The 144,179-nt window shown below is 34.9% G+C and overlaps 8 protein-coding genes across 23 annotated transcripts; 4 read left to right on the top strand and 4 right to left on the bottom strand.

The window, feature by feature from the left end:
• Positions 1–55,184: 55,184 nt before the first annotated feature.
• LOC126968814 (beta-ureidopropionase-like) lies at positions 55,185–56,432 on the bottom strand. Its single transcript, XM_050813956.1, has one exon. The coding sequence runs from the start codon at positions 56,386–56,388 to the stop codon at positions 55,204–55,206; it is 1,185 nt and encodes a 394-aa protein (XP_050669913.1). The 5' UTR covers positions 56,389–56,432; the 3' UTR covers positions 55,185–55,203.
• An 8,893-nt stretch (positions 56,433–65,325) lies between these two features.
• LOC126968819 (uncharacterized) lies at positions 65,326–66,456 on the top strand. The gene has a single exon (XM_050813965.1). It carries the CDS (start codon positions 65,344–65,346, stop codon positions 66,436–66,438), a length of 1,095 nt encoding a protein of 364 aa, XP_050669922.1. The 5' UTR covers positions 65,326–65,343; the 3' UTR covers positions 66,439–66,456.
• Positions 66,457–68,149: 1,693 nt separating this feature from the next.
• Positions 68,150–72,983, top strand: LOC126968838 (proteasome subunit beta type-3). The gene is made up of 5 exons (XM_050813990.1): positions 68,150–68,294; positions 68,539–68,744; positions 69,982–70,150; positions 70,488–70,616; positions 72,833–72,983. The coding sequence occupies exons 1-5, from the start codon at positions 68,292–68,294 to the stop codon at positions 72,941–72,943; spliced, it is 618 nt and encodes a 205-aa protein (XP_050669947.1). The 5' UTR covers positions 68,150–68,291; the 3' UTR covers positions 72,944–72,983.
• A 444-nt stretch (positions 72,984–73,427) lies between these two features.
• On the bottom strand, positions 73,428–109,885 carry LOC126968808 (phosphatidylinositol 5-phosphate 4-kinase type-2 alpha). Of its 16 annotated transcripts, none has more exons than XM_050813924.1 (11): positions 109,577–109,885; positions 106,936–107,033; positions 105,455–105,565; positions 105,134–105,313; positions 100,491–100,629; positions 96,152–96,282; positions 93,090–93,258; positions 92,379–92,542; positions 82,343–82,455; positions 81,247–81,317; positions 73,428–81,053 (listed from the first exon to the last, which is right to left on the bottom strand). In XM_050813924.1, exons 1-11 carry the CDS (start codon positions 109,703–109,705, stop codon positions 80,931–80,933), a joined length of 1,428 nt encoding a protein of 475 aa, XP_050669881.1. In that variant the 5' UTR covers positions 109,706–109,885; the 3' UTR covers positions 73,428–80,930. The 16 variants fall into 16 exon arrangements, with proteins under 16 accessions (XP_050669881.1, XP_050669883.1, XP_050669882.1 ...); XM_050813926.1 differs by having other exon boundaries at positions 92,391–92,542; XM_050813925.1 differs by having other exon boundaries at positions 105,143–105,313.
• A 396-nt stretch (positions 109,886–110,281) lies between these two features.
• On the top strand, positions 110,282–112,836 carry LOC126968822 (uncharacterized). Its single transcript, XM_050813966.1, has 2 exons — positions 110,282–110,843; positions 112,051–112,836. The coding sequence occupies exons 1-2, from the start codon at positions 110,474–110,476 to the stop codon at positions 112,749–112,751; spliced, it is 1,071 nt and encodes a 356-aa protein (XP_050669923.1). The 5' UTR covers positions 110,282–110,473; the 3' UTR covers positions 112,752–112,836.
• Positions 110,838–113,310, bottom strand: LOC126968815 (uncharacterized). Its single transcript, XM_050813957.1, has 2 exons — positions 112,827–113,310; positions 110,838–111,782 (listed from the first exon to the last, which is right to left on the bottom strand). Exons 1-2 carry the CDS (start codon positions 113,096–113,098, stop codon positions 110,888–110,890), a joined length of 1,167 nt encoding a protein of 388 aa, XP_050669914.1. The 5' UTR covers positions 113,099–113,310; the 3' UTR covers positions 110,838–110,887.
• Positions 113,311–113,490: 180 nt separating this feature from the next.
• Positions 113,491–140,040, top strand: LOC126968818 (very-long-chain (3R)-3-hydroxyacyl-CoA dehydratase). The gene is made up of 6 exons (XM_050813964.1): positions 113,491–113,851; positions 124,846–124,974; positions 127,447–127,567; positions 128,685–128,890; positions 130,412–130,551; positions 138,806–140,040. Exons 1-6 carry the CDS (start codon positions 113,657–113,659, stop codon positions 139,128–139,130), a joined length of 1,116 nt encoding a protein of 371 aa, XP_050669921.1. The 5' UTR covers positions 113,491–113,656; the 3' UTR covers positions 139,131–140,040.
• Positions 140,041–140,588: 548 nt separating this feature from the next.
• LOC126968841 (NADH dehydrogenase [ubiquinone] 1 alpha subcomplex subunit 13) lies at positions 140,589–142,691 on the bottom strand. The gene is made up of 3 exons (XM_050813992.1): positions 142,508–142,691; positions 142,171–142,391; positions 140,589–140,872 (listed from the first exon to the last, which is right to left on the bottom strand). The coding sequence occupies exons 1-3, from the start codon at positions 142,608–142,610 to the stop codon at positions 140,735–140,737; spliced, it is 462 nt and encodes a 153-aa protein (XP_050669949.1). The 5' UTR covers positions 142,611–142,691; the 3' UTR covers positions 140,589–140,734.
• Between the last annotated feature and the right edge of the window lie 1,488 nt (positions 142,692–144,179).

Genomic DNA, 144,179 nt, shown 5'->3' with positions numbered 1-144,179 from the left:
TTTGGGGATCGTCACTAAGCTATTACAACAACTAAAGTGAAACCCTAATTGCGGCGAGGACGTAAGTAATAATCGGTGGCGGAGCAATATCCCGCTCAAGGATATTGTGTTACACACGTCATTAGTCAAGGGTAGGGAGTTGTAGTTTTGGGGACAGGTTGAAAGAGAATTCATTAAAATCATTTAATTAAAACACATTCATAAGAAAAGCTGTAAGATAGTGGTAGTGTGAATGTGTTTTTAAAATAGAATAGAAATAACATTATTAGCAACAAAAAAAACACACAAAGCCACAAATTTTAAATATTAAGAAAAATCTAATACTAATTAAAATTATACATCTATGAGGAATGAAAAAGTACTGTGCGATACGTGATTTCCTACACAATAGTTTTCTAATCTAATCTTTCCCAAGAGAATTTGTTATGCATGATATCAGGACCGGACTGCTCTGTCAGTGTATCGACTAGGAAGAAGATATATTTACTTTGGAGAATATAGTATACAGTTTGACACAGTCAGTAAGAACGTAAATATTAAATAAAATAATAAGAATGAAATAATAAACTGTATGAAGTTGTGATACTAAAAATATTTTAATCTTAGCATTCTATTGCTTTTCTACCTATAAACTAAACCATATTTTACATACCTCATACTATTCAATTCGCTTATTTAATAAAACATTTGGTCTTTATATCCCAATAAAATCTGTAGTAAATTCTAGAAGTTTCCATATTTTCAATCTACCAGCTTCTATCGCAACAGAACACGTCATGTTCGCAAAATGAAATTAAATAATTGATGTGATTTATGTACGGTTCTATTACACCTGGCGCGTGTGAGGCACCCGACAAATGACACCCACGATTATCAGACAGAAATACAATCACTGGACCGCTTAGTATGGAGGTGAACTTTCTGAATGTTAAACAATTAATTTTTTTTTAATTATTATTTTTATTTAAAATTGCCAATAGGATTTTGGTGTTTGATGAACTTCTAATGGATAGGTCTCGAGGAGTACCGATTCCTAGTAGAGCAAGGAATTTTTACTATCAGATATGACAAACGACGAGTTACATATTTTGATGGTACAGATGATGAAGATGATAAGTCGCAAATAAAAACCGAATAGTGTTTTTAGAATAAATAAGAGTGTAAGCGAGCAAGTGGCTTATCTGATAGTGTGTAAAAAACTAGCCACCCCTAACCCATTGGCATGAGGTAACTTGACCGTCTATGATTATAATCAACTATATGAAGCTATCACCGCTCAAAGGTGAGAACAGTAGGTGATGTATGTGAGGAACAATTTCATATGATTGGAGGTGGTGGTTAGAAGTGAAGAAGTAAAGTGAAGTCATGCCTTACTGGGCACACCAAGCAATTTTGACATCAATTTGCGAGTAATTTGACAGTCAAATCTCACAAGAAAATCTATGTCACCACTGAACTAAATATCGCCCAAAAAGATGACTATAAATGTGGTTTGTGCCGATGATATTATAGTATTAAAAGAGGTAGATATGTTATTTGCACGCCGAAAATCAATCGCCTAAATTGAGTCAATTGGTTCCTTTGGTCGTAGTCGCTCTCTCGATTCGAAAACGGTACACACGCGTTTGTTGTTGACAGAATTGGTAACAATTTGATAAAGGTATAACATTAAAATGCCGTCTTGTGTTATGGGAAGATAACAAAAGTAAAAAAAAAACATAGAATTACATACCACAGCTAAGAAATCATGAATTATAACATTTTATTTGATTTCATTATTTATCTAACAAAATAAATATGTCGCCATGACAACGCCGGTCGCCGCCAAGCCGATCATAGATTAACATACAGAAATGACAAAATATTGATGCTGTCTGTTGCGGGATGATCGAGGTATAATATTTTAGGAAATGATGTAAAAAAGTCGTTGTTGCAGTAAATGTAATACGAAATGTAATAATTTTTAATAAACAAGTGCGTATATAGGTAGCTGAACTATCAAACTATTAAAACAAGTTTTCGGGTAGGTAGCGGATGTAGACAGTGAGTGCTATTTGTTTACGTAGGAGTTTTTTCAGTAACACTGTCCCTTTCAGTATATATTGCTAATTGCAGAAGAATCAATGAATCATTTTTTTCTTCTCCCATTACCTTATTGTAATAAACCCTCAACAAAAAGACATTCATAAATAATATAAGATACAAAAAATAATAATTGTAAGCTTAAAACTTTTTGGGAGCCGTCGTTAGTAAAATTGTAAAACTGGGACCCGTACTGTAGATATCTTTCGGTTTTGTTTCATACAGACACCGTATGTTTTTTATTATTATGTATAAATAATTGATATCATCAATGTGGCTATATATTATAATCAATATAAAATAATTTTTTTATAAAATCAATGACACATTGTCTACCTAATTTAAATGCAGTTTTACTACTTTATAGCTTTTACTACATGAACTCATGAATGAATCGTATTCTAGGCATAAATCACGGTGTACGGTAAAAAATAATATCTAATGAATTAACTGTGTTTTTTCTAAATTAGAGTTATCTCTTTTTCGCTTGCGATAATTGCATTTACTATCCTTCTTTGACGTGTAATCGTAATGTAGTGTGCTATTGCAATGTTAAATTATTCATGTGTGCGTTAGTGTATCATTTTAAAACAACGAATGTTGTCTACGTAACCTATCTATACTTTTAAATATCATTGGTTTGTGCCACATGTCTTTCGGACTACTGACACTTATGATTTTCAACAAAATGCATATGTCCAGTGTGACAGTGTGTCGACATAGACCTTCAACTGCATGCATAATAAAAATGCTGCATAATAAAAGGTTTTCTGAAGTCAACATTTCTAAGTCTATTTGATCCGCTGAATGTCATCGCACGTCAAGCTTAGAATAATAATTTTATCATCGATATCCTCTTTCCAAATTAGAACTGCTTCCAGCCAGGCTTAAAAAGTAAAAAACAATTCTACAATGATAAAAAGTGAATCTGAGACTATAATTTGGAATATGTTAAGGCCATAGCCTAGAAGCCACCAAGTCTGACATAACTCTTAAGATTATATTAATTGTTACCGTTCAAATATATAATTAGAATTTACTAAGCAATATACTTACGAAGTTAAGGTAAAATATAAGAAACACAATACATTAAAACATCTTTACAGCATGTGTTGTGTAGAGTAGAGTGTATGTACACTAGTATTTTTGAAAATATAGTCACTAAAAAACTTTTTATAATAAATAATACAGAAATAAAATTATAAACGTCAAGTTGGACATATTGCTAGAATAACAATGAATATTTTGCAAGTGTTTATTTTATATTCGATTTAATGTTATGAGAATTTATATAATATATTTAGTGATCATTTATAAAGCATTAGCTTCGAACGATGTGTATACAAGAACAATCAACGTTGGTACAGTTTTATTTTCGCGTGAACATCTATATAAAAAACTTTGGAATAGAACAGAATTGGATATACTAGAAGCCAGAAAAAGATTTCAGAATATTATACCTACACCCCTACAGGCATCCTTAAACGATGATTTTCTCTGTACAATACTAGAATATATTCAAAATTCGTTTAAAGAAACCAAAAAGCAAGCACCAACCGAAACTATAGAAAATGTTCTGAATATTGCTCTTTCAGATGTAGTTGGAGGTTTTTTAAAATTCTGGGTTATACCAGCGACAAAATATGCTTATTACGGAGGAAGTGTAAGCTTAGAGAATGCTATTATTGCTTTTGAAGTTTATAATAATATAAAAGGATATATGAGTACTGATGGGAGTTCATGGCGCGTTGCTGATGAAAACTTCCTACGCTCCGTATCAATTAACATTGCACCATACAAGTCGGTAAATAATCTAAGAATTCCAGGGAAGGAGTGCGAACAGCTATCATATTATGTAAAAACTGATAAAGGACTTTCAATACCGCTGCCAGAAATAAATTGGGACTTGGAAACGAAAACAATGTTTGTTCCTATAGCCAATCAATCATTAATTCAGCTTACTTCACAAAATTCTTCTAATGCTCTCATAAAATACTATAATACAGCTACAAGTTGTCTTGAGGCGCTAAATACTGAACATGTGAAAGACTTTGAAAAATCCTTTCAATCTTGGATGATTAAGAATGTTGTCCCACATTTGAGTGACGATCAACTCTACGTTGCATTTGGTGGTATTCTACCTTTACTGGACCAAACTAAGTCCTTCTACAGGGGAATCGTTAGATTTATGGACAACGAGTTTGTGGATTTACAAAGTGAAGCGATTACTGCCGGCTGTCCAGTATCGTGGACTTCAAAGAAATTTTTGTTTCTGTTAATTATTATAATTATTGAAATAATATGGTGTGTGCCCGCTTTATGTTGCTTATTAGTTTCTAGGCGAAAGAAGCTAAAAAAATCAAATGGAAATTGGTTTTCTCCAAATGCTGAAAGCAGGCATGTTCAGGAATGGTCAACCAGAAATACACAAAGCAGCATACTTGAGGGAGCAAGTGACGGTTGTAGCCTTATTGAAAAGCCCATTTTTGGGCCGATTGATACACCAAGTCATCATAAAAATCTTAACAATGGGGTCAAACTTTTTCTAAGACCTCGAAATAAAAATCTAGAGGTTGTAGATACTCCATCCCATACTAAATTTTGTAAAGAACAAAGAAGTGTCAAATCTGTATATAAGGCGATTTCTCAAAACATAGTTTCACACATAGATGAGATTGTCAAAAAACCTGAACGTAGTAGTAGTACTAAGCCCGTGATTATTTCTTCACCGATCATGTGTAGTTCAAAAGATAAATACTTAAATCATGCACCAATTCAAAGTATACTCAGGAACTCAAAGCCGACCATAAGTACAAGTTCTACACTTAAAATGCAATCAATTAAAACAAAGAAGAAAAGTAACATATCAAGTGAGAGTGAACAAACTATCAAAAATATTTCATATACAAAAGAAAATTTCTTTACACAAAATGTAAATACACCAAAAACTAGTATGGATAAATTTCAATGTCCATGTAAGCCTTGTAATAAAATTTCAAAGAAAGATATTGAAGGAAAAAGTCCTATAAAGAAACAGTCTAGGACAAGTAATAATAAAAATGATACCCCTGCGCCAATTGTTATGAACTTCATTCGTTCTAATGAATTGGGTGTAAACCAAGGAAATAATTCACAAACTACATTACGCAGCTCAGGAAAAAATCAAGAAGATAGCCTTAATGTCTGTAATTCAACAGTTATTACTACAAGTTGCAGCACAATCGTACAAACCAAAGTTCGAAGAAGTAAAATACCAAGAAGACTGTTTACCCCGGATTACATAATAATCGGGCAAGCTCAATGCCAAGGAAAATTGTATCGACATAGAAGCAAAATACCAACTGCAACTTATAAATACCCTAAGCAAGGAAGAGTTACATTAGATGACAGTAGTTTGTATGTTAAGGAATCGAAACAGTGCACTAAATTAAATACTACAGTGTAGCTTTAGTGATAAGTATTTCATGTTATAAACAAATATCTATAACAAACAATAATAAAGTTACAAATGACTCATTTAATTGGTAATGTAGATTATTTCTATTAATAAAGAAATAAATAGGACTCATGTTTTTTTGATTTTTGAATCTGTAATATTATAATATGTAGTATAAAACGATATGTTTTACAAGCTGAAAAGACAAATTTGTGTGAAGAGATAAAATGTTAGTTGTTGTTGATGTATTGGCTCTGCCTTTGTATTTTTTTTACAAATCTTATTGTAAATGGCATTATTGTTATCAAAGCGCTTATTCTATAACTTTTGTTGAAACTGATAGGTTTTACTCTTTTCGACCACACAAACAGAGCAATTTGATGACAACCCGCAATAATAGTATTTACACCAGCTGTGAACTGTGTGCTTAATGAAAATCCGTTTATAAATTTGGGGGATGTGTTCTAACAAACAAGTAGAAAAAAGACACACAGCAAAGAGTTCTAAAAGTAACTGATTTGTGTTCTATAACTACTAGTACTTTTCTTTCTATTATACAGGACTGTGCTGTTTAATCATATAAAGGAGCTAGGCGACGGAGCTCTGCTCGCTGAATATAAAGAGTAAGTTATAAAGTTAATCCATGAATGTGAAGGAGATGAAGCGTCATGTAAGTATGTAAGAAGGTTTCACCACTCAGGTGATCAGAAGTGGTAATTGGCATATAAGAGGATAGGCAATACTCAGCCCTTCTGGGTTCTTTTATATTCGCCTGGGTGTACTGGGAAACCACATTATTTATTCTCGGGACGAATAACGTAGATATCACTGCGATTTGACGATTCAAAATCAACAGGACTACATAGATGTCCTGGATTTATGTGGATCTATTAGCAAAAGAAAAATGTTATGCGTGAAAACACTAATTTTGGTTTTTCATAGATAACCCAGCTAAATAGTTATTTTAACCCCCCAAACCCGCAGTGTAGTAACAGCCATCCCAATACAGAGGCTTCCGAGATACGCAGAAACATATATGAAGATAACAGGGCTGGTCACATGGTCAGGATCTTTGTGGCTGTTGTCGTTGAACACGACACCAAGTTAAACACAGTCTTATAAACACACGGTATCATTATTAGCAACAAACGTTATAATTGTAATGGTAGATACACTTCCAAAGCCTTAATTATGTTGTAAGAACGAGGTGTTCCCGGCATGCGCATGCGACACAACCGCCTCGCTCGATAGTTCTTCCCTGACTGCCTGCTCAGCGCTCACCCGGTGCCCGCTCTTGCCTGCACTCGCACCGCACGCCGTTTACACCCGAGCTAAGACGAATACTGAACCACATCCGTTTTACCTCTTGTACTCCACGTTCTTGACTACGACATATATACTCGTATAACCGCAACGTATCCCTTGACTTCTGGTGTTAGAGATGTTTTCCGCCGCAGCCGCTCAAAAATTAGTTTATTTTTTAGAATCCCAATCGGCTGGACGTGTCACTTACGCTCTCAGCTTATTGTCACAGCTCATATTGTCACCTTTTCTTATAAAAAAGAAACATTTGATAAAATATTCAAACTTTCATAAAATAGTCGTTTTACCCGATGAATAAAAAAAAATCATGTTTTTAAAGTGATAACCCTCACTTCTAGGAACGGTTAGCTCAGTTGGTAGAGCACTCGCACGGAACGTGGGTTCGAGTCCCGCATCGTTAATAAAATTTTGTTTTCAAATTTTATTTGTGCAATGAATAAATGTTTATTTTATTTATATTAGTTTTCAGGGGGACTTTAAATGTTTAAAGTCCCCCTGAAAACGTGATCTGGAAAGGAGTCGAAAAGTTGGCTTAGCTAAAATAACAATAAAAATCTAACTTTTACGCAAAACTTAATGTAAGACATAATTACAATTACACGCGTTTTAATCCTTTAAAAAGTGTTTTATTTAAATGTATACATTCGTGTTAAGGCGCTGTCATACCTCAATATCCATAAAAATTGGTTTCTTAGAGAGTCGATTACAACATAATCCAATGAAAATATTCCTACGCAAAAAATATATTACAAAAAGAAGGACATAAAGAAAAATTTTAACCGTTTAGAATGTTTACATATAATTTGAAATGTCCAATAAAAAATTTGGAAGATGCTTCCCAAAAATAAACTTTGGAGTTTAAAATCTCTGAATTATCAGCGATAAGAACATTATATTTTTAAAGAATTTAATGGAATTAGCATTTTTCTAAAAATTAAACCGAACAATTAATCAATTAAATATTTATATTTTGAATAAACAAAAGAAAACCAGTAAAATAAATGCCCATTTGCAGCTTAGCCTCATGATCAACACAAATATTTTACTATTGGTTGTAGCGTTTACAATCCAAGTCAGTCCGCGCCTTAATCAAAGAAAATAAACATTTATATAAAATAATAAGCCCTGTTCATACTAAGGTGATACAACCGCCCCACTAATCACCGTGACGAATTTATTGCCGCGATCCGGGTGTATTACTGAGTATTACTCCGGACTCCGGTTGCCGGTTGAGTTATTGCATATTTTACCCGGACTTTCGCAGGTGCACGCGAAGGCGCGCTAATCTGTCAGTACTGGGCCACTTAACAAAATGAACCCGGGCAAATATGGGTCCGAGTAATCTATGGCTTTGGAATTGACCGCAAAGGAACTTACAAAATTCATTTAGAAATATTTTCATAATAATTATTCGTAAGAGACTTGAAAACATTAATTTAAGACAATTTGATTTGTCAGTATGTGTGTTAGCAAGTGGTTTAATATGCAATATACTAAAGGAGCTCATTCCAAACGTGGCTGACTGTTTACGACTTGTCAATCAAAATCGGTTACAGTAGATTCAACAATACTTCTATCTTGTTGTATCTCTGTACGTTCTTCTCTCTCGCACACTTAGTTTGTATATTATAGTATATATATTATAATACATAATTGTTTCATGCATCTTTCTCTTGTGTTCTTTAAGTTTTCTTAGCAATTTTGAGCCACTTTTGACTCCGTAGTAACTTCGTAGTAGATGTATCCCAAATTTCTTTAATTATTATTATTACAGCTCAAACGGTTATTAACATTATAATACCCGTGACCGACTGACTTAAAGTTCAATAAGATAGTTTAATGTGGCCAATTGGGTAAGTTTAAATAGCGAAAAAATAGAAAAAAATGATTTTTCACAAAATCTAGCAGCTTTCGAAATTATACAAGCCAAAATATAACAAACTGCACTTGGCAGCGTAAAACAACGAAAAACTTCATTATTACTACAAAATGTATACCTTAGGAAGGATTGATCGACATAATATGTAATATGAACGCATCGCCCATTCGTTTTGTGGAAGGTACCAGTGGAAGGCAGGAGGAATGGTTCCTTTGCACAGGATGCCGGCTAGATTATTGGTACCACAACAGCGCCTATTTCTGTCGTGAAGCAGTAATGTGTTAGTATTATTGTGTTTCGGTCTGAAGGGTGCCGTAGCTACTGAAATTACTGGGCAAATGAGAATTAACATCTTATGCCTCAAGGATACGAGCAAAATTTTTGTAGTGTCAATCAGAATTTTTGGATTTTTCAAGAAATCTGAGCGGTACTGCATTGTAATGGGTAGGGCGTATGAATAACCATCAGCTAAACGTCCTGCTCGCCTTGTCCCTTACTGTCATAAAAAAAAAAACAAATTGCACAACTAATCCCAGAAATAAGGGAAATCAATAGAGAAAGAAATTGTATAAACTTCTAAAATAAATTAATAAATCAGTTTTTTATATTTTCTGTTATGTTCTTTGTTATTTAAAAAAAATTGCAAACAAATTATTTTTACGGAGCAGATGATACCTATAAGATAAACTGAAGATCAAGATAAACAAATAAATTAATCAAATTTAATCAATACTCTAGACATTATGTGATAAATGAAATAAAAAATACTAACAAGTATAATTTATATTTCATTCCATATTCTTTATTTATTAACAAAAATGTTCCTGTTTAAGGGAATCTTTCAAGATGTAGCACAGTATTTACGGGTATAATCAAATTAATTAGCGAAGGCAAGACTGATCGCGTAGGGCTACCACACGGCAATAAATACCGGCCCCTCCCACTGTTGTTGGATTAGGAACAATTGTCCCGAATAATCCCCGATTGACACGGGATTTGTGGACAAATCGTCTCAACTAGTCGCAAATTTATGGTCGACAAGTTTAATCACGTTTGATTTTGTGTTCAACTGGGAGGTACTCACTAGCGTCTGTAATTGAAGGGGGAAAGAGTGGGCAATGTCCATCCTAGAAACTTCTTTACCTACTCATTTATTGTAAAATTGTATTAAATAAAATCAATATCACTTTATTCATTAAGTTCTAAGAAATCACACTTGCTATCAAAAGTGTATTTTTACCATTTACCACCAAGGTTGGGCTTGAATTAGAAGAATTAGCAGGAAACTTACTGTCGCTCTTTTAAATCAGTATTTATAGCTTCATCGTTTCACAAATTATTTTAATGACAATATATGTAAAGTTATGCAATAAAATAACAATCGTCAAACACTCAATAACTTACCTACATGAGTAAATTATAAAATAATTCATTTAATAAAATAGAAACTACAGAAGGTATTGAGTGCAGTAGATGCATCAATTCACAAACACTGTACATAAATGAAGGTATTATGAGAGCACTTCATTAGCGATTATAAATATATACTTAGTCTGGCCAGTACGTCTCTTATAGGCTGCAAGTCCTAAGTCATCTTTTAAAATACGCGACATGGTTCTAGGTGCTATATTCATCTGATAAAATCTTTTGATTTCGGACAGGATTTCTTCGAATTTTTTCCCTTGCTGCTTTGAACACCTATTACGTACGAACACTAAATGGACGGCCAGGTCTTTTTCTGTCACGAACAGACGAGGTCTCATTGTACCTATTAATAGCCCGGACCACAAACATTTTACTAATACCAAGCGTATTGAGAGAACAACATGGAACAGTTTCCGATGACAGAATGATTCAGCCACCACGAGTAGCCTTCAGAAGCATGACGCACGCGCCAGCCCTTGACCATATTTTAGAGAAGGTAACGACCCGCACCACGACACTGCTACAATTTGAAGAAGAAGTATTAATTGCGCTTTTAATTTGAAAATTAATAATTATTCCTCAGAAAATGTAAGATCACATTCTTAGGTGTACTGCATAACATTATTTGATAAAGTTGTGATCGTTGGCCCAATTAGTGTTGTGTGAAGCCAGATATTAATACTGGACCAATGTGTACCTACTGCAGAGACAAAAACTAACTAGATTTTCTTTCGCCTTCTCTTCCAATCCAAGTCACCATGACACTATTGTACTGTACTGTATAGTTTTAAGTACATAACCCCGAGATTATTATTATTTATTCGTTCTATATGAGTTTGGTTATGGCTTCACGTGGTGGAGCCCATATAATAATTGGCTTAACATTCCAAATTATTAACTTATTTCAGTACAAATTGTCTCATGTTGGTACGTAGTTTCTTACGAAAAAATAACCAAAACGCAAATTCCGTTATCTGAAACGGAAGCGTAGGACCTAAATTAACTCGTTGACAAGCAACTGCTTAAAGTAACCGAAAACGTCTCCAACTTATAAGATAATTTCAGCTACCCTTGTTTACTTACAATCTTCATTTACACTTACGTCCTTTTTGCATAAACATGTAGCCTTCCCGAGCAAATTTCCAAGGAAAAGGTCCGACTGGAGCGAAGAAGGTCGTAAGTGTAATACAAACGATGGCTGTAATTAAGTGCTGTTAACAAGGTCCCGTGGGACGTGCTCGGGACCTCAGTCCCGGCAGATGTCACGTGGAAGCGATATCTTGAGATATACTTCTGGATTCGTTTACCTAGAAGAGATAATTAGCGAGTGCTGTGATTTACGACCCTTTAAAAATGCTTTATTGTAGTCAAAGAGCTATGAAATTTAAGAGCTATCGCATTTTATTGCAGTGATAAAACAAATTCAAATAGTCCAATTGAAACCTTTACTACCATTTTTATTAAAATTACTGAATGTAGTTCCATCCGGAAAAGGCTTTTGATAAAAAATACAGAAAACAATATATTTACTTTTTGCTAACTGTACTTACATACTTGGATATAAGGGTTCTGACAGTGAAATCTGGATCTCCGACGCATCGAGGACATTCTACGTTGCACATAGTCAAATATTTCGAGTTAATACTGGAGTGCAACAAATTAGAAATGAAAGGAATACTTCACATGCGGCGGGACTTTGATTCTATGAATGCTTATTATAACTTCTCTGGATACACAAGTTAGTGTAAAATACAGTTTATCTTCACTTAAACATTCGATTCTCTAACGTCTTCTATTTGTTGAAGTTCAATGTCATCAAATCAAATAAACCAAGGAATTTGCTCACGGAACGACCAACCTATCCTGACCTCTGGGACTCCATAATCTCACCGCATTTCATCTAGCTTTATAACGACAAAGCGGGGCGGGAAAGATTTTCTAGAATTTGTTAAAACAAATTGCACACTAGGGGAGTTAAATTAATCGTGGTTCCAATTTTGCGGAAACAATGCGGAGATGTACTCGGGATGGTGGGACTTTGTTATTGTGATTTGTGAGGCTTGCGGTTCTGGATCGGGGCGTACTGTGCTGTTTAAATGTCTTTATGTATATTTACATTAAAAGGTGAACATTCTTACCGGCCAAGTGCGAGTAGCATATGCCCTCAGATCATTTCTACATCCACATAGACTGTGAAAGCTGTGAAAACGTCGAATAAAAATAAAGTTGACAGTTAACCTCTATTTTGAGCAATGCACACTAACTCAAATCGTGAGTATAAGACGTAGCTTTTCACGCACACTAAAGTAATAAACCTGGCCTGTTTTTATCGGCTGTCTAGCAGCAAGAGACTCTATCTAGACGTATACATTATCTTATCATAATAAAAATATATCTATATATAGTGTATTTTTTAAGGGAAGAAGTATCAGTAAATTCTAACCTAGAAGGCATACAGAAAAACTATATAAAGAATCGTTTGCTCTTTTTTTGTGACAACAATTTTGGCGTACCTAATTAATTTTTTTGGTCAAGAGCGTGTTGTCCATAACAATGCGTCATTTTGGTGTACAATCATTTTGTTCATACAAACTTGCGTTCAGTCAATTGGAGTCGTTTAATTTTATACTCTAGATTGAAATTTACGTTAGATATAACTATTGGTTTTACATTGTTGAAAATTAAATATAGTATGAAGTTTTTGTTACGTATGTGACATTTTTAATCTATAACGTAAACACTTAATTAATTTAGGTGTTTACCTAGTAGTATTACTACATAAACAAACAAGTGTGCTTCGGATCACACGACTGAAGTAAAACAAAATATTAATTTATAAAATTGTTCAATACCTTAATGAAATTACGAAATAAGTGAAAAATCACCGTTCGCGTAACGCTAGCATTACTCTCGTTAATACATTCAAATTCAAATATATATATATATATTCAAAATGGATTCATGACTTATTGAACGTCAAAAACTACCACCCATTCAAAATAGACTGTCTCAGACCTGAGAAGAACGGGTGCAACAAACTCAGCGGGATTTTTTTTAAATAAAATTATGGATTATAATGTGATATCGTACATTAAACGTTTGGTGGTGTCACACAGGTGTCATTAAGAAAATCGTTTATGCTATAGTAACTTTTCCCACACAAACGTTTCCACTGTTCCATTATGTGTGCGTAAAGAAGTTTTAGTTCAATAATTTAAAATATTTTCTGCCCTAGCCTATTTACAAATAAGACATTGCAAAAAAGACTAATCCCAAACAACACAATTAAGAACAATTTAAAGTAACATTATTTAACAACGCGTAACGTAAAGGAAATATAAATTAAAGTGACCACTTGATAGCAGTGCGGTGTCTTACCGGATGTGCTTCATTGACCACCATCTTATATTATTATATTGTACACGCACTTCTATATCATACCATTGATATGGTTCCGTTGTAATCTAATTTATTGAATGATTTTTTCGAATACCATAATTATCTGCATGTTATGAGTTTAATTCCGCTAAGAATGATGAGTTGATTAAGAAGATGTCTTTAACCAATTCGACGCGTTTCGTCTCTACACGAGGCATCCTTCCATATTAGGGAAGTGCCCTTTGGCACTAGATCTTTCATATACGTCAAAATCGAATATACGACCTGATCAAGTTCTGACCCTTATTTTATTTGTAAGATAGTTTATTTTGCATGGTCTTATAGCTTGTTTCATTAGCTATCTTATAAATTCTCTCATATCATCATAATTATAAGCAATCTATTAATAGGTACACGTAAAATAATATGTAAGGGCCGCTGCGCGCGCGCCCAAATCGCGCCGATCTATGACATATTGTGGCGCGGGATACTTGCCGATCACGGAAAGTTAAAACCTATTCCTAGCTGATTGATAATAATAATTATAAGAATATACCTTTAATCACCAGATTGCAGCTACATTTAGTTCTAGTCGCTATGACGAATAAGCCTAGTGTTAACCGAAAACAGTAGGATACATTTTTTTTTTTATGATAATAAGGGACGAGACGAGCAGGACGTTCAGCTGATGGTAATTGATACGCCATGCCCATTACAACGCAGTGCCGCTCAGGATTCTCAAAAAACCCAAAAATTCTGAGCGGCACTACAATTGCGCTTGTCACCTTGAGACATAAGATGTTAAGCCTCATTTGCCCAGTAATTTCACTTGCTACGGCGCCCTTCAGACCGAAACACAGTAATGCTTAAGCATTACTGCTTCAGGGCAGAAATTGGCGCCGTTGTGGAATCCATAATCTAGCCGGCTTCCTGTGCAATGGAGCCTCCCACTGGTATATATACATATAAGTTTAACCGCATTTGGCCGCCTGTACCTAGTTGTCACCGGTTCAAACTGGGTGTAGCTGCACTTCGGATATTAGCCGTAACATAAATATATATATCGTGATCCTGTTTCGTTGAACACTGGCGAAAACAAATACGTCGTATTCAGTTGAATGAAACAAGTAACATATGTAATTGTATTTCCGGCTAACAGCACCTGGGCAAAAACCAATGACTCAACTCAATAATTAAAAAGTAAACACCGGAAGTAGTTCCCGCTCGATCCCTCCACGTCCGGTTCCGATTGGCTGACATGACCTTTGATCCCTCCCTATATGGAGCACCTGATCTAGGTACAATTTCCCCAACGTAGGCGTTATGTGTTTTTCCCTTTCTTTTTATTATACCTAGCTCGTTCATGCTTTCAAGCGAGTTAATTAGCTTATAAATGGCAATTACTGTTATAAATTTATAAATCACTGTTATTAACTTATTTTTTTCAATTCACGCACTAAATAAATGCTTAAGAAATGATCATTATTTGTGATTCTCAAATACTTTATACATAGTTTTATTTCTTAAAAAAATTACTTAATACACTTTTAAATTATGAAAATACACATTGAAAAAATGACATACATTGAGTCTCCGCGGAGTTATAACAAGTAAAATTATTTCTTCAGTGTTGCCATTCTTTCCAAATCGTGATCTTATATTTTCTCAATGTTTCATTATCATTATCAAACCTTCATTATTTCAGTATTTTTAGTGTTACATAATATACAGAAAAGGTATGCGGTACTTCCGTTACGATATCATGAAGAATATTCATACCACGCGGATGAAAGAATAATGCAAATAATAAAAATAGTTTAAAAAAAATCAAATAACACGCTTTGGTTGAAAAGATAATGGTTGAAATTTAAAATGAACATCATTTTGCCTTATCGACGATAGATGAAAAAAAACAATAAAACGAAAATCTTATTTTGCAAATTGAAAAATGGAATAATTTTATCAATTTAATGTATTGTCCTCGATCCTCAATAAATCTACGAATTTTGAACGAAACTGGCCGTTTAAAGTGGATCAAAATCGCGCCCAAATGAGTCGGTTACAAACAAACATACATACAGGTGAAGCTAATAAAAAACGTGTAAAAACAATACAGTTGAAATAGTTTTCTATTATCAAAACATATTAAGCTCCAAAGACCATTCATCGCAAAACACAAAAAGACATTAATTTACTAATTACGTTATCTAGTCCATTCTTGAAGTCGGCTAAAAATAGTAAAACAGATTTCTTCTTAAAAATATTATTCAAACTTCAAAGTATTAGTAAGTGGTCATAAATATTATGAAGCTCTCTCGAGTTGATAACGAATTAGTACCGATAACACTTACATACATACATAAATCACTTCGATAAGATATTCCTACATACGTACAGACTACATCAATGCTTCCTTTTCCTGGTCTCTTTGGATCATTTATACTCTTCCGTTTAAGCTATTTCCTATACTTAAAAAAGTAGATACTTTTAAAACAAGGAGATTTTTGTCAGGAACCCTTACTAGGATTTTTATTATTATGGAAAAGGAGGACAAACGAGTGTACGAGTCACCTGATGTTAAGTGATCACCGCTGCCCACATTCTCTCGCAGCACTAGAGAAAACACAGGAGCTTTGCCGGCCTTTTAGATAAGTGTACAAATTTTTTGAAGATACCAGTGTCCATCATCTTGAAATCACAAGGATGCTCATTCCACAGCTTGGTTGTACGTGGGAGAAACCCTGAAAATCACATTGATTTCCTAATTTGTGGCGGGTCGTGCGAAGGTGCAATTTGGCGGCAGGAATGAGTTCTCACTAACACCAGTGGGAGGCTCCTCTGCACAGGATGCCGACTAGATAATGGGTACTACAACGGCGCCTATTTCTGCTGTGAAGCAGTATTGTGTTTCGGTGAGAAGGGCTAGTAAAATTATTGGGTAAATTTGACTTAACATCTTATGTCTCAAGGTGACCAGTGTAATTGTAGTGTCCTCAGAATTTTTGGGTTTCTCAAGAATCCTGAGCGGCACTGCATTGTAATGGGCAGGACCAATCGTTCCCTACTGTCATAAAAAATCACTCCCCTTGATAAATGCGGTAGAAGACACACGACGAAGCGACGTCTCGACACAATGTGCTGTAACGTTGCGAATGTAGAGAGAGAAATATAAGTTTTCGTGGATAGTTCACGCGTGATTCACACCCGTATATCATAGCCGAGATTCATAAGCCAGGTAGGTAGATAGGTTACAATGTAGCTGTTTGACCTCAGGTGATCACCCGCAGACTATCATTTCAATATATCGCAATGTTAGTGACAAGAATCTATGTAAATAATTACTCTTACAAGAGCATACTTCCAACAATTAGGAGGGACAATCGTGTCCAATTTGAACTTCTTTAGTTACGGACATAATTTATAATACGAAGATAATAGAAACGTCTAGATATTAAGACCATTTATAACATTATTTTCGCAAGTAAGCATTTTTGTTTTGTGTTGGCTTTTGGTACTGGATACTAATTTTGTTGTTGTACTAATAGTGTCTGATGCACCTTCTATCACAACATAGTGTAAAATTTGTATCTTGAATTATAATATTGGTAATCGGTACTGTAAGCTCTATAGCGACTAAAATACTGATTCTATACTTATACTAGCTGACCCAGCAAACGTCTAATCGATCTAAAACATCCTCGAATCCACTTGAACACACAAAAAAAAATCATTCAATGCGGTCCAACCGTTTAGGAGGAGTTCACTGTCAACACACGTATAGAATAATTATATATATAAAGACCAGCTGACCCAGTTGTATTGCCGATATTAAAATCGCGATACAAAAGTAACTGTTGATCGTAGATGGGTGAAAATTTTAAGTTGTATGTATTTTTTAATACTGACTCATAATCAAAATCAAATTTAAAAAAAAATGCCAAAAAAAATTAAAAAAAAAATTCGTGTGGACCACCCTTAACATTTAGAGGTATGAAAAATAGATGTTGGCCGATTCTCAGACCTACTCAATATGCTCACAAAATTTCATGAGAATCGGTCAAGCCGTTTCGGAGGAGTACGGGAACGAACATTGTGACACGAGAATTTTATATATACTTATATAATATATGCGAAAGTTATGAGTAGTAAGTGTAGTACATTTTCACCTTAAGGCAGCTGAACTGATTTAAATGAAATTTGATACGTAGATAGTTTGACATTCTGGAAAGGGCTTAGAATGGCTTTCCTGGAAATCATCCTTTAACAAGCGAAAAGCTAATATTTATATACAACGGCGCAAATAATTGTCAATGATTTTATGATTTAAGTTACCAAGAGAGATAAGAATTTATACGCGGATGAATTCGCTGGCAGGAGCCAATTAATAGTATTTGTCATTGACTTTGCATCAGCATAGTTTGTTAGGCAACAGTAAATCTTCCCATAAAGACATCGTGCCAGTAACATATATTACAGCACCGTCCGTTGCTATAACTCAATGAACAATGGCTGGGCATTCTAATCCAAGCTGCCCCAGCTAATGAAATTCTTGGTCGTATTGCCCCGCGCGCCACAATGTCATGACATCACAACAATTAGTATTGTACGACCCGGCTGGAAACATCATTCATTGCGACTCAACTACACCGCATCGCGTATAATTTGCCAACAAATTATGCTTTTTATGATCTGAAATATATATATTATCTTCATAAAATCTTCTTAGGGGCTACATCCCGCACTGCGTCCAATCTGTAGGTATTCGGATCTAGATTATGAAAAACTCAGACCAAATCCGAATACTGCTTATTTTATATATTCAATGACATTCTATACATATAGACAATGCACGTTCGACTGATATATACATTGCCGCATTAACTCCAGTTGATTAAAATATGATTGATCAACATGCAGCAATGTTATACATTTATTCAGTTTAGGACCCGATTCGTACAGTGGTAGTTGACAAACCTTCATTGATTATATTGATCAAAATCTAAGACAGGATTGCTTCTTCGACACACTTACGCCATTCCTAAGCTGATGAGATCGTTTAAATCGTTGAATATATTGTGTCCATTGAGTTGCTTTTTTTTTAATTTCTCTTTTCGCTGCTAACGATCAGGCCGAAGTGCTTACATATTTTACAATCACTACTAACTTTTTTTTAATTAAAACATAAATAAATATAAAGTACCTTAAATATCTTTGAAAAATAACACTAGAAGCGCCCGCGACTCAGCCGCTTCGATTTAATTTCTATATTCTAATTATTTACATCAAAATTCATCTGTCAGCTAAAGTCCCATCATGATCTGTCCACTCGCTTAGAAGAAATGCGGGAAGTAAAGGACACAACGATAAAAATGTAAAAAATACTATAACGGTAAGTACAACCGACACAAAAAATTGTATTTGGTGCGGGGACAACCCCATATGAATGTGTGAGACTAATAATTAGTTAATATGATATTATATATGAGATAATTCTTATCAAGTGAGTTTTTCATCTGACTGTTGGTGTGGGATTGTTAAAAACCATCTGAAAACGGCAAGATATTTAGAAATACTTGAGATCTTAAGAAATAATCTTCCAGATGCAGAATGACGAAATCTTACTTGTCAGAAAGATGGAGCTCCGGCTCATAACAGTCAGAGACCAACAAATATGTCAATGTACGCTTTCCTTCTTGGATCGAGACAAATATCTAACCCCGTTAGATTTTCTATGGGGTAACTTAAAATATTTTTTTCTAAGAACTGGTATGAAAGTGTCCACGAGCTACAAACAGTACTTAGACGTATTATTCTAAATATTCACCATATTACGATAAAAAAAAAGCGACAGGAAGTAAAATAATCAAAAGAGTGCGACTTTGTATTCCACAGTATGTGATTTGTTTTCAGCAACTGATAAAATTAATTTTATTTCTGATGTATTGTTATGTAACCAATAATAAGCCTTATGATGAAGCCTTTCGATCTGAATGATAAAGCTGCAGGGATATTTTTTAAATGAGTTTTTTGAATTTTTAACATTTAATATTGTTTTTTTTTTTATTATTACCTGGAAATTTTCAGCTTTACGCCCAGTAGTTCAACATTATACGTCCTATAACGATATGCGAAATTTTATTTTTTACGATAATGGTTTTCATAACTTTAGCCCTTGAGTGCATGGTCTCCGAGATATCAGCAAATAAACTATTTTTCACTAGCTCCACCTGGATCTGGCAGCATTTTGTAACCCTAAGCCTTATAAAAATTAGATAGATAATTGAGAGCGAGGTTAAATTCTAGTTTTACTGCCCTACTTGATTTAAACCGCTTTTGTTGAATTTTTGCTGATTGTAACTGTCATTCGAGCCAGGTACCGAGTTAGGTTGACCGGGTTATAGTTAGGCTTTCGTTTTTCGCCATAACAACTCATGAACTTTGAATTATTTCAGTAATTCTCTCTTGTATTGTATACATTTTTTTGCTTAAATATTTGTCAATCACTTTAAGAATATACATACAAAACTTATAACATTACTTAGAAAAGTTCAAACACTCTGAAGTTTTTGTATACGATTTTAACCACAAAAAGGGGTTAATATCTATATTAACGTACTCTCACAATATACAGGGTGTTAACCCTCTGGTTGAAGCACATAAACAAGCGAAAAACAATGCTACTTAAAGCAGGGAACCGCAGTAACCCCATTCTTGGTAGTGAAGAGTCAGGAGTAGTACGGTGTGGTTCGAGGGCTACGGGAATTAAGTGCAGCATTCAGCTCTGGACAATGGCAGGTGTAGCGGTCGTAGACGCCGGGATCTGTGTACTGACTTTAAGTAATTGGCTGGCCCGCAGGGCTGCGTCGCAATTTTTTTTTTCTTTAAGACCGCTATCCCAATAAATCGCCAAAATAGCGCATAATTGAAACCATTTCTTGACGGTTTATATAAGTCTTATATTTTTACAAAAAAATAATTATATATCTACAGAATATAGGAAGAAAATTCATTTTTATTTACTCCAAAAATAACAATAATCGTAACTAGAATTAGATTGTTTAAAAATATGCAATAATTTTTATATTTTTAGTGCACATTATATCTATTGTTTTGGAATAGTGTTTTTGAAGTCGGTTGTTTTTCTGTTAATTTTTTTTTTTATTAACATTTCTATTTTTTTGTAGCCAGTGCGAAAATAAAATCACCAAAATACCCGAAACATTTACAGTTCCATGATAATCATTCAATTAAGATAAAAATTGTACGAAAATTTATTAATTGTACACCAATAGTATATAACATGACATAGTTTTGTTAATTTTGTAAAGAAATTTGTATTATGTTTGTAATAAATTAAAAACGCTTCTAATTCTGAATTACAATGGCGATCTTGTGCGAGAGAGGTAACCTAGCTCCGCTCGGTCCCCAGCCTTAAGATTGCTTGCTCGTGCCATTTGCCAAGTACATTTCTTTAACTTGGCATTTTTACTATTAAATCGTTCATATAATTTCATAGCTTTGAATTTGATGCGCGAACCCTTCATTTTCTCTAGTAAATGAAGAGTAGTTAACTTCCTATGAATTCACGTGAACCTTTAATTTCCTGTCATGATAGTTGACTAGTTAACTCCCTATGAAATTATCTATAAGTGAAAGTCTGTTTTGAATATTAGCCCTGATCAAATACAAAAAAAAATAAAAAAGGTTTGAAAATAAGACTTTTTTTCTGTTAGGTATTAAAAAGATGTGACGAAGACAAAATCTTAACAAAAGTAAAAAAAGTATATATGGTTTTATTTCGTGCATTGTTCATTCATTAAAGCTAATTCTAAAAATGTTTTGTAAGTGGCAACCCTGGCCATGTGGGACCTACAATAGAACTCCCATCACAATGAGTGGCGCCTTCATTATTTACAAATGAGCGTATAAATCTTTCTCGAACAACTCTACAATGATACAAATTGCGACTTGGCTGTCTCCTTCTAACCTCGTCTAATTTTCGTAAGACAGAGTAGAAGCACCTGGGTCTTGGCTATTAGTTCCAAAGTTATTGAAGATTTCGAATGAAGTTGTAATAATTATTCGCTATCATATTCATTGTCTATGGTTTTAATTCTACAGATTATCATAGCGTCATTATAGCTTTGTGTGATAATATTTTAACGTCCAGACAATCTCCTATGGAATGGAATGAACCTAACATTCCATAGAGGTATAGAGATGAATAATAGTAGGTTGACTGCATAATTAATTTAAAGCGCGAATAGGACGAACAAAGAATAAAGAGCGTGCAGTAAAATGACGTAAATGATAGAAGCTAGGAACGAATGTTATGTTCGAAGGGCGCTGCTTGTGGTGACTGGACGATCCCGCTATCAAGAACACTTCATTTTCAAAGATTTTTACTGTTGGGAGGCTCCTTTGCACATGATGCCGGCTAGATTATGGGTACCACAACGGCGCCTTATTCTTGCCGTGAAGCAGTAATGTGTAAACATTACTGTGTTTCGGTCGGAAGGGCGCCGTAGCTAGTGAAATTACTGGGCAAATGAGCCCTAACATCTAATGTCTCGAGGTGACGAGCGCAATTGTAGTGCCGCTCAGTATTTTTGGTCTTTTCAAGAATCCTGAGCGGCACTTCATTGTAATGAGCAGGTCAATTACCATCAGCTGAATGCCCTGCTCGTCACGTCCCGTATTTCATAAAAAAAAATATATATAATAATATGTTAAAATAAAATACATCACATGTTTACCTTTTTGTTGCCTCTTACTCAATACCTTTGTTTTTAGTGTATGTTAAACACTGTTAAAGTATGTGTAGATTATTATCTGCTAGTGTAGATAATTTCTTCTACGGACTCACTAACTGTTTTGAGGTTCTTTTTACTATTTATTTAAAGTACTGTATCTGTAAATAAAGATATAATAGAAACAAACAATACTGAAGCCGAAAAAGTAGTTCATAGAATTTTGGCCTTTTTATCCGTATGAATAGATTTAACTCTGATTCCATGATTGCATGGATTCAAGAGGTCGGGACAACATAAAGGCACATATTGTACACATATTGTCACGCAAAATGCAGTATTCCTGCCTCGGACAAAGACATTTTCATATACATACATAATTTTCTGCTTTACAGCGTCCACGCGAACGGCGTCTGTAACCAAGACATTCATAAATCTCTATTTTTACCTAAATAGTTATATGATATTTCATTTGAACTTCCAACCATTATTATATAACAAATAAATAATTCTGTTTTATTTAAATATCTCAATAGAAACGAGCTGATTGGAAAATATTAATTTCACATTTATTTTTTTGTGGATCTTGTGAACATTATCTGTGGAGTGTTGATTTAATGCAGGTTTTCTTACAAACTCCGCCAGAATGACACCCGGGAGAAGTGACAAGTAGAGCGCTGCGGGCGTTTTGATACTTTATTTTGAATACCTATGTATTTAGTACTGTGAACACAATGACATTCTATACATATGGACATATCATACGCATTCTGACAGTGGAAAGACAATGTAAGCACCCTTTTCTCCTTAGACGTGTGTCAACAGCTGTCAATCAACAAGCCAAGTGTGCTATAAAAAGTGCTTAAAAAATACATTAACGGCTCAAAAAAAAGATGGTGTGACTTATCATCGGTAAAGTTATTTTATTTATATAAGATTGATATGCAAAAAGCGTAAGTAATTTAATAAAACGAATATTTTTTTATTAAATATGTATTAATTATAGACAAGTGAGATGAAAGGAGAGTCGTTTTTTTAACCGACTTCAAAAAAGGTGGAGGTTCAGAACGTTTGACTGGATGAACCGATTTTGATAATTCTATTTTTATTTGAAAGCTGTTGCTTCCATGTTCCATGTTACTAGAATTGGATTTATTAATTAGATTGTATAAAAATACGCAATTATTTTTATACTTTTTAGTGCACATAATATCTATTGTTTTGGAATATTGTTTTTGATGTCAGTTGTTTTTTTTTGGAAAATTTTTTTTGTAGGCCTAGTGAACAATGATTAGAAATATTGTATTCTGTGTAATGTGAACAGCTTACAAGAACGTGAACGCTTACATACTAGTGCTATTTACACGTTATCACTGAAGTATATTAGTTATTAGTTATATTATTTATTAGTTATATTATTTATTAGTAACCTAGTGATAATTGATACTTATTTACATCGCAAATATGTAAAAGCTAATATTTTTCAGCTTCCCCGTACACGACACGATAGTGAAAGAGAATTGGCGCCAGTTGGTAGCAAGAGAGAAATGTGAAGAAATTTACAAACCAAGTAAGCATATTTATATTTCACATTTAAAATTTGACAAAAGCTGTCATACAAATAAATGTTGATGTCCGCTTACACTACATATACAAAGATACCCTGGAAAAGATATCTAAGTATAAAGACAAATTTAATTTCATTCATGGAACTTAACATTGAAATAACCAGTTTAACAAATTATTTTATGTAAATAAAAATGTTATATATGAATATTAGTTTCTCTCATTAAAGGTTAACCCTAACTTAAGAGGTGTTCACAACGGCTATTTATTGAAATCACGTTATAACGATACGCTATTTTTAAAACACCTATTATTTTTTACGCTATAATATATTAGTTTACTTCTTTATAACGTATGACGCGTTTGATTAACGTTGCTATTTGTTACAGAATATTGATGTATCGTGCGCTGTTAAATATCATTCTTTACATTATTGTTGTGTGAGCTTTTAAAAGTGCTTACTAATTAATAAAAAAAATTAACTTTTCTTCGTACTTTTGATTATGATAAGTTATAATTATCTATTATGTATTTTATTTATGCCAAACTAAATTTAGGTACTTACAACTTTTATAAAACTTTTTAAACTATTCTATAAAACAAACTTTACAAACAATCATTTCAAAATCATCACTGTCTATTGACCATTAATAATTTAAACAACTGGAGTAAACGCTGAAATGTATAGACATAGCAGTCGAAGGTTATTATGGTGTCATTTGTGGCATGTGCCATATTTCGGCTTTGATTTTGTATGAGGTGCATTGTCTATTTGTATAGAACGTCATTGTGCGAACATTGTATATTTTACCACGTGTACATTATGCGACTTGTAACAGGATCGAAATTTTGACATATGAACTGCGTTATTACAGAAAGCGGCAGTGTCCCAACTGTACTTTTAATAAGTGACATTTGAACTATATTCTGCCTGACAGCAATAAGATGGCGGCCTGTCCCTATACCGACGCGCGGGTATTGTATAATTAGTATAAGCGGATTGCACTTTTTAGGCATGGTTTGTTAATTTTCCCAGTATTTTATATTTTTATAAGTCACAATATTATTTATGTGCTTGTCGTATCACCTATCATAAAATAGGCCATATAATTATCCGTTGATGACCTATATTACAAGAAATAATTTCGATTTTGTGTGTTCTTAGGTTATTTTTTATTATTATTTCATCTTATCAATGGATATAGATATCAATTTAAAATCTTTAAATAATTTTTTATTTATTTATTAGGAAAAACTATAATCTAATAACAAGTACAGAATAATTTATGCAATCTTGAGATCCAATTAAGAGTGTTATCAACTACCATTAAGTATGCCCCATGCTCATTGATAGCTAAGTAATACTGAGATAAGTGCGTTTTTTGTTTTTGAGTAAGTAGAGAATAATCTTCTAAAAAATGACTCAATTTGCTTGAAAAACTAAAAATTCCTAGTTGGGAATATGGTTTCTACAGTAAATTCATCAACATAGTCGAAAAAGAGCTTTTACAGCAGACGCTGAGTCTGTTTTTGCTTTTACAGCAGACCTTAAATTTTTTTATAACAACATCTTATTATAAATATATCGCGTCAAAAATATGTAATGATACTCACAATTTTAAGATAATTCGATGTAAGTAAGAATTATCATTATGCGTGGTTAGTCGAGGCAAATTGTAAATAAATGTAGGCAAATTGTAAAAAAAATATTAAATATTGTGAACCTATTGAATGTAATGCAAGTATCAAACTGAGGTCACAGTCGCTGTACATTCAATGCAAATGTTGCCAGAACAATAATCGCGAAAATAAACGATACGAAAGCACGAAAAAATGTCTTCTCCAACCCCCACGGACTCAGATTTAACATATCTAATGCGGTTTACGTGTTCGTCTCCCCTTTACACCTTGACGACTGTAATCGTTTGAAGACGTCGAGTACCGGCGCGGGCTCTTAATGTAAGTGGGAGTTTTATTGCTGGTAACATTTAAATTTCTTTTTCTTTTTTCTAAGTGGCCATTGAGGATAAGTCAATTAGGTTTGAAAGCATTTTCAGCCCAATACTGCCCTGATAATGTATTTATTTAAATGAGAAATTTTGATATCTCCTGCAGATTCTTCTCAACACAAACATTTTTCTGAATCAATCGTAGGTAGGTAATGGTAATAAATGAAGTAATTACACGAAATTGTTTGTTTAAACTGAAAACTGAAAATCCGTTCATTAAATTTTATTGATACTACAGTGCTAAAAGTATTCATGTTATTTAATTTAAAACATCACAAAATCCATAGAACTTAATTTTGGTTATAATAATACTATTGTAGAACTTGCTTCTAATAATGGATTTACAATAGTTATAAGACTTTAGAGACTAGACTATAGGAGATTTGAAGATTTTTGTAATTTTAAAAGAAAAATAAAAATAAGGAGGAAACTAGCTAATAATTACATTTTGTGTCTCTTTTATTCTCAGTACTCACAATACTGAGAATCTTAATAATCGTTGTCAGCATAATTTAACTTTCCTATGATCTGATCGGAATGAAACTAACGCTAATTGATACGGGTGAAATACATCGGTGAAAATCGCTCCCAGATTGGTTCAGCTGGGATTAGCGTGCACAAACAAAAAAAAAAACAACCCTTACTTATTTTAAGAAATAGTATTTAATGTACAACAAAGTATGCATGTGAAAGTTCGCAGATTGATGATCCCGTCCTAGACATTATCTTGGAGTGGTCCAGAAAGGTTTTGCTATTTCCAAACTAAGCGCTAAAGCGTCTCCCTTGATTTCAACTGCTTGCTATCTATACCTTTTTTATGGAAATGGAGGATAAACGAGCGTACGGGTCTTGTAACACAAGAGAAATCACAGGAGCGTTGCCGGCCTTTAAGGAAGGCCTTTGTGTTTATTTACAGATTTATTTAAGATCAGAAGCGTAGCACCCTTGACATAAACCGTCCTGGCAATCAGGTAGCTGGTGCTTCTATAGGTAGCCTGAGAGCTGGAGATCAGTCATGAAAGTTGGCCGTCAGATTTTCCAATCCATCCCTGTCACCGGTATCTCTGCCGGTTGATCACAGCCACACAGTTGATTGACGCAGGTTGTTTCCGTCCGAGTGGAGTGTCCGTGGAGTGGAGATGGGAGTCAATATGTACCAGGAATTTCTTCTTCGCCCAGTTTGTCTGTTTTTCTCAAATTTTTCCCTAAATATATTATATATAAACTTTATTAAAACAAACTAAAGCATCGACATTGCCATCTGTTTGCCGTCTATTGACAAAGGTTTCATCAAAGTTTTCCATTCCGCCCGATCGCAAGCTAATTTCTTCCAAATCTTACAAAACATCATATTAAATTAATATATTTTGTATTATACTTAACGTATTCAACGTTCTACAATCTCGTTCACAAACCGACAACAAAACAACATTAAAGGTACATTCATAAGTATCCATTCGCATTTTTAAAGATATTTCCACTTGGCTAAGCGATTTCACCACAGACCCCTAACCCCTTTGTGTACAATCAGATGAACGTCCTCCCTCGCAGATTTCATGTTAATTCAAATGTTATAAAGATATTTTAAGTAAACGTTACAATATCACAAGTGAAAATTACACTATTAATATTGTTTCCAGCCTCTGAATACTAAGTACAGCAAGTACGCACTTTTTTAATTTTAACTTCAAGAGCATTCATAAATCAGTGTTTCAAGATTCATTAAGAAATTCGGTCCGCTTTTTATCGATACCGATTGGCACCAATGATCTTGCGCTTGGCAACACCTGCGCATCTCGTACCACGTAATGGAGCTGCAGAGAGACGGAAACGTCGCTATATTGTGTGTCTTCTCCCACATTTATAATAGAACTGTTCGAAGAAGCTGTTGGACCTTATTGCCGTAAATTCCCGACATCGCACTATACCCTACCCACAAAATTTAATATCATCCTCGCCATTTTGGGAGGTTTTTGTGCTACAGTGCGGTTTTCAAGGAAAATTCTTTCACGTGAATCTAAACTAAGGAATTAACTAAATTTCGTGATGTGTCCGGGTTGATACGGCATGGGTATTATACTTGATACCACTCCCCAGAAGCGTTGCCAACCTTATTAGTATAAGTCACGCAACGCTCCTGTGATTCCTCTTCTTATGTAAGAGAGAATGGGCGGTGATGACCACCAACCATATCAAATGAAAAATAGAAACACGAAATCAATCGACAAGGGGCGCCCGGTACTAAAAGTCAGCTACTACTTATTACTATTACTATTACTACTGTTACTATAATAATTAGAAACAATATTATAGGTAAAAACTTAGACCACCGTTTCCTTAGGATATCAGAAGGTCCACATAAAAAATACAACCTCAACAATAAATTAACATACCCACACTACCACAAATTGCTAGCGATCAATGCTCTCTGCATTACATTTTTTTGTAAATTGGATAGCAATTTCTTGTGTCGAATAATATCAATCATGTAAAACATAAGAAAAATATTTATGAAACAATCTAACAGTAAATTTTATTGAAACTGATAAGATGTTACCCTTCCTCGCAAATTTCTCAATTCAGCAATACTCGGAAATGTCGCGCAGAATACCACATAAAACATTGATGACTCTTTGTTTGCAGACACAGGTGTCAATGATGTCACAAAAAGGGGATCCCCCTTTACACAGATAAGATGAAAACAAATCTTCAGCCGTGAACACAGACTCTCTAATCATAATGTTCGTTTTACGTTTGTATTTAATGCATTATTAAAATTCGAAGAGAAAATTGGAATGGAGCGTGCTTTTATTCAAATTCATGTTATGTTTTGCGATTATTTTTAATTGCGAACTTGAAATTTGATTTAGTGCTACTGAATTTTTAAAATGAGAAAATTTTAAATCAAGAAGAAGAAAAATACAGTTATTGTTAGTGATAGAAAAATGTCGAAACTTAAATTACTTTTCTTATCACTATAAATTCGATCATAATAATTTAATAGGTTATTTAAAAGAATTTTTTATAACTTATAATTCATATGATTCGCAAAAATGATTCCTTGTGGACTTTAATCTTATCATGTAGTAGTTCCACGTCCATTATTAAAGATCCAAACATCAAACGCCAAGCCATATTATTTTTACTAAAATTGAAACTAAAATCAAGTTAGAACCTAGCTCTCTGGAGATCCTACAACATTTTCACAGTGAAGCCATTTTAAACTTGTATGCCTTGGCATCGCCTTGGGAAGACCAATTGTTAAACGAAAGATATAATAAAATAATATTGGTCGCAGAGATGGACTAAAAAGAACTGTATTCAGCCAGTTTACAAACCATGACCACAAGTCATGGCAACCAACTGTAGGGGCATGGAATTTTTTCACTATATCTTTATCTGCTTACTTACCTGTCCCTTGACTAGTGACTTATACTCAAGTTGACAGGTTTTCCGCTTCATCATAACAGCCGGAAGACGTCCGCTGCTGGACAAAGGCCAAAGGGGGATTTAACATTAATGAAGTCTCCGCAGGCCATTTGCCGCTCTAAATATACCCGCTATTTTAGAGCTAAATAGCTCCTTCCCATGTCCAAGTTACTTCAGTTGGTGCTGGGGCTGCTGCTTCGACTGCCGAAGACAGCAAACGTCAGAAATATTTCGGCCCTGGTGAGTCATATATGTTTGTGCCGTTTGGTGTCACTTGTCACAGTGCCCGTGGAGCCCAGAGGCGCGGGGAATGTCTAAAGTACCTCAAAAGAGCTACTGGAAACCCAAGCGCTGGCAGCTATTTCGGTCAACGGATCAGCCTACCTATCCAATGCAGTAACGCTGCCAGTATTCTTGGTACACTTCCCTTAAAATAGTTAAAATTTAATGTTATCATAGTATTGTAAATATAGTTTATAAGCATTGTTTTGTCTGAATAGGTCACGATACTACTATAAATGAAATGTATCAAATCCCTAAATTTATAAGCTATTCATTCAATTATTAACATTGCAATTCCCTCAGGAATAGTGAAAGCTCAAAGGGTGCGACATTTGGGCGGAAGGTTGCGACCTTTGGCGACGATTCCCTACAGCAAAGGTTACTGACAACATAAAACAAAGCTTGAGGTGTGGCATTTAGACACACAAATAATAATTTAAATTGGGTTTCTTTCTTTTTACACGATAAGACTTGGGGAATTAAAATGGGATTCCCTACTTTTTTTCTTATAGTCCAAAACATTTGTAATGATAGACGGTAAGTAATACAGCCTGCTTATACTACTACCTATCTGACTATAATTATGTTATTGTGTCAGCATCCAATATGAACCAGTCCTTTTTTGAAAATTCAGCCTTCAAATAAAATGTGTTTGAAACGAAATAAAGCTTCTGATAGTAATTTAAAGCTTTTTTAATTGGCTAAATTGTGGTGGCCTTTCCGCAAAAGCCACAATATAAAGAATAGAATTAAAGTCGACCCAACTCTAGTAACAGAATAAGTCCTAGGCTTTGCAAGATGGTAAACATATATAGCGATTACATCGATATTAATTTCACGACTTCTGTCCATACAGTTCGTAAATTATTTGTATGTAAGTTTAGTGAATAAAATGTAGTCATAATAATTATGTTTCTTAGTTTTATAATATATATAATAATTTTAAATAATAACAATTTAAAACCTAATCATTTAACCATTATTACTTGTTAGCATATTATTTTTTCCCTCTTAAACTATTATTTACTTTGTGAAAATTATTAAAGCATGTGGTAGATACCTGTAATTGTTTGTTACATTAAGCACATTATATTTAGTCTGTATTATAAATATATAACGCATCAATGTAAACAAATGTTGGTATTTCTAAATAAATAAATAAGTAAGTGAAAACAATATTTACGATTTAAGTGATTTATATACAGTTATAGTTATTTATACTGTAAAATTTATAACTTTGTAGAAATATAAAGCAAAAAAAATGTATTTCGCATTATTCTCATATGTTTTCACTTTCTTTACGAATCGTCTTCCTGTTAACCTTCTCAGTGGTTACAATTAAAAAGTAATAGCATTATGAATGATTATTATTTATGGTATAGTTTATTGCGTGTTCCAAATTTAAAATGTCCGTCCGGGGAAGTCCCTCGCCAGAGATGATGTATGCTCCCCTTGAGACTAATGTGCCGAATCGATATTTGATGTGTTCTGTGGTACATTACATTAATACTATTTGACATATTAAGTTTTTGATATTTATATTTATAGTGGCTGTACCCGCGTGGACTTAAATCGGTCTCGAATTGCTAATATACCCCAGTGGTTAGTGACCCTGCCTACGGAGATAGAGGTCCCGGGTTCGAATCACGGTAGATGCAATTATTTATATGATGAATATGGATGTTTGTTTCCGAGTCATTGACGTTTATATGTATTTATGTACGTTTAAGTACGTATATTATTATTAGTATTAAATATATTCGTTGTCTTGTACCCATGCCTAGTTTGGGGCAAGATAATTTGTGTAAAAGTGTGTCAAATCAAATCAAAATATTTTATTGCAAGTCACATTTTACAGTAGGATGGTTGGTACATTAATGGGTAGACAATATGTGACGCCCTGCAAGGGCACAGCAACGTTATACATTAAATAAATAAGTCTTATACATTTTTTTCATTCTTATACTATATTGTAACTAATTCTCACACTTGTAATTAAAAAATTCGGGTAAATCGTAGAATTTTGAAACTAAAAAATTTTTAAGATGTCTTTTAAATAGAGAAGGCTTCTCTTTATTGTTAATTTCGTTTGGGATGTGATTATAAATTTTTATTGCCATGTGGTGAGGGCTCGATGACACTAATGACATACTTGTTTGGGGAATTTTTAATTTGTTTAAATTTCTATTATTTCGCTTGTTATTTGGTAGTGTTGAGTATAAGTCCGAATGTTTTTTAACAAATTTACATGCTTCTAGGATGTAAATTGAAGTAAGGGTTAAAATTTTGTGTTTTATAAAATATGGTCTACATGAATCCATCTGCTGAATATTTTCTAAAATTCTGATACATTTTTTCTGTTGAATAAATATATCTTTTATTTCACTACAGTTTCCCCATATTAATATTCCATATGATAATCTAGAATGTGCATATGCATAATAAGCTGCAAGGGCAGATTTGAAATCTGTTACGCGTTTTAGTTGGTAAAGAGCATAAGTAAAAGATGACATTTTGCTTTTTAATTTCTGTAGATATGGCTTCCATGTCAAGTGTGAGTCTAAATCAATTCCCAGTAGTGTAGCTGTGTCAACTGTTTCAAGTTGTGAATTTTTGTAAGAATAAGATATATTTAAGGGGGATTTTTGATAAGGTTTAAAAGGTATAATTTTAGTTTTATTAATATTAAGTTCAAGATTATTATTATTTAGCCAATAAAAGATTTTGTCCATTGTAATATTTAATTTTTCTTCTAGTTGTTTTAAATTAGAGCATGGGATCAAAATAGAAATGTCATCAGCAAAAAGAGTACAATCATCATCTATTAAGTTAGGAAGATCATTTATGTATATGAGAAACAATATACAACCCAACACACTGCCCTGTGGAATCGATCCTGATAAGTGAGCTTTATTAGATCTTATGTGGTCTATCTTTCCAGTCTCGAAGTTAGTATTTTCTATTTCCACATATTGAAAACGATGATTAAGGTAAGATTTGAACCATTTATGGGCAATTCCTCGAATTCCTGAGAGAAATAATTTTTCTAGTAAGATATCATAAGAGACTCTATCGTATGCTTTGCTCATGTCAAGCAGTAGGCCAACTGAATATTTTTTATTATTAAGTGAATCAAATATTTTTTGTATGTATTTGTATATCGCTAAAGTTGTGGAATGGTTTTTCCTGAAACCATGTTGGCTTTCATTTAGGATATAATATTTTTCCAGAAAACTACTTAGGCGTATAGCCATTGCAGTTTCAAATATCTTAGCTGATGTAGGTAGAAGGGCAATAGGTCGGTAATTATTTACATCAGATGTGTTTCCTTTCTTATATACCGGTTTTATTATGGATATCTTTAGATCGTCCGGAAATAATCCTTCACAGAATGATTGATTAATAAGTTTAGTGTACGGGTAGGTTAAAATATCAGCACATTTTTTTATTAAAAAAGGGGGGATTTCATCTATTCCGAAAGAGTTTTTATTATTAAGATTTTTTATTATGTTAAAGATGTCTTTGGGTTCAAACGAATTTAGAAATAACGAATTAATTAATTTATTAGAATTTATAGCTATATTGTCGTTTTTTACTTTAGGGCTTGATGAGATGGAGAAATAGAAACTATTAAATGTATTAGCAATAATTTTCGGATCTACTATAATATTATTCTCTGACGATTAAAGACTTATGTTTTGCTTTATTCTTATAGTACTTTTATTTGTTTCATTTTTTATTATTTTCCACATGGATCGTGTTTTATTATCAGCTGAGCTGAATTTACGTCAATAATACGTGTGTCAATATTATATTATTATTATATTAGATAAAATGGCACTTGGCTTTATTCGTACGTTAGTATGACAATTGACATAGGGAGATGGAAAGCGTTATGCTCGGAATTTCTCTGTGTGTCAAATGTGGAGATCCATAGGAGAACCAAAATCAATGTATGTTTGCAAGACGAAGGGGCAGTGGGCAGGGCACAAAAAGGGCGACCACGAACTGGAAGACGCAGTAATGGTAGGCCGCCCACATGATGGACAAGATGGATGGAATAAGTTGGATGAGGGCAACGCTATCGTCGTTGATCTTTGGAGGAGGCCTTTGTCCAGCAGCGGACGTCTTTCGGCTGATGATGATGATGACAATCTACACCATTCCTTTAGTACACGTTCATAGGGTACATTTTAGATTAAACTCGATAGTAAAATGCCTAAATGAAGCAACAACCAATCCAAATGTATCTCTATAATCTCCAATAACACTTCTCTGCCTTTTAAAGTAGAAGTCAAAGTTCTTTGAATGTGCGCAATGAAGTTCTTTGAGTAATGTATAAAAGCATGAAAAGAAAATGACTCGAATCTACTCCTGCAATGGAATAACTTTGTCCTTGTTCTCTTTTATGGTTGCTGCGTCACTAAGATAGGAGTTAAAATAATATCTAAACGTTGTCCAACTAACCTCAAAAGAGCTACTGGAAACCCAAGCGCTGGCAGCTATTTCGGTCAACGGATCAGCCTACCTATCCAATGCAGTAACGCTGCCAGTATTCTTGGTACACTTCCCTTAAAATAGTTAAAATTTAATGTTATCATAGTATTGTAAATATAGTTTATAAGCATTGTTTTGTCTGAATAGGTCACGATACTACTATAAATGAAATGTATCAAATCCCTAAATTTATAAGCTATTCATTCAATTATTAACATTGCAATTCCCTCAGGAATAGTGAAAGCTCAAAGGGTGCGACATTTGGGCGGAAGGTTGCGACCTTTGGCGACGATTCCCTACAGCAAAGGTTACTGACAACATAAAACAAAGCTTGAGGTGTGGCATTTAGACACACAAATAATAATTTAAATTGGGTTTCTTTCTTTTTACACGATAAGACTTGGGGAATTAAAATGGGATTCCCTACTTTTTTTCTTATAGTCCAAAACATTTGTAATGATAGACGGTAAGTAATACAGCCTGCTTATACTACTACCTATCTGACTATAATTATGTTATTGTGTCAGCATCCAATATGAACCAGTCCTTTTTTGAAAATTCAGCCTTCAAATAAAATGTGTTTGAAACGAAATAAAGCTTCTGATAGTAATTTAAAGCTTTTTTAATTGGCTAAATTGTGGTGGCCTTTCCGCAAAAGCCACAATATAAAGAATAGAATTAAAGTCGACCCAACTCTAGTAACAGAATAAGTCCTAGGCTTTGCAAGATGGTAAACATATATAGCGATTACATCGATATTAATTTCACGACTTCTGTCCATACAGTTCGTAAATTATTTGTATGTAAGTTTAGTGAATAAAATGTAGTCATAATAATTATGTTTCTTAGTTTTATAATATATATAATAATTTTAAATAATAACAATTTAAAACCTAATCATTTAACCATTATTACTTGTTAGCATATTATTTTTTCCCTCTTAAACTATTATTTACTTTGTGAAAATTATTAAAGCATGTGGTAGATACCTGTAATTGTTTGTTACATTAAGCACATTATATTTAGTCTGTATTATAAATATATAACGCATCAATGTAAACAAATGTTGGTATTTCTAAATAAATAAATAAGTAAGTGAAAACAATATTTACGATTTAAGTGATTTATATACAGTTATAGTTATTTATACTGTAAAATTTATAACTTTGTAGAAATATAAAGCAAAAAAAATGTATTTCGCATTATTCTCATATGTTTTCACTTTCTTTACGAATCGTCTTCCTGTTAACCTTCTCAGTGGTTACAATTAAAAAGTAATAGCATTATGAATGATTATTATTTATGGTATAGTTTATTGCGTGTTCCAAATTTAAAATGTCCGTCCGGGGAAGTCCCTCGCCAGAGATGATGTATGCTCCCCTTGAGACTAATGTGCCGAATCGATATTTGATGTGTTCTGTGGTACATTACATTAATACTATTTGACATATTAAGTTTTTGATATTTATATTTATAGTGGCTGTACCCGCGTGGACTTAAATCGGTCTCGAATTGCTAATATACCCCAGTGGTTAGTGACCCTGCCTACGGAGATAGAGGTCCCGGGTTCGAATCACGGTAGATGCAATTATTTATATGATGAATATGGATGTTTGTTTCCGAGTCATTGACGTTTATATGTATTTATGTACGTTTAAGTACGTATATTATTATTAGTATTAAATATATTCGTTGTCTTGTACCCATGCCTAGTTTGGGGCAAGATAATTTGTGTAAAAGTGTGTCAAATCAAATCAAAATATTTTATTGCAAGTCACATTTTACAGTAGGATGGTTGGTACATTAATGGGTAGACAATATGTGACGCCCTGCAAGGGCACAGCAACGTTATACATTAAATAAATAAGTCTTATACATTTTTTTCATTCTTATACTATATTGTAACTAATTCTCACACTTGTAATTAAAAAATTCGGGTAAATCGTAGAATTTTGAAACTAAAAAATTTTTAAGATGTCTTTTAAATAGAGAAGGCTTCTCTTTATTGTTAATTTCGTTTGGGATGTGATTATAAATTTTTATTGCCATGTGGTGAGGGCTCGATGACACTAATGACATACTTGTTTGGGGAATTTTTAATTTGTTTAAATTTCTATTATTTCGCTTGTTATTTGGTAGTGTTGAGTATAAGTCCGAATGTTTTTTAACAAATTTACATGCTTCTAGGATGTAAATTGAAGTAAGGGTTAAAATTTTGTGTTTTATAAAATATGGTCTACATGAATCCATCTGCTGAATATTTTCTAAAATTCTGATACATTTTTTCTGTTGAATAAATATATCTTTTATTTCACTACAGTTTCCCCATATTAATATTCCATATGATAATCTAGAATGTGCATATGCATAATAAGCTGCAAGGGCAGATTTGAAATCTGTTACGCGTTTTAGTTGGTAAAGAGCATAAGTAAAAGATGACATTTTGCTTTTTAATTTCTGTAGATATGGCTTCCATGTCAAGTGTGAGTCTAAATCAATTCCCAGTAGTGTAGCTGTGTCAACTGTTTCAAGTTGTGAATTTTTGTAAGAATAAGATATATTTAAGGGGGATTTTTGATAAGGTTTAAAAGGTATAATTTTAGTTTTATTAATATTAAGTTCAAGATTATTATTATTTAGCCAATAAAAGATTTTGTCCATTGTAATATTTAATTTTTCTTCTAGTTGTTTTAAATTAGAGCATGGGATCAAAATAGAAATGTCATCAGCAAAAAGAGTACAATCATCATCTATTAAGTTAGGAAGATCATTTATGTATATGAGAAACAATATACAACCCAACACACTGCCCTGTGGAATCGATCCTGATAAGTGAGCTTTATTAGATCTTATGTGGTCTATCTTTCCAGTCTCGAAGTTAGTATTTTCTATTTCCACATATTGAAAACGATGATTAAGGTAAGATTTGAACCATTTATGGGCAATTCCTCGAATTCCTGAGAGAAATAATTTTTCTAGTAAGATATCATAAGAGACTCTATCGTATGCTTTGCTCATGTCAAGCAGTAGGCCAACTGAATATTTTTTATTATTAAGTGAATCAAATATTTTTTGTATGTATTTGTATATCGCTAAAGTTGTGGAATGGTTTTTCCTGAAACCATGTTGGCTTTCATTTAGGATATAATATTTTTCCAGAAAACTACTTAGGCGTATAGCCATTGCAGTTTCAAATATCTTAGCTGATGTAGGTAGAAGGGCAATAGGTCGGTAATTATTTACATCAGATGTGTTTCCTTTCTTATATACCGGTTTTATTATGGATATCTTTAGATCGTCCGGAAATAATCCTTCACAGAATGATTGATTAATAAGTTTAGTGTACGGGTAGGTTAAAATATCAGCACATTTTTTTATTAAAAAAGGGGGGATTTCATCTATTCCGAAAGAGTTTTTATTATTAAGATTTTTTATTATGTTAAAGATGTCTTTGGGTTCAAACGAATTTAGAAATAACGAATTAATTAATTTATTAGAATTTATAGCTATATTGTCGTTTTTTACTTTAGGGCTTGATGAGATGGAGAAATAGAAACTATTAAATGTATTAGCAATAATTTTCGGATCTACTATAATATTATTCTCTGACGATTTAAGACTTATGTTTTGCTTTATTCTTATAGTACTTTTATTTGTTTCATTTTTTATTATTTTCCACATGGATCGTGTTTTATTATCAGCTGAGCTGAATTTACGTCAATAATACGTGTGTCAATATTATATTATTATTATATTAGATAAAATGGCACTTGGCTTTATTCGTACGTTAGTATGACAATTGACATAGGGAGATGGAAAGCGTTATGCTCGGAATTTCTCTGTGTGTCAAATGTGGAGATCCATAGGAGAACCAAAATCAATGTATGTTTGCAAGACGAAGGGGCAGTGGGCAGGGCACAAAAAGGGCGACCACGAACTGGAAGACGCAGTAATGGTAGGCCGCCCACATGATGGACAAGATGGATGGAATAAGTTGGATGAGGGCAACGCTATCGTCGGTGATCTTTGGAGGAGGCCTTTGTCCAGCAGCGGACGTCTTTTGGCTGATTATGATGATGACAATCTACACCATTCCTTTAGTACACGTTCATAGGGTACATTTTAGATTAAACTCGATAATAAAATGCCTAAATGAAGCAACAACCAATGCAAATGTATCTCTATAATCTCCAATAACACTTCTCTGCCTTTTAAAGTAGAAGTCAAAGTTCTTTGAATGTGCGCAATGAAGTTCTTTGAGTAATGTATAAAAGCATGAAAAGAAAATGACTCGAATCTACTCCTGCAATGGAATAACTTTGTCCTTGTTGTCTTTTATGGTTGCTGCGTCACTAAGATAGGAGTTAAAATAATATCTAAACGTTGTCCAACTACCTCTCATGTCATCATGTCATAACAGGATGTAGAGTCCGAACACATGTAGGGGGTAAAATAGATCTATAGTTTTAAATGCTCATTTCCCCAATAATAATAATAAAAGCTAGGAGTTAGGTAAAATTAAGTTACATAACACTAACCTTTGTGCAGTAAAATAAAGTTTCAATAATAAGAAATGATACAGATGATTTTTAAAATGACCGTTTCAAAAAGTACACAAAACTGTTTTAAGACTAACTGAAAGAAACTTTACTTTTTGCTAAAACTCACACTTCTTGTTTAAAAATATTTAAATGACAAGATATTAAATGGCCGACTTATATAAACTGTATTGGGGAAAATCAGGATGACATATGAATGGAACATAAAAATCCAGATATACCAGAAATAATGAAAAACAAATGACTATTGCTACCAACTGCTTGCCGTAACTATTTAGCCAATCCCGAAATTACATACCTTCTTTTACATTCGTAGGAAAAAACATAGGATACATTTTATCTCGAGTTATTTAAGATTCCCTGAAGATGTGCGGCGTTAATTCAACGACAAAATGTAATCTCGTGATCTAGCTGCATATTAATTTTCACTAATATCGTGCAAGCCTTTCTTGAGTAGGTAGTAAAAGACCAAACAGATAATAATTTAAAAAATTCCAGAGACGGTGTTGGTCGTAAAACTTTTGTCACAAAATTTCACAAAAAATGTTATTACAGACAAGGCTACAAATATTTAAAATATTTTAATACTTTTCTTAACAGGCTAGTACGTATTTACAACCATTCTTTAATCCATTTATAGTGTGAGATTATACAATATAAATGTTTTGTAATCTGTAGAATTGGCCATGATTAGACGACAAACGCCAGTTTTACAACATGCTGTTCTAATTTCTATTCATTTCTAGTTTTTGGGATTCAAGAAAAGGCTCACACAAATATTGATTCTTATTATTATCGTCGCTTAATACATTTTTAAATGATATTAAATTGCTCCGATATAATGCAATGTAACAAAACCGAACCGTGAAAGAAAATTTATTGTAGCATAGATACCAAATTGGGGAAAAATACTACCAAACCGTTACTCGTAAGACTTGTACCAATAAACCTGCTAGTCCACCAAATTAAAATAAATACTACAACAATACCTAAAACAATTTCCATACATATATATTTTAATGTATAATATTTACTATAATTAATAAAATTGACACTTTATAAGAGTTAATTTTTGTATCTTAGATATTGCTCAACTATTTTTAACAGGCGCTAAATAAATTATAAATCATGCTTTACGTATACAATTATAATATAATATATAAAGTAAGTTCAAAACTTTAACCAGATTCTTTAAAAAATCGTGTTTTGAATAGTATGGAACAAGATATAATTCTGATCTCATAATGTTATGCCCGTTACTTAACGCTACGCTTAGCGTAGACCTCTATCTGGGCATATAAGATGAAATGAAACATGGCATAAAAAGGCATAAAAGGCATTTATTTTCTCAAAATTGATTCCTTTATAATTCTTTTTGATGTCATTTCTAATAATTACTAGATACTACTAACGCTTCGGAAAAAATGGCGCTCTGAGAGAGAAGAAGCGGCGCAAGAAACTCTCCCAGCATTCTTTTTTTGCGCTCTTTTCAATAAAAATATACAATATTGTACAGTCGCTATAAAATAATCACAATCCAGTCCCAGGCTGTCCGATCATTTAGATATTCAGCAGTGGAGTAATGGGATTTACGACAGAGCCATTTTTTTACAAAACATTTAAATTTATTTATAGATAATGCCTGGGACTTTATTGTAGAAGTGTATACATTTACCCTTAAAGCTATTATGTATCTTATGAAGCCTACTAGAATTAGTTACAAGCAATCCCTTATTTCTAGTGTTATGTAACACCAATGTACACACCACTCGATCTATACAAACAAATGACTTGATATGATTAGAAATAAATTGTAAAAAAAATAACTGATCTTTATGTAAGTACGGACTTCAACACGACTTTATAACTTAAAATAAGTAATATGTAAGTGGTAACACACCAGGAGTCTCGTAGAGTCGATCCATCATAATGCATTATTAAATTACAACCCTCATACCGCGACCCATCCAATTACTAGCCGTAATTATAATTACTGCACTTTCTGTTTGCCTCCGGCTGTTGCGTCAACAAGTGCTATTTGCTCCTAAATATTACCACTATGTGAGTTAAGTAATTAAGATATTAGAAATGTTCAGGGTGCGTGGCTTTTAAAAGTTGGTTTCTTTGCTTGAATACAAGATTGATATTTTAATCTATTTCCTGTTTTTGGCATTTTGTTTTGGTGATCTCTTTCTTCAATCTATTTATTGTGACGTATTGGTATTCTTACATTCGTGTTTGTATGAATGTCCATCGAAAGAATTGATTCATGACCCATATTTAGATGAAAAATATTGTATGGCAATTGTTGACTGTCAGTGTCTAATAAAATAAGAACCAGGCTCCTTTGCACAGGATGCCGGCTAGATTATAGCTACTACAACGGCGCCTATTTCTGCCGTGAAGCAGTAATGTGTAAGCATTATTGTGTTTACGTCTGAAGTAGAGTGTGAGTAGCTAGTGAAATTACTGGGCAAATGAGACGTAACATCTTATGTCTCAAAGACTCAAGGTGACGAGCGCAGTTGTAGTGCCGCTCAGAATTTTTCGGTTTTTCAAATAACCTGAGCGGCACTGCATTGTAAAGGGCAGAACGTATCAATTACCATCAGCTGAACTTCCTGCTCGTCTCGCCCCTTATTATCATTAAAAAAATGATAACAGTTACTTGGAAATGTGCCTATGTTCAAGCGAATGTCGACCTACTTGTTTATTATGACTATAGGAAAATGTAATTAAGGTGGGTCACGATTAAATTTTATCGATAGTACTAACATACATCTTAGGTGGCGCAGAGAGTAGAACATTGACTCTTACCACGGTGTCCCTGTTCGATACTCGTCCACCACGTACCAGTGTTTATTAGTAGTTAATTAATGGTTTACGAAATCACATGTAGGTTTATTCGATGCTTTATAAGAACGGTTTATGGTATTTAAAGTGAGTATGGATCGTTGTGATCACTTACCACTAGGTGACCCGGATCCTATACTCGTTTGTCTTCCTTTTCCATATGAAAAATGACATATATCCGTACTCTATACTATTCGGATTTTGACATTATTGAAATACAGATTCAAAAGTGAAATGAAAACGACCACTTGAGAATTAATTACATTTAGAGTTTATTACTTTCATTAATATCACTAATATATCATCATGGATATCATCCCCACCATCTGGATGTGTGGCGGTCCTCCACATTGCGGTTTTCAAGGACCTTTCTTCCTCGTACTACAACGCTGTGGAATGAGCTTCCTTGTGCCGTGTTTCCGGAACGATACGACATGGGTACCTTCAAAAAAAGCGCGTACACCTTCCTTCAAAGCCGGCAACGCTCTTGTGATTCCTCTGATGTTGCAAGAGAATGTGGGCGCCGGTGATCACTTAACACCAGGTGACCCGTACGCTCGTTTGTCCTACATTCCATAAAAAATTAAAAAATTAAAATTAAACTTAATATACATACTAATATACATTTTTCATTGATCTGCCAAATCCCAGACGGTTGAAGGTTTAGTATCTCCAAGCCATGTGATTACCTAGATTTTCATTCAATTACACATTTCACACACATTACTTTATTACCATCCGGGTGATGTTTTTTATAAACACAGACTTATAATCAACCAACAAATAGAAATATAGATGACAGTTCTGAAAATAACTTAAATAATATCATCAAATCAATAGGTGCCTCCATATATTTCTGAATCGTGATTTGGGAACAGTTGGGTTTCCGCAATGTCAATTTTTTAAACGATAAAGCTCGTTTCGTATTTGATATAGTTCTATATGTATGATGTTTTCTATTGTGTGTTTCATACGTGACACTAAAGGGGTTTTCGAGTGTGCTTTTTCAATTTACCCGCAGCTCAAATGAAACAAGGAAAAATATAGAGTCGTTCAATTGTTTAGATTTTTTTTTAAAGTTGCCGTCTGGTCAGGGCAATATACAGAATGGATTAAACTAATCTAAGTTATTCACCTTCACAAATTCATTTGTCTGTGTGTACGAGTGAAAATATGCAGCTTTTATTGTTATTTTTACAGAGTTCATCAATAACTTCCTGCAAACAAATCCTCGTATACGAAAAACTTAATGATTCTAATCGATTTAAAGTCTCTGTAGCCTAGTGTTTTTTTAAGGACGAGACGAGCAGGACGTTCAGCTGATGGAAATTGATACGCCCTACCCATTACAATGCAGCTCAGGATTCTTGAAAAACCCAGAAATATCCTGAGCGGCACTATAATTGTGCTCGTCACCTTGAGACATAAGATGTTAAGTCTCATTTGCCCAGTAATTTCACTAGCTACGGCGCCTTTCAGACCAAAACACAGCAATGTTTACACATTGCTGCTTCACGGCAGAAATAGGTGCCGTTGTAGTACCCATATCCTAGCCACCACCACTGGTGCAGTTTTATTACAAAATTAAGCATTCATCCGCTTAGAGGCACTTTACATGCGTATCACATTTTTTTTTTAAGATGGTGAGAAGTAATACAAATAAAATTCTTTTTGCTAATGCTACTCTATCGATTACTCTGTCCTTAGTCAAATCAAGTTCGTGTAATAGTGAGACATTTTTTTCAACAGACTGTTGGAACCGCGGACAGAGTGCAGCGGAAATGAAACCGAGCATGTGTTGATTCAATCTCCCGCCCAATTGTTGGCGGGAAAAGTACTCAGCGAGTTTCGTAGTACGTGACTCGGATTTTTAACAAATCGATATACACCTGCTTCATTTACATATGCGTAAAACGTATAACTGAATTCATCTGTGATCGAAATTGTACGTGTCATGAAATGACTTATTTCTTCATATGTGCCCCTACATGTTACGAAATTGCATTCTCTTGTGTTTGATTATTGACAGATTGATCATACCTACTTATTTATAATTTCTTGTTATGCCAATATTAACTCATAAGTATGTAGAGTGTGGAACTAAACACGTTTATATTCGTCGGTTTGTCGGATATACTACTGATTAACGATTACCGTTAAGTAGTTTATAACACCAAAAAATAGCCTGACTTTGTAGAATAATTCAGAGATTGTAATATACAGTCAAATTTTTTTGTTACTGTAAAATAACATTACAGACGAATATACTTTTATTTGATTTCATAAATTGATTTTATGAATTTAGGTTGTGAATGAAATATATTTCTCATGAATGTATTCGTTATGTAATAATGATAACTGATAAACCATATTTTTGTTAATTTCATTATAATGGTGTATAAAACACACGATAGTGTCAGATTGACCATGATAAGGCATTGAATCTCTAAGGTCCGTATTACAAAAGGCTAATCAATACCTAGTTCATAATTATGTGTATTTTGTCTCTTTTATACACGGTTATGAAGTTAGCGACAAAACACACCCGATCACTGATAACGTTCTGAGACACCGACCTGGCAATTGGCATACGGTTGGCATACGGGACTAATATGCAAATGTCTATCATCAGTGAAGTATGTGTGCAGTATTCAGATTACATCGTGGACAAAGCTGGTCACCAAATGGTCTGGACCACCAGGCTAGAGAGCCACAGGACGTCCTAAAGAACGGTGGGTTGATGAGATCAAATAATTGCTGGAGAAAACTGGACTCAGAAAGCAAAGTCAAGAACAACCTGAAAATTGTTGGAGGAGTCCTATACCCACCAGGCGCTTTAACTATGAAAATATTATTTAAACGTATATGTTTTTTTTATCTTATGTTAGTTAAGGAAATAAAAGGGCTTAATTATTATTATTATTAGTCATATTCCATCGGGAAAATGTAAAAAATATGACAAAAGATCAAACTACACTGGCCTTCAAAAGTAAGTATCAGACTTTTAAAATTGGGATAACGTTTTAAGTTCACAAGATATACTTTCGAAATAAAAAGGACTCCAAAGAGAATTTAATTTTGTAAATAAAAACTTTATAGTCGGTAACCTTCTTTTAATAATTGGCTGAAAAAAAACTTCAAAAACAACACCATTCCTTTTTCATAGTGGACGTTTCCGAATTACAATTTTACCATTCACATTTTTCTTCCTGTTTTAAATTTGTTTTCAAGATCGATGGGTCTTGTTTTAAAAATTTATGCTAAAAAGCACATAACATTTATTTATCATGCCTCTTTTAGTTGAAGAATGTGCTAGGCGAATGGCTTTTCTGGAACTAGGCATCAGTATGCGTCGCACTGCAAGAATGGTGGGTGTGACGGTACGAACGGTCCACAAGGTAAAGCGAATGTACGAAGAGACTGGACACCATCTGAGGAGACCTTGTAATGGCAGACCCAGGTGTACCAGTGCCCGAGAAGATCGTTATATTATTTCCAGTGTGTTAAGAAATCGCCATCAAAATGCAGTTGAAGTCCAGCAACAGCTACTTCAGACCCGGAGGGACTACATTAGTGACAGTACAGTGAGAAGAAGACTTGCTGAAGCAAATTTGAAACCCCGAAGACCAGCGAGTGGCCCAAAACTCGAGAGACAGCATCGAGTAACGAGACTGCGATACGCCCGTGAACACATGCAGTGGGATGAAGAAGAATGGTCAAGAATTTTGTTTGCAGATGAGTCTCGATTCTCCCTTTACACTTCTGATGGAAGGCGAAGTGTTTACAGGCGACCTGGTGAGTGATAACTTCAAGCCTGCATCTCAGGAAGAGTCCAATACGGTGGAGGCAGTGTACATGTATGGGCTGGCATATCTTCAGAAGGTCGCACAGAGCTAGTAGCCATAGAAAATGGCACCCTCACTGGGCAAAGATATGCTCAAGAGATTCTCAATGAGTATGCAGGGCCGTATTTAGCAAATATAGGTGATGGATCGATGCTGATGCATGATAATGCCCGGCCACACACGGCTCATATCGTACAAGAGTATATTCAGGTGGTCGGTATCAGCGTGATGGCTTGGCCATCAAGAAGTCCTGATCTCAACCCGATTGAACACGCCTGGGATGAGCTTGGGAGGCTAGTCAGAAATCGCAGACCACCACCTACCACCCTCAGGGCACTAAAGCAGGCCCTGGTAGAAGAATGTGAGAATATTCCCCAACATCGGCTCCGAAACCTAGTGTTCAGTATGCCAAACCGGCTCGAAGCTGTAATCAGAGCTCGAGGAGGCAATACTAGTTATTAAAAATTAAATAACATGTAATACATTTTAGTTAATTTTTTTTTACACTAATCTAAAAGTGTCTATTTTAATTTTTTTATCTTTTTTAAGTTAAAAATGTTACTAATGTATAATTTTAGTTTCTAAGAATTAAAGCCTATAAAATTTGCAATAAAACGTTTTTAATCTTAAATCTCTACCTTCTATAGTTAAGAAAAAAATTTAATTTGAAAAGTGTGATACTTACTTTTGCAGGCCAGTGTAGTAACAAACAGGCAATATATATTAACTCAATTTTTTATTGGACATTGTTTCGTGTACATAATTGCCACCTGACATTTGAATCTTGCTTATTTTATTGAAGGCTTGACTAGCAATCGAAACATCCAATTGATTCTTGGGTTAATTTGAGAGCTGGGCGTTGAAAATTTAATTAAAATGTAGCAATGAATCAGACAGGTAGAGTGACATCGAAGGCAAAGTGAAATACTTAACAATTACTGAAATCTAACATAGTTAATTATATCACTTATTGTTTTAATTTTTTTAATAATATAATCATTTTTAATTTGTATAAAATTTTATATTCAAAACAAGGAAAACTTAAATGAGAAATTAGCAGCAAAATTGAAATCGCCGACCGTAAATGAAAAATTAAAAAAGTCTCGCCGGAAACGGTAGTGCGGCCATCTTTCATTTGAAACGTAACGACCTTAATTGCCAGATGCAAAAAATTAAGAAACGCCATGTTTATGATTAATACAGGCAAATATTCTTGTTTTAATTTATTTTTAACTAGCTACTGCCTCGAAATATTTTCGGATTTGCAATTTATAATGGTTTTTAAACTGTCAAGCGATATTTTTGAGAAAAATGAAAGTTAAATTACACTTATTATTTGCTCTTACTGGTATTGACTTTATATCTGATAGTATGAAGTGATTTCTATAAATATTAAAATCTATTGAGAAGGAAACGTTGTTTTGGTCATGTAGACAAGCAGGTAGGATCATTTCTGAGTGTCAAAATGTCGAATTTAAAGACGAATGGTCGAGAATATTTATCATAATACTCGCCAACAGTAATGATTTATAATATTAATAAGTAGTGTTAAATGGTAATAAATATATAACTATTACTTCGAAAATCATAAGTGAATTTTTTGACAAATATATGAAAGGTCTAATTCTCAACGTAGGATACCTATCTGAAACCAATAATTATCTTTACACTCTGAAGATTGTAAAGATAATTATTGAAATATAGCATGATTCCAAGAAGTTACGAACGTTACATATCCAAGTGTGACAGTCTCATTAAATAAACACAAAACAATATACTTAGCGCCTACAGACCTTTTTCACTTCAATTATATAAAATAAAACACATTTTGTCGAGTTGATTTTTTTTATTTGAACAGATGTGCATCGTTTAGGCATGGTATAAAAGTTCTAGAATCTAGTAATCTGTATTGCACGGGTATAATGTATAAAGTGCGTGTACCCCGACTCCTGTGACTTCCGGATCCTCTCCACTGACACTATCCTCTTGCGACCCAGTTACATTACCTCAGGGTTGACACCTACGATAAATTATTTTCATTTCTCATACTCGGAAAGTCATGTTGTTTTGATCTGCTTATTGGTTGGAAAATGCTGCTTTCCTCCATAGAGAGGGAAAAACTCATACAAATTACATCCCACCTAAGGGCCGGAATGAACTTTAAAAATAGAACTGCTGTCAGCTGTGAAGAGTTATATGTAAAAAAAAAACTAATTAAAAAAAATGCTGCGGCCATGTGACTATCTAAACAGCCATTGTGAACTTAGCGCAAACTTCTTTGAGCGGAATAAGCCGCAACAATTACGCGGTGAGTTCCATATTTAAAATTTTAAAAGTCGACATAAATTATTGTCCTAATTTGACAATTAATTTAAAGTACGGTACTGCGTATATTATTACCTATATATTATCAATACATAGTGTAGATAAACAACTACTTTTATTTTCCTCATATTCGAAATGAAAAGTAGAGTGTTTAACACGGGTAAAAGAATCAATTCCTACTCGGACTATAGCCAGTCTAAACACCTCGGGAAGTGATTCTTTCGACCCTCGGTTAACAATCTACTATAGTTGGCGTTACCAACATATTTATAATTTTAATTCATTTAAATTTTTATATTTGGTTGATTTTATTTCAATAGATATATTAGATAGATTATTCAATAAATAGCATGATTTATTTAATAATCTTATTGTTAATTTTAATAATCTATTAAAATGTAAGTAACTCTAAATGAAAATGTAATTAACAGTCAACTGACAATTTGATCTCGAAAAATGTGAAAAGTAGCGTTTGCTTTGAATGACACTCCATTGAAATATTCTTAAGGATAACGTTATGCAGACGACACTATGTCACATCAAATCAAATCAAAATCACTTTACTCATTTACGTCAAAGAAATGTCACAAGTATGAATTATTCTAGAGCTATACTTTCTACCATTTATGAGCCACAGTACAAAAAATTCAGTAGTGAGCGTCTTCGTATTGACTTTCTATTATTTATTCATAAACGTTCTTAGAATTTGCACGTCATAGAATAGTTCTCATTCGAATTGTTAATTTGCTTTTTTGTGACAGGAAAAACTCAATATTTCTTCTCAGAAATAATCCGCGGATATATAATTATCGGATTAAAATCGGATAGGAGGATAAAGGAACATGTTAGTCACCGTTTCAACTTTTGATCAAATATTATCCTACTACCCGATGCTGCCTGATAAAGGGCAAAACAATATGAACACAAAAAAACATTAAACCGTATTTGTGTATGGGTCTTGATAAATCATAATTCTTTCAACTGCATAGAAAATATATTTTAAATTCTCGTAAACGTGTACGTACAACCCTAACAGAAACCATTATTTTTGTGATGGATGTCACGGGCTTCAGCCGTCAAGTACGATAGAAAGCAATGCTTACCACATTACACGATAAAACTAGCACCAAGAGCTAAAATCAACTCTATTTCGTTGCAACAAACGCGAGGGTGACCGCAAGGCGAGCCTAGCACTACAATGGTGCAGGACATTAGCGACATCTCTTGTCGTGAGTGCGAAAATTGCGATGGAATTAAATCTTTGAGTTTCGCGCTTTTAGGCCTTTCAGTGTGCTAAATGATCCCTTTGACTTGTTTTTTTCCTTGAATTACATACTAGTAGTGTGCATCGGGTTCGTTCAGGCTGAATTTGATTGGTTTAGAAAATGTAACGCTTTGTTTTTTTTTAACAGCGAAGTGTTAACAACGAACATTGGCCATGATGTTCACCTATTTTTATATTATTGCGTTTTACCTAGAGATCTCTAACGTTACTCTGTGGTAATAAACTATTCCACTCATAAAATAATATATTATTTTTGTAAGACAGTCAAGTCAATATGAGTTTTACATTGGAATACAATAATACTTACATAAGTAGAAATAATTTAATCAACATACATAGGCACAAATTTTGCGTTGCTTTTGTGTTTAGGTTTTATTATTGTACCAAATTAGTGCCGTTAAAAATGCAAAAAAATATACATTTTTTATATAAGAGGGGCAAATCGGCAAGAGCCTCACGTGATGGAACGTGGTGGTGGTGATGGCACCAGGGATCAAGAGATGCGTTGCTGGCCTTAAGGCCCGTTATCCACCAAAGTGGAGAGGAGAGGAGATGTATGATAGAGATGTGAAATTCCACATCTCCTCTCCGCTTAGCTTCGGTGGCAATGGATCAAGTGGTGAGATGTGCAGATATCTTATTTTCTATAGAATTTTGCTCCGCGTCGGGCGATTATTTTATTTAGATTTTTTGATTATGGTGATGTGTCCTGTCACGTCCCGTACAAAAAACGAACAGAGCCCGCCACGTTCTGATACAAAAAAATATCGGAACAAGCATCAAAAATTGTGCATACATATATGATTCATGAGCGTAACAGACCGAGTAAAAAAGCGTTCGAAAAATCCGAAATCCGTTCTTAGTTGACCTTTACTCGGCAAAAGGAATATTCCTACCAAATGAAGTCTTTACACCAAAGATATCGTGATGAGACAATATATAGGTGGAAATATATATAATATACCTACAAATCGGTATATATTTCATTATTATGTTATAAAAATTTCTAGAATAATCTCGTATTCTTAAGTAACAAGTTCACGACCGTTGTGATAACATTTTTAAACAACAAGTCTATAATTAGCTGATATATTATATGTAATTAACATTACAGCTTCATCTTTTTACAAATGCAACAAAAATCTAGTGATGCAACAAAAATACTCAAGTGTCAAATAGTCAATGCCTTAAACGAGTAAGTCAAAGTAGATTAATACAAACCAAAAGTTGTTTAGTACAGGAACTGCATCATCCACACACACCGTACATAAATATGGGTATATTGCGAGCATTTTATAAGCGATTATAAAAAAAATATATCTAATAACTTTTAAGAATCTGAAGCAGACCTTCCCGTCACAGGATCATCCTGCCACCACAAGTAGCGCCGTATGGGTTAGGTATTTTAATTCACAAGTCATAAAAAGTCACCCACGGGGTTTTTTTCGGGCTCTCAGTTCGTCTATACGCTTGTATGTTCTAAGTTTGTATTAATATTACAATTTTAATAATTTGGATGTTACAGACATACTAAAAAATTGACAATACGACGTTATTGTGCGGTGTTTCGATGGAATTTATAAATTAAATGTTCTCAATTCCATTCAAAGTCAAATAAACTTTATGCTATTAGGCTTAAACTATCTTGAATCGTCACTAAAAATATATTTCTTTTAAATTACTGAATCTACCATATGTTCGGAAAAAGTAGAGCTCGTGAGAAGAACATACAAGAAACTCAACTCAACTCAACTCACTCTTTTCAATCAAATAAGTACATTATTTTACAAAGGCTATAAGCTGTTGTAATATAAATTCGAGGATTGAAGACGCACACAAGCTAACCATTCGACCTTCGAATGGTTAGCTTGTGTTAGATAATTAAATTCTCTTATCTTAATTAACATTCAATAATGCAGTTTAAACATTAAAGTTGGAATACTATCAATATTATTAGAACTTTTAACCCCATTAGCTGTTGTTGTATTTATGTATTTCTGCCTTGAAAAAAAGTGTGGGTAAACTACTGTACCTACGCACGAAAGATGTTAATATATTCATCGTGCTATTTTACGTTCGTAGAAAAACCATTATTGTAATAAAGAAATAGAACCTATGAAAATATTATTATACTGCAATATTTAGATAAATAACGTGTAATTAAATACCATTAAATTCCACAAATAAAATTTAAAAAACAAAATTTTATGAACGATGCGGTACTCGAACCCACGAACTCCGGCGTTCCATGCCGGTGCATAACCTAACCTAACCGATGTCGTGGGTACGAGTCCCGTATCGTTCATTAAATTTTGTTTTTCAAATTTTATTTGTTTATTAATCCTAGAAGTGAGGATTATCACTTTAAAACATAACAAATTGCTTAGATTTACAAGAGCGACATCTCATGTCTGTAAGTATGCAAATATTGGGGTTGAGCAGGTTATCAACTGTAAAGTAGATCCTGTAGATGAAGCCACAACCTGAGAGTTGAACAAAGCATATAAGATTTTATTAAGATACGTCACTCGAACGGTTAGCTCAGCCAGGGAGGGTACTGGGAAGGAATGCTTGAGGTCGTGGGTTTGAGTCCCGCATCGTTCATAAAATTTTGTTTTTCAAATTTTATTTATGTATTAATCCTAGAACTGAAGGTTATCACTTTAAAAACATAACAAATTATCATGTAATTATTTTTAAATAAGTGGAGAGAAATTATTTTTTTATTTTAAAACTTGTTACATATAAATTGAAATTTGTTGTGTTGTGGTACAGTAGACATATGAATTACAAGAGGCCTGGTAGCAGAAGTATGATACAAATGGTCTAATTGACCAGCTTAACAACCAGCTGAACGGCTGGATCACTTGGCGTTGCGTAGAGATGTCGCTTCATTGTGTGTCTTCTACCGCATTTATCACGGGGAGTGTTCCGAAGAGCTGAAACCTGATCCCTGCCACCGAATTCCACCTTCGCACGACACGCCACAAGTTAGGATATCATCCCCACTATCTGGATGTGTGGCGGTCTTCCACAGTGCGGTTTTCAAAGAGCTTTCTTCTACGTACTACAAAACTGTGGAATGAGCTTCCTTGTGCGGTGTTTCCAGGACGATACGACATCCGGATACGCAACGCTCCTGTGATTCGTCTGGTGTAGCAAGAGATTGTGGGCGGCGGTGATCACTTAACAACAGGTGACCCGTACGCTCGTTTGTCCTCCTATTCCATAAAAAAAAGCTAACTTCAAGGGTGTCGAAACTTCGTGTCGGTGTGCGCACGCATTGTAAAAATTCACTCTAATAATTTTTCCTTATGTATGTATGTATTATTTTAATCAACACTCCGTCCGCGTGGAATATGGCTCAGAATTCATGCTTAAAAGAAACGACGACTAGGGCTTTCTATCCCGCAGTCTGTCTTCAATTTCGGTATTACCGGGATTGAAAATGATCGTTCTCGAGTGATTCGGAATTCGTAGGACCCCGCACTTAGTAACCAATATAATCTAATCTAAGGCATTTATAGGTGAGAGATGTGGTCTCTACCTACCCCTGTTATGATTATGTAAATATTCAAACGTAAATATAACAAAAAATCATTAATAAATAAAAAATTCTTAGGTAAATTGTAAAGTTAGGTAGTTATTATGAGATCAAATCAAATTAATGTACCACAACAAAAGGGTGGAATTAAAAGACGCTGTTAATTTCATCACCAACATGGTTCTGAATATGTTTACGTACGTAGAAAACTTAATATGTCCAGAGTTTCATCCGCCAAACTACTTCTTCTGTTTCTCTGTAATCCCGGGAATCCTGCTGGATCCTGCATTCGTACATACCACATTACGCGGGACTTGAAAATGACGCGGGAGCTCAGAATACCGATATCCCGCAATGTTTGGAAGCCCTAGTGACGACCAGTGGGTCGTCACTTGGGCAAGGACGAGTGCGTCCTTCGCGTGTCTCCTGCCCGTGTATGCACGCCTGGTCAAACATAAATCCAATGGAAGTTAAAACTTAGAAAAAATGCTATAATTCGTTCAAAAAGCACATACATGACTTACAATGTAATCAAAGCAATTTGTTGAAAATGACCATTAGCACTTTCTAGTGAACAAATCTCATTAACAATAGAACACTATGGCAAATGATTGAACCTGAATCACATAGAAAAATAAACATGATGATTTTAAGCGTTTCTCATCCAATGTATGGAGGTATGTACTATGTACTATTTTAGTAGTTGAGGAATAAAATTTCCGACACCTTCTATTTACTTTTTTATATATAAAGATAACAGAGAGCATTGACCTCTTTTATTAATCTCACCTACAGAGTCTTCATGACATTGTAAAAAGAACGTAATGTAGCACAGAGTAGGGATAGGTACTTACGTATTATGTATTAGTGATGTATGCATTGCCAAGTGCTATCGTATGATGTGCGGTAGTTTGTATGATGCCATATGTACAAATAGACAAACAGAAAAACAAAAAATTAAAATAAATCTGGATTTGTACTGTTTCTCTTCTTACATCCCTCTGACTCGGTTTTGATGTTTTTTTCTCATTCTACAAAAATTCAATCTCTAAAGTTTTATTATTTTACATATTACTAGCTAACCCAGCAAACGTTGCATTACCATATAAAGTAATAAAAAAAATTCATGAATAAAAATTTTTGAGGTAAAAAATTGATGACGACCGATTCTCAGACCTACCAAATATATCGTACTACAATTATTGTATCTTGCAACCCTATATCGGTTTGGTGGTTGGAACAGAATAATATAAAAATCGTGATACAAAAATAGTTGTTGATCGTAGAAGGGCGAAAATTTAAATTTGTATGTATATATATCAATGCTGAATCATAATAAAATAAAAATTAAAAATAATGTAAAAAAATTAAAAAAAAATGGGGTGGACTACCCTTAACATTTAGGGGGATGAAAAATAGATAGTAGCCGATTCTCAGACCTACTGAATATGCATATAAAATTTGGTAAAAATCAGTAAAGCCGTTTCGGAGGAGTAAGGTAACTTACATTGTGACACGAGAATTGTATATATTATAAGTAGTATGTATAAAGATGTAAAGACATTAATCGTAAGATTTTCTACATAGTTAGGTATATGCATTATGTAAATATAAATAGACGCCTTCGTGGTAATTACGTCTCATTAACATTGCCATCGCGCACAAACAACTTACAGATAATTTATTCACATTATTTGTGCTTGATACATTTAATTATAGCGTTTAAGTTGCACTAAGCTACATAAGCGACACTTAGATTGTGACTCTTTCTTATACATATAGGATTAACGAAGGACCGATCGGTGCGTTATTTCATAGGATCACTCTCTGGGCTAATCTGGTGGTTGCATGAAAAGTTCAGCTAAGTGGTCCAGCCGTTTTAGATTCAATAGGGAACATATCGATCTTAATATGTATGATTTTGTTGTTATATCTTTAAAAGAGCAATTCTTGTATATATATGTCTGAATCTCGGGAACGGCTCCAACGATTTTCATAAAATTTCGGGGGGATTTCGGGGGCAATAAATCGATATAGCTAGGTTTCAATTTAAAAAAAAATGTAGTTTTATCCATATTTTATTGAGGAACAGCTACAATATCATTAGAATACAAAGGTAAATTTCGACACTATATACAAGACTGTAATAGCTCAGATGGAACATTGGGTGATCCGGAAAGCAGGAGATTCCAAGGTTCGAATACAGATGTCCTAGTAGTTTTTCTTTTTTGTTCAAGTTTTGTACATTCTTAAAAATCCGAGCAAGGCTCAGTCGTCCGGATATTATGATTTATGTGTGATCATCCCTGCCCAGTACATTAACTCATACTCCGATCATTGACTGATTCACAAAATGAAGCCGAAACGTATTCTTGTGAATGTTGATTGGTTTCTGTCGGGATTTTCTACTAAAGGCTATGATTATTTGGAAGTAGATGTAGTGGTAAATTCATCAGAACTGGCAGACAGCAAAGCAGTCATTTAATTCTCGATGGACTGACATTTCCTCTTGACTACATCTTATTAAAAAGTTAGTTATTTATTCCACTTAACTTTACATAATATACCTTGTGGTTTAACGTCTCCTTTTGGGCAATTTCAACTATCCTCTGCATTATTTACATTATGACAGACAGGGAGAAAACAATTTTCTCAATAAGCTTAATAAGAGGCTGGTGTAATTATGAAAAAGGCGATAAGAAAAAAAAACATACAAATTATAATGAAAAATAACATTTATTCTTTATCTTTGCACTTGTCATTCTCATGGACAACCTGAGGTTTGAACTCCAGCTCCAGAACTCGGCTCAGACTCCTCACGTACATATCAAGCCGCTGTGTCATGTAGTAACAACGCCGATCCCTTATTTGACGGTTCAAGTTCAAATCCATTACGGATATTAGCAGGCCATCCTTCGAGCGGGAAAGCCCTGGACACCGAACGCCGTCCGGAGCACAGAAGTAGCTCGAACCATAGAATAGACCAAGGTCTTTATGGGCAGGCTTACCATCACCAGACGTAAACTCATTAGGGAACTCTTCATAACCAACTCTGTTAATAGCTGCTGTGAAGTAACAGTTTGTAATAGCAGCGTTCCTGGCCTCAATATTCCACATGTACTCACTTCCAGCTTCAGCAGCGATCGTCGCAGATGGGTTAAAGACTATTTCAGCGCCATTTTGGCCAAACATCATCCAATTCAAGACATGATGACGTCCAAAACAGATGTTAACAGCGATTTTGCCATAACGCGTCGCAAAAACTGGATGACCTGTATTACCTTCCATGTAGTAATTTGATTCGTTGAAGTCTCCGACTCTTGGAATGTGGTTTTTGCGTTGTTTACCAATCACGTTACCAGTGTCGCTGATTACGACTGCAGTATTCCATAAAATATCTGCATGTTTTTCGTCTCTTTCAAGTATAGAAGAGACGATTACCATTGAGTACTTAATGGCCAGTTCCCGAAGGAATCTTGTTGTAGCTCCGTCTTCTACAGATTCAGCAAATTCACACCATGGCTGTTTTTCTCGTGTGCAGAATGCAAATGGCATATTCCATAACTCTTGGAAGCATAGGATATTAACGCCTTCTTGTCCAGCAACATCTATAATCTTCTTCACCTTTGCGAATATAGCATTCTTTTGTTCATTGATAGGCCGGTCTGTCGGAACAGCAATGGAATGTTGGATTATTCCAACCTTGACTATTCTTGGAGGTCTTGTATGTTCCTTTTTGGCAGGGAAAGCGTATGCAGCAATTTCAAAATCGTTTTCTTTTGCAGCGACTAGAGATGTGTCTTTTATTTGAACTTCATGGTGGTTTGTTCTTCCATAGTAGATTCTGTTGAATTCATCTAAGTCTCGTCCAGTTAGGTTATTGTTAATAATAGATTCAAGGCTCTTCGTTTCGGAGTCCATGATGCCGTGCGTGCTGCAGTAGTAGTACTGGCTAACTAGCTTTTCTCAATCATTCACTGGTTTAAATAGCCACTAGACTCGTATGTTCTACACTTAATGAGATCTTTTGAACTCGGCACGAGAAAGGATAGACAGAACAGAACAGTCATTAATTATTTTAACTTTGTAAGTAGTTGTCATTTTATTTAGAATACCTACAACAGAATAAGCTCGTATTTTTTACTTCAGGCTCAACTATTTCAAATATCTATATTTCATATTTAATGTAATAATAATTTATAATGTTTGTATTTTTCAGTTTATTATTTCATTAAAATTATGGAATGGAGGGTAAACGAGCTTAAGTACGGGTCACCTGATGGTATGCGATCACTGACTAATATTGGATGCTTAACTTAATCGTATCAGAATCATATTTTCTTATCTTCTACCATTTTTCGTTAGATAATTAGGTAAATATTTACGTAGAAAATATACGGTATATTGGAATTGGAAATTATATTTGCTTATATTTATTAATACATGTTTTGTACGCGTCGCCCGTCAGTCATAATGCAAACGCAGTTATTTCATTTCGACCCACTTTTTTTGTATAATATCGCTGTAAGAATATGAAATGAAATGAAATTATTTCATTTGCAAGAAACATTGTACTTAAGATGTCAACATATTATTATTAATAATCCAATGAATGAATTATGCTCAAAGTATCAATATACTACTGTCATACTGAAACATGTCCCATTTCACAACGCTATCATTCATATTAATAAAAGATACTCTATTGTTTATATTGTTAAATTTGTCATGTATGTTGAATTCTGTATTCGTAATGAGATGGATATCTTTAGTCATATATTCAAAGAAAATCATAAATACGACAAGTTTTTCGACTTATATCCGCATTATTAAGAACTTATATTAAAATAATACCTAGTATATTTTAATATCTAAAAAACTGTGTTGAAAATGTAGGACATTATAAGGATTAAAATGCATGTGTTGTAAGAATTATTCTAAATCAAAGATATAAAATAAATTAAGAAATCACTTTTATTTTTTCATGTTATATTTAATTCCAAACTGCAGCGTAGGATTTTAGGACATTGCTGAATATACTTGGAGATATAAAATAATTGTGTAAGCTTCATCTAAATATTGTTAACTCTATGACATCCGATGACTGTCCGCTTGGGTGGTACGACTTTAAGCCCGGTGACCTTCCAATAGTGATATGATTTGGACGCTATCATAAAGAAACTTGGTGTTGTTCATATAAGAGTTACTATGGTAGGTATATCGACACAAGGCGATAAGAAGCACAAATATTATTGTTAACAGAACTAAATGGCGAACAGATATTTTGTTTTTTTCTACAAAGAAGTTCAAAGTCACTTTGTCGTCAACAATACTCTAAAATTTAGTATCGTATCCTATATCACTTGTGTGCTTTGTTATCAGATACCAGTGACAGGCTCCTTTGCACAGGATGCCGGCTAGATTATGGGTACCACAACAGCGTCTATTTCTGCCGTGAAGCAGTAATGTGTAAGCATTATAGTGTTTCGGTCTGAAGGGCGCCGTAGCTAGTGAAATTACTAGGCAAATGAGATTTAACATCTTATGTCTCAAGGTTACGAGCGCAATTGTAGTGATGCTCAAAATTTTAGGGTTTTTCAATAATCCTAATCGGCACTGCATTGTAATGGGCAGGGCGTATCAATTACCATCAGCTGAACGTCCTGCTCGTCTGTTGTCTCCTTATTTTCATTAAAAAAATGATAGAATATACTGAAATACTAATTTTTCAGGCCGATTTCCATAACATAAAAAAATTTATCTACCTATTTAAGTACTAAACTCACTTACTTTTATTCAGGTTGACACTCAAAGTTCAATCACATTGTTGTCCGTCCGTCTGTCTGTCAAGACTCTTTATCTCGGGAACACGTGGAGGTATCGAGTTGGAATCCAAACGATATACTGAAGCCTACAGCCGCTTAAAGCTGTATATGTATGCTAAATTGAACCTTGTCCAATTTAACCCCCAGAAGACTCAAGTTTGCGCGTTTACCACTAAAAAAACCCCATTTGTCGTATCACCGCTCTTCGACAACACTTCCCTTACAGCATCGCCTAGTGTCGGAATACTGGGTCTCGATACCTCAAGCGATTACCAATTTCGCAGCCATCTGGAGAGGAAAGCCAAATTGGCTTCGAAGAAACTGGGCGTCATAAATAGAGCACGGCAATACTTCAAGCCGGCCCACATTCTAGCGCTCTACAAAGCGCAGGTCCGGCCACATATGAAGTATTGCTGTCATGTCTGGTAGGCGCACCCCAGTATCAGCTCGATCCATATGACCGCGTGCAACGCAAAGCAGCTCGAATTGTCGAAGACCCGGTGCTCTGTGAACGGCTGGATCACTTGGCGTTGCGTAGAGACATCGCTACATTGTGTTTCCTCTTTTTATCATGGGGAGTGTTCTGAAGAGCTGTTTCACTTGATTCCCGCCGCCGAATTCCATCTTCGCACTACACGCCATGGATATCATTCCCACCATCTGGATTAAAAATTCCCCAAACAAGTATGTCATTAGTGTCATCGAGCCCTCACCACATGGCAATAAAAATTTATAATCACATCCCAAACGAGATTAAAAATAAAGAGAAGCCTTCTCTATTTAAAAGACATCTTAAAAATTTTTTAGTTTCAAAATGCTTCTACGATTTACCCGAATTTTTTAATAACAAGTGTGAGAATTAGTTACAATATAGTATAAGAATGTAAAAAATGTATATGACTTCTTTTTTTTTTTTTATGTATAACGTTGCTGTGCCCTTGCAGGGCGTCACATATTGTCTACCTATTAATGTACCAACCATCCTACTGTAAAATGTGACTTGCAATAAAATATTTTGATTTCATTTGATTTGATTTGATTTGGATGTGTGGCGGTCCTACACAGTGCGGTTTTTCCGGGACGATACGACATACGAGGGGAGGCTGATAAGTAATCTACCTAACTATGAAAGAAAAGACTTTGATGGCTAGTTTTTTTCTTATTTTTCTATATAGTCTCCTGCAAGTGAAATACACTTATGACATTTGCAAATAAGTGACATCATGCCGTTATAATAGTAATTTTTATTTTGCTCGTCAAAATGGTCAGTCACAGCCTCCTTCATTTCTTCGTCCGTCGAAAATCTGCGACCCCTCAATTTTTTCTTTAAATCTTTGAATAAGAAATAGTCACAGGGAGCCAGATCTAGACTATAAGGTGGATGGTTAATTTCTGTGAAGCCGTTTTTGCTCAGGGCTGACCTCGCCGTTAAGGCTGTGTGTACAGGAGCATTGTCTTGTAAAATCAGAACACCTTTGCTGAGTTTGCCTCTCCGCTTTTCTTTGATTTGTTCACGAAGCTGGTCAAGCAAGTTTGCATAATATTCAGCATTCATTGTTGTATTTTTAGGCAAATAATCTATCATCAAAATCCCTTCGACATCCCAAAATACGGTGGCCATTAGTTTTCCAGCCGACGGCCGAACCTTGAACTTCCTTGGCGGCTTTTCTCCTTTAAATTTCCATTGCATTGACTCTTGTTTGCTTTCCGGATCCCACTGGCGAATCCAAGTTTCATCACAGGTCACAATTCGAGAGATAGTCTCTTCTTCTTTACCTTTGACCAGGTCTAGAAATGCCTGACAACATTCTACTCGCCTTTGTTTGTCAAAGGGGGTCAACATTCTAGGGACCCAACGCGCGCTCACCTTGGACATGCCCAAATGTTCGTGAATAATTTCATGAACTCGTTCCTTGCTAATGCCCATATCTCTGGCTATCTCCTACTGCTTGATTCGCCGATCTGCAAGAATCAGGTTCTTCACCTTTTCAACATTATCTGCGGTAACAGCAGAAATTGGACTTCCACTACGTGGGTCGTCTTCCAGGCTCTCACGGCCATGTTTAAATTGCTTCGACCAAAACTTTATGACGAATTCAGAAGGACTTGAATCACCAAACACCTTTAACATGCGCTCTCTGATCTGCGTAGGCGTATTTCCTTCTTTACTTAGGAATTTAATCACTGCTCGATGCTCAAATTTCATCATTTTACAATTTTCTTTCGACATGGTGAAATCAAAGCCGCGCCAAAAAAACAAAAGCAAGCGAAAAAAATAAGCGTCATAATTTTGAAAAAGGAATAAATATAGAATATTTTGCAGTGGCCAGTTCGATTTTCAAAACTTTCTTTAACAAAGTAGATTTTATATCAGCCACCCCTCGTAGGTACCTTCAAAAAAAGCGCGTACACCTTCCTTCAAGGCCGGCAACGCTCATTAATTATGTTTGATGAGGAATTAAAATTCAAAGATTTTTATTGAAAATAGGATTTGACATCACTTATTGAAAATCAAAAACTACCACTCATTCCAAAATGAATGCCACAGACCTGAGAAGAACGGGCGCAACAAACTCAGCGGACTTTTTTTTTTCATCGAAAAAATATGTTTACAAAGTAGTATTGTACATTACAATAAAACTTATATTTAATAGCCTGAGAGCGGTCACTCCATTCCCAATCTGTGGTATCATTAAGAAAGTCATTTATGTTATAGTAACCTTTACCACACAAATGTTTATTAACAATTCTTTTGAATAACGTATTGCTTTTGTTTTGAACATCTTGTTGTAAGAGCATATACATCGCCCCACAAAAGACTTATTATAAGTAAGTATTATAAGTAATATAAAAGGTTTATGTCTGTTCCTGGTATTAACAATAGAAACATATTGTCAACAGCTGTTAATGAAGTCCCTGTATTATTATGATTATTAAAACAGACAATATACCATAATGGTGGTCTACGTAACAAAACTTAAGCCGAGAGCAACACTTATTGCGTAGATTAAAACAGGTTTTTAATACTCATGCATACTATAACATATTGCAAGCAAGCGCTATTTAACAGTCAATACATCAACCAACCAGTATGGTAAATATAAACTCGGGCTCCGGTTATTTGCGATGTCAACATTGTACAGTCAACGCCATTATTAAAATAATTTCTTAAGTGAATAATATTATGTTTAAATGATGATGGTTCCAAACGATAGTTTTAGATCCCTCCGACCAGAAGTTGATGGATAAAAGGTTTTTACTAAATCTAAAATTGTTGGTTTTTACAACAGTATTTAAAACAAAAATAATTGACAGTTGTTGATCTCATAGAGCATTTTTGAGCAATAGTATCCTAGTATCCTAATAACTATAGCACCTGCAATGATATTATTATACCAATATGATTGATTAACATGTAGTACTGTTCTTATATGTAGGTGGGGTTCCCCAGTACCAAGTCCTTCCATTACACCGCATGCACTGAAGAGCAGCTCGAATCATTTACCTTCATGTCATTTCCTGCGATGGCTTTTATTCTTTGGCATTGCGAAGAGTTGTGGGGATTCAATTTGTCGTTGCAGAGTTTGTATTGCGTATATTACGAGGAGTGTTTAGATGAGTTATTCAGGGTAATACTAGTCACAAATTCCACAAGTCATCACGTCAGAATGCGTCACCTCTTCTCATTGAAACTTGGATTATAATTACTGATACAGTCTAATTTAACCCTTAAATTTAAAACCGGCTTTAAGCCTTGTCGGAACTACCCGCTGGTTTTTCTGAAAAAAACATTTTTTTAGACGAAGCCCATTTTCACTTGTCAGGGTACTTCAACAAGCAAAATTGCCGCATTTGAGCTTCTGAAAATCCTAGAGCAATTATTGAGAAGCCTTTGTATGCTCAACGTGTCACTGTATGGTGCGTTATGTGGTCTGGAGGCATGATTGGGCCGTTTTTTTTTTCGAAGATTAGGCTGGAAATGCTGTAACGGTCAATGGATCACGCTATTGCGAGATGTTAACTACTCAATTTTGGTCTATCATTGATGACATGGATATCACTGACATGTGGTTTCAACAAGACGGTGCCACATGTCACACAGCCAATGAGACGATCAATTTATTGCAAACCAAATTTGCTGATCGCATAATTTCACAAAATTCAGCTGTTAAATGGTGGCCTGCCAGATCGTGTGATTAACAACAACACTGGATTATTTTATGTGGGGCTATCTTAAAGAATCGATTGCAGCTTTAAAACTCAAAATCCGTGATATGATAGCCGAAATAGACCCGACATTTTGCCAAAAAGTGATTAAAAATTTTGATGAAAGAATTGACTTCTGTCAGCGTGGTGGTGGTTGACATTTGCCTGATATCATTTTTCAATCATAATTGCTGAACTTTCTCTTTGTAATACAATAAAAATTTGAATCATCTTCATCTAGATTTTTTGTTTTATTTAATTTTAGAAAACAAAGTTCTTGTTGAAAGACCCTTTAGCTATCCAATGCCGTATTGGTGTCAGTATTCCTGCAACACTTCCACGTAATGATAATTTTTACTACATGTAGTAATATTAATTATTTTTGAATTGATTGATGAGATTAAACCTAATGTCGCTGACTGTACAAGCGATATATACGAGTCTGTTATAAAGTATACAAGGAGGGTATTATATATTACACCTTAGCCGTGTTATATTTATAGAAATAATTTGCTCATATTTTACCAAGTAATTATTTTTTTTAATTTAACGATGTGAGGTTTTAATATTGTAATGCCTACTAACTAAGCTTTTATGTATCTTATGAAGCTTACTAGAATTAGTTACAAGCTATCCCTTATTTCTAGTGTTATAATAATGAAAATCACAACTTAGACCAAAAAGGTGACGATTTTTGTGAACGTATACAATTTTTTTATACATGTACCTACTTGTCAGTAGAATGACAATAACAATGAACAGTCATAATATTTCTTTCTTTGAGTGACAAAGCTGATATATGTATAGCACGAACAACTCTCTTTTTTAGTTGACCTGGCCGCTAAAATGCACTTGACTCATACAGATTGTCCGAATTTACTGATTTTATTAAATACCGCAAAACAATTTTATTTAAAAGTATAGATAGGTTACGTAGACAACATTCAGTATTTGAAAATGATACACTAACGGACATGTGAATAATTTAACATTGCAATAGTAATAATCTACATTAAAATTACACGTCAAAGAAGGATAGTAAATGCAATTATCGCAAGCGAAAAAGCGATAACTCTAATAGGCTAATTGCTTCGTATTTGTATAGAAAAAATACAGTTAATTCATCGGATATGATTTTTTACCTTACACCGTGATTTATGCCTAAATTACTATTCATTCATGAGTTCATGTAGTAAAAGCTATAAAGTAGTAAAACTGCATTGAAAGCTCCCAAAAAGTTTTAATATTACAATTATTATTTTTTGTATCTTATATTATTTATGAATGTCTTTTTGTTGAGGGTTTATTACAATAAGGGAGAAGAAGAAAATGATGCATTGATTCTTCTGCAGTTAGCAAGGGATATACTGATAGGGACACTGTTACTGAAAAAACTCCTACGTAAACAAATAGCACTCACTGTCTACATCCGCTACCTACCCTTAAACTTGTTTTAGTAGTTTGATAGTTCAGCTACCTATATACGCACTTGTTTATTAAAAATTATTACATTCACTGCAACAATGACTTTTTTACATCATTTCCTAAAATATTCTACCTCGATCATCCCGCAACAGACAGCATCAACATTTTATCATTTCTGTACGTTGATCTATGATAGGCTTGGCAGCGATCGGCGTTGTCATGGCAACATATTTATTTTGTAAGATAAATCATGAAATCAAATAAAATGTTATAAATCATGATTTCTTAACTGTGGTATGTAATTCTATGATTTTTTTGTGACACAAGACGGCATTTTAATGTTGTACCTATATCAAATTGTAAGCAATTCTGTCAACAACAAACGCGTGTGTACCGTTTTCGTATCGAGAGAGCGACTACGACCAAAAGAACCAATTGACTCAGGGGGGATTGATTTTCGGCGCGCTAGTGACATATCTACCTCTTTTAATACTATAATATCATTTCGTTAAAGGCCAATCCTAGTCTATCATAACTGACTTGTTAACCTAAATGACTTCGAAAGCCAAAAAAAATCATTGCACGAAAATTTTCTTGCGTTGATTCTGACATGACACAGATAGTTTAATTTTGACAAATGAATAAAATACATACTCACTCAATAATATTAATAGCAGAGTACCATTTTCAAAATTTATGCTTATTTTTATTTTATTGTTGAACTATACTGTTTGGCCAGTTCTTAAAACGTTCAGTGTCCCCCACGTATCTACCACGAGGATTCCACTCACCCATAGATACATAAGTATCGATCCCTACTCGCCCGAACCCGAACGTATGTTACTTACCTAGAGCCTGCTCACGTATTTTAATATACACATAGATAGCACATAAAATACTTGATACAAAAATTTTATTGTCTCATATTTTACAACAACTCCGTTTGCAAGAAACTTGTTGCCTCGTCCAGCCACTTTGTAAAGTTCTGTTTTCGACTTTAGTTCCTCCGTGAACGATATCCAATTGAACAACAACGATAGCCGCGGCTAGTATATAATAAAAAATATAGTATTAGGGAACTTTCTTCTACGACGAAAAAGTTGTAGAATGAGCTTCCTTGTGCAGTGCTTCCAATACGATATGACATGGGTACCCTCAAAAAAAGCGAGTGCACTTTTTATAAAGGTCGTTAACTCTCTTGTGATTTCTATGGTGTTGCAATCACTTAGCATCAGAATCAGTACGCTGGTATGTCCTCTCTTCCATAAAAAAATTGTATAACTAGGTAATGTACGTTCGTTTTGTTCTGTCTATTTAATTCATAGTTAGTATACGAAGATATTACGCAATAATTTGAGTAATGACTTGTGGCACAATTATTAGTTATCAGTGAAGTCACATTAAGGCCACTTGCAGCAAAATGAATAAATCTATTGATAGTTTAATTAAAAACAATTTGAGTGGAAAAGTATTAGAGGATTTTAACAGAATCTATTATGGAAAAAAACACCATAGTGTCCTAGTGTTAGATTCAACAAATGAACTTGATTTCGAAATCGCTGGTTATAGCCTTCCCGCGGAAAAGGAGCAACTGCGACAACCAAGGATTGTAAGGTTAGGTCTTATACAGCACTCCATTGTTTTGACAACTGATTCACCGATAATTGATCAAAGACAAGCAATTTTCGATAAAGTAAGGAACATAATTAATGCTGCAGCTCTAGAGGGTGTCCAAATATTATGCTTACAAGAGACATGGTCAATGCCCTTTTTTTTATGTACAAAAGAGAGAACAAAATGGGGAGAGTTTGCTGAATCAGCTGAATATGGTCCAAGTACATTATTTCTTAGCGAATTAGCTGCTAAATACAAAATGGTTATCATATCACCGATCTTGGAAGTTGACGACGAGGGTGTGTGGTGGAATACAGCAGTAATAATAAACGAAAAAGGAGAATACATAGGAAAACATCGCAAAAATCATTTACCCAGCGTCGGTAGTTTTAGTGAAATATCATATTATTCTCCTGGCAACACCGGTCATATGGTTTTTGATACGAACTATGCAAAACTCGCTGTAAACATTTGCTATGGACGACATCATGCACTGAACTGGTTAATGTTTGGTCTTAATGGGGCAGAGATAGTTTTTAATCCTTCAGCTACAATATCAGAATTTGGAGAAACATTCTGGGGTATTGAAGCAAGAAATGCTGCCATTGCAAATAATTATTTCACATGTAGTATAAATAGGGTTGGAAAAGAAGAATTTACTGTTGGATCTGAAAATAATATAACAAGATCGTACTACGGTTCTAGCTACATCACGGCTCCAGATGGGTGCAGAACTCCAAGTCTATCAAAAACAAGGGATGGATTACTTATTACCGAAATAGATTTAAATATGTGCCGACAGTTAAAGGATCAATGGGGTTTTAGCATGACTTCTCGGCTGGACATGTATGCCGAAAATCTAATATCATACATTACAAATCATTGTACAAACAATCAATAAAAGAATTATTGGTATTTATTCTCAAAACTTTTTATTTCATATATTAGCAGTTTTATCCTAAAATAATTAATAAAATGATACTATACACTGTATTGCTTATAGGTAAGTGCTAATTGCATGTGTGACGACTGTCACCGATCAAAAATATTACACAATAATAGACGCACAATTTCCAAATGCAGAGCCGCATACTTAACAGTAATTTAACGCACACAAGAAGTTATTGCACCGGATTCACCCATAAACCTCCTTACATATTAACAAACGCTCGACCGTGAACTGACCACTACTCCTAAAAAATAATTTATTTTCATTTATAAACGCTATTGCTTGCAAAAAAATTGTCGATATTTTCGATATCCACACAGTGATGGGTGAAGTATAATAGAGATAACAAATTTAGCTTAGATTACCATTGTAGATTACGTTCGCTTTGTGGCAACTTAATTTAAATATTATTACACTGATTACTCGGAGATTTATTATCCGATTTAAGTAATTCTAATTTAGTTCGATGCGGAATAGATGCCATTTGATCCCATAAAATTTTTATATAGTTTGGCCCAGCAGTTTTCATTGCATGAAAATTTTTGTCTACCTGGATGATATAATTGTTTTTTGTGTATGGCTTTTTTAGGAGTTTTCATTCAGATTGATGATATATTATTATTATTAACTGACACTTAAATGTAAAAAAAATTAAAAAATACTATGTTTAAAAAAACCTACTTCAAAAACTGAATAGTATCAAATAACTAAAAATGTTACATAATACACCTCTTATGCAAACCTTTACCTTTAATATTAATAACGTACTTATTTGTGTGTGCTTCATATTGATAGCTTTGAAGTCGGTGCCAAGCCACTAGTAGGTATCTACACTCACCATGCGTGACTTTGAGTGGGATAGCTTCGTCTAGAACAAAATAACCCAAGCGGACAGACACGCGTGGCCAGACAACCTTAATAATTATAGTAAGTAAGGTTTTTATAATATTAAGTTCTATTTTGTTTAGGGCTTGGCACCGACTTAAAACCTATCAATAGGTAGCACATAATAGTATGTTATTAATATTAAAAGTAAAGTTTGCATAAGAGGTGTATTATATTATATTAAATCTTTAGGTATTTGATACTTTTAAGTTTTTGAAGTCGGTTTTTTAAACGTAGTTTTTTTGAATAGTTAAATTTGATACAAAATGCTTACTCTAACCGACTATGGTCCTTTTAAAATAGCATTTTTTATGACTGAGAAAAACGATATGAGTGTCCTTTATTATCCGAAATAAAAAAGGAAAAACACATCAAATAGCAAAATAACCATAGAGACGGTACTGCGATGTATGGACCAAAATTGCTAAAGTGCCATAACTTGAAACGACACCAAAATGTTCAGATCGCCACGAAACCAAGACCAATCGACGCAGAAAAAAAAGCTGATTTCTAAATGTATTATAACTCATTTTCGACCAAAGTGTCGCAACAAGTGTTTTTCCTTTCCAAAGTCGCGTCGATATAATTTATTTTCGTTTGTCAAGTTATAAATAATATAATTTGTACTTTTATAATTTTTATTTTTTAGTGCGATGAAGTGTTTTCATTCATTCCACAGACGTATAAAAGGGTACTTCCTTTTATAATTATTCTGTGATTCATTCATTCTAACCTGACAAGTGACAACTGTGAACTGACAATGACAAGGCATATTTATTTGTCGTCCTTCTGGGTTTGTTGAATGTTGCTTGTCATTTTCAATTTCGATCATCATTGCGCGAATCTATAAATTTTCGCATTTTAAACATAATAATTAAACTTAAACAAGCTAATTTAGAAGACAATAATATTCTTTTAAAATGGTATGTATGATTTCTTATTCACTTGTTATTATAATAAATTTAAGTAACAAAACTCTGACCGGCACGCTTCATGTTTTATTGTATTAGTATTTATTCGTATTTATGTTTGATAACTAATCGTCACATTTAAAGTAATCACCGAAATCAGAATTATCTGTTACCTCTTTAAAAGCCGATGAAATACTACACTGTCATAACATTTATACATACTTGTCCTATCAATGAATTGACATTATTGTTTTAGTCAATTTTGGCTTATAATGGAGGGGCCGTCGTGGCTATGAAGGGAAAGGACTGCGTTGCTATTGCTACAGACAAGCGATATGGTATTCAAGCTCAGACAATATCAACAAACTTCCCCAAAGTTTTCCAAATGGGTCCAACTCTTTATGTTGGTCTTCCGGGCTTAGCTACAGATACACAGACTGTATTTCAAAGGCTCAAGTTCAGGTAAGTTTCAGACATGTCATACGTTTGTTCTTGATAATCTTTTTACTGTATCAGGTCAGCATTGAATATCAGTTTTAGAAACAATAAAAATAACCTATTTTAATGTTTGTTTTTCTAAAATTTATTTGTTATTGAAGAGAAATCTTCTAAGCTTCATTGTATGTATGGTACAGCAAAAAGTTATGGGTTTGTGTTGTGACACAAAACTGTGGTTAACCTTGGCATGCTTATGTCTAGAGTTGCCAACCCTACTATATAATATAGTATCCTACTGTATTAGAGGCCCAACTACTATATTTCTCATAAAAGTACATAGCAGATGTAACTAATATATTTCTGTCTCTTCTACAAAAGCCGTTATTGAAGAGTTGAAGTTGATTATTTTCTATCTCTAAAATGTTTAACAGTGTTAATAGCTGTTAGTTATAGCTGTTGAAACATAGCAGCAAGTTCTCAGTAATGCAGATTCCACAAATATTTTAAAAATAATTATATAATTTATTCATGCAATATATTTGTTGTAACAAAAACTGGTGCAATTAATAGCAATGAGGTATGCAAAAAAAATGGTTTATAAAGGTTTAAGTAGCAAAAATTATTCTTTTAGGAAATAAAGTAAGTAGGTACCTATTTTGCAACCTACTATATCATTTTATTATCTTTTGTTATTTACTATTTTTTGTACTTAACACTTTTAGAACTACTATTATTGACCGACAAAGAAGAGGGCAACCCTACCTGTGATCTATAGTATAGCAATTATTTAGAAAAATAAATGAGAAAAGCCGTTATTGATATGAGAATTTTGATATTTAATTTTACTTATATTTCATATCTGCTACACATTGTGCAATGATAGAAAGATTTTTTAGTACTAACCTTACTGCGCCCTACTCCCTCACAAAGTTCTGACACTTATTTTTTTTATAAGATGGTTTATTTTGCATAGTCTTATAGCTTGTTTCAATACCTTTTTGATACATTCACACTCAAATTATTCTAATTATAGGTAATCTATTGCTACACATAAAAAAAACACATTGACAGAACGCTGTGTAAGTGCCAAAATTGCGCCAATCTGAGACATACCACATAATCAGAGTTTCCCAGAATCTAAAAGTTAATAAGATTTATAAATATGTACTTATAAATTATTGCTTGTAGAAATAGTAAAACATAACAATAATTTCAATTTACAAATCCTCATCTATCTATTTCAAATATTTTATTATTACAGAATGAATCTATATGAGCTTAAAGAGAATAGAATAATGAAGCCGAAGACCTTCTCGGCAATGCTCTCAAACCTGTTGTATGAAAAGAGGTTTGGTCCTTACTTCATTGAACCTGTAATTGCCGGTCTGGACCCTTACACAAACGAACCATATGTGTGCAATATGGATCTGGTAAAACATTTTTTATTTCTTTGATTATCACATGGTTTTTATGGAAAAGGAGGATAGACAAGCATATGGGTCACTTAGACTTAAGTGATCATTGCCACCAACATTCTCTTGCAACACTAGAATCACTACAATACACATGAATATGTAAATCAGGACATGTTTGTGTAACCAGGTGTATGGAACGCTACTGTGTGGTGTGAGCAGGAAATATTTGAGTTTGTGTAATTGTTTTAGTGTCAAAGTGGACTTGATGTCACTAACAGCCACTTTCAATAGCCATTATCCAATCTCTAGTATTAAAACAAGTGAAACTTTAATCTTAATAAAATTGTTTTAGATTGGTTGTCCAAATGAGCCGGAAGATTTTGTAGTGTCGGGTACATGTTCAGAACAATTATATGGTATGTGTGAAGCTCTGTGGGAACCAAACTTGAAGCCAGATGACTTATTTGAAACTATCTCACAGGTAAGCTTATGATTTATAATTATGATGTAAGAAAAACAAATTTTTCTTCAAATACATCATCTGTTGTCAGTCAATGTTACCATAGCTACCTGTTATGTATTGATAGGTGTCACTCAATCAATATCTTGAATATAAATATCACTTGACACTACCAAGTAAGTTCATGGTGCCAAAAAATCAAGATGCACATTGTAAAAGAAATCTTACTCATAATTTTTTCGCAAACCTGCATTATAAAGTATAACTTCAATAAAAACTCAATGCTCTTGCGTATTTATTTGAGTGCAGATGACAGTACCAATAACAATTGTCAAAAGAATATGTCTGTGTTATTACATTTCTCTGATTTCCAGTTTAGCCAGTTTAGCATAAAACCTCCTTTTAACCAACTTCAAAAAGGAGGAGATTGTCAATTCGATCGTAATTTTTTTTATGTATGTACACCGATTACTCAGAGATTTATGATTTACGTAATTGTTTGATGCGAAATACATGCCATTTGGTCCCATAAAAATTTTACATAGTTTGGCCCAGTAGTTTTCATTTTATGAACATTTATATGAAAATTTTCGTCTACCTGGATGACATAATTGTTTTCTGTGTACGGCTTTTTTTTTGGAGTTTTCATTCAGGTTGATTATATATTATTATTACTAGCTGACCCAGCAAACGTTGTATTGCCGATATTAAAATCGCGATACAAAAGTAACTGTTGATCGTAGATAGGTGAAAATTTGAAGTTGTGTGTATTTTTTAATGCTGACTCATAATCAAAGAAATTTAAAAAAAATGTCGAAAAAATTAAAAAAAAAATCGAGTGGACCACCCTTAACATTTAGGGGTATGAAAAATAGATGTTGGCCGATTCTCACACCTACTCAATATGCTCACAAAATTTCATGAGAATCGGTCAAGCCGTTTCGGAGGAGTATGGGAACGAACATTGTGACACGAGAATTTTATATATAAGATTAACTGACACTAAAACGTTTTCTATGTTTAAAAAAAGCGACTTCAGAAACTGAAAAGTATCAACTAACTAAAAATTTAATATAAGACAACTCTTATGCAAACCTTTACCTTTAATATTAATAAAATACTATTATTTGTATGTGCTACATATTGATAGCTTTGAAGTGGCACCGACTGTCTGTGACGCGTCCTCGTCTTACGTCTTTTTTGTGTATCCCGCCCCTTGGATGGCATTGGAGTTGGATTCACCTATTGTTTAATGTTTCAAAACACATTGAGAATTAAATGGGGTACTGTGGTGCTCATGCCTTCTTTTTTCTTGGTAATACACTGTTCTGTGCCCTCGCCAGAATACGACAGGTGGCCTGAGCAATATTTCTTAGGGGGGATCCCGACTCTGACAGCGGGTTCCCTTCCTGCTGCCGTTATAAGACGGTATTGTATCTCTCTCACATACAAAAGCCCTTAGTCGCCTCTTACCCTACAACCAAGGGCCTGGGACTTTCCTTTTCTTTTAACACACAAGGGAAGCACAAGGCGTATTAGTAATAATTTAGACTTCATAGGTAATAAATATGGTCCAGATAACTGGAAACTTTACAGCTTTACTTGAACAAATTGATTCATGTAATTATTCCTAAATGCAAATTTACCATTGTTATCTGTACTGTACTAAACCCTAATCATCAACAAAAAAAACTTAGGCATATAGTATTTATTTAGTGTATCTTCATGCAATATTTCTTGAAAATTATTTTTTTTTTTTATTTCCAACTATTTATGGGCTATTGCGATCTCTTCTCATGAAACTTTACCTAAAGGAAAAAAATCTTAAGACTCAATAAATAATAGTCACATGACATTACCCTGTCAATTATATCTCGTTTGAATTTGTGTGGGAGATTTATAGAAAACACTTGACCTAAAAATCGCAAAGCATTAACATGAGCTAAGGCACTTGGCCTCTTTTATAAAAAAAAAATAAGTACTCCGCGCCCGCTCATAGTTATAAATATTGTCATATGTATGTCATTGACTGAATTATTCTACTTGAAAAAAATATAGTTTCCAGATAAGTAATCAACAACGATAAACCTTCTCCGAAACATGCTGCATCTTATGATATAAGTATTATTCTGATCGGTTCAGTAGGTTTCGCAGTATAACCGAAGCAAAAACCGGCTCTATTTATTAGTAGGTATAGATAGATTTCTTGTTGTAACTTGTTTTGTGATACATTTCAGGCGCTAGTGAACGCCGCGGATCGCGACGCTATATCTGGGTGGGGGGCCGTTGTCTACATCGTGGAGAAAGACAAGATCACAGAGAAACATGTCAAGACACGAATGGATTAGTGTTTATAAGATGCCTTTATTAATTAAATTATAAAATCTATGACTGTTTTACTTTCTTATTCATGTGACTAATTATTAATCATGATCAATATAATAATAATAATTATTATTATTGGTAAAAGATAAAAGGCTGTAATTTGTTTTTATGGAATAGGAGGACAAACGAGCGACACCTGGTGTTAAGTGATCACTCTTGCAACACCAGAGGGATCAAAGGAGCGTTGCCGGCCTTTAGGAAGGTATACGCGCTTTTTTTTTAAGTTACCCATGTCGTATCGTCCCGGAAACACCGCACAAGGAAGTTCATTCCACAGCTTTGTAGTACGTGAGAGAAAGCTCATTGAAAACCGCACTGTGGAGGACCGCCACAAATCCAGATGGTGGGGATGATATCCTAACTAGATAATATAATAATAATTTAGTGATAGTTCTATAAAATAAAAAGACGTACGGGGGTATATAACTACTCAAATAAAACACACAATGCAGAATTTACAAACTGAATATTTAAAAAATGTAACATTTAATTGTTTCATACAATTCGTCTTTAAAAGAGATGCAAGACTAGAGATAATATAACAATTTGAGTCGCTTGCTTACAAACTTTAGCAAAGCTAATCATTTATTCACCTTTATCATAAATTCAAAGCAATAATACATATTATTTATAGCTATAAATAGAGACTGGCAACACATGCCTATAAATATCTATTTACAATATGAATTGATCATTGTATCAAAGAGGATAAACATACTTTTGTGAACAACATTACAAATTAGATAATGATACAGAAAAACCGACTATTAAAACATTCTTACAAAAGTAATTGTCTCTAACGGCGCGATAGAGCAAGTTATTTTCCAATGATTATAATCCCACATGAAAGGACTAGTAGCTGTACAGGTTTTCTGCATTTAGGCGATTTTTAAAGCGCTTGCTGTGATTTTCTTAGCACAGGTGGCTTGGATGTAAAAACACGTAATTATCACTAAATGTAATAAAAGATTGTATAATTAACATTTAGATAGACATGGAAAACCTTACTGTACCTACTGTTGTGTGGCCAGTCCCTCAGAATCAAATCGAATACAAAATACCTATAATAATATATTAACACAAAATGGATGACAATGCAATAAAGCACAGAAAACTTGATAATTATAACCAGAATAACATGTCACAGGAGATATTTCAACAAAACCGAATTATAGGAGTAACCATAACTTGTTATCCAACTATTTAATTTATCTCCACAAAATATTCCATAATACATAATTTTCATCAAACATGGATTAATTTGCAACACGACATTGCTCTGTACATAATAACATCTAAACTAAAATACGTAAAATCTAAAAGAAAACGATATTTATCACAAAAGCTCTTTGAGAGTTCTGAAACTAGGGTTGAAATGACAATTTGTGTGTAATGAAACAGACTTCGCAACATCGAACAAATAAGGGCTCTTACAGACGAGCCCGCTTTGTGGTGGCTGTCGGCGCGCGTGTTGTTAAGCTACAAGTTTTTATTACCGGTTCCTCACTAAACCAAACTATTGCCACTATAGTACTATTAAACTTTTTAGTCCTGACTCGGAGTAAGAGGCGAGGAGTGGACTCGCCTCTTTCTAATAATTTGTAAACTGCTCTTACCCGGAGATATAGGTAATAAACGTGGGTAAGAATGAAGCATATGCTTAATTTTATTTAACTGAATTGTTTCCATTAAAGTCGAATATTCAAAAAGTTACTGATTTTATGCAGAATGTCCCAAACTACGTCCGCGATGTACAATATTGCAAAATCATTTTTTTTTATGTTTAAATAGTTTTTCGTATGTATTCAACGTAGAATTCTCATGATAATTGGTAGTTAGCGCCCCCACAAGACGCGACTTTATCTTTCAACTCTCATATTTATTTTGCTTTAAGATTTTCATCTATAATTCAACGTATTAGGTGCACAGATAAAGAAAATCTAATGTAAATAAATAATTCAAAAACTTATATTCATGCGAAGGCACAACACATGCGACCATCCAGTTTGTGTATATCCTTAAAGTATATTTTAAAATATAGGCACCTACATAATTAAGTTGTAATGAGGCCAGGTATAGTATATTACATTTGCATTGAATTCATTTACTCTAAACCGCGTTACGTTCCCGAAGCAACAAATACTTCTATATGAAATAACTCTACAAATATTAATCATCAAATGGGGTGAACCACCAAATGTCAGTAGTACCGCGCTATTGGCCGAGAAGAAATATTTTGTATTTAATTGAACGACATATAGCTTATTAACTGTTGCAGGTGTTGATTGATTTATTAATTGTAAAAATAATTAAATTATTTATAAATTCAAATAATTCAACAGTATACCTGCCTACTACAATATTTACACAAGGGGCGTCTTACTTTGTTCGTAGAACATAAATAAAATAATTATTTTTGCGCGTGACTGTACACATGCGCATTAGACACCCCCAACACTTCCTGCAATAGTTATTTATGCAACTGTTGTTTAATAATGGGTATTAAAACAAGAATGTGGGTTTATCACATGAGTCAACAGTTGCATATAAGACTTTCTCTATACCCATAATATGAATCCTATATAAATGATTTTGAAACACTCCTGCTAACATTAAAAAGCGAGTCCTAGTAACCGTTAGATCGTCAAAACGAGTGCTGTAATGTTGTACTGAATTTCATAACAATACTCGTTTGGATGATGTAATGGTTATTGGGACATTGGGTGTTTTAATGTTGACAATAAGCTAACTGTTTCAGAATCTTTAATAGAGTATTTAAACTTTAAAATTTAAAGCATGTGTGTAGATAAACTATAATCAACCGTCTTTCAAAAGTAAACAACATTGTTGACCGGTGATTCATCCAAACTGAAATTTTATTATGGTCTGTGGTCTTATATGGTATGCTAGTAGTATTATAGATTATGGTCTAGTTGGTCATGTGTCAACGCGAATAAACCGCACAAAACCGAAAGTGACAAGATCAAGTCAATAAAAATCTCTCTGTGAACTAACTGTTGGCCGGCGTGGTTGGGAATTAAACACATAAAAATGTAATAATTTTACTGTTTTACTTTAAACGATCATATTAATTTATTATTTTTATTTTACATAATTGCGCTTCCCACACAGACTATTTATTTTTACATTTTTTAATATCAACAACACAACGCGACGTTTTCGAGCCCCATAAGCAAGAACTGTTACAAGGTCGAAGCACATTTATACACCCATATATCCCGCATATACAGCCCGCTAGTAGCCCATCAAATAAAGCTTTTTTTACTATGAACGATAAGGCGATCTATTTCCCATAGTGATAAACCCTGTACGCTACAATGCAATGCCGCACAGGTTCAAAAACAAGCATCGCAAAAAGACAAAAAATAAGTCTAAAAAACACTATTTGATCGATTTTTTCGATGCTTGTTTTTATTGTTTACACGTGAAAGACTAGAGAAGCTTTACATAAAGAAAATGTTATCACTTTTAAATGAATCTAAGGAGAAGAAGGACAAGACCAGATTCGAAAATTTTTCACTGTGCGGTAGCGGTACTGTATTAATGTGCTACGACATAATCTAAAAATAAAAAAAAATATAATAAATGATGAAAATACCCTGCGAAAGGAGGTGATAAGCAGACACAACAACTCATTTAAAGAGACCAATAAACTTAGGTGTTTCAAGTAGTAACTTACAATAATACACTTACATGAATAATATAACAAAAGTTGCCATTACAGTAATGCTCTTCCGATATACATTGGAAACACTCGTCCCATTACAATAATAAATAACAAAAACTTACATTAATTTTGAACGACTACACTAGAGAAGGACTAAGCTAGATTATTGGCAAACTTGTTTCATTTACAGCGCGGCCGTTTCAAATTCGGCCGCAAGCCAATTAATTTTATAACGTTATAAATAACAATTTGAAAGCGAAATATATTAAATATAATATTTTGGAAAAATTTACAGCGCTGTGCCATAATGTCATACAACTGTGACAGGATTTAAAAAGTTTTTTAACAGCAAACCATTAAATAGTAAGAGAAAATTGTCACCCGGTTCATTTGAATCTGCGACGGCTTTCTTAAGGCCCCTAAGGGTCTCAACACATTATATTTTATTGTTTTATAGCTTCATATACATTAGTCTTAACTGACTGGAGTTATCAATATTTTATCAATCGGTGTAGGTCAATTTTCTCTGTAATTTGTTTCCATCGTAAACAGCTAGGAATATTTCATAGTGCTAATAATTTTACATTTTCATTATGGCACTAAAAGTACATTTTCGTTTCTTAAACTCTAGAATTCATTTGGGGATTGTGAGACTGACATAAACATATATAGCCAGATGTAGCTATTGTCAGTCAAGAAAGCAGATAACGACTGCAGTACCAACGACTCTAGACACTCCTCAGTAACACGCGCGTCACTACAACTAATGTATAGTTGAAACGTGAATTTCTTATATACGTGACGTTCGCAATATCTCGTTGCCAGGCCTTGCCACAAGTTTTGGCTAATATTTAAATGCAAACATTTATATAAGGTCTGGACTCATCTCCACGGTATATTTTGCAAAATGTAGACGTGGTTTAGTAGGTAAACTACTTAAATTAGTAAAAATTATTAACCTCACATACAATGATCAAGTAAACTCCAAAAATGCACGAGGTTCTCAATTCGCCGGCACGTTTCTACATTTTGTTTCTAAGTTGCCCGTCTAATTTCTTCGCCAATCGAGAAACTATTTTTATATAAGTTTGGAAAAGTAAGGGATAAAATTTTTACTTGTAACTTATTGTAAATATATAATTTACGCTGGTTTTATAACATTAAAGTCATTGACTATAATACATTTTGATGGCTGTTTATAATAATACAGACACTCTTTAATTGAAAACAGAAACGTATTGTCGCATCCATGTGAGAATAACAGAGACAATATGACTCAATAAAAAATTTACACAAAAAATAAATCTCTTATTTTAGCATTCTTTTATAAATGCAAAGCGTCATACCTCAAAACGGAATCAACTCAATACCAAACATCACAATATGATTTAAATTCTTGACTACAACAAGTACAGTTTATACATTCAAGCAATTACTTTTTGCTTGCTAGACGCAATAATATAAAAAAAAATCCTACACATTGGAGACAAAAAAAGACCGCAGAAGTATTATTTGAATAAGATAGAACATTTACAAATACTAAAATAAAATATAAAAATGTATGGGATTTCTATACGCCTTAAGAACGTGTCCATAAGGAATTCGATTACATCGCTACCATAAGCCAATAATAATCTTCTCAACAATAAGGTGGTCAACTAAAAACACTCTCAATGATTTTAAGCAGAGCGACCCGGGGAAATCTCTATACAGGATGTCTCAGAAAGAATGGATGATAATTCAAATGTGAGGAATAAGTTAACATCAAAAACACGACAAATTACATTAATTTGATCAAAGATCAATAATAGTAGATTTCACAACGAGTGCACAAAACGAACCATCTTTTATCCGAGACTTTTAGCAGCCCGATCCGAAGGCGAGGGCTGATAGAAATGTCGAGGATAAAATGGTTTTGAGGACGAGTTATAAACTGTGCTTTTCATTTCGATTGCGAGGAAATAAAACAGTAGTATAACATGGACATTTTTAATAATTTTAGCAAATTTGAAGAAATTAATAAACACACGAAAAAAACAAGACCTGTTTCCCGCCGCTTTTTTTTAATGGCTTGGGCTCCAGACCTATACAGCCTACTATTAAATTATTTTTTTAATATATATATTTTTTAATTAATTAAATAACCTACTGTATTTTAACTAAAATTTTAATATCTTTTATGTCTTAAAAAGCACACGAGGCAAATAAAGTAAATATTATTAAATAACAAATTCTATCTCTGAACTTTTTATTGCGTATGGCTGTATGGCTCATTTTCTTTGCCTTAATATAGACACATTTATGAGTAGATACTTTTGTGCACTTGTGCACAAAAATCGATTTGGAAGCATGAGAAGCATTTCGAGCATGAGAAGTGAAAAAGTCTAAAAAAAAATATCATAATACCAGGTGGATATTTTTTTGACCCCATGATAGCTGTTGTATTAGACGCTCCACGATTATCCATTCTTTCTGGGATACCCCTATGAAGTGTAGCCAAGACTTTATATAATTTTCAAATTTCAGAGATTACTGCGGGAAAACCCGTGCGATAAATCTCGGAATACGCGCTAGCATTGCATTTTTTATTCGTTCATTGACCTCAGTGCCGCTGACAACACTAAGTGCTCACAACTCACTATATAACTGGAGATTGTAATGTCAATGTTATGTCTATCTGACATATTCAAAGTTTGCTTTTTCTGACACGTTGTATTAAAAACCACATTTATGATTCTTACTATTTTGATTCTAAGCTCGACTTAAAATCGCAACAAATTTTGAAAAACACAAGTACTTTTGTTGCCCCTCATTTAGACCAATAAATAAAAGTAATACAATATTGTAACAAAAAAACTTGTCAAAACGAATAACTTGCGTTAAAATTAATTTCTAAAGGTTTTATTTTATTTTTGGCCAGACTCAATAAATAAATATTCGCATACAACAGGTCCTATACAATTTTCGCCTTGAGCAAGTTAAACAACACTGAAGTGGGATAATTTGGCTTTGGGGGTTACTTTAGCCAAAAATTGGAAATGATTATATTTTCATTCCTTTCGCTTCTAAACGAAAATTTGCTGGCTTGACATAACTCCCTAGGGTCAAAGTAACACACTCTTACAGTACCTTGTGTACGATAATACAAATATTAAAAAAAACTAGTAGAATACATACTATATATGTTGATGTCAACGATGGTTGTAAAATAAATATAATTAGGGTCCGCATACTTGATATTTCGGACAGACAGACTTCAGTTAGCCTTCAAACATGGAACAGGCTTTGATGCAATATAATATAAAGCTTCAATATTGTTTCCTCGTGTACATACAAAATGACTTCTCATACAAATTATATTTGGTAATAATACATATTAACACCCTATAGTGCCTCTTTTAACATACAATTTTATGAATAAAAAATCACAGCATTTCCTTCGAATAAACCAGGGGTAGGAATAAATTAATAATGTTAATATTAAGAAATAATGAATGTTAACATTTAGTTGAAATTATACGCGTTTTAATCCTTTGAAAATATATTATTTAAGTCAAAATCATATCTTTGTCTGTTGTATAATTAAAAAAATTGGCATATTGAATTTTTTCTCTTCCACGGGATTAATAATTTCGTAAAAGATCAAACTAATTGTGCATATTTTTATTGCAAGAAATAAACGAATGAACTGTTACTGAAAAATAGAAGAAATCTAAGTAAATTACTGTTTATTTGTTCATACTTAATGCTGCCTGTCGTAACTGTTCATCTGATAAGGACTTTTGCCCACTTAAAAAGCTGGCAAAACCCCTTAAAAGCCGGCTTAAACACCAGAGGATTTCTCTTTAAGAAAGTATAAGCAAGCGGCGGTGATCACTTTCCAATAGGTGACCCGTACACTCTTATGTCCTCCTATCTGCTTCTCTCTTTCCGCAGACGAGTACCTGAACAACCTATGTTCTTACTTCAATGCCTAAGAACGTATAGTTACTTGTTTTCCTTTTTTAAGGTTTGATAGTAGCTATCTTATAATATACCAGAGTTTAAATTTTTCAAGAGATCTAAGACTTTGGTTTATTCTGTGTTATTGCGATACCCTATTTTTCGCTGTTTATTATCATCAAAGGAACAAAAACATTACTTGTACATACATCACAAACACAGCAGATATTCAAGAATATCAACAGCTATTTAGAATAACACTAACACGCGACGTGGTCACTAAAAGAGGCACTAACACACGTTCCAATCAGCAACGAGCACTAATTGCCCTCGATGGCTTTGGCAACAAACTCTATGAACCGTTTGCCGTATTGCTCGGGGTCGCAGGTCGATATGCCGTCCACGTTGCTGCCGTACTTCACAGTTTTCGCGGCCTTTGCTGCCTGGAATAAGAAATAACATTATTTAATTATATTTACTTTTAAATAAGATTTATTGTCTATTTTTAAAAATATAAAAAATTAATTTTCTCAAAATTATAAACTAACAAAATAAAATGGACGACATCCCTAAAATTTTCACGGTACAATTTATACGGTAAATTGTTAACATTAATAATAATAAAGATAGTTTCACCTGTTTCTTCACGCCGTAGTGTGTGAGAACGTCAATAAGCGCTACGAAATATATTTCTTTCCTTGGTGAACCTGGAAGTAAGTTAGCATGAATATATTATTATACATTGTGACCTAGATCCTATGCTACTTATAATTTAGATACTAAAGATACATTATGAGAAAAATTTAAACGTTAAAACTGTATCAATACATTCTTGATAATGTTATATAGGCACATAAGCGAAGTTGCTAGAAACTGTGAAAATAATAATATTAACACCAGGAACAAACAAAAAATAAGTTATGCCTTTTATTCTGTTAACTCGATTCAGTAAGTCCAATATTGGGTGATGATGCCAAATAATGTACAAAACAAATGTGCTTTGAAATTTAAAAGAGAGATAACTAGAAATACGAAATCGGCGGCCACTAAAACTCGGTCAAAAGCGTTTTCTTACATATGAGACCTGCCAAGGCGTTTTTTCGGCCCTAAACATTATCATGTATTAAAATAGTTAGATGTTACGTGTGTGGTAGTGTACAAATACGTGATTATAATTAATTATTATTGAATACGAAATTATAATATTATACAGTACTAAGATAGGAATATAAAGACGGTAAAAATGTGTGGATACTGTGAAAACTGTAAAGGGAGGATTCAAATTTCATACATTCAGAAAGACCCTGGCAAGCAAGCAGTCCGCTCTGTTTTTTTATGACAATAAGGAATGAGATGAGCAGGACGTTCAGCTCGTGGTAATTGATACGCCCTGCCCATTATAATACATTCTTGAAAAACCTCATAAATTTTGAGCGGCTCTACAATTGCGCTCGTCACCTTGAGACATAAGATGTTAAGTCTCATTTGTCCAGTAATTTTCCAGAAACACAATAATGCCAACAAATTACTGCTTCACGGCAGAAAAAGGCACCGTCATGCAATAATCTAGGCAGCATCCTATGCAAAGAAGCCTACCACTGGAGTGCAGGAGTCGTGACTCATCACGCCCTCCGAGTAATTACTTCGTTTTAACTCTAGCGCATCCAATGACTCCAAGCTCCGCACCTTACTTGGTTTCAGCCCTATGAAGCGATATAAGCGTCATAGTTACCCTCTTGGCTCGGTATGGCGTATATGTCTAGTTCTGGAATGATCCCCTCGTACCGCAGCGACGACTGACGCGCGAACCCCCGCGGGCTGTCCGGAGGTGTGTTGTAGCCCCATCTGTTTACAGAAACTATATTTGTTATATATTTCTAATTAATTATTTGTAAAAGGTTTATTATCAACTACCATCTGCCCATTTCATTCACTTTGAAGACATAGATGAAGCTGTAAATGTTGATTTAAAAGAGTGGCAATGAGTTTCTTGTTATTTCTTTTCATTAAAGCTTAATTAATCCTTTCCAAAGTGGTAGATATTAAAAAAAAAGAAAACTTTTAACAGTCATAAGTGTCATAACCTCGACCTACATGAACAAAGTAATTTTGATTTGATTTATCGCACTCCCACAGAACCTCTAGAATTTTTCGGGATACAATGCACTCTAAATCCATAACTGTTAAACATGTTCTCTTTGTTTGAACCTGAATAGCTTTTGATGCCAACCACCTTGAAACTCAAACTCACCAAGATTTTAAGCTTCTCTCATCAAGACCTTTCGAACGATATATTATAGAGGCCTGTACTATTGTGGTGGCTGATCAATATTTTCCAACGCAGTCTTTAAGCTTTATATGTGGTAAAATCTTTGACATTCATAAATGTCATTTCGACCTTTTTGATTAAATTATTTTTCACCTCTCCTGCACGAAAAGGGCATTATTGCTACGTGAAAACTCACAGGCAAAGTGATTTAAATTTCGAACCCCACGTGGACCATACATTCGGGAATTACTCCGCGTTGAAAAAATAAACAATGCGATCCGGTGCGTTCCGAAACTCATTTTATCCTAGCGTATTATCTCATTGTGACAAAAAAATTATAATATGTTACTTATCGAAATTTAGATTTATAAGTTTTTCAACTTTTGTTTTTTTTGAAGGTTTGATATTTATAATAAACATTGTTAAATATTATCTCAATTGTTTCTCTTACTATAACACTTTTCTCGCTAGTCGAGGTAAAAAGTTGTGTGTCACACGAAAGCAATTTTTTTTTGTCTCGTGCCTTTAAATCACTCACTCCCTCAGTAGTCAATATTAGAATCGCCAATTCGTGATTTAAATTCAGCACTCACAGCAAGAAAATAACTCACTTGTTGAACAAATAACTATTTTCTTTCATTCGATCGATTTCGAGTGTATGTAACTCGAGAGCATAAAAATCGCACACCCCTATATTTTCATTTCGATTGCAAACACATTTTAATTTAAATTTTGTTTGCTAATATAATTTAAATTAAATTAAAGTACACTCTGTTAGCTTCCTAAAAACCCATAATCTCTTGCTCTGTGACCTTCGAAATCAATGCAGTAGCAACATAACAACAGAATAACCCAAACTCGCTTGTTTCAGGTAGCTTGGTTTGTGGGACTTTGAGCAGGTATAAAAGGTTAAAAAAACCATAAATTCTTGAATTTAAGGGATACACCCTTAAATTCAATAATACGATGTATTAATAAGCCTTAATAACAGCTTCCATTCGATGTTTCATTGAAGAAATGCGGTATGCTGTCCCATTCTTCTTTTATTGGGGTTTGGAGCTCTCTATTGAATCGTAGGCGCTGTGTTTTCTATCTCTTTCTCATTTCTTCAGTTCATCCCATAAGGATTAAGATCTGGGCTTTGAGCAGGCCACACGATAACGGGTATTTCAACCTCCTCCAGGCGTTATTGCGCATAAAAACGAAATTTTTATAGATAAATCTCGAAAAAGAAACAACATGTTCATCGAGAATCTCATTGACGTAACGTCCGATCACTTAGATATTCAGCTGTGGAGTAGTAGGACTTACGAAAGAGCCATTTTTGAATAAAACATTTAAATAACAATGGCGAAATAATTGTTGAGTTAATTATTTAGCGTATTAAAACGTCACTATTACGAATTTACATATTATAAATTCATAAGATTTTTCAGACTTCTATTTAATCCTGGTTAAGTCAGGGAACAAAATCAATTAAAAAAAGGATCTCAAATGTCTTTTTCTTAAGAAGCAGCCATTTGACCACAGAATACTATTACTCTAATGAGCATTTGACTGTAATTGAAATGTCAGTATTTATCTATTTTGGCTTGGACTTATGTCTTTAGACCAAGTAGACTTTCTTATTATATCTATCCTGTTACTTACTTAAAATTACTTTGTCTGTCTTGCATACTAATGCTTTGATTTCCTATATGATAAGCCTTCAAAAATACAATAAAAATGGCACGAACGCATATAAACTACCACTCACTATGCTGCAGACCACCAAGAAAAATAATATTATCTCTTAATGTCTTGTCACTGTCATGTCATTTGTGTTTGTTAGTTCATAGTTGGCGCGCGTTCTTTTGTGTATTTCCTGGTTATTTTCCGTGTTAATTTTTTGACATGATGTCATTATGAATAATTTATTTTATCATGAGAATTCTGCTCTGAGGTTGTATTTAAGAAATGGTGACGCTTTTATATTAGATAGGGGATTCAGAGATAGTATCATTTATTAGAAAACTATGGCTATAGAGCATTTATGCCAGAATCACTGTTATAAGGTGAACCAGACAACAGCTCAAGCCAATCAAAGTCGTTGTGTTACCATTTGCAGATGGGTGGTGGCACTTCCACCACCCAATGCAATGGATATTTCAAGAGATTACAAAATACTAAGACAAGAATATTTCAATATATCATTCCTCACATGATTTATTAAATAGGTTTTGGTGTTCCAAATCGCCTGGTGGCTTCTATAAACTCTATAAATTATTATACATGTAAAAATACTGTGTATATTTTGTTTTATTTCATAAGATGCTATTTGGTCAGTGCTAACCTCAAAAACTTCAAACTGAAATATATTTATTTGTAGACTTGCTATAGTCTTATTCTTAGCGTCAATCAACTCAGCAATACAAGCTCTATATTATTACATATTTTTCATACTAATACGCTCAAGAAGAAGTTAACAAAAATTTGTATGGAGGTTCGCCATTGTTCTTTATTTATAGTTTATGCCTGAACAGTGCTATATTATAAAAGTGTATAAATTTACTCTTAAAGCTATTATTTATCTTATGAAGCCTACTAGAATTAGTTACAAGCAATCCCTTATTTCTAGTGTTATAATAATGAAAATCACCATTAAGAGCAAAAAGGTGACGATTTTTGTGAACGTATTTTAAATTTTCATAAATGAAATGAACAGTCATAATATTTATTTCTTTAAATTTTTCTTTGAGAGACTGTCTATAACCAAGCTGATATAGCGCACGAACAGCTCTCTTTTGCAGAGCAAACACTATATCGATGTCAGCAGCATGAACCCACAATAAAATACCGTACGTCATGATGCTGTGAAAATAACTGAAGTAAACTAATCTAGCGGTCGCAACATTCGTGTACTCTCTAATCTTTCTAACGGGATATGCCGCAGAGCTGAGTCTATCTGCTAGTTAGGCAATATGTGGACCCCACTGAAGCTTTTAATCTAACGTCACGTAACGTCAAGAAGAACGTAGTGTCCACAAGTTCCAATCTCTGGTCATTTTTTTTTTCTTTATTGTTCAATATTAAAAGTATTATAGAGAAAATACATATATAGTCACCCACAAGAAACCATATAAGGTTTATCCGTGGGGACGAGATCGCTCTTAATTAACATTTTTATACTAAATTCTAATACTAATTATATTAACACGCCTTCCTTATAATATACATAATTACATTGAAAATTGTTTGGTTAATAAATACTTTGCCTTTTCCGGTTTTTTCTCAATACTTTCTAAAACGTTTGCTGGCAAACCATTTAGTATGTCTGGCAATAAATACTCCCATTTCCGCCTACCATATCCATTGTTACATTTAGGTAATATGTATGTGTTTAGGTAGGACAGACTACGGAGGTGTGGTTGCCGTGACCGTCTTATTAAAGCTTTAATGTTTGAGATTTCTTCCATTATAACAGAGATTTTTATCTTATCGTAGACATTTACAATTCTGCAAAATTTAAACAAACCCATTTCGTTATTTTTATATATCTTTCTAATGTGTTGCGGTACTATAGTTTTTAATATTTTAAGTTGTAATTTGTAAATGTTCTCAATGTAATTGTTATAAGTACGACCGTAACTACTCAAGCAATAATTAATTATCGACTCTGCTAATGTCATATAGATAAGCCTAAGAGTTCTATAGGGTAACTTATATTTTAAAATATACAACTTGCCGAGTACTGATCTTAGCCTAGCGCAGGCACTGTCAATATGAAACCTCCAGTTGAAACGATTATCTATAATAAGTCCCAAATACATGCTTATCTACTATCTCTAATGGCTCACACTGGCAATGTGTACGCGCATGATGGAGACAGTGGTGGTCATGAGCAACAATGATTGGACGGAATGTTGACTTGTTATTTGAACTCTGTATGTGCAGCATTTTAGTTTTTGATGCATTTATAACAAGTCCAACATCATGCGCCCATTTACTTAACGAATCGAAGTCACGTTGCATTATTTGTTGTAATTTATCTGAACTTTTATGAGTAGCTAATAAACAAGTATCGTCAGCAAACTTATATACAGATATTCCCTCGAACATATTGCACATGTCATTTACAAAAATTAAGTACTCAGTTGGTCCTAGATTTGAGCCTTGAGCTGTGCCCTCTTCGGTTAATAGTTTTTCACTAACTACGTCACCTATTTTGACGGATGTATATCTGTTGTTAGGATAGTGCTGAAACCACTTTAAAAGCGGACCCTGTATACCATTTTGACTTAACTTCTCATATAAAATATTATGTCTAATTGTCTTAAATGCCTTACTGAAATCTACCAGAACAACTAGCACATGCTGCCTGGCGTCCAGGTGTTCATTGACCTCATTGGTGAACTTGGCCAACAGTTGGTTTGTGCTACGATTTTTTTTGAAATACGTACTGTTTTACATTTATGACTTTGTTCTTTTTTAAATAATCATTTATTTGCCCTCCTAAATACTTCTCAACTATTTTGTCAATACATGATAAAATCGTTATTGGCCTGTAATTGTTGACATCTGCGTGGCTACCTTTTTTGTAAATAGGCTTAGGCCTATTTACCAACGTTTGAACCTCGCTTTCGCTGTACCAACGTTTAAACCATCCGGATATTGTGATTTCACAATACACTGATTTATAAGATGTGTGATTGCTGCGTTATACTATTTTTAACAAATTTTATGTCTTTAACTCTAATACCATCAATCCCTGGACTTTTATTGTCATTTAATTGTTTTATAAGGTGGTGAACAGCTTCATGATTACTTTTATATATTTTCATACATCTGTCTGGTTGTATTATATACGAATTTGTGTCAAGCATGGGCGAGGAACAATTACTGTTTTTTTTTTTTACATTTTAATGAAATTCTAATGCAAATTTATTGGCTATATCTTTTTTTTTCTATATGAAATGATTTTAATATTGTATTATCTATAGATGTATTTATTTTACCGCATAAGTCATTGATAATCTCCCATATTTTCCTTGAATTTAATTTATTTTTACTTTATTTTGTACATAACGATTTTTTGCAAAATTTATATATTTATTTGTTTTATTTCTATATACGTTATACAATATCCTATTTTTCATATTGCTTTCATCTTTTTTCCATATCGAGTATAATTCATGCCTTTTTTGACACATCAATAACATTTTTTTTATTAGACCATTTACAATTTTTTCTTTTACTTTCATTATTTACAAGTGTTGTTTTCTTACAGCTATGATATACACTTGAGAACTTATCTATAATGCATTTTAAAACATCAGTTGGGCTATCGTAGGCTAATGCTGCATTCCAATCAGCCTTATTTAGTTGATCTTGAACCTTAATGTTATCTAAAGTAGTTACATAAGTGCCTGCAAAATTATGTTTGCTAGCGATTGAGTTATCTTCTATCGCTAAACCAGTTGTGCAGTGGTCTGCTGGCGCAATGTTGATAACAGCTGTGTATAGATTTCGGTTGCTCATTGTCCTAACAAAAATATGATCTATGCTAGACTTAGTTATCAAGTTGCCCTTTTATTCGATTCTCGTATACCTTGCACAAATCCTGATTCAAATAATGTATTTAAGTAATTAACGATAGTGGGATTTGAGCCCTTAATATTTATGTTAAAATCTCCCATTATTACACAGTTCTTCTTTGCCGGGAATTTCCTAATAATACTACCTAGTTCACTAATAAATAAGTCCTTATTTAGGTGCGGTGGTCTATAAACTGCACACACACCAAAGTTATAGTTTGATTTCGTTGAGATTTCACCAACAACACATTCCGAATTCAAAGTAATTACTTTGTGGCATTTGAAGTCAATCGTTTTAGGTATGTAAATCACTATTCCGCCGCCTTCCCCGTGTTTACGTAGGTGTTGGTGTGTCTCATAGTCCTTCAGTTCGAACATTTTTTCACAGCCTTTAGGGATAGTAGCTTCTGTGATGACAATCATGTGTATAGTCCTTTTACATGTTTTTATAATATATTCTAACTGGGAAAAGTTCATGATCATGGATCTAATATTTACGTGGAGTGTAATTATGTTATTTTTGGGTAATTCTCTTACGAAGTCATTCCAGTTGTTGTAATTACTTTCTGTCACGTTTAAATTAACAATTGAGTCCTCCATTTTTATAATTTATTTTTGTTAGATTTAATTATCGCTTGTGTTTTTTATTAACCTATTAATGTCTTAAGTCATTTGATAACTTTTCTATGTCTTGTATGGATCTTATGTAGAATATGTTATCCTTTTCACTTTTACGGGCCATAATCATACCTTGTTTGCACCATACAAATTTGCACAAATTCTTGTCCCGTAGCTCAGCTTTTGACTTCCATAATAAAAACGATATAGCTGGAGAAAGTGCTTCCCTCAAGTAGATGGTGCTGTTGTCGGCACCCCCTAGGTCTGCGTCGGTAACAGCACGCTTCTGGGTGCGGGCGGCCTGCAGCCACGAGTCGAAGGTGCCCTCGCGCAGGTTCACTATAATCGCTGCTGGGGCTCTCTTCTTTGCATTAACCGATTTGTTTTTTTTTCTGTATGCTTTTATTATGTCTGCAGGGTTTTGTTTGATAATTTCGCAATATTTAGTCGCCAGCTCAGTAACGTTTACATTGTCTACTTCACTCTTTCCGCATATTTCAATATAATTTGCCATTTGTGTTTGTTCTTAATGGTTAATTTTTTGTTCCATCGCTTCATTTTTCAGTGATAAGTTTTTGATGGTATTCTTGAGATCTTTGTTTTGTCTATCCATTCTCATTAGGTCACCTTCAAATGATTTCATATTTCTTCTTATTCATCGATTTTGTCTGAATAAAATTGTAGTGTACGTTGTAGTTATTTTCTTATGATTGCTCGAACCTCCCGTCTTATGTCCAATAATATCTGCTGAGTGATGTTGTTGTCATGTGGTCGCACATTTGATGATGCAGCTTCCGTGTCGGTATTCTCTTCTGCATCGGTATCAGGCAATATGCACGACAGTCGTTTAGGTTTGAATAAAGTGTATTTAACTGGTCCGTTGATATTGCAGCACAAGAACCATGTAACTACTTGCTACATTTACTACATTGGAGGCCGGGACTCTTTTTATTTATTAGCTTCGAGCATTTATAACACTTAGCCATTGTTTATATGGACACCACAACTTGCTAAGATAATTTGAGCAGGCGTTAAAAATTGTAAATTAGCTAGGCACTTTAAAACACAAAAATGTTGAGAGTAGATTTATATTATTTTATGTATACAAATGGTACACTCACTTTATTTAGGATTTATTCCTTTATATTTCACTGCCTGATGACAAAATATGCACTTTTCACTTATTATAAAATACTATCTAATGGCACAAAAACACTTATATATCACACTTATGTATCACCGTGACTCAACACGGCTATTCGAGTTGACAGTTCGAACGATAAGTACGTTGGTTTGTACCTCCGCTGTGTTTGGTGTAATGAACCGTAAAACCCTTTGTTTTTTTACTGTTTAAGTTCAGAATATTCGTCTCAAACCCACGTACTATCTTTGAGAGCGCATTGTTTACCTCGTCATCAATATCTGCACGTCGCTTCACTTTAAAAATAAGTGAAGTATCATCAGCAAACAATACAATCTCATGGCTATCATCTACCACAAACGGTAGATCGTTAATATATATAAGAAACAAGAAAGGACCGAGAATAGAACCCTGTGGAACACCTAGTCCCACAGGTTTACCCGAAGACCGTTTGCCATTTACATCAACTATCTGAACTCTTTCGCTTAAATATGATTTTAACAGATTTACGGCTCTATTTTTTACCCCATAATGCTTTTGTTTTAGGAGTAATGTTTCATGGTGGACGCAGTTAAATGCTTTGGACAAATCACAAAAAATTCCCAATGCATCCTGTGACTCTTCCCAGGCGCCAATGGCCTATGTTGCATTTTAAATTGCAAATAAGATTGTTTTTTCTGTATTGCATGTATAATTTGATGATTAATTCTCCACCTCACGCCGCCTCAGCCTGGCCCCGCCACTCTCACAACCTATCAACAGCCAGTAGTGTCACCTGTCCGCGTGCCTGTTGTCCGTGTCTGTGTCGGTGTCCGTGTCGTTGTCCGTCTCGTTCTCCGCCTCATCCTGGCCCCGCCACTCTCACAACCTATCAACAGCCAGTAGTGTCACCTGTCCGCGTGCCTGTTGTCCGTGTCTGTGTCGGTGTCCGTGTCGTTGTCCGTCTCGTTCTCCGCCTCAGCCTGGCCCCGCCACTCTCACAACCTATCAACAGCCAGTAGTGTCACCTGTCCGCGTGCCTGTTGTCCGTGTCTGTGTCGGTGTCCGTGTCGTTGTCCGTCTCGTTCTCCGCCTCAGCCTGGCCCCGCCACTCTCACAACCTATCAACAGCCAGTAGTGTCACCTGTCCGCGTGCCTGTTGTCCGTATCTGTGTCGGTGTCCGTGTCGTTGTCCGTCTCGTTCTCCGCCTCAGCCTGGCCCCGCCACTCTCACAACCTATCAACAGCCAGTAGTGTCACCTGTCCGCGTGCCTGTTGTCCGTGTCTGTGTCGGTGTCCGTGTCGTTGTCCGTCTCGTTCTCCGCCTCAGCCTGGCCCCGCCACTCTCACAACCTATCAACAGCCAGTAGTGTCACCTGTCCGCGTGCCTGTTGTCCGTGTCTGTGTCGGTGTCCGTGTCGTTGTCCGTCTCGTTCTCCGCCTCAGCCTGGCCCCGCCACTCTCACAACCTATCAACAGCCAGTAGTGTCACCTGTCCGCGTGCCTGTTGTCCGTGTCTGTGTCGGTGTCCGTGTCGTTGTCCGTCTCGTTCTCCGCCTCAGCCTGGCCCCGCCACTCTCACAACCTATCAACAGCCAGTAGTGTCACCTGTCCGCGTGCCTGTTGTCCGTGTCTGTGTCGGTGTCCGTGTCGTTGTCCGTCTCGTTCTCCGCCTCAGCCTGGCCCCGCCACTCTCACAACCTATCAACAGCCAGTAGTGTCACCTGTCCGCGTGCCTGTTGTCCGTGTCTGTGTCGGTGTCCGTGTCGTTGTCCGTCTCGTTCTCCGCCTCAGCCTGGCCCCGCCACTCTCACAACCTATCAACAGCCAGTAGTGTCACCTGTCCGCGTGCCTGTTGTCCGTGTCTGTGTCGGTGTCCGTGTCGTTGTCCGTCTCGTTCTCCGCCTCAGCCTGGCCCCGCCACTCTCACAACCTATCAACAGCCAGTAGTGTCACCTGTCCGCGTGCCTGTTGTCCGTGTCTGTGTCGGTGTCCGTGTCGTTGTCCGTCTCGTTCTCCGCCTCAGCCTGGCCCCGCCACTCTCACAACCTATCAACAGCCAGTAGTGTCACCTGTCCGCGTGCCTGTTGTCCGTGTCTGTGTCGGTGTCCGTGTCGTTGTCCGTCTCGTTCTCCGCCTCAGCCTGGCCCCGCCACTCTCACAACCTATCAACAGCCAGTAATGTCACCTGTCCGCGTGCCTGTTGTCCGTGTCTGTGTCGGTGTCCGTGTCGTTGTCCGTCTCGTTCTCCGCCTCACGCTGCCTCGCCGCCTCAGCCTCAGCCTCACCCCGTCCACACTCATGCAAGCCCAGTAGCAGCGAGTAATCCATCAAGTGCAGTTTTGTTAGGAACTGTAAAGGAACAAAATTTGAAGCTAGCTTTCATGGCATAATCCATGCTAGACGAGACCTAACATTACTAAGTTTTGGTTAACTTTGGATGTGGAACATATTTTTAAGCTTCAATTTTTATTTGTTTTCTCCCAGCCACTAGGTTTTGAAAAATGACTGTTCGGAAAGAACAATTTTTGTTTGTTATTTTAAAGTGAAACCCTCACTTCTGGGATTTTTTGTACAAATTAAAGGTGTTCCCAAAACAACAACAAATTGTTTAGAATTGACAGAGCGACATCATGTTAATTTCCTAATATACAATTATTGGAGTTGAGCAGGTTATCAACTGTTAATTAGATCCTGTAGATGGAGCTACAACCTGAGAGTTGAACCAGACATACCAAGATTTACGATACAAGCATCACTCAAACGGTAGGCTCAGTTGGTACGAGCGCTCGGACGAAACACAATAGGCGCGGTTTCACCTCCCGGATCGTTCATAAGTTTTGATTTCAAATTTAAAGTGTATAATTTTTGTTTATTTTGTACATAGTAAACACTATACCTCAACATCGGCGGTGAGAGTTTCAAGCAGTTTTTCTTTAGCAGCGTCTCCAATGTCGATCCTCACGCCCTGCTTGATAAAGTCATTATCTTTCAGCGTCGGTAAGTCTTTCTCTAACTCTTTCTCGGACGCCTCTCGGTCCACCGTGGAACCTTTCAGGTCATACTTCCTGCAATGGTTTTGTAACTAATGAGATTAGGCGCTAGACAAAAAATAAGTCAAATTAATAAGGAAAGTTCTAGAAACATTTAAATGGCTCACTTTCTGACAGTTTTTATGGAGTGTTCCTTTAACCAGATTTTACTGATAATTTAAATATACTCATCATTTATTTGTATTTTGAAAGTAAATTTGTATTTGTTCGGAACATCGAAAACACCGCTTTATATGCACGCCGACACCTAGTCTGACAACTTAGCACTTAACAAGGAGGTTGAACGGTTAAGGCATTTATGAACCCATGTTTTATCGATCAACGTATAAAGAAGTTAATATCAAACGTCGGTGGGGTAAAATGTTTGCACCGCTTTTCCTAACCATAGAGGTATAAAACGTCCTTTATTCCCAAACCTGGAACACAGCATAGATTTTCAACGCACTCTGTTTTACGCGTTATTTCTCCGCTGCACGTCAATTTATTCGAAACTTCAATATCTACGCAACGTTTCCACCTTTTTTCTTATTTTGGCTACTAAGATAGATCTGGTTCTTGATATCTACGTTTAGGGTTCACAGCTGATATGATCGATTGTCCAATCTATCGCCAATATTGACGTGGAATTTCTAACTACAGTTAGCGCGCGAGTGGAGTGCAGTCGGGTCCTAAATTAAAGAGAGGGAGCATCTCCCCCCGCTGTCCGCACATGTCGCCTCGTTATTGAATATAGGTTATTTACAGAAAAACAATTCAACAGAAGCGATACATTTAAGGAATATGTTAAACAGTACTCAAAGCAGTTTAGAACCGACTAAATCCAACTTCCTAAGTTCGAAAATCTAAAATAGCACAAATAGAATAAAAACTAAATGGGAAGTTATTAATAATGAAACAGGACGGTCAAGTCGAGTAAATAATAAGCACAAATTACAAATAAAAGGCAAAATTTTAAACGAAGACACGCCAACGCTTTTGAATTATTTTCTACCGATATTGCACTCCCCACAACAATAGAATTGAATTCCTCAACAACCTCCGCTGTTGCCATAATGAAGTGTACCAGAATGTAAAATTAATTTAATTTTTTTCATATAACTGCGTATTATATTATTAAAGTATTTAACTTACTTAAAGTCAAAAGAGCCAGTGATGTATGGGGTGTCTCAGTTCATATTGTTAAAGTATTAGTTGAAATTATTGCTTTTTGTATTGTTTAATTTATAACAGCTGTATAGATGAGGGTGTTTTTCCTGATTGACTTAAATATAGCAAAATTAGTCCACTTTTTAAATCTGGCAGTGTAACTGACAGTGATCCTAATAATAATAGACGTATATCAGTCTTACCTACTATTACTTTTATTATTATTATTATTATTTTTGAAAAAAATATTTTACTGCAGTTGAAGAAACAAGAAAATAAGAAATCAATTTGGTTTTACTCTAGGTTCATCAACAACTGATGCTGGTGTCGAATTAATAAAGAACATTTTTGATGCTTGGGAAGATTCTTTTGATGCTTTGGGTGTTTTTTGTGACTTGACAAAAGCGTTTGATTGTGTTCACGATGAGATTCTTATTAATAAATTATGTCATTACGGTGTAAGAGGAGTCTCGCTGAAACTATTAGAATCATATTTACAAGGAAGAATCCAATTCGTTAATCTAAATGGAAAGCAATCCTCTGGTTCTTTGGTCTCAATGGGCGTACCTCAAGGCTCAACGTCACGTACTGGGACCTTTCTTGTTTCTGGTATATATTAACGATCTGCTATTTTTTTATACATACCAAGTATCATATAGTCTTGTTTGCCGATGATACGTCTTTCTTATTTAGAATCAAACGTCAGCAAGATCAGTGTGATGAAATGAACAATGCTTTGTTAGGAGTATCAAAATGGTTCAATATGAATAAATTATTATTGAATAAAATTAAAACAAAATGTTTGAAATTTACGTTGCCAAATGTAAGGCAAGTACATACAAATGTAAATATTAACGACACAGAATTGACAATTGATGATAATGCAATATTTTTAATTGTAACATTAGATTCCAAACATCAGTGGGGGCCTCATTTACACAATTAAACTAGTAAATTAAGTTCAGCAGCTTTTGATGTAAAAAGGATAAGAGAACTTACTAACATAGATATAGCAAGAATTGTCGACTTTAGCAATTTTCTCTCTAAGGGAAACTTTCAAAGATATTCATATTATGGCCAATTTATTTATAGCAATCTGCTGCACTTACATAAACATTATAATTTATACAGTTAAATAAGAGACAACCATAATGTAACACTAGAAATAACTACAAGCTTATAGTCGGCCCCCTACTAGGCTTTGAAAAACATAAAATTCTTTTGCATGTAATGTTATTAAATTTTACAATACTCGTAAATTACCAAAAAGTGTATCTAAATTATCAATAAATAAATTTAAATATTTTATTAAACGCAGACTTATGTCGATGGCTTATTACAGTATTGAAGATTACGTAAACGATATTACAATATGGAATTGAAAAGTATTATAGTTGTTTTTTTTATGGATTTTATGCTTCAGCCTTGTATTGTTTTACGCGATTGCATTATTTTAAAAATATGTATATGTTTAAGCTTTTGTGTAATTATCATGTATTGTATATTATATGTATCTGAATTGCATTTTTAGTGATTGACGTGGAAGAGCAATCTTTTGATTTTATGTCATTAAAATATTTTTGACTTCGAATATCTTATTCATTCTTAGAATTCTTTTCAACATTTATATTTTTAGCTGTTTGATTTTGAATTAAATATATTGATAATAATAACAACAATAACTCACAGCAAATTAGTTAGTTGGTTTTTTTACATAGGCCAAGTTATAATTAACTGGCTATAGTTGTTTTTTTTTCTATACCTGTGTATGTTGAGGTGGTTGGAGAAAACGTTTCTCGTGGCGACCAGGTAGTGTTCTATGCCGTCCACGGTGAGCCGATACATGCCCAGGTACTGAGGCAGCAGCGTTTTCCCGTGGCGCTCCACTATATACTGTCGATAAGTAAATAAAAGTTATTTCCGAAAGATTTGGAGGCGAAACAGGGAGTAACAGTTAGTAATATAATACTAGAATGTCCTACCTTGCAAATTTACCCAACCAAACATCTTTATTGGAAATTTTGTTTTTGCAACAGGCATTTATTTTCTCAAAATTGATTCCTTTAGAATTCTTTTTGATGTCATTGCTAATAACTTCTAGATACTACTACCGCTTCGGAAACAAATGGCGCTCTGAGAGAGAAGAAGTGGCACAAGAAACTCTCCCAGCATTCTTTTTTGCACTCTTTTCAATAAAATACGTCGATCTTCTAGTTTTGCTGACAGCATTAGCGCCATCCCAAAACAAAATACACTTTCGCAAACCTGGGAAGGGAAACACTGCTGAAAGACTGTATTCTGCGAATAGTTTTAAACATGAAGAAGCAGCTGAAAACATCTTGTTTCAACATGCGTTTAGTGGCTGCGACACGACATCGTCTCTCTTCAACCAAGGAAAAACGAAATTTTGTTCGCTTATACAGAAAAACTCAAGATCAACGACATTAGTAGTATCTTCAGAGATCAAGATGCTCAAAAAGAACACATTGCAGATGCTCGACAGACGCTTTCTCATTGCTTTGTATGGTGGCAACATGGAAAAGGAAACCTTGGAAAAAGTTCGCTATCAACGATTCGTGAAAGCAACAATAAAAAGCAAACCCAATCTTGCAACTTTACCCCAACGATGGATGATGCAAGACATCATCCGTTTAGGACATATCACCAGGTTCAGAAATGGTACGGAATCAAAAAAAATCCGGAAGACTGGGGTTGGAAACTTGGCAGCAACGGACTTATTCCATTAACAATGTCAAAGTCACATGCACCCGAGACCTTAAAAATTTCACTTCATGCAAATGCAAAAAAGCATGCGATGGAGCATGTGGCTGCAGGAAAGCTGGGTTGAAGTGCTCTATTGTGTGCGGATTTTGTAATGGTGAATAATGCGAGAATGCACCGGAAGTTATCATCGAGAGTGAGGATGAAGATGACACAATATCAATGGAAGCTCAAAATACAGACAATGAGTTAAAATATAAAATTGAGGATGAAAACTATAATGAAGACCAACCCCGGCCGTCAAAATTGAGAAAAAATTATATAATATTAAAGTAATAAATTAAATAAAAAAAAAATCCAAAACATGGAGAATGGTACTTATGGGCCTGATGGTTAACAAGTTGAAATATACATAAAAAAGGGCATATTTTTCTGATGTAAAATACCAAAAACTAGCTATGCCGACAAAACATTAAAATAAAGAAAATCGATTAAAATGTAATCGAATGAATATTTAATCGATTAAAATAACATTAAGATCCAGTTATTTTATTTCAATAATATTAGTCAGGTTTATGTTCGAATGACCATATTATTATGTATAAAATATATTATTTTCTCAGGAAAAAACAGAAGTGAGCAATTATTTTACTATCAATAAATCGCTCAATAAATCGATTTACATAAAAAATCGATACTAGTGAAATCCTTGTTCCTCAACGATAACTTCACTTTGACAATGACAGTCTGACAGATCATTTCGTTTCTTCGTCATTGTCACTTCGTTTCTTGTTGTATTCGTTGAGTTACCGACTTGTTATTACCTACCCAATTGAATTCCAAGGAAAGTTGTCTCTAGCAGTCTGTTAACTGTTTTACAGTTAATGTATGAGCTAATGGGTATATATTATTCTTATCTGAGCAAATAAAACTATCCTATAATTTAGGTATACTATATTATATCTCATTACCAATTGTCTTATGCAAAAAAATGTCGTTACAGTAGTTGATAGGTATACGTAGATTATTTGAATGGTGCTACTTTCATCTTGTTATCACCTGGGCCCAGGAATGTATGGAACCGTTTCAATCTCCTTTTCATCTTTACGCTGCTATAACTCGATACATGTGAGACTTACAAAAAAAAAATAGAACAAAAAATATGTGAAAATTTGTTCTCTACAAGTTTGCATTCAATATTTTTAGTCGTAGGATCAACTGTTGAGGTATTATATTGAAAAAACAAAAAAAACAGATTTTAGCACCTTTCATTCAAGATGGCGGTTCGAGCGGCCACTCCTCAAGGTCACAAATTTGGATTTTTCATACATACATTCAACGACATATTAAAAAATTAGAACTACACCACCTTTTGTAGGGCAAAAATCCTCACTGACTGGACTATTAACGAAAGATAGGTTTTAACCAGATTGTGTTTTCAGTGAGAACATACGGAACGCAGACGTGGTCGCTAACTATGATGATTATGAAGAAGGTCCCTCAGAAGGCAATGGTGAGGGGCTATGCTCGGAATTTCCCTGCGAGATCGAATCAGAAATGAGGAGATCCGTAGGAGAACCAAATTCACCGACATAGCCCAGTGGTTGCGAAACGAAGTGGTAGTGGGCAGGGCACAAAGTTTGACGGACAGATGGCCGTTGGGGCACATAAGTCCTCGAATGGCGACCACGTACTGGAAGGCGTAGTGTTGATAGGCCCCCCACAAGATGGACCGACGATCTGGTCAAGATCGCCGGAATACGTTTGATGACCGATCGTCGTGGAGATCTGTGGGAGAGGCCTTAACTGTAAAATTTTAAATGAGCTATATAAAAATATTATTTTCGAAACAATAGTATACCTAACTACAGGTATATAATATAGATAGTTCATACTAAATATAATGTCACGCGGGCCGTACGTTCAAGATTAGCAAAAGCAGAACCGAAATTTGAAATAGCACAAGTACCTACTGATAACAGATAATAAAACAAATAAATTATCAAAGTGCAAGTTTAGGCATTATTATGACTTTTAGGATATTTCCTATCTCGAGCGATTAGATAACTTGTGATACAACGGATTCTGTGAAGTACTCGCGAATATACCTATCCGACTATAAGATTTGTTGCAAATAAAAATACATTTATTTTAATGACGTATCTTTATACAACGAATATGTATTTATTTATTGGTATCTCAGCAATAAATAAAAATTATTTCCAAATAACTACTGGCTTTAATGCAGGCAAAGGCCTGTAATTAAAATTGGCCAATTACAACGAATCTAAGGGTTTACAGACTTTCCCAAGGGAAATAATATAGTCACTGCCTGTTCTAGAGCACGCTTCGTAAAGGAGCTTTGACATGGGGAGAAGAACTAATAAGAAACTCTTAGCCTATATTTTATATCATATAACAACTAAGCCTACTTAATATAATATTATACAATTTTAGGTGGTCTGCGTAGAACCAGACGACAAGCATGCATCATTATTCTCTATAGTCTATATAATTCTTCAGAATAAACATGGGCCTAGACTAGCCTTACTAGCCCTCTAGCATTGTTTGAGAAAGACATAGCAGTGGCATCGAATGATATAACATGTATTTAAAAGGTATTATTTTACTAAATTTAATAAATTTGTTTGTTGTTTCACTGCCCGAATTGGATTGTGAGGTGAAAATTAATTTTGTGATGTAAAATAAAAACAACACTGATCAGTTGTAACAAGAGTAAATTTTGAATAATAATAAAATCAGTCTCCTCATATAATAATACCATCTAAGTATTCATATTTTTTCGTAGACCCCTTAATAATAATAATTTATTTCAGAGAAAGAAATCAGAAGGAAATCCATAATAATTGTTAGTAAGATGTCATTAATAAATTGTGATAGAATAAAATTATAATTAAACAGGCACATGAAGCGGCCTAAGTGTCTTTATAATGTGCGTATCACAATGACTAACAATGATTTGTAGACTGATGTTAAGGCTACTCCGCAACCTCTTCAACAATGACGCGGTTCTTTTGCTTTGGATGGCATGGAAGCCGTCCACCCTCTCATCCGCGAACATTGCCGAATCACTGCTAAACCGGGCCAAATTTGTATTCTGTTTTTGATTGTTTAAGTAAACTCGCTTGTCAACTAATTCTAGGTGAAATGAGAAGTGCGCAAAGGTTATATTCCAAAAAGAAGGGAAAAAACTAAAACAAAATCTTAAATAACACAATCGGAATAAATTGGCAGTAGGACACTGTGACACAACATACCATTGGGAAGAGAGGTTCAAGAGTAGACAGCAACACAATCAACCGATCTCTACTAAATATAAATATAAAGGCTTTTCAAATTGAAATGTTAACAAAAAATACCGGATGATAGTGCTTGAGGAAGGAGTGCATCCGTTCCACCTCCTCTGAAGTGAGGGTCTTGAGGATGAACAGCCGGTCGTAGCTCTGGTAGAACTTGGCGCCCGACTTGCCTGAAGAGTCGTCAGGCGTGGGTTGAGATCTGGCGACAATAACAACGTTATATATATTTAACCAAGGCACATCATCGAGACTTGATCATTTTGTTTTAGGTACGTATACAACAGTTCTTTACATTAAGAGATCCGCACACTAGGCAGCCAGGCCGCCAGAGCGAATGTAGGCGAACGTATGTAACGGCTGCAGTCAGTCTCCGATCCCTTGTTAGCAGTCACACGTATTTCATGTTTCAAAACGTTTTTAAAAAAAATATCTCTCGATAATATCGGAAATATTTATTCGGAAAATTTAAAACCGTAAGTTAACTAGGAATATATCTTCGGAAGAACACAGTGAGAGAAGATTGTCATATATTTGCTGATGAACTTGCTGCTCAATACTGCTGCCGCCGCAGCCTGGCTGGCTAGTGCGTGGGGGCCTTAATAATTTTGCTCTCGGTTTTAAATAAAAAATAAGGATAAAAAAATTGTAATTTGGAAGAATGACAGCAGATTGCATACATTTATAGAGCTTATATGGATGACAGTGTCTGGAACGTTCGCCAGGGTGGCGACTTTAGACTGTCGAGCGCTCGAATTCAAAAAAAGCCCCCCCAGTCGACGGTATACTGAAACGGGACAAAGGGTACCAAGAAATAAGAGAACTTGAGTGGAAAGATTGAGGCAAGTTGAAGAAGCCAAGTAATTTTATCAGGCAAGCCGAGGTTTGTAATATTTGCCGACCCCTGAAAGAAGGTGCGAATGTATCATGGTGCTGATGATGATTAAAGTCTATTATGGTCTATTATTTTTTATTCAAAAGATAGTTATTTGATTAATTTAATATGTCAAAAATACTTTGTTATTTGTAATAGGAATCTCTGTTTTTATAGTGTTATATTAATAATCGAAATATATCATAGCTTATTGACGTATTTGTTAAACTTTATATAAATTCAAATGCCTGGCAAGTTCTGCAGTCACTTAATGGTGAGTGATCACTCCCTGGAATAACGGAATCACAAGGGCATAAATATATACATTTGAATTAACCTAACCTATTGCGGGCAACATTGTTGCGCTGGTAGTGTTGACAGTCTGTTAAAGATGGCGGCAATAACGCATGCTGAAAATAATTCGCGACCCGCCCAGGGAGACTCACAGCCCTCGACCAAGAGTTCCTTATAGTGGCATCATTCTACAACTAATAAAACTGAAAACTCGAGCACATGCGAGTAATTGACATTAATTAGTGTTGCACTTGCGATGGTTCAACTTTGTCATGTCCTTGACCCTGTTAATTGAATCTTTACGAAATCAACGAGCCGATTTGTCCGGGTTATTAGTAGTTGGCATTGAGTATTTAACAACAGGAGACAATATGATCAATTAAGTATAGCATTAAGTCTAATATTTTAAGGAAAGAGGACAACGCACACAACAAAACAAAAATGGTCACGCAATAGAAATAAAATGAACTTACAAATCAATAATTTGTAACGAGAAAAGTGAAGTGAGGAGCGGGTGTTGGAGAGGAGGCGCTAGTGTAGCGATGTGAAGTAGGCATGGTATAATAATAATAATATTGACACACTTACACAAATTATCTTGCCCCAAACTAGACATAGCCTGTACTATGGGTACAAGACAATGAATATATTTAATACAATATACTTACTTAAAAATACATATAAACATCCATGACTCGGAAACAAACATCCATACTCATAATAAAAATGATTGCACCTACCGGGATTCGAACCCGGGACCTCTAGCTTAGTAGTCAGGGTCACTAACCATTTGGCTAGATGGGTCGTCTGTGTGAGGCGAGTAGAGGAGACGAGATGGAGTAGGGTATATTAATGTCTTGCTCGGGATTAAATTAATTACTCCGCATTTAAGTGTTGTTAAAGAATTAACAGAGTTAATAGTTATAATTGTAAAATTTGTGATTAAAAGTGATTTGTGGAAAAACAGCAGCGAAAATGGTCTCATAAATTTGTAAAATGGTTTTTATAGCAATAGCGCGGCATACAGCCTATATCTTTGTGTTACATTTTTATAATAAATAAAATATTTTTCTCAAATTATTATATCGCGACTTATTGTTAATCGAAATATTTTCATAATTACTTACATACATTTTTATGAAAACATGTTTGAGTAGAAGGTACGCATTATCTTAAATATGGCCGCATAAATCCTTGTAAATGTTAAAAATATGTATATGGCTGTATTAACCGAATGAATTAATAATGTTTAGTCAACATACATATTATATTACAAGCATAAGACAATCGGGACAACACAAAACCAAAATAGTTCAATTATAACAAAGAATATATAATATATACAAGTACAGAAGTCTCACTCTGCAAAATCAATTAAAAAAAAATAGGGATTCTTGTGGCCTTGTGTGTGACAATAAGGTGTAATTCAGATGGGAAAGCGCTATTAACCTACAATTTTATTTACCTAGAAATTGCCTCTCTTTCTATCGCGTGACTCTTATCTATTCCGACGACAATAGCGTTGTCTTCTTCACCCAAAACTGTACCTACCTAGTATAAGGTCATCTTTTAAAAATTGCTTCGTTTTTTTTATAATATAAATAGGTATGTAATCGTAATTTCAAAACAATATTCTTTCGTTTTTACGTCGCGTTGGAAGACCACAAAATGGTAATACCTACTTAGCATAGGAAATAAATAGCTACCCAGCTGAATGAATGGAAATTTTACTATAATAATAATCACTATAAATTAGATTGTTGCAGGGTCTTTAGGAAAATTTTAATATGGATTGCAATGACCCTTAACATGCTTTGCTGTTTTTATGTTTCTCAATTTTTATAAGATCGGTCGGACCGATGAAGTATGTGAACAAAGTTCGCGCGTGCGTCACTGCTCGCTCTTGAGTCCTTACTGGCTGGCAAGTGGCAGGGGTGGGACAGACGCCTTATAGTGACGTTTTCAGAAGACTGTAGGGCTCTACAGATGGCTATCTGTTAGTTGGCTCGAAAATGAAAGCTTTGTCACTCACTTTGAAACCTTTCAACTTTTCTTTATTTGTGTCACTGTCCACTGGTCATAAAATGGCGGCTACTTCTAGCGTTTGCGCATGTATGTAGCTCTCGTTTTCCATTTTGCCTATTTACACTACTAAATCTATCCTTTATGTTCTATGTTGTGACAAAATTAAATAACTAACTCTACGCGCAATTTCAACATGGTAAAAAATTGCAATATCTACATTAAAAAGTAGAGTTAGTTATTTATTTGCGTCACAACAAATTGAATTTTATAATTTCGAGCTTATATATAGTTATTTTCGGGGCCAATATTCAGATGGCGCTAGTTTTCAAATAGACAGCTCATAATGCGTAGAGAGGGCTCTCTTTTCCCTATATATTATTATACTCTTTGCTGGCTGGTCTACTGATTAGTGTTTAGGGACCGCCGCGCGTACTTACGATTTCGATACCTACACGAAGAGTGAGACCAGCCTGGTTATCTATAGTAAAATGCACGAGTGCGTAATACTTTGGATAGTTAGCGTAAAGGCAATATAATAAAGTGAACGAAACAGGCATGTGTGATGAAAATTAATACATATTTATACAGGGTGAGGGCGCTACCGTCCCACGGGGTCACAGACGGTGGCAGGGACGGGGTAATAAGATGTCAGCGGGTAGCGGGGAAGGGCAAATCATGAGACTGCTGTAACTTTACTCGAGGACGTGATATTAAAAACGTATGGACACCAGGCAACAGGCGCGCGGATTAGACGGTAATTATTGCAGACCGAATTAGGAGATGGGTAGACGGACCTGTCGGCGCTTGCGTTAACTAATCTATCTTTAGTGTCTCACCAGTCATAATAAATAAAAATAAATTATTTCTTAACTCCTTTGCATTTTGATTATAATAAAGCTAGAATGTTTCATATTATTATATGTTTTTCACTTGAAATAAGAATAGAGATAATTACTTTATGCTAAATATACTTTTAAAGATAAGTATTCATTAAAGCGATTTATTCACTTTTTTAAATAAATCGAAAAAAATATTTCGATTAGAATGAATTACTGGATGAACAGCATTCAAATCAGTGCCGCAAGATTCTTTATCGATACCAACAGACAGACCAACCACAGAGACATTCAATAAGAAGCAATCTATAAACGAAATTAATTGATGTTTGATCAAAACCTGTACATTTTGTCGCCCCATTTTGTTACAGATATCAATTTTACTTATAATACTTTTTTTATGATGTGTAGTTAAAGTGCTATGAACGTCTTAAATTATTTAAGTGAAATATTGATAGACTAAATATTTGCTGCGTGTTCACTGCGATGTGTGATGGGTACAACAACCGGAAACACAAAATGGCAACCCCAAAAAAACACTCTCAACTCAGTTTGAGGCAACACAAAGCCTGTTTAAGATGCGACGCCACAATCGTGAAGTATGGTATGAAATGCCGTGTAAGTAAGGCACACTACATACTGTTATTGAAAAAGAAAACCATTACAACTGTTCATACTTCGCTGACCTCAGCCGTTTCATGGTAAGGCCGTGTTTCATGAACTCTGTAGCGTCTCGGATCAGTCCGTCCTGCTGTGAGTTCATCTCCACACCAGGTGGAACGGTAGCAGACCTCCGTAGTTTACTTATAAACCTCTTGACCGCTCGGGAACGAAGATAGTTATCTGGACTTCTAAACCTATGGGAGATGAGGAGATAGGAGCCGGGATTTTGAGATAAAAATTAAGGATAAAACAAATATATATAAATACACAAAATAGAAAACCTGATCGAAATAATTAGAATTTAGATTTATAATAATTATCTATTATTCATTTACCTAGTCAATGATTCCTTATAGTCAATGTCATCAATTCCAAACCTCTCCCTCAGGTTTCTGAAGACTAGTGGACAGTACTCCTTCACCTTGAAATGTGATGGCATATTCTCTCTGTAAAAATATTCTCAGTTTAATTTAGCATATTTTCATAGAACATGAGAGATGAATGACAAAAAACATCTCGGTAATTAAATATATCAATATCAAACAACTAACTTTAATTACTTTCCCGAACAGATATGAATTTTTAAGCCAATAACTTATCAAAACACTAGACAGCAGTTAATCTACTTAATCATATGTATGCAATCTTTAAAACTACGCAACGGATTTTGATGCGGTTTTTTTAATAGATAGAGTGATTGAATAGGAAGGTTTATATGTATAATAACATCCATTAAATAGTGGAGAAATACTGTTATTTTTGAGGTTTCTAATGTGATGTCGTAAATAGTTACAATTTTTCCGCTTACATTGCAAACGCAGGCTGAACCCTACTACAAGATTTATCAAAATAATGTACTAAGTATTGTACACATTGAAAAGATCAAAAAAAACTCCGCTATGGTATATGTCTATCTCTTATGGATATCCCACAATAACATTTTTTTCTCATTTACTTTTTACGACAAATAATGGCTAATTTTCGAAGCGATTTTAACCAATCCAGTATTAATCCTTATCTAATTAAATACCTTAAATACATTGTTGATTGAATATAGATCTATATGGCCCTTTACAGCATATGATTTAAATGAATATTTTCGAAGATATTACAGATTTAAAAATTACGGGACGTAGCGACCATCGAATTTACACTTCCAATTTGAACGTTTACAGTTTCCGGTAAAGACATCTATTGCAATGACCATTAATAAATCGCAGGGTCACACCTTCAACGTTGCAGGCTTAGAATTTGAGCGTTGACTGTTTTTCATGTGGGCAACTGTATGTCGCTCTTTCAAGAGTGAGAGACCTCTCTGTGATCGTTGTATATAAAGACATTCTGTAATATATTAATTCCGGCGGTCGTGGGTTCGAGTCCCGCATCGTTCATAAAATTTTGTTTTTCAAATTTTATTTTATTTTTTTATTTCTGTATTAATCCTAGAAGTGAGGGTTATCACTTTCAAAACATAACATATTGTTTAGATTTACAAGAGCGACATCTCAAGTCAATTTCTTAATATGCAAATATTGGGGTTGAGCAGGTTATCAACTGTAAAGTAGATCTTGAAGATGAAGCCACAACCTGACAGTTGAAGAAGCGAGTTGAAAGCAAGCAAGATTGTATAACGATACCTTACTTGAGCGGTTGGCTCAGTTGGTTAGAGCACCGGCACGGAACGCCGGAGGTCGTAGGTTCTAGTCCCGCATTGTTCAAAAAATTTTGTTTTTCAAATTTTATTTGTGTATGAGATATATATTTTATACCCGTGCGAAGCCGGAGCGAGCCGCTAGTATACTTATAATAATCTCACTTGTTAAATAAATGGTTGTCCACTTTGAGTTTGGAATATGCCCTGAAGTCATCCGGCAACAGCATAACCGGTATTGTGACATGGCTTAATTCATTTATCTGAAACACGAAAAAGATACCCACTATAATACCATAAATAGTGTGAACCTGTAATTGGCAGTCGGCCATCGCATAATATTTTTGTTATTAGTTTAATTTTTGTGTGCTGTTGGTTCAATAATAAAAAAAAAAAAAAAAAAAAAAAAAAAAAAAAAAAAAAAAAAAAAATTATTACTATGATACCAGGAATGCTTGTTTCACAGTACAATATTCTCACATCTTTTACTGATGGCCAACCTATTCCAGATATCATGGACCCAGAGTGACTCCTTTGAATGCACAACCTTCTAACATTCTTTACCAATGGCCAAGTCAAACCAAAATGTTCTTGTATTGAATACCAGTAGCAATATTATATATTGACCATAAGTAATCTTTGAGCAGCAAGATCAATTGGCGCTGCATAGAGACATCACTTCCATATGTGTCTTCTACCTTTACCATAGGTAATGTTCCAAAGAATTGTTTGACCAGATTCCTGTCGCCAAATTCACCCCCTGGCATGACACACTACAAATTACGATCCATTCTCACTGTCTGGATGTGTGGCATTCCGCGCGGTTTTCAAGTAACTTTCTCCCACGTACGTACAAGCTTACACTATTATTGATTCCATTGGGAATATTTTCCAAAGAATATCATATATATAAATATCTTTCAATTCATCATCATTTTTTTTAGATTTTGTTTTCCATATGGCTGCAGACAAAATAATCCAAGGTGGTAAGATCCGGTAACCTTGCTGACAACGACATAGGACCATATCACATATATCTGTATAAAATTTTCATAAGTAAAACATCGCCCTTTGTATGATGAATGAAAAAATAAATGGTGAGTAAAACAGTATTTTGTTTTTAACAACATTTAAAATTTCTACACAGGTATTAGAAAGTCATGAATAAATAAATGAAAATTATTTATTGTACTAAACATATAAAATAAAGTTACAATATTGCCATACAATAAGGTGTATTTTTATTTACCTAGAAATTGTCTCTCTTTGTACCGCATACCTATTCTAACTACAATAGGGTTGTTTTCTTTGCCCAAAACTGTATAAGATCATCTTTTAAAACTTACTTAGTTCAAATGAAAATCAAAGAAAATACTATAAATAACCAAGACGCTGCCACAAGCAATAGCAAGAGAACATGACAAAAAGAGTCACAACTAAATAGCAAAAAAATAATGCTTATCAACATAATATTATTCAATACTCACTAAATAGGTTTGTTCTGTTACAAATAAAACTACATTTATTTTTATGATATATCATTAACTTAGTAATTTACTGAGCAATAAATAAAAAAGAACTCTATTATATTACAACCTCTGCTTATTAATAAACACTAAAGTGTAAAGTAACAAAGGTAAGATAACGACAAACTTGGAGTGACTTAACACTGCATTTATAAACAAGACAGCCTTTGACTTTAATGCAGCCTGTTAATCTATGGATTCATTCTCTGTTTCTAGAGATTCTGCAATTCTTGTCAGTGTGTCCCTCAACCAAGACCATGTCTTCTAGAACTGACCATATTTGTAGTCAAAAAGATTCAGATGATGGCAAGTATTGAGCTATCTATCTATATATCTGTCATAAACATACATATAAGGTTAAGTAATTTTATTGTAATTTGTGTGACAACAGATAGGCTTAGGCAATTTGGGCCTCATTAACCTATATCAGTAACAAAACAGACATAATAGGCTTACTATTTGACCTGTGATAAATTAACATCACTAGCTTAGGAATTAAGTCCTATTAGGCTTACAATTACTGTAACAAACAGTATATAAGTTATAGACCCAGCAATAGGGTCCAAAATTTTCTTATTTAAGTACTATGATTTGTTAAAAACACCCCTAAATTGTGAATAATTTGTAGGGTACTTTAGACAAATCCAAATCTTAATTATAAAAATATAAATTATGAAATTTAATGAAAGTTGTATTATTTTTTATGAATTTTACTGATCAATTATGTACAATACTTTAATATGTAAAGTACTTAATATCAGGAGATATCATCACTACACACATACTTCTACATTTTAGTCATTTGTAAACTAGGTTAAGAAAACAATTAAGTATATAAATTTATTAAATATAGGTATTTAGGCTGGTTTCAATTATTAAAACATAATATGTTATGTTCATAATGTAATATGCACATTATATACATAATTCAAAAATAATAATTCTATCAAATGTAAAAATCTCACAAAACGTAATAATATAAGACTGGCCAAATGTTTTTTAAGGCAGTAAACAATCTTTGAGTCGCAATCAAGTACAAGGCTACGAGTAAACAATAGTATATTTACATGTTGAAACTTGGCACTCAATCTAGCCCTTGCTTATAAATGATTAAAATTAAACATTGCGACAAATTGATAAAGTGCCAGGTATAATCAAATCAATTTATTTTGCATCTAATAACATAAATCATTTTCCGACAGAAAACATTGTAATTATTATGAATTAGGAAGACTATTATTGAAAAGGAATGCGAAAATAAATATTATGGAATACGTTACCGTGTGATTAACACCCCACATGAAAACAGATAGTAATGGTTCATTAGCACGGAATAATTTCACTTTTTGGTGTTTGACTCGAATGTGTTTCTTTTTCAACTTGCTGAGCCCGGTGGTAGGAACGGACATTTTGGATTTGTTTAAACGAGTCGTATCACAGACACTTTACAAAGTAGTACAGCGATTTGAAACAATTAAACCATCTTATGATTACAATAACTGATTAAATCACGATAATTTAAGCAAAATAATGTACAATACAAAATCTCAATATCCAGTAGCTAGAAGAAACGGTGTTTGACTTTTGATTTTTTGGTTTCGTTTCCTTGACAGTTCCGTATTTCTTTGACTGTTGACACTTTTAGCAAATGTTATATTTTCTTTGTAATTAACTTAGAGCATTAGCAACAGAATATTGATACTATAGAAGTCTTAGAATATTAATGTCGCCTATAGAAGCATAGCATGACGTGGTGGTTAACCGATCCCGTCGCCAGGCTGTCCTCGTAGAATTCACTATCCCATATGAAGACTACCTCATCAAAGCTAAGAAGGACAATCAACAAGCACTTTTACTTGGCTAACGAGATGACCGACGAGACGTTGACTCGACCATCATAGCATTGACAATTATCATAACATGCTTTTCATTATTATGTTTAATTCATTAACATCCCCATCACCTGTTGAGTATGTGACCTTACGGCGCGTACACATAGAACATCCGTTTTACAGGTCCGTTTAAACGTATATGTTATTAGCGTATGTAGTTGTATGAGCGAGTTCATACAGAATACAGTATTCCGGATCCAGTAAAAAATACTGATCCGACAAAATAAGCAGCAATCCGTTTTACAGGTCCGTTTAAACGTATATGTTATTAGCGTATGTAGTTGTATGAGCCAGTTCACACAGTATTCCGGATCCAGTAATACTATACTAATCCGTTTTATCGGATTGAAACCGCACGAGGCTTTGCACGGGGGTGCGCGGGGTGCGATGTGCTACACACAGCCGCCATTTGCCGGTTTCATTCCTAGAGTAGTGCACGTGTCCAGTGCTATCATAATCATGGCAAGCAAGGCGTTTGAAAAATATGTTGAGCAAGAAGTTTTGATAAATTGTGTTGAAAGTAGACCAGTTCTTTGGGACAAAACACTGGAGATTTATAAAGATAAAATTGCAAAAACCGCAGCTTGGCGCGAAATATGCGGTATTCTAAAGGAGGATTTTGAAGCTATGGAACAAAAAGAAAGACAAGAATTTGGTAAGTATTTATTTTATATTGTAATGGAGACATTGTTTTTTATTTTAAATAGCTTCATTCTGCCAAGAAACTGACCCAGATTCGGACACGAAATAGTTTTCGAATTCCGTTCGAACTGAATTTGCAGTTCGACCACCTCGTAGCGTTTCATCATCAGGTAGGCTATTGAAATGAAATGCTTCAGATTCGGATGTGTTGCCATCCTTTAAGCCCTCTTTTTCCCTTATAAAGTTGTGTAGAACGGTACATGCCTTAACTATCCATATAGCTGTTCTTTTGTTGACGTCTAGAGGCCCGTGGAATACTCTCCACTTATTAGCAAGAATACCAAATGCACATTCAACGTATCGTCTAGCTCTGGTCAAACGATAGTTATATATTCGCTTATTTACGTCTAAATGCGTCCCGCTAAATGGCCTCATTAAATTTTCGTGTAAACCGAAACCTTCATCGCCGATTATGACGTAGGGAACTCTCGTTTCTGAGCCTGTTATTAATGGGCAAGGTTCTGGTATTTGTAAACTGCCATCTAGCATCATTTTCCAAAATGTCGACTCCTTGAATATTGATGAATCGCATTCTTTTCCATACGACCCAATACTAACATATAGAAAACGATAGTCAGAGTCTACGATCGCTAATAATATGATGGAAAAAAAGTCTTTGTAATTTAGGTACATTGAGCCACTTTTTGCTGGTTTTCGAAGTCTGATGTGTTTACCGTCCACTGCTCCTAAACAGTGGGGAAAATTTGCTTTTGTGTCGAATCCATTTGATATATGCTCCCATTCACTCACTGTTGTAGGAAGTCGCATAAACTCGTCATTCAAGTTGTTCCATATGCATCGTGTAACTTCCTTAATAATGTTGCTTATAGTTGACACACCGACACGAAAGACGTAATGAAGTTCTTGAAATGTACACCCAGACGCTGCATACCTAAAAAAAATAAATTAATCAATCAATCAAATTAAACTGAACTGAACTAAATTATAAAATTACCTAATTAAAATAAATTGATTTAAACATTAGTAATACTTTTTTGCTTCCCATTATTTACTGACCGATTAGTTCTTGCACTGTCAATTTGACTTATCCACTGACCAATATGGTAATTAATTACTGACAAGTCTATTCTACCTTCTTATTCGCCTTTCACTTACTAAGCTATTGACAACCATCTTATATTATTATTTACTTGCTTCAGGAAAATATGTTATAAAAAAATGGAATTCGACTAGAGATGCCTGGATACGAACATTGAGTGAGAAAAAGAAATTGAAGAAATCTGGAGCTGCTGCCTCAAATACCAAGCCTTACAAATATCACAATCAAATGTTATTTTTGAAAAAAGTTGTCACCCCAGGTGATACACACGAGAACGTCCCTGCTAATGACAACATCACGGAAACAGTAGAAAGTAATAAAGACAACGAAGATGAACCTGATCAGATTACGGAACAAAGTGGTAGTGACAGACAAAAGGAAAGACAAAATTTAGCCCCGCCGCAACGCAAGGCAATCAAAAGAAATGTGAATGAAGTAGACGCCAAAATGATTGAATACATGAATGATCAGTTAAAAAAAAGTAAAAATGAGTTTGAAGATCCCAATTTATCGTTCTTCAAAGGTATTTTGCCGCAACTGGCTTCACTTAATGGCGATCAAATTTTAGAATTTCAGTCTGGAGTGATAAACCTTTTACAAAATATTAAAAGTAGAAGATATGGTCAGTCAAACTACGAGTGGCCTCCATATTCACAAAGTTCTAGCACTCCTCACTACCACACCCAAGGTTATTTTAGTAGGCCACATCATCTTGACTCTACACCATCAGTAGAAGGTTCGCCATCAGTAGAATCTACATTCAGCCAGGAGTCAGACTTGCCAGATCTGTCTATGTTTTGAAATAAATCTTCATTTTTGTAAACCTTTTTGTCATTTTAAATTTTAATTGATAATAACAAAAATTAAAGTTCTTACCTTAAAAATATCGCTAGTTTTACTTCAGGGCACAAGCTTTTCCTCCAGTTTGTGTCTTTCTTTTTTAAATCCTTTTCTAATCGTTTAAGAAGGTCATCAAAAGTAGACGTCGTCATTCGGAAATAAGTAAAAAATTTAGATTCGTCTTCTTTCAGCTGACGCACAACAGCACCACGACAAAATCTTTGCCTTAATAGTGGATGTATCCAATAACGCCGGGGCTTCCTCCGCCGCAGACGACGATAGTACCAATACAACACGACAACGTCCATTCTCGTAGAAAGTAGGCGATACACTGAAGAACGAAAGTCCAGTAGCGTCGGATCTGTTAAAATCGGTCCTGTAAATGCTGTGTGAATATTACCTCCAGTAGCGTCGGATCTGTTAAAATCGGTCCTGTAAATGCTGTGTGAATATTACCTCCAGTAACGACGGATCAGTTAAAAAGGATCCTGTAAAACGGATGTTCTATGTGTACGCGCCCTTATGTCATACGATTTAATTCTGTGAGGGGTGATTTTAATCATAATACTAATGTGACAACACCTTAGAGTACTGTCAAAACTATTGAGCCACCCGGGGACCTCTTCTATAGTGTCAATACTCTAAGTTATTGATATATTCTTTGTTTGTCAGTTGTCACTTGCTTGCGAAGGTTCGTGCTCTTGAATTATTTTTATTTGAATCTTCAATTCACAACGATTTACAATTTCAGAATCGCTATCATTAAACCAAAGTATTTGAAGTGTACCTTTAAAACCCGTTAATTATAAAAGTATTATTAATTAATGTAGATAGTAGTGACGTACTCTTAAAAAGTGAAAGTAACAATGGTAATACTAAGTCCTTTCGTGTATTGGGCGCAAACAATAAAAAGTGTATCACTGAAAATCGATTTACGAAATGCTGAAACGCCGGAATTTAACGTTAATAATAATAAAATAACATTTATAGCAAACGGTGCAGGTGCACATGGAACCTGTAAATATCAATTTATTTTGGATTTGTATGCTCCCCTTATATTGGTAAGAATTTTCTTTATATAAGTAGGTATCATATCATATTTTAGTGGTTCATTGTCCAAATAAATTATGAATTTTCATAAATAATAATTTTTAGTGAGCTAACGTTCTGAATAAATTTGTGTTGCAATAATTGTATGAGGCGATACGTATTTACAGAAAACCTGCGCACGAAAATAATTCCGCAACGAAATATGTATTTCGCCACAGACTTAACTTTATATCTATATTTGCTAATTGGTAGTTTATATTATGTAGACAAAAATCGACCACAGCTTTTTTATAAAATCTATACTAATATAATATTATAAAGCTGCAGTGTTTGTTTGTTTGTTTGAACGCGCTAATCTCTGGTACTACTGGTCCGATTTGAATGATTCTTTCAGTGTTGGGTAGTCCATTTATCGGGGAAGGCTATAGGCTATGTTTTTTTTCAAAATTAGGGATCCGTAATAAAATTGCTATTTTGTAACACAAGGTGTAATATAGTATGTATATAGGCAATATTTTATTACTTATAAAACTATCGCGTGAATTATACTTTATATGGCAAAACAATGTTTGCCGGGTCAGCAAGTTATAAATAATACTGAATAAAAAACTAACCCGAAAGCCAAACCAGCGTTTATAGCACCTTGATGTATGATCTTGATGATTTGTGAATGAAATATCACGAGAAAAAAAAACCGTGCGGTGACATTTTCCAGTGTGGCTGAGCAATACTGATCCTTAGAATATACACATTTCATTAATAGTTTATTTTTCTGACAAAAAACTATTAATGAAATGTAAGCAGCAGCATACTATTTACATGTTCTGTCTTAATAATAAAATCAAATTTTGTCTTTATATCTTACCTTTATCACTAAAGACTTACATGACAGGGAGAAGTAATTTTAAAATTGGAGTACTTTACACTGCATTTTATAATAAGACCAATTATGTATATAATCATTATACTTATTATATAGTTATACAGTTGGTATGAATATAAACAGTTTTAAACTACAACATAAATATATATTCATTAGCAGATTTTGTATGTCTCTTGGAAATTTTTACTCATTGTGCCTTTAAGTTTAAAGTGTAAATATGTGTGAGCTATATAACAATTGACAATATTGTTATTGACTATGCTATATTTTTTATTACTTATTTTTCTCATAGTAATATTGATAATTTTGTAATTACTCCATCACCCAAATGCCTAAATTATAATTTTGTTTGTATAGGTAACAGTAATTTAATGCTTTCCTTTTATATCTCCTACAGTATAGCCTGTAACCTTCTCTTAAGAAATGGCTGAAAAAAATTGAAAAAACTAAAAATAATCCTTTTCCAAATGACAATTTTACCCATAATTTTAGAATGTGGGTTGGCTTGAAGTATTTGTGCCATGCTCTATTTATGTCGCCCAGCTTCTTCGAAGTCAATTTGGCTTTGCCCTCCAGATAACCACTGAATTGGCAATCGCTCGAGATTTCGAGACCCAGTATTCCGATACTAGGCGAGACTTTAAGGGAAGTATGTGTAAGAGTGGTGATACGACAAATAGTATTTTTTTTTGTGGAAACGCGCAAACTTGGTTCTTCTGGGGGTTAAATTCGACAATTTTCAATTTACTCCATTCCGCGACCTTCTTAAGAGAGGGCTCGATAGCAGACACAAGTTTCTCCCAGCACTGATTTACGATTTTCTGAGGGAGACCTGCATAGCCCGTGTAAGCCGTGCAAAAGACGTACTGTAGGTCGTTGATCAACTCGTGACCTTCTGGGTATAAGAGACAAAAGCTGACGCTTATGGACAAGGGCTCACCATGAGTCAGTGACTACGCCTTTTGAATATGAGTGTTGGAATAAACGCGTTAGCACCGGCGTCAACTCAGGGACGCACGTTCTAAGCATGATTGGAGAAATGCCATCCGGCCCGCTCGACTTCATGACGTCCAACCAAAAGAGAGCTCGCCGAACAGTTTTCTGTCTGAACTGTACTTCAGGCATATAGCTTTGACATCGCGGGATGGCGGTGTTTTTCCGAGTCGAGTTGGAGGCAACAAGAGCGCAAAGAAGATGGGCTTTCTCGTTTGCAGTATGTGCAGCGACGGCAGGCACTGCTGAAGTTATCAAGAGCAGCTTTTGTTCCATTTGGGTAACTGGAAAGCTACTCGATTTTGACTACGTACTTCGATTACGTACGGGCGATTTGCCGCTTAAAGAATCTGGAGACATGGTTATATTTTCATGAGATTGTTCTGACGTCATCAACTTCTAAAAAGCCTTTAGTCGCCTCTTACGACACCCTTGGGTTCCCTATTCTATTTACGCCCCGGCGAAGAACAGGGCAAACTACTACTGACTACAACGGCTTCATATGATGTCTTCCAGTAGTTTCGCACAATATTCCAATCTATCTAGATATAATTTCTTCATCCACTATCGTATTTCGTATTTTTTTTACAAATGAGATGATGGATCTCAATGAAAACGGCAATCACCGTGGACTGTTCAATCTGGATCGGCTGCGGCGCGCGGTAGTCGCGTTAGTTAAGGGTGCTAACCCTATAGATTTATGCTTTGTCAGCCAAAGTAGAGCATAGCAACAAGTCGTAGGTACATTTACTTTACACGTGTAGAACCTTCTGGAAACAATATTGCTGATGTACCAAATTACTTTCCCACAGAAATTATTGCTGATGTACCAAATTACTTTCCCACAGAAATATGACTCTCTTTGTTAGAATAAGCTATATAATGTAAGTTTCCGTAAAATTAAGTATTCTGTGTTTAGTCTTAGCTCCGTAAACATTGTAAATCGGGTTTATTGAATAAAGTTATTTTTTTATAAAGTAACCATTCAGTTATTCCTTGACTGGCGCAGCCGGTAAGTGACCTTGTCGTTAGGGTCCTCTGTGCCATCGCGAATAAAAATTTTCGGGCAACAAAGAAGACTCCTAACGTTCGTTTTAACGATTAAACGGGTCAACGAACCAAAAATAAATTTGTCAAGAGAAGACACGGTGCGGAGCAAGCTGACCAGAATCACTGATCACAGAGCGGGTTATGTGAGTAAATCTTTTCACTATCCTGTCAAATTTCCTTTTATATTTTCCTGGTGATCTTTATATCTGTTTCGTGTAAAAATAGGGATTAGAAAAAGCCCGTCCAGCACGTTGCATATATAATTTAGTTAGTAAAGTGATTAAAATCTCACGTTAGTTACTTTTTGTATTTTGTATTTGAATTTATTTAATAAATAAAAATGGAAGGAATCGTAGTTGTACCTTCGGAAGTTTTGAAAATAATTCCAGTATTCAGTGGAGAGACAAGACTCTTATCGTTGTTCATCCGCAAAACAGAATACATTATTAGTTTATATAGAGGAACTGAAGTACAAAATGAATATCTTTTTAATGCAATTACTAGTAGATTAGGCGGGGAAGCAGCTAACTTAATTGGTGAAAGAGAATCAATACAGACTTGGGTTGAATTAAAACAAATATTACAGGATAATTTTGGGGATCCAAGGACGGAGGATTGCCTTGTCCTTGAGTTAGAAAGTTTGAAAATAAATAGAGGCGAAAGTTATTTAGATTTTTGTAACCGAATACAACAAATAAGGAGTATTTTAATAGCCAAAATTAATGAAACTGTCGATGAAGCAGCTGTTAGGTTATCTAAACAAAATATATACACGGATCTTTCTATGAAAGTTTTCTTGTTTAATTTGCCGAAATATTTAGTAAGGTTAGTGCGATTAAAAAATGTCTCAACATTAGAAGACGCATTAAAAGCTGTTTTAGAGGAACAATATTTTCAAGAAGTTTATGATCAAAAAAAAACAAGGTCCACTCAAATTAATCAAAACTTTCAACGGCGAAACATCCACCAATATAATTTTAATCAACAAGCATCGACAAGTACATACAATAACTTGCCGAAAATGCAACGGTATATTAATAATTTCACCTCTCATCGTAATAATTCACCACATTATGCATTTCAAACAGAAAATGGGAATAGATCCCGTAATAACTTTTCTCCGCATAATTCATTACAATTAAGAAACAATAATAGGAACCAGAATAATCTTCTGAATCAAAATAATCCATCCTATAATAATTATAATACATTGGAACAAGCGAGGCCGCAGTTCCCACATCGGCAAAATGCTGACAACGCTCGTCGCGGCTCGCAACACGTACAGCCAACGCCGGCGACGGGATCAGGTTGCAATACCGATGTAACCATGAGAACAGCTAGTTCGAGACGTGTAAACTATACCGATTATAACGATAGTGAAAATAATGTGTTACCAAGTACTTTTAATGATAATGAACAAGTAGGAAATTTTTACATAAGGGCCTACACACGAGAACGGATAAAATTAAATTGTAATATATTAAATCTCCCGCATATACGTATACCAGAAATTAATGCTATCTTTATGATTGATACCGGTAGTCAACGCTCGTTTATAAGCCCAAAGTTAGCGAATCAATATTTTTGCGACTTCAAGCGAAACGAAAATTTTGATGTAGTTAGTACTCATGCTAGTAGTAAGCATAATGAAGTAGTGTTTATACCTTTACCTAGATTATTTAAAAGTGATGAATGGCACAAATTTTATATTTACTGTGTTGATGATAGGTATGACGGCTTAATTGGTAGTGATTTATTGACTTCACGCAAATATCGATATGAAAAATAAAAAATTATTTACAAAGGGCACTTGCATACCGATTATTTATAGTCCACCAATACGTGAATTTTATGTATTACCTCCACGTAGCGAATTAAGGGTCAAACTTCCAGTAAATTTGTTACATGGTGAGGGCATATTAAACTTCACAGAATTTACTGAAGGTGTTAGAATGCCAACAGCGTTAGTAAACTGTATACATGGTTACGCGACAACTGTTATTCAAAATTCCAGATTGAGCAAATGGAATTAACAGTGACTTCTCCTTTTAAAGTCGAACAGTACTCAGGAACTAATTCAGAGTTTGATAGGGTAAATTTAAATTTGACTGATAAGTTTAATTATAACATAGATCAACTATTAACAGATAATCTCTCAAAGTTAAGAGTAGATCATATGAATAAGAAGGATTTCGAAATTAATTATAAAAAAGGGTCACCGAACTCAAATGCAGACGCCTTATCTCGCGTAAAAATAAATACATTAAGAGCGGATAGTTATAATATCGTAAGTTCGAATGGCGGACAAATTAGGGAAATAAAGGTTAAAATGTTAGATAATGATAGCGAATCAATGCAAGTGATATAGATGATAAAGAAACTACTAGAACTTTAGAAGATAAAAATGAAAGTGAAGTAACAATTTGCTTATCAGAATCGGACTCAGATAGGATGAGTATAGATAGAAAAGAGATTCCTGTCATAGACATATCGGAATCAGATGACAGAGCTACTGCTCACTCAATAACGAATAGGGAACATGAAGGCATACCAATTTTAAATGAAGCCATTGATACCAAACCTAGACAAATACTTATCTACATTTGGTATAAAAATGACATCAGTGTAAAAGACATTTCTAATAATAGCCAAAAAATAATTGAGGTTCACATGCCTGCTATTAATAATTAACATTTAGTTAAACAGTTTTTAAAAGAGTATATAGACTTTAAACAAAAGTATTTCATTTATTTCGAAGAGGAAATATTTAGGAAAATCTTTAATAAAGTAGTAACAGCTTTATATAAAAAAGGCTCTCAAAATTTAATAGAATGTACAGAGAGAGTAGTTAATGTAACAAATGAAGAAGAGCAAAGAGAGATTGTTATTAAATATCATGAGGGCAAAACTGTTCATCGGGGTATACGAGAAACATTCACAAAGCTTAGAAGACACTATTGGTGGTCTAACATGAAAGTTATGATTTCTGCCATAATAAATGCATGCGAGCAGTGTAGGAAAATGAAATATGATAGAAAACCCATTAAGCCCCCAATACAACTCACTCAAACACAGTGTATGCCATTTGAAGAAGTTTTTATGGATCTTTTGTATATAGAAAATAATTATTATTTAACTATAGTGGACGCGTTTAGTAAGATAGCACAAGCATTTAATGTACCCAATAGAAGTACGCCGGAAATTGTTAAAGCATTAATTAAGTACTTTAGTATCTATAGAGTCCCAAAAAAGATAAATAGCGACCCCGGCACTGAATTCAATAATAATCTAATTAAAGAATTACTGAACTTGTACAAAATTGAAATGCATGTAGGGACACCAAACAACCCCAATTCAATGGGTATTGTTGAACGTTTTCATTCGACAATTCTTGAAATTTATAGGTTAGCAAAATATGAAAAAAGCGACCAAGATGCAGCATCAGTAATGACATATGCTATTATGGCATATAACAACACTATTCATAGCGTAACGAATTTCACACCTTTTGAAATAGTATTTGGACATACAGAATCAGGAAATGCGTTTGATATAGATAGAGATAAAAAATTATTACAGAAATTAGTTCAGGATCATAGGAAAAGACTCAAGGTATTATATGAATATGTAAGCGAAAAGATTATAGAGAATAAAAGTAAAGTGGTAGAGAAAAAAGGCGGTGAAAAGCCTCCAGAGATACAGGAAGGAAACGAAGTTTTCATGAAAACAACTAGGAATCGAAAAGGCAAGGAAATGCCACGGTACGAAAAAGCCAAAGTTATAGGGAAAATTGATCCTAGTGGAATCAGTAAGCAGCGTAAACCTGCAAGATATGAATCAGAATCCGGGAATAGCGCCGTTACGGATAAGTACAGCAGTGATTCAGAATAGCCAGTGGACTATTTTTAAGACGTTAGATTTAGAAACTTTAGCTAAATACTTAGAAACTAATATAAACCAGTATTTTAGATTAAAAGATATGATTTACTCGCAAAATGAGTATCATAATGAACTTGTAGGATTAGCTTCACAGATTGAATCTTTTATGCAACTTACAAAAGATAGATTTAAACAAATTATGCCCAGTAAAAGGCTAAAAAGAGGCTTAATAAACCCGTTAGGTTCTATTATTAAATTAATTTCAGGCAATTTAGACAATGATGATGCTATTAGATATAATTCTGAGATTACTCATCTCAAGGACAGAGAACATTCGGTAGAAAGAAAACTGTCACTTATGCAAAAGGCTTTCGATAAGCTTGTTAATGTTTCAGATGATTTAAAACATAGCTTACTTCGACTGAATATTAAAACTTCGCAGCTACGAACATTGCAGTATAATCAGTCAACAATACATAATATAGTCAGTCAAATGAATACTCTTTATCAAATCTCAAATAACTTTCGAACTATCTATAATGTAATACAAGAGATAGAAACAGCAATAGCCTTTAGTAAAGTACATATACTTCACCAATCTATAATCAATTCTACAGAATTATTTAATATATTATTAGAAATAGAAAAATATCATAGATTAGTGTATACTGTAGGTAAAGACAACCTAATGAAATTAGAAAGTACTATAGTTCTTAAATCGTATTCTGATAATAATAAGTTAGTCTTTGTGTTGGAAGTTCCCCTGTTAGACACGATCACATATAATTATTACAAAATTATCCCGATACCTATATATAATCCTATTTCTTTAAAAACATCTGTTATAATTCCTGAGTATCCTTACCTCATAGTGAATGGATTGAAAAACAGACCCGTGTCAACTCCATGCCAGCAAATAGAGAATGATCGAGTACTTTGTAAGGAAGATAACATCGTGCAATACGCTGACACTACGTGCATAGAACAAATAATGCTTCTTAAAAACTATTCTTCATGTCATCCTCCAATCCTGTAACGATGCCAGAGCTGCAACAAGAAATCAGAATAGAAGACAGCCAGGTCGACCTTCGCGGTGTAGACCTTAACGATATCAAAGATATTCTCAATAGTGCAAAATACAATAGTGAAAGTGGTGATAAAAATAAAATTTCAGTGACCCAGGATATAAGTGTATGGACAATAAGTATCATAGTAATAATGTTTGTGTTTTTAATAGCCTTTGTAATTGTTAAATTAAAGTTGTTTAAGAAAATCCTTCAGATACGTCGAAATCATCTGGAACCAAAAGATTCGTCTCCAGCTGATTTCTCTCTTAAGGGGGGAGGAGTTAAGGGTGCTAACCCTATAGATTTATGCTTTGTCAGCCAAAGTAGAGCATAGCAACAAGTCGTAGGTACATTTACTTTACACGTGTAGAACCTTCTGGAAACAATGTTGCTGATGTACCAAATTACTTTCCCACAGAAATTATTGCTGATGTACCAAATTACTTTCCCACAGAAATATGACTCTCTTTGTTAGGATAAGCTATATAATGTAAGTTTCCGTAAAATTAAGTATTCTGTGTTTAGTCTTAGCTCCGTAAACATTGTAAATCGGGTTTATTGAATAAAGTTATTTTTTTATAAAGTAACCATTCAGTTATTCCTTGACTCGTTCTACTTAATTTATATCAACATATTGGTTCGTGCGGCAAATCAATGTCAACTCGAACATGGGCATTTTCCCTCGCTTATATATCACTTAGACTGACGCTAAGCTAAAAATGGCAATTTTTTTTATATTTATTTTAAGTAAAAAAATTGTAATAAAATCCTGATATTATAATTTTTTTGCAAATTATACCAAACAATTGTGGATCATTACTTCTCAGCTATATATATTAAACATATACTATACAGAGTGTTAAAAATATGCTGTACTATATCTTAAGGCCTATGTTGGTATTAAGTAGTCAGTACATATATTTATATTTTAGATTATAGATTTTCAGGAATTAATCAAGTTAAAAAAAAGAAAAAAAAAGTATTTAACCTAATTATAAAAGTTTGGACAGATCTGCCTGCGAACATTTTCATTTTCCCCCGCCCAACACCCATTTTATTCATGCTACCTGCGACAAACAACGAATATTTTGTGTTATTTAAATACTTGATTGATTATTATATCCACTTGCTCAGCATCTCTCAACCGTGTGTTCTGCTCGACGTGACTTCCACTGACTTAAATGTATGGGAACATTTAGTGCAACATTTCATGACATTGTGCATTACTTTGTCCGTAATCACTACGAGCTGGGGCGTAGTTACAAATTATTGCGCCCTAGACATAAGCATGTGAAAATACTCTTCATTAGAGTACACGACGCACAAAAACTAAAAACTATAAACTAACACTATACTTCACATCAAATACAAGAGCAGGTCAATATGTCCGTGACATTTTGAATTTCGCGCCTTTTAATTGAAATGGCAACATTACTCCTGTCAACACCCAACTGTCAGTTGACCCCTGTCATAATTTAAACAAGCTGCGTCAGTTAGTTTGTTTTTGCCAGCCGTTGATAGCAGACTACCGAGCGTTTTGAGAAGAAAATTGATAAAAGTGAATTTCGTGTGCTCATGAAACATTATTTTTTGCGGGAAAAAACCATCACTCAAACCAAGGCTAAGCTTGATAAATATTATGAGGACTCTGCACCATCCCTTTCCATGGTAAAGAAGTGGTTTACTGAATTTCGATGTGGTAGCACGGAAGATGCCGAACGTTCTGGACGCCCAGTGGAGTCCTCTACATACGAAGAATTGGAAAAATTGACGATATTATTTTAACCGATCGGAGATTGAAATTGAGAGAGTGTGGAAGCCATAGGCATCTCACATGGCTCAGTGGTTTCAATTTGAATGATCATTTGGGTATGAGAAAGCTTTCCGCAAGATGGGTGCCGCGCTTGCTCACAATCAACCACAAACGCAACCGTGTGACAATTTCGCAGGAATGTTTGGCGATGTTCAGCCGCAATACGGACGAGTTTTTGCACCGTTTCGTAACAGTGGACGAAATGTGGATCCACCACAACACACCGGAGACCAAACAGCAGTCAAAACAGTGCGTTCCTCGGAATGAATGAAAGAAGGCAAAGGTGGGTTTGTCAGTAAATAAAGTCATGGCTACCGTTTTTTGGGATGCACGCGGTATAATTCACATTGACTTCGAAAGGGGAAAACAATCAACGGCGAATATTATGCCAACTTATTGGGTCGATGCAATGAGGACTTGCGAAAAAAACGACCACATTTGGCCAAGAAAAAAGTTCTTTTCCACCAGGACAATGCAAGGATGCACACATGTGCAGTTTCCATGGCTTCTATATATATCTCTTTCATGAATCTCATCCGCCCTATTCTCCAGATTAAGCCCCGAGTGACTATTTCTTGTTCCCAAACTTAAAGAAATGGCTTAGCGGAAAGAGATTTGACTCTAACGACGAAATCATCTCATAAACAAATACCTATTTTGATGACCTCGACAAATCATATTTTTCGGAAGGGATAAAAAAATTGGCGAAACGTTGGACTAAGTGTATAGAAGTCAAAGGAGACTATGTTGAAAAATAAAATAAATTTTTATCTAAAAACCTGTTTTTCATTCAAAAAGTCACGGACTTATAAACCCGCACTCGTATCACGCAATCGACGTTCGCACAAAATTTGCACACCCGATCCATACGTGAGCTGCCGCGTAAGCTGAGTGAGTGTAAATGTTGTAAAGCAATAATTGTAATATACGCGATTGGCGGCATCGGCTAAAGGACAAGGTGAAGGTCGAGGCGATGTGCCCCGCCTTTTTTTTGAGTCGCCCGCGCCGGCCACTCATTTGACGCTAGAACTACGCCATTGGACCGAATTCAGGGTGATGACCTTATTTGGTAGAATAAATAAGTCTGGGGTTGTCAAGATTTTTGAAGCCATTTAATATGAGATATTCTTTTTACTGTAGCATTCAACTACACAGTCATCTATAATCTTTCTAACAACCTAACTCAATCTAACACTCTTTTTAACACAGTGTATTATACAACCACCGTGTTTTTTATGGGAAAAAGCCTGCATCCTATATACAGCTCCAATATTATGTATCTAAGGTATCTATAGATCTAAGAACTTTAATTATTTATAGAATACAGATGAAAAATCATATACCTCCTTGAAAGTATATGAAAATAGAATTGAAATTGTGCTGTTAAAAGAAGATCCAGTATGGTGGCCAAGGCTTACAGCACAACCTCAGAAGCCTGCATGGCTGAAGGTAAGCCTAGTATCCATCGTTCATTTTAACCAAAGATATTTAAAGAGAATAGACCGTCAATACAATCTATAACTATGAAGTCCGCGTCAGCAAACTATGCGGCCTATACATATGTGCGTGGCGTCCATGACGCGATCAAAATTGACCAATCACTTCGCTGCCCGTCAAACGTATTATATTCATTAAGTAAACTAAGTAAGTTAATTGTTACCAATGGTGATAAGTAATGTTATAGTGAGTTTTGTTTTGAATGACCGTTCGATTTTTACACCACAAACGGTACAATTCAGAATTTATGTCGGTTTCCGTCTCGCGTTGCAAGGTCTGTGTCTGAATGCTGACTGGACGCGTATCGTAACGCCATTTTGTTCGTAGAGGTCACTCGACCGCTGCGCGGTTCAAAGATGAGCGGCCGGATTATTGTTGGTATATTCTCTTTAACGGCCGGTCTCAATAATCTACAGTTAAACCCGGTTAGCTACTAGAGTATTAACTCTATAGGTAATATAGGTAACTTCCAAACTTCTGTTACTTCTGTCTCAATAACAAAATTCTCGCAGGGCTAATTACAGGCGTGTCATTCAGGCAGGTCTTTGGTAAACGTCTCTCTCTCGCGCGTTCTGTGTTTATATTTTAACAAAACGGCTTCGTCTTGTCAACTAATAAGAACTTGAGTTTTTGACATGAAATTTGATACCAAAATGATTTTGGCATAGTTTGAGAGTGTTTCATGTAAAAAAAGGTATGCAAACGTAATTAGCCAGCTATTTAAAAAAATGCGCAGTTCATACAGTTTACAGAATGGTATAATACATCATTTTATTTAATAACACTACGAAGTTATTGCTGCTGAGTTGCAAAAAGAGTAAATTCGACTAAAAAAGAAAAGATAAGTTTTAATAAATTTTAATAATAAAAAAAAATCGGGTGTACATAAATCGAGGTTTATTCACAACAGGTGTTTAAATTGTCTGCCCACGACTCTAATACACGCTCGACATCTTCTAATAAAGGCTCTACTAAGATAACGTTCATAGCGTCGTTCATTTATTTTTGAAACGGCCTCTTGAACACGGCTGCGTATTTTCTCCAAATTTGAAATTGTTTTCGAGTACACTTTTTCCTTTAGACAGCCCCAGTAAAAAAAGTCCAGTGGGTTTAAACCCGGGGATCGACGAGGCCACAAAATGGGACACAAACGACTAGATACTTATATTATTTAATGTATTTCTAGTAGTATAGTCTATCAGGAATAAGATGACACCAAAAACGCCACAAATTGCACATGAAGTAAAAAACGTATGTTTTTCTAAAAAAAAATCATACTTTGGGTATCACTTGGAATTATTTTTTTAGATATTTTTTTCTGAACGCTGGAGAGCTGTCCCGTGCCGGATTCAAGGATTATCTATTCTTTCCGGGACACCTGTATATAATGAAAATGGTCTTTGCTTGAGGCGCAATCACGCCTAAACCACTGATCGTATCGACATGAAACTACCACCATTCGCGAAATTTATCCTAGATAGTTTATGGCTACGTTAGAATTCAAAAAATATTTTTGAATTCTAACGTTCCTTCATTAATTTATTTCCCTTTAAAATGCGCCCAGCAAAGCGGGTGGGAACGGCTAGTATTTAATTAACTTCAAAGTTATCTTTTAAATAGGGAAGATAATCGCCCGAATTCGAGAGATAGTAAAGTTTCGACTGACAGCAATAAAAACAAACTAAAGTTAACTGTCAAAATGTTATTGAAACTGTCTACGTTTTTTTTTTCTATAGCTCTACCTATCTATGGTTAGCGGTAAGCCCTTCCAAAGGTAAATCAAAGTTGAATGTATAAATTTCTATCTATCTTAGTTTATTGAAATGCAAAGATGTGATGTCTATCCATGGTAGCTAATATTTTAACAAATTGTTAAAGATAAGTAGGTTATTGAGACCGGCCGTTAATGTCTTTGATTTTATCTATTGTGATGTGACGGAACTCAGTTTTAATTTTGGCTTAGTACATTTGTTGCTATACTCAGACAAAAATTACATTACTGTTAAATTTACCAGTGGGTGGCTCCTTTGCACAGGATGCCAGCTAGATTATGGGTACCACAACGGCGTCTATTTCTGCCGTGAAGTAGAAATGTGTAAGCATTACTGTGTTTCGGTCTGAAGGGCGCCGTAGCTAGTGAAATTACTGGGCAAATGAGACTTAATATCTTGTCTCAAGGTGACAGGCGCAGTTGTAGTGCCGCTCAGAATTTTTGGGGGTTTCAAGAATCCTGAGCGGCACTGCATTGTAATGGGCAGGGCGTATCAATTACCATCAGCTGAACGTCCTGCTCGTCTTGTCCCTTATTTTCATAAAAAAAAAAATCATACTTTCGTGTGAAATAGAAGGCAAGGCTTACATAAGCGCAGCACATGTTGTGTTTTTTTAGTTTGATACATGCAATGTGAAAAATATTATTGACAGGTTAATTTTGATCTTTGGAAAAGTGAAGATGAATGCAGTGAAGATGAAACTCGAGATGTTATGAAAGATTATCCCGGAATGTACGACAAGTTGTATAAAGAAGAGCTGGGCTATAGGAGAGGTAATATTACAATTGTTTTTTAGTTTTTACGTGGCATTTTATGATCTATCATTCCACCCATTGAATGGGTATACCTTTTGCAGAGGCGTGCATTCCATATAGTCTAATAAGCAATACCTTAATAAGAACCTAAATGTTCTATATATAAGAGATTTCCACCTATGTATTGACTCATCACGATATCTGTGAAAACATAAGGGGTAGATACTAAACTTGGAATTTGGTAGGAATATTCCTTTCGCAGAGTAGGTCAGCTAAGAATTGCGGGTGGAATTGAGGTAACAATACAATTTATTTTGAAAAATATTCGCCAAAGTTATATTACCGCAGAAAAAGCTAGGCTAGATAAATATGCAATGTTCCAAAAACATGTCTTCGAAATTTAACAGCTATTATAGGCTTGACTACTGACCAATCACTGGCCGTGGAACCTAACAATAAATTTTCGCAATATAAACCTCCCGAGCACCGGAAACCCACAATCTATCTCACTTGCAATGCGTGAGAATCCCATTTAAACTTTTAGTTCCGCGCCCAAGAGTAGAGCGAGACCTAGGTATTTTTTTAAAACAGCATATAGAAGTAAAGACTTTACCAGTCGGAGGCTCGTTTGCACAGGATGCCGGCTATATTATAGGCACCACAGCGGCGCCTATTTCTGCCGTGAAGCAGTAATAATGTATAAGCATTATTGTGTTACGGTCTGAAGGGCGCCGTAAGCTAGTGAAATTACTGGGCAAATGAGACGTAGCATCTTATGTCTCAAGGTGACGAGCGCAGTTATAGTGCCGCTCAGAATTTTTGTGTTTTTCAAGAATCGTGAGCGGCAAGAGTAGCGATGGTCAGGTGCCACATAGGCTTGTTTATTCACCTATTCCTAAAAAAATTGTTATAAATCAGGCTACCGATATAATAGATAAGTATAGTTAATGTTCGGATTTAAGTTCATTATCATAAACTTATCTTTTAGTTACTGATAAATTGTTTAACAGCATTAAAACCACTGTAGTAGTGTCAAGTTGAATGACAACTGAATATAATCCACCTAACTCACTCGAAAGACTAGAAAATAAGATTGTGTGAGCAATGGATGAACGTATAAAAACACCAATTTCAGAGGACTACAAGAAAGTGTACCTGACAATATACAATCTGTTCCAATTTGTCGGATTCACATATGTGTTGTGTGTGATGTGTGTGCGGTATTTAAAGCTGGAGTATGACTCTGTTCCGGACACCTATGAACATGTGGGCTCGGCTATGAAGTTCTTGCATTTGCTGATGTTTTTGGAGGTTATGCATCCAATGTTTGGATATACTAAGGTCAGTATATAAATTAATTACTGCTAACACGTTCACTGCTATCTTTATAAAGCATTTTTTTTATCTAATAATACTGTTAACACGCACGTCGTGTTTAACAGCACAGTTGTATTTAAAAACTCATATAATGTTCGCAGTTAATGTAATCTTATTTTTAATTCAATTCCATCCAACTCCATATGTGTCAACTTTCTGCTTTCTTATGTTGAATGTGAAATCTGTAAATAAATTAGATAAAATACGTACTAAAAAAATTCAAAATTTAATTTTTTGCTTCTCCAAGAAAGACAACGTGTTGTCCTAAATGTAGCAAACGGTAGAGTTAACTGTGCTGAACTGCTAGAGCAGATTGGCTTACGAACCACTGTCAGCTCCCAAAGGCTAGGCAACATACTTGAAATACAATCGGCAAAATGTAATTATAGACAGAACAGTTTTCTTATTAGAGCATGCAAACTTTATACTGAAGTTAATAGTGAATACGACCTTGACCTATTCAAGACACCACCACTTAAATTTAGACGTCAGGTAAATAAAAACTTTTAAATTATATAAAGTAAAAGTAGTTTATATATAATATTATATTAAATGTAAGCGATTATACACCATAAATAGTTATTATTTGTGATAACTTGTAAATAGCTTTCTGTTTTAAAATAGATTAATTTTTAATATGTAACAAGCTGTAAGTTATCCTAAGTTGTGTAATAAAAATATTCTTTTAGCAAGGCCTAGCATAAAACGTGAGATTGTCTAGAATATAAAGTTTTCATATTGTGATACGCGATAAATCTCTTGCTGTATCTCCGTTAGAGATTTTCTTCTCTCTCGCACGTTTTGTTTGTTTATCTACACACATGCTTTAAATCCTCTATTAAAGATGCTGAAACAGTTAGCTTATAGCCAACATTAAAACACCCAAATTTCTGATAACCATAACATCATCCAAACTAGTGTTGTAATGTTGTACTGAATTTCATAACAACACTTCTTTGTTTTTCTTTTTCGATCCCTTCATGCGCAAAGAGTTTCTACAGACAGCCACATTCTTATTGCTCGACGCGTGGTATCTGTATGAATTAAAAAAAAGAACATTTACGTTTACGCGCGTTTCACACAACCAGAATGTCGCGCGCCGTAAAAAAAGTAGGTTATTCGAATCCCCGCCATTTTTCTTCGATATTTTTATTCTTTTAGAGGATTCATATTCTGGGTGTAGATAAACTCTTGTATGCAACTGTTGATAAGTAGGTATTAAAACCACATTCGTGTTTTAATACCCCTTATTACACAACAGTTGCATAAATAACTATTATACGTTAGTATATTATAAGAGTTTGGTAAAGGCGACGTCACGATGTGTTCCGCCCCTGTTCCAACGTGCGGCGTTATACTTGTTAAAGGACAAAGAAATTGTTGATCCGAGTGCTAGTAACTTCACAGAGCCCTCACTGAGTTTATTTAAACGTTCGCACGTTTCAAATCAAAATAGCATGTATTTTAATGTATGGCATATTTCAGGGCAGTCCACTCGTAGCCTTTATGCAGATAACCGGACGAGCTTTTGTGCTGTTTGTGATGATCGAGGCTGAGCCGAGGATGCAGGTCAAACCCGTGGTGTTCTACCTGTTCCTGATGTGGAGTCTCATCGAAGTTGTCAGGTAATTGACAAGAGTAAAGGCCTTATGCCGGGTTCATAAATTGGCGTATTTCGTACTGGCCACTTTAATCACGATGTTCTCCTCTTTGGTAAGGAATTCCAAATTCAAATTTTTACAGCTATTTACTCATGTATTTGTGCTTCGATGACCGTCATCCATTTGTTTTTTTCTGTTTGCGTCACTCATTTTACAAAATGGAAAACTTAAAGTATCGCATTATTTACGAGTACGAGTTCCGCTGTGGCACTAGTGCTGCGGAAACGACTCGAAGGGTGAATGATGTGTATGGCGGTCATGTTTTTTTTTTTTTTATGAGAGGGGGCAAACGGGCAAGAGGCTCACGGGATGGGGAGAGGTGAGGCAACCGCCCATAGACATCCGCAACAACAGGTGTGTCAACAAATGCGTTGCCGGCCTTTAAGGTGGGAGTATGCTTTTTTCTTGAAAGTCCCTAAGTCGTATCTGTTCGGGAAGACCGCTGCCGGTAGTTGATTCCACAAAGTGGCTGTACGAGGCAAGAAATTTCGAGGAAAACGCGCGGTTGTGGAATGCCAGACGTCTACGTAATGCGGATGGTACTTTGCACCTAATGTCCGATGGTGGAATTCGGCCGCTGCAATCAACCCGAACAGCTCCTCTGAGCACTCCCCGTGATAAATGCGGTAGAAGATGCAGAGAGAACCCATATCTCTACGCAATGCTAGAGAATCAAGCCGATCGGAGATGACTTGATCGTCGATGATTCGAGCCGCTCTTCGTTGTATGCGGTCAAATGGAAGAAGCTGGTACTGGGGAGCACCCGCCCAGAGATGAGAACAGTACTCCATGTGAGGCCGACTTAGCGCCTTATAAAGTTGCAGGCGGTGGCTTTTAGTGAAGTACTGTCTCGCCTTACTGAGTACACCAAGCTTTTTAGAGGCCAGTTTGGCCTTCTCTTCCAAGTGACCACGGAACTGAACGTCGCTCGATATATCGACGCCAAGTATGCCAATACAGGCTGTGGCAGTTAGAGGAGTGATCTCGAATTGAGGGGATACGACAAAGGGAGACTTTTGAGTGGTGAACGCACAAACTTGTGTCTTCTTGGGGTTGAATTGGACTAAATTTTGTCGGCCCCATTCCGAGACTTTGCAAAGCATAGTCTCGATTTCAGACACAAGTTTGATCCGGTTCTCGTCGACGCTATCCCGGGACATGTTGGCACGGCCGGTGTAGGAAGCATACCCCGTGCTGTCGTCTGCATAGCAATGAATATTGCTGATTTGCAGCATATATATCATTGATATGCAGAAGAAACAGCGTAGGGGATAGCACAGAGCCTTGCGGGACACCAGAGTTTATGGGTTTTAAGTCGGAGCATGCACCGTTGATAACAACCTTGATGCTCCGATCAGCCAAAAAGCTAGTGACCCATTTGTACAACTTCTCGGGAAGCCCATCGCCCATGGCAGTTTCGATATAAGCGCTTTATGCCACACCCGATCAAAGGCCTTCGCTATGTCCAAACTCACCGCCAACGCCTCTCCCTTCGACTCAACCGCTTGCGCCCATGTATGGGTGAGGTACGCAAGAAGATCACCAGCTGAGCGACCCTGACGGAAACCGTACTGGCAGTCGCTGATCAGCTGGTGCCCCTCTAGGTATCCCAAGAGCTGGCGGTTGATGATCGACTCCATTACTTTGGAGAAAATGGAGGTAATGGCAATGGGGCGGTAGTTGGACGGATCTGAGCGTACACCTTTCTTAGGGATCGGGTGCACTAAGCCGCCGTCCATAATTTCGGGACTACGCCTGATGAGTAGGAGAGCCGGAAAAGACGGGTAAGGACCGGCGCCAGTCCAAGGTGAGAAGCGCCTTAAGCACGGCACCATGCCGGATTTTTACCTCCGGCATATATGAATCGCACCGCGGAATATGCGGTGGTGGTGCACCTTGGTCATCCAGAGTCGAGTTGGACGCGAAGAGGGAGACCAGGAGATCAGCTTTCTCTTTCGCGTCATGGGCCAGCGAGTCATCATCCCTGTGCAGTGGCGGAATGGCTGGCTGGCAGAAGTTTCCTTGGACAGCCTTGGCGAGCGACCAGAACGCACGAGTTCTCGAGGGAAGGCGTGCAAGTCTCTCGCCAATTCTGCCAATGTGCTTCGACTTCGCGTCAGCAATAACTCTTTTGAAGGACCTGGAGACATGATTGAACTGCTTTTTAAGTTCGCTAGAATTCACATCCTTAGATACCACCGCATTGACCCAAGCCTGATAGCACTCCTGCTTTCGGCGAGAGGCCATTTTGCAGGAGCGGTCAAACCATGGTTGGGACCTGCCACCGATAGGCACAGAGGAGGATGGAATGAAGAGTTCCATACCTTGCAGTACCACATCAGCAACAGCGTCAGCAGCGGCATCTGGATCTCCCAGCGAAAAACAGATCTGCCTCCACGGTTAGGATGCAAAAAAGCACCGCATCTCGTCCCACTCTGCTGACCTATAGTGCCACACGCGGCGACAGCCTAAGAAGCGGGGCCGTGTTAGGCGCGTGATCGGCACGGTGCTCCGGATCAGGCAGTGGTCCGACGATCCTAGAGGAGGGTCAACGGAAACTAGGTAGCCGTCCGGATGTGAGGTCAACAGAAGGTCCAACAGTGAAGGTGTATGATCTTGCACATCTGGGATTCGCGTTGGCGCAATAACCAGTTGCGTCAGACCATATGCTAAGGCGAAGTCGTGATCTGAACAGATCTCCCTGCATGATCGGTGGTACGTGAGCCTAGCCATTTGGCGTGGTGGGCGTTAAAATCGCCAAGAAACACGATCTCTGCAGTGGGGATCTGCAGTTGCAGTTGCAAAAGAAACACAGTTCGTTTTTGGTTCCAACGTTTTCGTTCTGGAAATTTCGACCTGCAGAACAAGCCCCGTGGACGGCCTGAGACCCAAGTTGATAATGAAGTATTGAAGGCTATTGTGGAAGCGGATCCATCGCAAACCACGTCCGAGTTAGCTGCAGGCTGCGGTGTTAGTGATAAAACTGTTTTAATTCACTTGAAGCAAGTTGGGAAGATTAAAAAGCTTGAAAGGTGGGTACCTCACGAATTGACTGAAGCAAATCGGCAAACGCGCGTCGACTGCTGCGTTACATTACTGAACCGGCACAATTATGAAGGTATTTTAAACCGAATCATTACCTGTGATGAAAAATGGATTCTTTACGATAATCGGAAGCGCTCAGCGCAATGGTTGGATCCTGGCCAGCCAGCCATATCCTGCCCCAAGCGAAAATTAACCCCAAAAAATTACTTGTAAGTGTTTGGTGGACTAGTGCCGGTATTGTTCATTGCAGTTTTCTCAAATCTGGCCAGACTATTACGGCTGATGTCTATTGTCAGCAATTGCAAACCATGATGGAAAAGCTAGCTGCTAAACAACCTAGGCTGGTCAATCGCTCCACGCCACTGCTACTTCACGACAACGCTAGACCACACACTGCACAACAGACGGCTACCAAATTAGAAGAGCTTCAATTGGAATGTCTAAGACAGCCTCCGTACTCCCCGGACCTTGCTCTAACAGATTACCATTTTTTTCGAAATTTGGACAACTTCTTGCAAGGGAAAAAATTTAACTCTGATGGGGCAGTCCAAATCGCCTTCACAGATTTTAATGATTCCCGTCCGACTGGTTTTTTTAGTAAAGGGATCAATGAACTACCTATGAGATGGCAAAAGTGCATAGAAAACAATGGTTCATACTTTGATTAATTAAATATATATATTCGACTTTTTGTTCCTCCCATACAAAACGCCAATTTCATATGTAAGGACCTAATATTATATGTTCTTAATAAATATAAATTACGTGTCACGTTGTTTGTCCGCGATGGACTCCTAAACTAATGAACGGATTTTAATGGGGATTACTTCATGGACTGCAGTTTAGTCCAACTTGAGAGATAGGATAGTTTTTATTTCAATTTGGGACCCATAATTATTTTTATTTCCAATATTAGTTTTGTATGGACATATTTTCAATGAGATTTATTGACGCACGGTTTGACAGTTTGCTGTGAAACAATTTCATTATAACAACAGGGAGCATATTTTACGAAATAATTCTTGATGTTACGAAATATTATTGACAAATTCATTAAAAAACAGTAAGTATTTTATTTATTATGTACAGAACGTCTGTCGTGTCAGCTAGTTGTACATATAACGAACGGCGTCGAGAGAAAGCTCACAAACGAAAGAGTGTGAGTTGTGACTGACTGGTTTGACATTGTTGTTAATATTTGGTCACGGCCTAAGAATCAGTCCCGGTCCGGATTTTTGATATTCCGATTTCTCTTGTATCCTAGTAATATAAATCTCAGTAAATTTAGCTACGATTAGGATAATAAGTAGTATATGTACTACCACACTACCTATGCTACAGAATATTGGAGATCTGGAATTGTTTTCTTCCGATATAGAGTGTCAGTGCGGGAGTAACTTTTCAAAATGGCCGTATCAGCAAAATTCCAGAATTCCAGGAGTTCGACTTAAGTTGATATAAAACGTAGCTTCCAACCACATTTAATTAAGTTTGTCCGTAACGCTATCTTACTATACACAAATTTCTAATTTTAGTGATATCTGAATTTATTTTGTAACAGGTAGATAATATATTATATTATCGTTGAGCCTATGTTGCTATGAGCGTAAATACGATAATAATCCAAAACAAAACTAAAAGTAATTAATATTACCTACATGAAATTAAACACTCACCTTGGGTAGGAAAGGACATAGAGTACATTTAATATTAGAAGTAATTATAATGTTAGGACACCGCGCAAAACATTTAAAACCCATGGAAAAGTTTATAAAATCGAATTCAGTGGCCTCGTAAATGATATAATAGCTGAATCCTGGTGTCGCTGACCGTTTCTCGATTTTATAATAAAATTCTGTCCGATATGCAGGTCAGGATTAAAATATAATAGACTCACTTAATAGCAGGTGATCAATCCATTAAATAATTAATGACTTTTTTCATCAACCATGTTTTTTTTTAATTCTTCTTCTTGCCAGATCAAATCTTAACCAAAACGACCACCGAAACACCCGGCATCTCAGGGTTTTTTTTTTTATCTTGAAATTCAATAATTATTGGTTAATGTAGTACATGATACATATCACGTGATGAAAGTAATCACCCTCACTTATTACTACGATTGCGGCCTCCTGTTGTTTACACAAAGTTCAAAAAAAAAAATCAGAGCTGCGCTACGGCTAAGAATTTTTAACAGAGATTGGTTGCCCTGTTGTAATTTATTAGAACTACAGGATTGTTTCTTCTCATTTTTTCGCCAGAGAGGAATTTTTTGAATATACATATTCTGAGTTTCTTGCGCCCGTTCTTCGTTCTCGTTTTTGACGTTCAATAAGGCTTCGTTCACACGGCATTGTCAACCGGGTGTTCATATGGTAAATTTTCATTCGTGTAAAAACGAATAGCCGCAGTTTCCACACAGTTGTCACAGTGAGTAGACGTCACTGATGGATCCACGCTGCCACCCCTCCAATGCTATTCGATATAAAACGTGTGACATCGTGTCGTGTGAAGGAGACAAAGCTATACCATATGCCACTGCGAACCGAATACGTCAAAGTTCATTCGATTTGCTTGACAAGTCCGTTGAGTATGCGTTTAAACGTATAAGCGGTACACGTTTTTTTGCAGTACAATCGACGTGTGAATGGATCTATGTACGTTGTATGGTCACTATTTATACGTTAAGACGTATACTGAAAAAAAAAGTTCAGGACAATGCCGTGTGAACGAAGCCTAAGTGATTTTGAATAAAAATATTTGTATTTGAATAATATATTTTGCTGTCTATTATACGACAACTATTTAATAATAAAGAGAATATTTATTATTTGTTGATAGAGAACGTCGTAATTATATTTGATTCTAAAGGTCATGTTTGGACTGAGCAAACATGCCACAAACCCCAATAACCTTGATTTCTAAATGTCGAAATATGTAATGTGGTTTTAGTATTGCAATATGGAAAAGAGGTGTTAATTTTTTTCCATGCAATAATTATTCTCAGTATAAGTGCTTATTCACGAAGAAACGCGCGGGTGCGGAGGCAGGCCCGGGCGCGAAGCTTGTATTATCTCTGGCCGCCTGGCGTGTGCGCGAGTTTGACGTGTTGTCACAGGTTTGAAAAGATGGAAGCACTGATCAACTGTTCTGTATTGAAAGATATGATGAGTCGGACTCGCCCACCGAGGGTTCCGTACATATTATTATGTACCTACACTTAGAATAAAAAAGGGAGAAGGTTTTGTTTATTTTGTGGGAGGCTCCTTTGCTCAGGGTGCCGGCTAGATTATGGGTACCACAGCGGCGCTTATTTCTGCCGTGAAGCAGTAATGTAAACATTGCTGTATTACGGTCTGAAGGGCGCCGTAGCTAGTGAAATTACTGGGCAAATGAGACTTAACATGTTATGTCTCAAGGTGACGAGCGCAATTGTGGTGCCGTTCAGAATTTTTGGGTTTTTCAAGAATCCTGAGCGGCCCCGCATTGTTATGGGCAGGGCGTATCAATTACCATCAGCTGAACGTCCTGCTCGTCTCGTCCCTTATTATCATAAAAAAAAATTGTCATACATTTCGTGACCGCGCCCGCGAGTCTACGTGAACAAGAACTAACCGCAAGCGCGCCGCACGTGTCAGTCAACCAGACCAATAGTTCAATAAACCAACCAAAACCAATTTTTGTAACATTTATCGTTTTTTTTTTTTAAATATTAAATGGTCCTTTCCAGTATACAAACATGCTTAAGGATATTATGTATGATACTACACTATTATAAAGTTAACGAACCAAACAAAAAGTTATATATTATTTATTTCAAAGGCGCCTTGATCATTCGATTCAGTTTATGAGTTCGTGAGTGTATAATAAAATAATAATATCCAACTGTTTTGTGTTTTATTTAGTGTTAATTCCGCCAATATTTGTCCTTTAAACAAATCGACACGTGTTTCGAGGCATCCTCAGGACATGTTGACTCGCCGAAAATCTGATGAGCCGGAAACCGCTCATTTACACTCTCATCCCATGAAATGATGCGCTGTGATTGCTCGGCTGTTGTGACGTATTACCACCGGAAGAGATGCGTAACAATGGTGAAGGGACCAAATTTGTTCATTCAACAATGTAAACATGTTATTTTTGTGTTTTATTATTTCTAATTGCTATATTTTATAGTATTGCTAAATATAATATTTTTATTTACATAAAATAATACGTTATGAAAATGTTAAGTTTCTTGAAATAAATTTAATTTGTTAAATTTTGTCTTTGAGACTTAAACGTCTTTTCCATGGTACTTTATTGGCATTTGTAGTGTAAGCGAACACCAACATATCTTTGTATGATAGGTTTTGGCAAATTATAAATGTGGCTAATTGGAATTTGTGTGTGCGTCAATTTGTCTAAATTGACAAAACATATAGACTTTCGAACGAGATTTCAATACTTTTAACGTTAAAAAAGTTTTATCATACTCTATGGGTATGAATTTTTTAACGCTTAACTTAAGTGGTGATATATAAATCATCCTCAAGGAAATGATTAGAGCAAATGACACTCGACTTATTTGGTTTGTAAAATTCTTCACATCTCTCTCTTGCTACTACCACGGAAAAGCTGAAAAAGATTAGCTTTTACATATTTGCGGTGTTAATAAGTATCAATTATCACTAGGTTACGATACGTGCTTGTAATTGTTTACGTTCTTGTAAGCTGTTCATATTCACCGGCTGTGACTTCTTGTGCACAAAATACAATATTGCTAATCATCATTCAAAGTGCCTTTAAAACAGTGGACCCTAAAGGACATCCCTGCAACTTCCCAAAATTGTACTTATGACGATTTTGAGCTCTTCGAGCTCGTTCTAAAAGTTTAATAAAACACAATTTTTTGAATAATAACAATAACTTTTGAATGAATGAACCGATTTTCACGCAGTTGGCGGCATTAATTGCAATATGATATCTTACCATATTTGTATTAAAGTATGTGGTGTACCTAGTTATGAATATAAAGTTTAGAATTAATCGTATTTTACTTGTTTGTATGAATTATTAATCAAGAGCAATATTTCTTATTAAACTTTGAATGTGACTTTTATTTAGCAGGTTTACTGCAATGCTCAAAATCCTCAATATAGTCCAAGTATTGATATGTTTTTATATTTTTCAGATACCCATTTTACATCACTCAGTTATACAAAAAAGAGGTATACATCCTGACCTGGCTTCGCTACACCATGTGGATTCCCCTCTATCCACTAGGCATTCTCTGTGAAGCCATTACTATTCTTCGGAACATCCCATACATGGAAGAAACGGGAAAATTCACCATCACACTACCAAACTCATGGAACTTTGCCTTTCATATGCCATCATTCCTTCGATTATATCTTCTGATTATTATATTCCCTGGCATGTTCTTTCTTATGAAATACATGCATAATCTAAGGACTGTTAAACTTCGACGGAAGATTATAATCAAGAAATGTAAGTAGATATATTATACACATCTCATGAATGAGTTTGGTGTAGATTAATTTAAATAAAACAATTATTGTCTGTAACCAGTAAATACTACTATAGACTATGTGATTAATATTCTAAAGGGATAGCTACAAATGTTAACTATTCCTGTCTTCATGAATGTGTTACTTTAAGCTGATGTGTAACGATATTTTTTGTTATTGTTTGGGTGTATGTGAAAAAATATCGACATTTTTATGTTCGTTGCTTAAATAAAACAGTTTAATTTAAGATTTAAGTACAGAATTGCAAAATATTGCATTCAAAGCCACCTTGCAAGGCCATAAATCACCTACTAGTAAAGTATGGTTTTTGTTTATGTTAAATGTGTGAGGATTGTTAGAAGTTAATCTGACATAATATATTAAATTATCCTTATGTTTTCAGACAAAAATAGTTTTTAATTCTTCTAAGCCTACAACTTTGTAGGTTTGCTGACACTTCACTATTTTTCTGGTGTTTTAACAATTAAAACAAACCAGTAAAAATACCAACAAGTCAAAACGGTTTAACTTAGTATACCGTTTCACGAATTAGTAGGTAAAAAATATTGCAGTTTATAGAGCTACAGTCCACGATTATAATGCTACCACTCTTATTACATGGTAATGCACCGTTACAGAGAAAAAAACATTTAAACGTAACCTCAAATTATGAAATTTTTAAGGGTTGGGAAGGTTTCCCAAACCTAATTTATAAATGGGGAGGATAGAAAGGGAAACGCCTATAATGCGGTTCTGGCAGTCGCCGGCTGCTGCCGCGGCACGCTACGCTGGTCTCGTGCGTTGGTGTAACTTTATTTTTTATAAATTGTAGTTGATAGAGCTTTGGTCCACGATTATAGTGCCAGCACTCTTATTACAAGGCAATGCACGGTTTTTTTTTTAAAAAGTGGTAGAAGTGAAAGAATTTTAAAAATGCAGTACCTGGCAATCTCGCACGTGTAGTACCTACAATATGCGAAAAGCATCATTGTATTGCATGTGCATTGTCGTGTATGACTTTTGAGAAATTTCATCCAAAGTTAGATTTTTTTTTCGTTATTTTCTTGAAAATGCATTACCTTGTAATAAGAGTGGTAGCATTACAATCTTGGACTGAAGCTCTATCAAATAAAATATTTTTTACCTACTAATTCATGTTATGGGATACTAAGTTTCCCCAAAACACTATGTGCTTTTCTGAGAACAATTTTTTATTATTTCCCATTGGGCAATTTTAAATTTAGCATCGTTATTTTAATTAGTTATCCCTCATAATTTCAATATTAATTTGTACAATTCCTAGTCAATAATGTTTCTTCTAAGAAAATTAGGTACATTATTTCTACAATTGTTTGAGAATATTGATTTATTTTAATATACAAAGAGTCCTATCTCTTTTTATAACTTTTGGGTGTTGTTATTAGGGAGGTAAATAAAATGTTAAAATGACTATTATTGTTTTAATTCCACATAATTTAAGCCTGATAAAAAAACAATGATGGTAAAACACTTCTATCTGGAAATCTTTATTATTTCATAACAAATACTCTTTTGAATAAATATTGGTAAGTGAAGCTATTACATAACACACACTAGCATGCTATTGATAAGTTTGTCCTATTGTTCCATGATTTTTCATCAGAGTGAGCATAAAACTCATGGAATATTGGCTCAATGAGTGCATCTGCCGGCAAGAGTTTGTAGACCCTCTCACCATACCAGGTTCCAACCTGCAAACATTGCAATGTTTTGAAGTAAAAATTTCTTCAGGCAAACATTCTTTAGACATCAAACAATGATGCCAAATCAGCATCAAAAAACAGATTTTTATTTATTTATTAGTATTTGGGAGACTTACAGCTTAGCTTACAATAATAACTTATAAAAAAATTAAAACTAATGTAAAGATTATACAAATGAGATTTGTAACAAACATCAGTTGGTAAGAGAGCTCGGACTGAACTGGGGGAAAGTGGGATTGAGTCCTGCATCATACATAAATTTTGGTTACAAAATTTAATTTGTGAAACTAATTAATTTTAATCCTACAGGGTCTACATTAAAGAAATTTTGAAACATGCTCTGTTATTGCCAGACCTAGTCCCAACAACCATACACAATTTTTCCATGATATGAAGAATTTTTGTATAGTAAAAAGTTGACAAGAATGAATACTTAATAGAGTTTGAATTCAGTGAGAGGGCAGAAATGTATAGATTGTGTGGGTAAATACGTCATTTTATTACATTCTTTGCATTCATATCTTGCAATCTCTTGAAGACTAACAAATTAAATTCATAATAACATATTTTTCTACTATCACACACATTTGAAAATTTACCAGACCTGAGAAGAATAAACTCAGTGGTTTTTTTTTTATAAAATTTTGTTACAATTATCTGTGGTGTGATTAAAAAAGTCATTTATATTATTAACCTTTACCACCAAGTCAGTCTTCAGCTATTGAAATAAAATATAATGACATTGTTTTACAGTTGATGAGTTGTTTCTTGTATATTATATACAGAAACAATTTCCAGAACACACATATCTCAAATTTATTTACTAAAGATTATGGCTGGAATCTGAATCTGTGCTGTTTCTTTCACATGTAATTAAACCAAGGAACTTGTAAACAACAAGCTTACAGCATATAATCCGAGTCAATTCATATCACGGGACTTTATAGATATCTTTTAAGAGACCCCTTACATTAGTTTGCACACAACATATATATAGAAATTGTTATCTATTTGTTTAAATTTATAAGAACAGGACTCACTTGGTCACTCCCTTATTTTCTTATGCTGCATGTAATCCTATGTGGATGGGGCCATTCATTATGAACTCAGGTTTACTAGAATTTATTATTAATACAATACTTACATCTAGCAAATACCCAGTCATAAAATGGTAGAATTTTATCCAAAAACAACAAATATATTTTTGTTGGAAAAATCCAATGGAAATAGAAAATTATTTTATACAATATTTCCCATTTTATTGTTAGGGTGTTCTGTTAGCTTACCACCCATCCAGGTACATCGCGCATAAGCTCAGCTTCCGCATCCCGATTTCTTCTTAGCTGCTTCAAGTATTCTCTATCTCTCTCGGCAACGAGCATGGGGTATATAGCCATCTTAGCTGATCGCATCTCAATTTCATTTTTCTTTACTTGTTTACAATTAAGATAATATAAGTATGCGGAAACAGTGGTGATTCCTAAGTATCCAGCGATACATGCAAAACCTAAAAAAAACGATTTTATGACACAAGTAAAACACTTTGTTTTCAAAACAAGGTAACCTACAGAGATTACATAACAAATGGAAGAGGCCAAACTGTATAATTATTTTTTCACTCACCACTAAAATATTGCTTTGCAGGTATTCTTTTAAATGGTATTGGTTTGTAACCCCCCGGAGGAGGTAAATCTTGCTTTTTGACTAGTGGAACACAGTCAGCCATTTTTACAGCTGATTGTGGATAACACTTTTACTCTAACGAGATCACACAACACTGCACTACACCAGCAAAGAGAATTTAAACACTACGTTCACTACACAGTACACTATTACCACAGCTATTAGTAGGAGAGCTGGCACCAATTTTTGGGTCGGTATTTGAGGCAAGCTGAAAACTTGATATACCCTAACTCGGAACTGCAGACCTGGATGGTGAGTAGAAGGGCTAAATAAACCCCTAAATTTTTAAAAATATTTTTTTTTCAAAAAATATATTTGAGGCAACATGCAATTTATATATGATGTAGTTTTATATTTCAAAATAATAAAAAAAATTAAGCCAGACAATTCAGTCGGGGTTTTTACTTTGGCAGGCGCGTGCAAAAATATTTTATAATAAAAATAAATATAAAAAATCAAGGACGAGTAAAAAAAGGACTCCGCGCCGTGATATTAGCGAGTGAAGCACCTTTATGCTAGTGTGTGTGCGGTTACGGGGGATACCAGTTACACAATTTTTTGTCCCGTAAATAATCATATATGACCACAAATACTTTTATAATATCGTTTTTACATTTTTCCACAACGCACGATGGCATTTTTAAATATTTTATTGCGGCGCAAACTGATCCGTTATAGACGATGGCAAATCTCATAATGGCGACCGATCGGCTTGTATTTACCCGGCTTGTTTTGGTGCTACACTGTTATGTCAGGTGACACGGAGTCCTTTTAGTACTCGTCCGTAGCAAAAATATGTAAAAAATGTATTTGAGGCAACTTGAAATTTTTATAGAGCATTATTTATGACAAAATAATAATATTCCCAAAAAGACAGATCTTTTTAGTGGGACTTTCTACCTGCCAGGTGATCTAAAAGTTATGTATAGGTTTAGGAGTGGTAGTGCCATGTTGGGTCCTCACGGACACAACCGAATTGGGCCGACACGCCCGGAGAAATACCACTCCCCCCACTCGAACTCTATGCCACTGTGTTTCGTCCGGTGAATGGGGTATCCGGAGGCCTACACCCATCCTCCCAAATACAAATGGCAGCACGGACTAAAAATAGACTACTCCAGGACGGTACCAGGCTATGCAGCCCTGGAGACTCCGTCTCTGGGCGTCCACAATTAGGGCCTGTACCTAATAGTGGTTGCCCAGGCTGCCCCGCGTATTCTGGAGGGGGCAAATCTGCGCTGACTCGGGGCAAACAGAGCAGGAGGCTCAAACCACCCTCCCCCACACTCACTGTGGACTTTTGCAACATCAGGGGGCTTCGCTCAAATTTAAATGCCGTCCACTTTCACTTGGAGACGGCAAAGCCGGCCCTGCTCTTTTTAACCGAAACAAAAATATCCTCCCTGGCCTATTCATCTTACCTTTCATACCCGGGGTATACTTTGGAACACTCCTTTATACCACGGGCTGGCGTGTGCGTTTACGTCACGGAGGATGTCTGTTCTCGACGCCTGAGTTTTTTTGAAGGACAGGACCTATCCATCATCTAGCTGCGTGTAGACTGCGATGACCATCCGTGAATCTACGCATGCCTGTATAGGTCCCATAGCGG

Source organism: Leptidea sinapis, chromosome 16 (genome assembly GCF_905404315.1).
Source record: "Leptidea sinapis chromosome 16, ilLepSina1.1, whole genome shotgun sequence".
NCBI classification, from domain to species: domain Eukaryota; kingdom Metazoa; phylum Arthropoda; class Insecta; order Lepidoptera; family Pieridae; genus Leptidea; species Leptidea sinapis.
Note: the sequence above shows the minus strand (reverse complement) of the source record. Positions and strands in the feature narration are given on the sequence as shown.

Excerpts from the sequence above, each read along its gene's own strand:
- LOC126968814 (XM_050813956.1), bottom strand. The coding sequence starts at position 56,388 with ATGGACTCCGAAACGAAGAGCCTTGAATCTATTATTAACAATAACCTA.
- LOC126968819 (XM_050813965.1), top strand. The coding sequence starts at position 65,344 with ATGAATAAATCTATTGATAGTTTAATTAAAAACAATTTGAGTGGAAAA.
- LOC126968838 (XM_050813990.1), top strand. Across the intron at positions 70,151-70,487 it reads ATGTGTGCAATATGGATCTG|ATTGGTTGTCCAAATGAGCC; the intron begins GTAAAACATTTT and ends AAATTGTTTTAG. Across the intron at positions 70,617-72,832 it reads TATTTGAAACTATCTCACAG|GCGCTAGTGAACGCCGCGGA; the intron begins GTAAGCTTATGA and ends GATACATTTCAG.
- LOC126968808 (XM_050813924.1), bottom strand. The coding sequence starts at position 109,705 with ATGTCCGTTCCTACCACCGGGCTCAGCAAGTTGAAAAAGAAACACATT. Across the intron at positions 96,283-100,490 it reads TCCTCAAGCACTATCATCCG|TATATAGTGGAGCGCCACGG; the intron begins GTATTTTTTGTT and ends ACTTATCGACAG. Across the intron at positions 92,543-93,089 it reads CTCTCACCGCCGATGTTGAG|TTCCTAACAAAACTGCACTT; the intron begins GTATAGTGTTTA and ends GTTCCTTTACAG.
- LOC126968822 (XM_050813966.1), top strand. The coding sequence starts at position 110,474 with ATGAGCCAGTTCACACAGTATTCCGGATCCAGTAATACTATACTAATC. Across the intron at positions 110,844-112,050 it reads AAAAGAAAGACAAGAATTTG|GAAAATATGTTATAAAAAAA; the intron begins GTAAGTATTTAT and ends TACTTGCTTCAG.
- LOC126968815 (XM_050813957.1), bottom strand. The coding sequence starts at position 113,098 with ATGGACGTTGTCGTGTTGTATTGGTACTATCGTCGTCTGCGGCGGAGG. Across the intron at positions 111,783-112,826 it reads AAACTAGCGATATTTTTAAG|GTATGCAGCGTCTGGGTGTA; the intron begins GTAAGAACTTTA and ends TATTTTTTTTAG.
- LOC126968818 (XM_050813964.1), top strand. The coding sequence starts at position 113,657 with ATGGTAATACTAAGTCCTTTCGTGTATTGGGCGCAAACAATAAAAAGT. Across the intron at positions 113,852-124,845 it reads TGTATGCTCCCCTTATATTG|AATACAGATGAAAAATCATA; the intron begins GTAAGAATTTTC and ends AATTATTTATAG. Across the intron at positions 127,568-128,684 it reads AGAGCTGGGCTATAGGAGAG|AGGACTACAAGAAAGTGTAC; the intron begins GTAATATTACAA and ends CACCAATTTCAG.
- LOC126968841 (XM_050813992.1), bottom strand. The coding sequence starts at position 142,610 with ATGGCTGACTGTGTTCCACTAGTCAAAAAGCAAGATTTACCTCCTCCG. Across the intron at positions 142,392-142,507 it reads TGCAAAGCAATATTTTAGTG|GTTTTGCATGTATCGCTGGA; the intron begins GTGAGTGAAAAA and ends CGTTTTTTTTAG. Across the intron at positions 140,873-142,170 it reads GCGATGTACCTGGATGGGTG|GTTGGAACCTGGTATGGTGA; the intron begins GTAAGCTAACAG and ends CAATGTTTGCAG.